The 144179-nt window shown below is 43.7% G+C and overlaps 1 protein-coding gene across 1 annotated transcript; it reads left to right on the top strand.

Moving 5' to 3' along the window:
• Positions 1 to 48866: 48866 nt before the first annotated feature.
• Positions 48867 to 108343, top strand: MARCO (macrophage receptor with collagenous structure). Its single transcript, XM_015109934.3, has 17 exons — positions 48867 to 49113; positions 81845 to 81946; positions 82795 to 83019; positions 84172 to 84207; positions 88249 to 88356; positions 88437 to 88481; positions 91340 to 91384; positions 91689 to 91796; positions 95291 to 95389; positions 95500 to 95535; positions 96029 to 96127; positions 96221 to 96283; positions 104260 to 104304; positions 105418 to 105516; positions 106068 to 106112; positions 106768 to 106944; positions 108067 to 108343. The coding sequence occupies exons 1-17, from the start codon at positions 49017 to 49019 to the stop codon at positions 108198 to 108200; spliced, it is 1563 nt and encodes a 520-aa protein (XP_014965420.3). The 5' UTR covers positions 48867 to 49016; the 3' UTR covers positions 108201 to 108343.
• Positions 108344 to 144179: the final 35836 nt, after the last annotated feature.

The following is a 144179-nucleotide window of genomic DNA, read 5'->3' as shown; positions in this document are numbered from 1 at the left end:
CCCAACTGCTGTTGGGAATTCTGAGATGACCTCTCTAACTACTTCCTGCTGGATAGGGGTGAAGAAGGGGCCCTGCAGTTGTAGTGTCCTCCAGAGGGGGACTCTTTAGGCCAGCAAAAGGGCCAGCAGGTCGGTCCAGAGGTCCTCGGTAGAAGTTGTTTGTTGAGCTCACTTGGAGCTCCATTTGTAAGATCATTTGTAGCCTGATGGCCTTGATCCTAGAGGAAACAAATTTGACAAGGAGGTTAAAAATACAGGGCCCAAAAGTGAGTAATAGTAAGATGGCTGTCACAGGACGTAAAAAGGGGAAAAGCCATATCACCCTACTCCATAAGAGTTTGAAAGACGTTGTCTGATTTCAGAAGCCTTTTCCTGTAAATGCCGGCTGGCATCTCTTACTATCCCTGACTGGTTAGGGTAAAAACAAGACTCTTCCCCTAAGAAGGTGCAGAGTCCTCCCTTCTCAGCAGTGAGGAGGTCTAGGCCTCGGCAGTTTTGGAGAGTCACTGCTGCCAAAGAGTCTGTTTGGGATTGTAGAGTAAGGATACATTTTGTTATTTATTGCAAACTATCTGAGAGGCAGATAGAGGTTGAAGTTCCACACCAGAAGAATATGCCTTGGCTGGGTAGACAGAAATTCACCCTGGCTTTTAAAGGAATAGGGTACACTTTTTTTTTTTTTTTTTTTTTTACTACTTCTATTTCTCTCTTTCTTTATCTTTGACTCCTTCTTTGTCTATCTCTCTTTTGTAAAATGAGAGGGTAGGACAAAGTCATCACTAACATACCGTCCAGCTGTAAGAGTCTGAAATTCTATATCTGGATGTATGTTCCAGAAACATCTGTACTTTCTAATTATCCACACATGTATAATCATCAGTCTGGCATTCAAGCTGAGTTGTTTCTTAGCCTAGTGAAAGTATCATTTACAATAAATATGCAACCACCTCTTGGAAGGCCAACACAGCTTACTGTGTTAGTCATTTACCCTTTAGTGAGAATGAGTGCAGAAAGATCATCTGATCCAATACCCCACCTTTGTAGGGGAGAAAATGGAGGCCCAGAATTATTAGCCGACTTGCCTAAGACTGCAAAGTTGATTATGACAAAAGCAGGACTAGAACCCAGGATGCTTGGGTCCCCGTTCAATTTCTCACACCATATTGCTTTTGCACCAGTGTTTAAGTTCTCTGTCAGCTCTTTTCTTGACATTATATTTGAATGGCAGTAGGAAGAGAAGCTACTGTACTCCTTGGATGGGGTGGGGGTATGTTCATTGTTCATATGGGAAAAATACAAGGAGATTTTGAAGGAAGGACTAGGGATTCTGAAGACAAGTTATTCTTCTGGCTGATGGTGAATGCAAATTAGCTCCATGCATTTCCTTAAACCAAAGCACTTTAAGGAGATTTCTGTTAAGGCCAAATCTCTCACACGTCTGGTAAAGTAAGCAAGCTCTTCACTTGTCTTTTGTTTGATCTAATCAAACAACGGCTCTCAACTGGGTCCAACTTGGTCCCTCAAAGGATATTTGACAATGTCTGAAGCATTTTTGATTGGGAGGGAACCTGTTGGCATTTAGTAAGTAGATGCCAAAGATGCTGCTAAACATCCTAAAATGCACAGGACATCCCCCTACCACAAAGAGTTATCTGATCCAAAATGTCCATAGTGCCAAAGTTGAGAAACCATGATTTTTCTGAAACCACAATCTGTTTTTTGTTTGACATTTTATCATAAGCATTTTTAAGGTTGTAACAATTGCTCATTATTGATGGCTATCAAAATGAGAAATGACCCTTGGTGTAATGATGCCTTCCCCAATTGTTTGACACTTAGGTTGTTGGTTTCTCTGTTGTCGTAGGGAATACCACTCCAACAATCATCATGCATCAGACTTGTCCCACGTTTCCAATGTTTTTTTTTTTTTTTTTCCCTCAGTATTAGCCTCCCAAGTAAGGTTATCAATTCAAAGGATAACTTTCCTCTCTTGTCAGAAGAGGCCATTGCCAAAACTTCTGTGGCTGAAGCAGGTAGACACCATTACACCACTGGAGTCAGTCCCTTAAGCATTCTAGGTACCACTAGGAAGTTGGCAGACGGTTTTCTGGTAAAATCTCTGAAGCATTTCTGGTGCCTTTACTTCTGAAACCAGCACCTTCACTAACATCCATAAAGTGTGTCTTTCATATTTATGACCAATTGAAGACAAGAATGTTATCATTTCATCAAAGGGCACTCTGGCCTTGCACCAGGCCCATGGGTGCACCTCACCTCTCAAGCAACAGTCTCAGCAGCCGACCCTGGAGATAGAAAGATGAAGTCTCCTTAATCAGTGATGCACAGAACTTCATGAACATCTGGCTCACCTGGGAGGCTTTTTAAAAACACGGTTGCCCAGGTCCAACCCAGACCTACTGAGTCAGCATCTCTAGGACTGGGACACAGGCACTAATATTTTTTTAGCAAGCTGATTTCAATCCATGGTCCTGAGACCCACCAAGTTTTGAGAACCACTGTTCTAAATAATCCCTGTTCAGTGAGGAATATCTGGAATACCCTCACTTAGAATTTCTGTTTCCTTTGGGGTTTCAGAAGCAAGTCCCTCAGTCTAGACATTTGAAGTAAGCAGCAGGGCACAGATTGGCTGCAGATTTAGATGCCACTCTCTGTCTTTACCATGAGGAGATCAAAGTATCTCCCCAAAAGAATAATAAGTTGACACCTAAGATGTCATGTCATACTGGGGATTCAAAGCAACAAAGCAAGCTGGGGACTTAGTGAAGTTGGGGGGTAGCCAGGGGCTTCTGAATGCTGGCAAGGCTCTGTCTCTTGACTTGGGTGTTGGTTAATGGGTGTGTATGCTATAGTAATTTCTTAAGCTGCAGATTTATATTTGATGCTTTTCTGCACATGTGTTATATTTCACAGTAAAAAAAAGTTTAAAAACTTTGACTTGCTATTTTCAAATCATGGATATAAAGATTGTCAATAGATCAGCAGCCTGAGTATAGTTAACCTTAATCGATCATACATCTCAAAAGAGCTAGAACTATTTGAATATTCTAGCATAATAATAAATATTTAAGGCGATAGATATCCCAGTTACCCTAATTTGAATATATGAATGTACCAAATTATCACATGTATCCCCAAAGTATGTACATCTAATAGGTATTAATAAAAATTTTTCCTTTATTAAAGAAGTTTGTAAAGAATCATAGCTACACATATATGTGCTAGAATTACAATTAATTACTAAGAAATGTCAGCCATACCAAAAAATATATATATTATATATACACATCTGTATATGTGTATATGCATGTGAGTGTAGAATGTGTGTATAGTTTGTTATCCATCACTGTACTTGCATCATTTGCAGACCCTACAAATCCTTAGGGATCCTTGTTCCCCACCATGTAGCACTGCCTCCTCTGAGTAATAACTGTTTAGAAACAGATGAGCCTCTGGATGCTATGATGAGATAAGGTGGGACAATCAGATGCCCTATCTGGGGAATCTGGACTAAGAAATGTCCAGAAAACAAGTCCATGACTAGTAGGAGCTAAGCCTGGAAGACTATGGTGTAGAGAGAGGCCAAGATGCACCACAGAATTATGAAATTATAATGGAATAGACATAAGAGAAATAGAGAAGCTAGAGAGAAGAGTACGTGACCCAGGAGAGAAACCGTGGGAATCTCTGGTCCCTAAAGCAGCCACTGTTGCTGGTAACATTCTGTTAAATTTCTTTACAATAATCTCCTTTTCCCCAGAGTAAACTGAGTGAGTCTCTGGTTGTTGCACTACGACCTCAATTAAATATATATATATGTATATATATACACACACACGTATATATGTGTATATATATGTATATGTATGTACACACACACATCTCTCTATATACACATGTATGCATATATATAAAAACATATATTTTTAAAATGTCTTTGGATAAAAGACTTGAAGGGAAAACACCAGACTGTTAGCAGGGGTTATCACTATTTCAGGTAGTAGTATACTCGGTGATGTTAATTTTCTTCCTATACACTATTCTGCATTTTCTAAATTAAGAGGAATAATAATGTATTACTTTTATGATCGGTTAACAAAATTTTAAACCTATCCTTATATAGTGCTCCTGGACACAGAAGATCAGTCTTCCTGTCTTCAAGGAGTTTAGAATTGGAACCAGCAGCCTAGCCATGTTCACAAGCCTTGAGAGGGATTCTGGGAAGACAGCTGTGGCAGTAGGGTTTGAAAACTTTTCTAAGCCTCCCATATGAAAGCACATATAACAATCAGGATAGCAAAATTAAAAACATATGGACTCTATCAACAACAAAACTGAGTGAAAAGATATGTTCACAAGTTCCAAAATATAAATAGGTAAGGACAAACCACTGTCAGCTACAAGCCCTTCTTGCTGTGAGCATTTGTGCAGAAAGAAGACAAGGGGCGCCTCTGATGGCCCTGGCAACAGGAGAACTCCAAAGTCCCCATAGGTACTCACTAAATGCACAGCTCGCCCATCTGACCACAGTGGTTGAAACTAGAAGTGGGGATCTGCAGAATCCAATTAATGGGTGAGCACCCAGAGCCCTCGGTAAGGTTTAAGAGCATTGGTATAGAGTGGGTCCTGGGAACTCATAAAAACCAAATGAAATATGCCCCGAGAAGAAGCTGCTGTGGGTAGAATTCAAATTAAGCAAGACAAGTACAACAGAGGCAAAGGAAGGAAAATATCCAAGGAAAATAATTAGAGGAGGCAGGTACTACAAAGTAGAAGACTATGTTTTTTATTTCTTCACAAAGACAATAGAACAAGGAGACCAGAGCTGTAAAAAGCTGGCCCATGCACCCTCCTAAAAAGTACAAGAAGAGGCATTTCCCTTAAAACTGAGCAACAGAAAAGGATTGCCAAAGAATACATACAAAGTCATTATAAGAAAACACACACCAGGAACAGAATCATGTCCCTACACAAATGATGAAGGCAGACTAAAAAGATAGGCCCACAAACCATGTGAGACGACACCCTAATATTCCAAATGTGCTAAAAATATTTTAAAGGATAGAGAAGACCATATTAAAATAAATTAGAAAGACTTGGAAATGAGGTCATTGGAGAAAAGGAAGATTTGAAAAGGGGGGGAGTTAGCATTCAGAAAATAATTAGAAGTAAAAGAAAAAAACAGGAAATAAAAACTAAACTAGAATGAACACAAGGCTGACAAATGACAGTGGATAATGCCTTAAGATAAACAGAAGGTGAAAAATAGAACATTTTAAATATCAAGAAGAAACAGAAAGAAGTTTTTAGAGTATTCAAGAAAATGTAACAGATATAGAAAATACGAAAATAATGATCCAACCTACATATAAGAGGAGTTCACAAAGAAGACAGCCAAAGCAATGGAACAGAGCTAATGCCAAAATCCATAAATAAATAAATAAATAATCATAAAATTAAAAAACAGAAGACTTAAAGCACATATTGAAAGAACATACCTAGAAAAATTGACCCAAAATGGCAGCACTGAGACAGGGTATGATAAAACTATTGAACTTTAAAAGAAAAATAAAATACATTCAGTGGGAATTCAGACAAAAAGATAATCTCATCTCTAAGAGAAGGAAAATCAGATTGTCTTCAGAGTTCAACAGTAACACTCTATGGACTTCCATATTCAGCAAACTAACTTTTAAGTATAAGAAATACCACAACAATTATTATTATGAAGGAAGAACAGAGGAAATTTTGTTCTTATGGTTCTTTTCTCAGGAATTTGTCATCAAACAATTTCAAACAACCAAAAGAGTTGGTTGACTAAAGAGTCATCAAAGTGAGGACTGGTAGTAAATATTAAATATATGTTTACTGTTGATCTAAAATAAAGGATGCTTTTAAGGGAGACAGTATTGTATGTAATGGCTATGTACCCTGCCAATGTAGATACAATACAATCATTAAAAGGGGGAAATAGGTGAAAAATAAAATAAATGTGCTAATTTTCTTAGAGTTATTAACTGAAAGGAGAAGGATATTACTTCAGATCAATGCTGAAGTATAGACAAAAAGAAGGGATAAAAAACGTAACTAGCTAGTTTCAATATTGTTTATAAGAGGGAACCAATAAATAAGAAGAGATCTCAAAGGGGGGCAGCTAATATAAAGTATGATATGAGGATGTTAGTCATAGTAACCTTTAGAACAAAAATGCAAACTTTCCTAAAAACAAAAAATATATATATTAACAAAAGAGAGCGAACAAAATAGACCACATAGTGAAAGACTCTTAAAACACACAAACATGCATGCAGTGGGACAGAGTTGACACATGGCTCATGAGATTTCAGACTGGCTAATAAAACAAAGCCCAATGCCGTGAAATCATAAGAGAGATTCACTTAAAACAAAGAGATTCAGAAAAGTTCAAGTGAAAGGTTAGACAAAGACATAACAGGCAACTACAAATAAAAAAATTAAGAATTGTACTTTTAATACCTAACAAAGTAGAATTCACATCAGAAAGCATTAAAAGAAACACAGATGAACACTTTATTGTGCTGAAGTCTACAATGCTAGTGAGGTTCTTAACATCCACACACCCAAATAGCAGGTTTTTTTGTTTGTTTGTTTTACAAAGAAGAAGCTATCAGAGATGAAAGAAGTAAACAAACACACCGTACTAGGAGGATTTTCATATAACACTCTCAGTATGAGAAAATCAAATGGTTTTTAAAAATTGGTGATAATATAGAAGACCTATACAGCAGAATCAATAAGATATATCTAAAGATCTGTATCAAATTCTGAATCTTGATAATAGGGAATGTACATGTAACTTTCACAGTAATTGACCATGTTTTAGGACTCAAAAAGAAACCTCAATTTATTCTAAGAAACTGAACTTATATAAAAACAACATTCTTTGGTCACAATGCAATGAAACTAGAAATATATAACAAAGCAAAGGCTCTTATACTCAGAAATTTAGAAAGAAAAAAATCTTACTGTTAAATAATTTTTGAATCAAAGGAGAAATATAAAGCAAAATTACAGAATTTCTTAAAAATAATAATGAAAATGTATTGGATGCTATGGAATCAGAAAGAAATTGACAGCATTACATGTCTCTATCAATGAAAATAAAAACACACAAATAAATGAATTAAAGACCAACTCAAAAAGCTAGAAAAAGGAAAAAAGCTAAACCAAAAAAAAAAAAAGGAGAAAAGATTCTTATATTTATCTTTTAAAAAGCAAATTAATATTAGAAAACAAGACAATACTAACAACAGTAGCTTTTTTTTTTTTTTTTCAGAGTCTCACTCTGTCACCCAGGCTGGAGTATAGTGGCATGATCTGGGCTCACTGCAAGCTCCACCTCCCAGGTTCAAGCGATTCTCATGTCCCAGTCTCCCAAGTAACTGGGATTTCAGGCATGCACCACCACACCTGCCTAATTTTTATATTTTTAGAAAAGACGGGGTTTTACCATGTTGGCCAGGCTGGTCTCAAACTCCTGACCTCAAAGGACCTCCTGTGTTGGCCTCCCAAAGTGCTGAGATTATAGGCATGAGCCACAATATCCAGCCAACAATAGCATTATTTATTTGTTTATTTATTTATTGAGACAGAGTTTTGCTCTGTCACTCAGGCTAGAGTACAGTGGCGCAATTTCAGCTCACTGCAAACTTCCACCTCCCAAGTTCAAGTGATTCTCGTGCCTCAGCCTCCCGAGTAGCTGAGACTACAGGTGTGCACCACCACACTCAGCTAATTTTTATATTTTTAGTAGAAACAGGGTTTCACCATGTTGGCCAGGCTGGTCTCGAACTCCTGACCCCAGGTGATCCACCTGCCTCGACCTCCCAAAGTGCTGGGATTACGAGCATGAGCCACCATGCCTGGCCAATGGTAGCATTTTAGAGATGCATACTGAAACATTTGAAACATTTTTAGATGAAGTGACACAATCTCTGGGCTGGGCTGGGAAGCAGGTGGGGAGACAAAAGAGAGGATTGGCTATGAGTGGGTGATTCCTGAACCTGGGCGAAGGCACGTGAAGGTTCATTACCCCATTCTTTCGTGTTTGCATATGCTTAAAAATATGTCTTTGAAAAGCTAAAAAAATTTAAAAATGAACTTGGATGAAAGGACTATGTGAATAATAAATAAGAGTGAGTGTGTGGAGGGGACCTGGGGATGAGGAAATGTATTTAGACAAGAGAACGAGGAAGAATGTCACTGTCTTCCAGTAAGAGTGATCATCTGGTTAAGGTCATACGGTCCTGTCTCTTGTCTCTTTCCCCAGGTGATGATCCACTTCCTTGTGGCTGCAGAGAACTGGATGGGTGTTGAGACTGTGCCTGGCGGAAGCTACCTGTGTGGTGAGCCACCTGCTCCAGATCAGGAAAAGCACAGGCTCTGGATCAGGGCTGGCTCCATGCCCACCTCTGCCACAACTCCATTGTGATCTTGACCAAACACCTCCTTGTCTTTCCGGTCTGTGAAATTATGGCACTGGACTTGGTGACTGTTGAGGTTCTCTCACATTCTACAGCAGGGTGAAGTGTGAATGCAGTGACCCACTCTCTTCCCACTCCTCCAGACTTTTCTGGAAGTCCAGTTTGAGGCATCTGAACTTTCCAGAGCAGGACTGTAACCCAGCAAATGATTGAGCAATCCCTCTACCAAACCTCAGCTGCTCATTCATCATGAGGCTGGGTCCAAAGCACCAAGAGAGCATTGACCTAGGCTTCAGACCCTCTGTTTAAGAAGAGAATGCATTTTAGGAAACTCATTTTGAACTGGTTCAAACAAAAGAAGTCTTATGTTGAGAAGGAGAGCTCTCAGTCATCTGAAAAGATCCCCAGTATGCCTCCCCACTCCCCAGGCCCCCATCTCTGATGGTGCTGGATAAATAGCTAATCCTTTCTCAGGATCAGGTAGGTTCCGCTCATGTACTTTTTGCTTGTTTCATTTTGATATCTTCAATGCCATTGCCCTTACACCTTTGCAAAATGTGAGAAAGGGGTAATTTCATATCTGAATATCAACTAACAGCAAAAAGGCTCAGAACAAGGGTGTCTGTATTCAAAAAATAATACTGTGCTAATGAACAACACCACAGAGAGTGCAGCAACTCTGATTTCTAATAGAATTTGGAAGAGGGCCTCATTAGAGATTCAAGGCTTGTGACTCAATTTAATTAAAATTTGAGCTGGTAGAGCTTGGAGGAACCAGCCCAACGAATGAGATTTAAAAGAGAGGGAGGGGAGAAAAAGGCAGGATATTGACACAAAGAAAGGAGACCTTAATTAAAGGATTAATGATGACAATAACAATAAAAATCATTTCATCCTCACTTTCTGTCTGCAGTTGGACAAAGTCCTTTGTGAGGCAGCATCAGGCTGAGGCTGGATTTTGTGACCGAAAGGCAGGGAAATACCGGGACTGTACAGGAATTACCTCTACATCCATCATCTAGATGTTCTACATATTCAATGTTTGGGGCCTCATTTAACAGAATCATCTCCTCCAAGTCTCTACTTCATGTGACAGGTACAGACTTACCTGCCTCATTTAAGAGCAGATTCTTCTAAAGTCCTGAATGATGATTTAGATGTCCCTGGCCCAACAGTAATTTGTGAAATAACAGCAAGAAGGTCCAATAAAATTCTCTTTTCTCCCTGCTGGTTACTTGAATGACATTTGGGGGAAAGATTAAAAAGTCAAGTATTTTTAAAATTGCTTTTTTCTTCTCTCTGTTTTTCCCCAAGCTCGTGCTGCTTCTGCACAGTGGGTCACCCAGCTCTGCATGGGGGGAGCTCAGATAATGGACACAACCACTGCATCATTCTGAATTTATTTCTTTGGCTGTGCACCATCCTCTCTTTTAGGTCTTGGAATCTCGGGGACTGTATTAGTCTGCTCTCATTGCCATAACAACCTACCATGGCCTGGGTCGCTTAACCAACAGAAATTTATGTTCTTACAGTTCTGGAGGCTAGAAGTCTGAGAACACATTGTCAACAGGATTGTTTCTCCTGATGCCTTTCTCCTTAGCTTGCAGCCAGCCCTCTTCGCCATGCGGTCGTCCGTCTGTGTTTGTCGGTGTCCTTATCTCTTCTTATGGGGACCCCAGTTATATTGAATTAGAGGGTACCCTAATCACCTTGTGTGAACTTAATTTCCTCTTTAAATATCTTATCTCCAAATACTGTCATGTTCTGAGGTAATGGGGGTTAGGATTTCAAAATATAAATTTTGAGAGGTCACCATTGAGCCCATAACAGGGTCTAAAAAGCCAATGTGCCAATGTTAGCACCACATTCACTCTTCACCTGGAACAAATCATCATCACAATGTTATATATATATATATATATATATTTGTTGTTGTTTTGTTGTTGTCGTTGTTGTTGTTGAGATGGAGTCTCACTCTGTCGCCAGGCTGGAGTGCAGTGGCGCGATCTCGGCTCACTGCAACCTCTGCCTCCCAGGTTCAAGGAATTCTCCTGTCTCAGCCTCCTGAGTAGCTGGGACTACAGGTGCCCACCACCACACCCAGCTAATTTTTGTATTTTTAGTAGAGACGGAGTTTCACTGTATTGCCCAGAATGGTCTTGATCTCTTGATCTTGTGATCTGCCCACCTCAGGTAGAGGCCATAAGAGCCCAGAGGAAAAGCAGAGCTCACCCAGACTGAAACAGACCAGCTGATGCATATCTTCCTGAGTTCCCAAATTAGGATTCTGTTTAAGATAAACTTAATGCAGGGACTACAGTTAAGATTATAAATAAACTTTCATAAGCACTTAAACCTACACAATTAATTATGAATATCTTCTACAACTATAGCTGTAAGTAAACTTCTCGGCACTAGCTTTCATTACCACCAATCCCTCTGCACACAGCAAGCTGGCACCATCCCCTGGCCTGAAGTGGCTTCAGTGAACTCTCTTTGCTTCTCTGTCTGTCGTTGTCTGCAGATTTGGCCCTGATGTCTGGGTGGGTGGGCCCTCAAAGTTGAGTGATGCCCACACCCACTGAAGCCCTCTGTGGACAGCTGTGTGCCTCATCCCTGCCCCTCCCAGGGCTCTTTCCTCTTTCCTTCTTCTCTTCCTTCCCTTCTCCCTGATCAGCTCCTTCTCTCTCACTTACAGTGGAAGTTAGCATGTGTTTTCCTGCGGACATCTCACCGAGAGGAAAAGAACGGCCTGTGTTACGGGATGAGTTGTGTCTCCCAACCCCAAATCTCAGATGTCAGAGTCCTAACCCCAGGACCTCAGAATGGAACTGTATTTGGAGAGAGGGTCGTTAAAGGGGTGATTAAGTTAAATGAGGCAGTTAAGGCTGCCCCAGTGCAGTCTAACTGGTGTCCTCATAAGAAAAGGAAATTGGGAGACAAAAAGAGACCCTACCATGTGAGTGCACAGAAGGCCGGCCCAGTGAGGGCAGTCAGAAGGCAGCCGCTTGCAAGCCAAGGAGAGAGGCCTCAGAAGAAAGCCACCTGCCAACACTTTCATTTTGGAACTTCCAGCCTCTAGAACTGAGAAGAAGGGAATTCTTGATGTCTCAGCCAGCTCGTCTGTGGTCTTTTGTTATGGCAGCCTGAGCTGACTGTTCCAGCCTCTCAGAAGTGCCATAGGGAAAATAATTCCTACCCCATTTCCTTTCTCCCACCATCTCTCACCTCTACCTCCACCTCCAGAATAAACATCTTTCTCTGTTTTATCCTGGAAATAGAACACATCCAGTGTCTCCAAAGTGGCCTGGCTGGACGTGCGGCAGAGACTGAGAAAGTGGCACATCTGATCGAAGCATTGATGGAGATATCCGGTGATCTGTGCTGAGATGGCACAAACACCCCCTCAGCCACCCGCTCCCATAGGCTTTATTCTGTTTTTAAAAACACCTTCATATGTATTACTTATTGTAACCTCACCACAGTGGAAAAACAGGAAGCATTCAAAGAAATTAAATTTTATAGATGAGGAAACCAAAGTTCCAGGAAGTTAAATTGTTGGTCTGGCACCATATGACTTGCTGTTATTACAGTTTATGTCAGTTACTGTGGTAGAATTAGTGTCTTCTCCCACATCATTCCAGCTTTCACTGTCTGGACAGATGGCACACTTCTGAAATACAGCAATCTGTTTGACTTGCTTTAACCAGTGAAATGTGGGGAGTGACACATGTCACTCAGGGAGAAAGCTTCTAGGGCCAGTGTGCCATTCCCAAGACTCTCTTCCCAGCCTCCCATAACCAGATCCCCAAGCAGCCGAGATGGGCAGAGCTCCCCTGCCAACCCCCAAGGGGCATGGCACCTGAGTGAGAAATTAACTTGTATAAAACTCCTAGGGTGCAAGCATGGTTGTTGTCATCATGCATAACCTAACTTAACCTGACTGATACAGTTGAGATGCTTTTGGCTGTGGGGAAAAGAAAATCCATCAGAAAGTGGCTCAACAGTAAGGACATGCATTATCTCCTGTAGAAAAAAGTCTGAAAACAGAGTAACTGCAAGTTTGGACAATTCTGAAGCTCAATGATGTCCTTGAGGACTCAGGTGTTTTTCCACCTACCATGGCTAGCACTACATTTCCTCCCCTCAGAGGGTCAAAATAGCGTCAGCAGCTCCAGCCATCATATCCTCACACAGAAATATCCAAGGGTCAGAGAGAGAGAGAGAGAGAGAGAGAGCTTCCCTTTCACATGTCCCGTGCTCATTCTTAGTCTCCTTCCCCCAGTGGAGTTTCCTTCAAGCCTTCTTGACCAGATCTGTGTCACGCGCCCACTCAAGTATCCAAGGGAACAAAATCAACATTGATTTGCAGGACGGATTGAGCTCCTTTCCCTGGGGCAGATGAGGGACCCATCCTCCCTGAAGCACAAGGTCACCTAATTCTGTTGTCAAGAAAGGGGAGGGGCACAGTTGTGAAGTCCCTAGTAGTGTTTGCTGTAAGTTTGACTCGAGAACCTGAGTCCCTTACACCAAAAACTCCCCTCAAGAGTTAGAAGAGGATGGTCCATGCTTACCCCTGACACTTTATGAATAAGCACAGAAAGATTCAGAGCTTCAAGGGGAGGAGCTGAGACTCACGAGTTCCTCAGCACTGAACACAGTGCTAGGTAGATGGTTCAGCCTCAGGGACAACCTCAAGGCCCATCTTCAGGCAGGGAGGTATTAATATTTTTCACATGTGCAGATGTGGACACCGAGACCTCCGGAAGTTGTGACTCCTGGGTTCTTAGCCAGTTAGTGGTGCAAGAGACCCGGGAACCAGGACTGCTGCTTCCCAGTACAATATCCATTCCTTACCCAGCTCCTGTTTGCACAACAGCACTTGCTGATTGATTCATTAAAGTCCTGTTTGCTACTCTCACTTTGGGAAATAAACTGACAGCTGAAATTATAACTAGATTTAAGACAAGGATGACAGACCCAGATTGGAACGTATTAAGGGAAACTTGATACATTCACATCGGGAACACTCAGAATTTGATATCAGGAAAAACATCCCCATCTTTCCACTAAACATTTCTCTGGGACCTCCAGCAGAGACAGAAATTTGGCCTGGGTAAAGTCAAGAAGCTGACCCAGTGTGGCAATTCTGGCCCCCTTAATGGTTGAGGATACAGGCCAGGGAATTTCTGATTTCAGAATAACTTTCCCCAAAACATTAAATTGTTTTGAAGGAAGGGAGATGTGCCTTTTTTGTGGGAGTAACTGTGTGATTCTATGTGTGTATATTGTGTATATGTGAGTTTATTTGCATGCATTTGGAGTACGTGCATGGTGTATATGCGTGCATGTGTATGTTTGTCTGTATATTTGTGTGTGTGTGTGCTTCCATTCTCTTGCTGAGGGTGGAGTGAGGAGGAATGGTACATGTGACCTTTCTGGTTATCTTTCTAATACTGCAAACTCCACCTTTATATAAGGTGAAGGTTTCCATTTCCCTTGTCATCAGAAATCCCCAAGCACACTTGATTTGTGGGACACTCTTCTGCCTAAGTTTCCATGAATCAGACCAGCGCAGGAAAGACCAAGGTGGCTCCCAGGAGGACAGCTGCTCAGCGCTGCCCAACATCCCATTGGCTCCCCCTCAGTTACCGCTCGACTGCCCAGTTGGCTGCAGGAGGTCAGGCATGACTTCCCCCAAATAGTGGTGAACAAACCTCGGGGGACAGAGCTCCTTTGTGGTCATAAGGTTCAGGATTGCCCAGGGCAAGACCTGGGGTTTTGGCTTGATGTGGCTCCATACCCTGGAGGGCAGACTGGTTTGTTGGGTTGGACCTGTTTTGGTCCAACTGAAACTTTCTGCTTTCTCCCTGGGTGACATGTGTTACTCACCCTACATTTCATTGGTTAAAGCAACATCCAAACTTTGTCTGTTGGACCCATTTTCTTCTGGGGTGAGCTGGAGCATCACTATATTGTGATGGCTGTGGCATATCTGGTTTGTCCAGGGACATCACAGGGTCTTTAGGCCAGTGTTGTGCTGGGGCCTGGCCACCTGGCACTGTGGCTGAGGTGAACACAAGCATCCATTCCTTCTTCCATTTATTCACCCCACACAATTAATGAGTACCTATCACCTGCTAGGTGTTGAGTGAGGCACTATAGATGTAGCTAGGAGCAGAGGACCGTCCCTGCTCTCCCGGACAGTCTAATTGGAGAGACAGTCAATAAATAAGTAAACAGGTAACTGAGATCATTACAGACCGTGATAAGTGCTGTGAGTAAAATAAACAGGGTGATGATATTGAGGAACTGGGACACTGCCACTTTGAGTAGGGAGATTGGAGACCATTTCTCCAAAGAGAAAGATACATGAGTGGAGACCTCAAGGCTGAGAATCAGTCAATCATGCAAAGGGCTGGGGAGAGCACCCCAGGAAGAGACAAAAATGGTTATAAAGCTTCAGGGAGGAGGTTTGTGCCTGGAATTGGTGAGATGAAGAAGGGGGGATGGTGTGAATCTGAGAGAAAGCAGGGCCAGACCAGTGAGGATTTGGAGGTCTTGTGAAGGAGTTTGGGTTTTATTTTTCGAGCAATTAAAATCAATGGAAGATTCTCAAGCCAGGGATCCATGGTTAGCTTGTAAAAGGACGCTCTGGTTACTGTGTGGCAACCAGATTGAGTCCCGTCTTCTCAGCCTTGTTTGTACTGGGCACAAGTCTCAGCCAGTGACTTGCTTTACTCGTCTAGGCAGATTGAGATGACCAGGTGATTGTCAACTCCTCACTTCCGCTGTGTGAGATGGGGGTACTCTGAGAATCCCCAGCCCTCCCAGGAATGACTGCAGCTTCAGGAGCTAGTGGGAGAAAGAAGACTAATGTAGAAGGCACGAGTCCTGGGCATGTGTCCCAGTCTTGATACCAGGCTGTGTAGCTAAAGGGGACTCACTGCAATGCCACTCAGCCTCTGCCACTTCCTTTACAAAATGGACATGCTGGCAGGCAGGTCACTCCTTGAGCACCAAGGCGATTTCTACTGAAAGTATTATAATGTCCATTGTATTGATGGAAGCACCGAGACCCTGAGTACACCAAGGAGCAGTTTGGGGCCAGACTGCCCACCTCCTCGGCTGATGACATTCCAGACATGCCAAACTCTGGGCTCCCTGTCTCTCTCTTGGAGCCCTCAGCCTAAGTCCTCCTAGGATAGAATAACAAAGGATCCTTTGGCCATTAACCCAACAACTTTGAAAGGTGTATCATTTATGATAATTTCAGCCAAAAGTAAAACATTCCCCAACTAACAGTGGCTTAAACTATTAGGACATTATTTCTTCAATAAGAATAACTCAGCAGACAGGGTTGTTAATACAGCAGCTCAGTGACAGCTGTGGGTCTGTTTCTCTGTGATTCTCTTCAATTCCTCCTCACGGTCACAAAATGGCTGCTGAAGCTCCAACCATAGCAAACTTTCATTAATTCATTCAACGAATATTTAATAAGTGCTACTGTGTGTCAAACACTTTTCTAGGTCCTGGGGACACATTTGTGAATAAAACTGACAAAAATCCCTGCCCTCAGGAGTTTCTATTCTGGAGATGGGGTGAGACAATGAACAAAATAAATATGAAAACTACATAGTATGTGATATAGTTTGAATATTTGTCTCCACCCAAATCTCATGTTGAATTGTAATTCCCAGTATGCGAGGTGGGGTTTGGTGGGAGGTGTTTGGATCGTGGAGGCAGATCCCTCATGAATGGCTTGGGCCACCCCCTTGGTGATGAATGAGCTCTCACTCTGAGTTTACACAAGATCTGGTTGTTGAAAAGTGTGTGGCACCTCCCTGCTCTCTGTCTTGCTCCCACTCCGGCCATGGGATGCGCCTGCTCCCCATTTGCCTTCCGCCATGATTGGAAGCTTTCTGAGGCCGCTATACTTCCTGTACAGCCTGCAGAACAATGAGCCAATTAAGCCTCTTCTCCTATGAACTACCCAGCCTCAGGTATTTCTTGATAGCAGTACCAGAAGGACCTAACACGGTATATTAGTGGTGTATGCTATGAAGAGTAATACAAAAGGGAAAAGGAGGAGAAGAAGGGTAAGGATTTGTTTTAATTTGGCAAGGAAAGGTCTCACTGCAAAGCTGATGTCTGGGCAAAGACCTGGAGTATGTGGAAGAGGAGCCAGTGAAAACCTGGAGGGAAAGCCTAGGAGACAGCAAGTGCAAAGGCCCTGAGGCAAGAGTGTTTGGCGTGTTCTAGAAAAGCAAAGGGGCCAGGGTGGCTGGGGGGTGTGATGGAGGAGGAATGTTGTAGAAAGTGGAACAAAGGGGGCCACAGGTCCTTGAAAGGAATGACAGCTTGCCAAAGCACCAGGGGAAGGAAGGCCTCCCCTAAAGCCACCCTTTTGTTTAACAGAGAGGATTTCCCAGCAGTCTCGCCCACCCCAAAACTTTTCCTTGCATTTCACTGGGTCACATGGCCACCCCTAACCATTCACTGACATGATGCATTTCCAGGGTCTGAGCGCACCTCTCCCAAGCACGTGCTCAACTCAGCGGTGCTCTGTCAGCAAGAACAAAGGTAGAGTGACTGCTGGATACATGCGCAAGAGTGTCAGCTGCTCAGAAAGTTCTCGTTCAAGCCGTTTACCCCTTGACATCAGTGGCAGAGCTTGGCTTCAGACCCCTGGCTCCTCTGACAGGTTATTAATTACAGTCAGGGCATGGGGAAGAAGTAGGGTCTGCCTGGGCCATGGGGGCTTCTCTGAAGCTGCTTCGATCTCAGGTCTCTGGTACATAAAAAGGTATTTCCGATTAGAGAAAGAAGGTTTCTCCAATCAAAAAAGAAAAAACTACACAAGTTTTGACAATGGAAATGTTCACTCATATTCAAAGTGGGGAGAATGGTGCAATAACCCTTATGTATCTGTCTCCCACAGTATCTTCAACCTTATCAATACATGGACCCAAACAGGCCAATCCTGTTTCATCTATACCACCGTCCACTCCCCCACCGAGGGTCCATTTTGTTGAAAAGTGCTAATAGAGACCCCAATTCCTTTTAAGGCCTCTGTGTTCTGAAGACCCAGGTGGGGAAAGGGGCATGGAGAGTTGCGAAAGTCACCCAGCCCTGCCCAAAGCCATTCTAAGCCCGGAGCAGCCGTGCTTCAGCGGTGTCACTTGCCCACAGCCGGCTGAAGGACACCAAAGCTTCTCCTGAATCATCCTTGCGTCAGCTCAGAAGCTACGGATGTTCACAAAATCATCTATAATTGGAGCACTTGGCCCATTAGGAATTTGGATGGACCAGAGCATAAGTCCTCAGCACTGCTCAGAAAAAGTAAACATGAGCAATGCGAGATTTGACTTCTGTGCAGTTAATTTAAACTCCACTCTGAATATAAATCAGCTACTTTAGTTCCAATCCACTCAGTCCCATCCCAAGCCCCGTGCTGAATGATAAACACTGGCTGCTGCTGGAAAGGGAGAAATCATGAAAGGCAGAATGAACTGTTTCCTTCAGCCCAAGTGAAGTTCCTGGACAAGCGAAGGACACCGCTCCTTTTGAAAAAAGCGTACTCAGTGACATTTGGAAGACCCTCCTCTGGGTGGAAGGGTCTGCTTATTGGAGATGGAAAGCTAGCTTGCCTTAAGGTTTTGAGGACCTGGTGGTGCCTCTAGGTGGAAGGAAAAACCAACCAAGGAGTCCCCATAAAAGTTTCTGGGGAATGACGCCATTATAAGCCTCGTCTTAAAGGACTGGGATCTTTGGGTTTAAAGGCTATAATTAGAACAAGTAAGAGGGTGCAGAGTAAGCTATTCTGGCTTCGGGCTCCCTGATAGGGCTCCCCTGAATATCAGAGGTGGTGGCTTAGCTGATGGAGCGCAGGGGAAAGGGAGGAGTGGATGGAATGCAGCTCCTCCTCCCTCGTAACTGCTAAAGGAATGTAGAGGTCGCAGTTGGGTCTGTCCAAGGGAGCCCTAGAGGAATACACCCATCCCAACTTCTCCCACTGAGCAAAAGCTGTCTCCAAGGCCATCAGGACAGAAGTGCCACGTTCCTGAGTGAAGATGGAGTTAACGCCTATGAGGAAGATCAGACATGGCTGGTGAGAGCCCAGACCTTTCCCCCAACAGACTCTCCTGGTCCCCAAGACTCCCACATCAGAGCTTCACTTCTGAGTCCAGACTTTAAAGATGCTGATATGCAGATCTATAACCTAGATGAATAGGCCCAGGTTCTGTTGTTCATTCAGTAAACATTATGACCTCCAGTTCTAGGTCACACACTATGCTAGGTGCTGGTGGTACAAAGCTGAAAAACTATGGACGCTTCTCTCAAGTGTCAACATATAATTTTCAAAAAGTTAGAAACGTCAATTTTCTTACCAATATAGGGTGAATGTGGGCCAAAGATTTTACTCAACTTATGAATTAAATAATGAGAGACCAGTAATATGGTAAAATTGGTTCCAAGAGCACTTGATGACTTAGAATGATATAGTCAGGAGAAAGTATGAAAGAGAGAGAGAGGAGGGAGGGAGGGAGAGAGGGAAGAAGGAAGGAAGGAAGGAAGGAAGGAAGGAAGGAAGGAAGGAAGGAAGGAACGAAGGAACGAAGGAAGATTGATTGTTTAGGCTAGATCAAAACTGGTTAATGTCCTACAGGGCAATAACAGCATGATATTTGAGGTTATCTTTTTTTTTTTTTTCTGCCAGACAGAAATCTGCAGCTAAACATGTCATTTCCCAGTGTCTAGGCTCTAATCAAATAGTATATAGCATAGTCAAGTACAAGTACATTCTCCCTGAGAATTAAAAATGGTTTGTTAAACAATGCCCTGGTAAAACATTGAAGGACATACCGTACTTGCTCTCTAGTTACAAGATTTCAATACTTTTTTCTTGACACAAGAAATGTAGAATAACATGACAATCAACCCTCCAGATGAGACTAGGATTCAGGTCAATGGATAGAGACAGAGGAGAAAGTTTGGGCCTCAGAGCCAGGAAACCTGGGTATGAGTCCTGTCGCCCAGGTGTTGTGTGGCTTTGGGCAACACAAATTACCTCCTAAGCCATAGATTCTTTCTCCACTCATTGAGAATGTTGAACTGGGTAGGCTCTGCACCTCTCCCACCTTTGGCCCTAATATTTTTCTGAATTACAGTGGATTATGAAGCAAGGCCATCAGGCAAGTCCTTCTGTCTGTAGTGGCAGAGCAGAGGAAAAGTGCCATGTTAGGTCTTTGGATAACTGAAGAAGAGAGGGAATGGGAGGAAGAGGGTGAACAAGAGCATCAAATGAAAAGACAGAGTATTAAAGACAGACAAAAGACTTCCATCCAAGCTCTCCCCTTCTCCCAGCCTCTTCTCCCAGTCAGTACTCTGGGATGTTGCAGAGTCAGGACAGGCTAGGTCATGCTGCAGTAACAAATTGATACTGAAATCTCAACTGCCTAACACAACCGAAGTTTATATCTTGCTTGTAGAATTCTAGTGGGCAGCTGTCCTACGTGATGACTAAGAAATTCGTACTTTTTCTATCCTATATTTCTACTATCTTTATGTGTGACTTCCTGAGTCACTGTAGCAGAGCAACAGAGAGAATGGAGCACCTGCACCTGCTTTTAACTACATGTAACTTGTACTCTTGGGGCATTGGCTAAAACTAGTCACATGGTTCCAACTAAATAAAAGTGACTGAGAAGTAAATCTTCCATGGATCTAGGAAGAAGAGAAGAACCAGATATTTGAGCGCTGGTCTGGAAAGGATCTAGCTCCTATAAAGGCTGAGGACCTTTTGAGAACTCCAAGACATCTTCATCCAGTCTCTGACTCTGGAACATCTGCTGGAATAAGGAAAAGTTCAGCCAGACACCTGGATACTCTGTGCAGCCAATCCTCAACCAGAGGCCTCCAAGTCTGGAGCCATGTCTACACAGTTCACAGGGAGGAGGCCTGGTTCATCTGAGTTATTACACCATGTGGACAGCCAATTTGAGTCCTCAGGAAGCCAAAGAAGGGCTCTTAATTTCCCAGTGATCTGTGGTTTCTGCATAGATCATTGCCAAAATCCACTTCCTTGTGTTATAGAAGAAAGAATGTTCTTCTCTCAAGGAAAATGGATTTTATTTGCTCCTGTGTATCATCCTCTGGTTGTTGCTTGTTTATAACCTTGATTGTTTCAGAATCTAGATTCTTGTCTCTCTAGCAAGATTACAAGTTCCTTGAGTAGGATCAATGTTGTTAGTCGTTCTGACAACAGCAAATGCTGAGGATGGTGCTGTTCATTGACTCATGCGTGTATGACCAGAGCACCACAGGGCTAATGTCTGGATATGGATTAGTGACCAGGATGATTATGTATCATGGGTGCTAGTCAAGGATGCTGGTCAGAGATGTAAAGAGGGGGCTTTTGTAAACAGGCTAGACCCATGAGAGTCTCTGACCCTTCCCTAACCACCAGCCTTCATCATTAACTATTTCTCTTTCTGTCTCTTTTTCTTTCAACTTGTTCCACATAATATTTGAGGTTTCGTAAGATACACAGAAAATTGAACATAAAAAATTGACAAGATGAGAATACTGAATTATTCTAAAAGGAACTCCTGGTCAGCATCACAAAACTTATTAACATTGCACTTGTGGCAGAGCATCTAGGACTGTCCCCAGTTCCTGGTGCCTCTGGTGGCCTAGCTTTGCTCAGGGCACCAAACAGAACATGTGGGAGGTGGAACCCAGAGGAAGTGGCACAGGATGCCCATGTGTACAGGGCACATGATGAAGGTGCCACCACAATGTTCCTGGGCATGGAAACCAAAGCCACTTTCAGGGAATAGAATAATATGTGCCCTTCTGAATGGAAGTAGATTTAAAAGCCGCCCTCCTTCTTCTAAACTCTGTTACCATATTCCGTGGTGCATCGCATCATAATAGGATTTGTAGCTTGAAGCCAGCGATGCCACCAAATTGCTGTATGACCTTAATAAGTTATATCAACTTGCTGAATCCCAGCTTTTTCATCCGCAAAATGGGCATGAGACCAGTTGTCCTGCAGGGTTTTGTAAAGAATTCCTGTCACTCTCTGAGTGACATGTCTGATTTTCCTCCTCAGTCTGGGAACTGCAAAGTGTTATTGAGCTGAACCTGGGTCTGCTCACCTAGCACAGCAAAGCCAAACACTGACACTGAGATTTTCAGGGAGAGAAAGAAAGCATTTATTGCAGGACATCAAGCAAGGGAAATCAGCAGCTAACGCTTAAGACCTGAGCTTCTCGATGGCTTACAAAAAAGGGCTTTCAAGGGCAGGGATACATTTCAGAAAGCAGAAGTTACAGGCAAAATCATAAATCAATACATGGAAGTTATTGATTTGGCCCAAAACGGTGGGATATCTTTCTTTCTTTCTTTTCTGAGACAGAGCCTCTCTCTGTCACCCAGGCTTGAGAGCAGTGGCGCGATCTTGGCTCACAACAACCTCTGCCTCCCAGGTTCCAGTGGTTCTCCCACTTCAGCCTCCTGAGTAGCTGGGACTACAGGCCCTCGCCACCATGCCTTTTGTATTTTTAATAGAGATGGGGTTTTACCCTATTGGCCAGGCCGGTCTCGAACTCCTGACCTCAGGTGGTCCGCCCACCTTGGCCTCCCAAAGTGCTGGGATTACAGGCATAAGCTAGCACACCTGGCCCGGAATATCTTCAAGCAGGGCTTACAGGTCACAAATAAATTCAGAGATTCATTGAACTGCAGTTGGTTAAGTAAGCAAGACTTTATCTAAAAGCTTGGGGTCAGTAGAAAGGAATGTTAAGGCTTGGCGTTAACATAGGTTACTTAGGAAAAAGAAACCCATAAACTATCATGTGCTATGCCAGAGTCAGGTCATGCAAGCAAGCTGCGATATACTGGGCCAGAGTGACCAGCTTAGCAAGATTGATGGCCTGTAGGCTTGACTCTCTCTGTGTCTCTCAGGAAGAAATTTAGAACAAAAAACAGTGGTCAGAGTTCAGTCCTCAGCTCCCGCTTATCTGATGTCTGCATGACAGCAGTTGGCAATTTTCATCTAGTGGGAGTCGTGTTTTCTGAAAGAAAACTCAAGAACATATGCTAAGGTGTTATCTTTTAGTTTCTATGGGGAAGCAAACATCTCATGACTCTGGCTTACTTGGGTGGCTGTCGTTTAAGCTATTTCTACTCTCTTCTTGCTTACCGGGCTGTTCATTTACTTCTCAAGGCTAGCTAGATGCCTGGAATTCCCTTGAAGGGACTCAAAATGTTTTCTTTATTTCCATGCATGAGGGGTGGGGTGGGGAACATGGCAGGCCTCTAAGAGGGGTCCCTGTTTCCTCTTAAAAGGATTGTAGCTATGCGTTGCCCACAGGACTGGGCTGTCCCATGAGCAGAGTCAAACTCATTTCCCCATACTGGTCAGGGAGCTTTCTAAAGGAAGCAATGACATTTTGAGAGTTCCAAACAATAAGTAGCTACTGTTATTTCTACCATTGTTGCAATCATCTTGTTTCCATCTGAGGGAAAAGCCAGGAGGAAGCTGAATAGGGGAAGTTCTGGGGCTCTTGGAACATTTGTTGTGCATGCAACAATTCCCAACTGGTGGTGTTTGTCCCTGCCTCCCTAAGTCCCAGGACATGTCTGATGCATTCCCATGAGTCTCACAGGAGATGATGAGTCCATGATTGCTGATGGAGAGCTGAGGAATTTGGGTCTTGACTCTCCCTTCTGGGAGCTGAGGGAAACACTGTTTTCAGAGATCTAGAAATAGTCACCACATGATTTATCATCAAAACAGGGTCACTCTTAAGAGTAAAAGAGGACACTACTAATAATCACACTGGAATAACAGGCACAATGACAGGCATAAACTGAGACTGTCCTTTCTACAAAGCATGTGAAGTCTACTTGGGGGCCACCTCTTCAGTCATCTGTCAGCTCCCATTCAGCTCATCTCCCGTTTTCTTCAACACAAGTTTGCTGAAGTCTGGGGAGGAGCAGAACAGTGGTCAGAGGGGCAGGACTCAATAAGGCCATTCCTAAGGCCCTTATGGGCGTAATCAGGAAGCCCTCAGATCCTGCACCTGCTGGGGAAAGCATATTCCCAGCCTTTGCAGAACCCCTAGTCTGATAGGGGAGTCACTGGCCTTAACCTTGGTGAGTGCCTAGTCTGATGGGGACAATGTGGACCCTTCTCTTGGGGAGCTCACATAGTACTCTGAGTGTGCCTGGACATTCTCACACCTTCTATTCCTTAAGCCGTTTCTCTGGGGAATAACCACTGCCATCAGTTTCTTGTGTCTCTTGTGTGAGCAGGTAATGCAAATTAGACACTATATATATATATATATATATTTTTTTTGTATCATCTGCTGCAGTGTGATAAGCTGCTGATCCCAAGCACCTGCACTGGTATCCACTGAGATGTGACTGGTCCCATAAAGTGCTGGCACCCTCTGTTGTTGACCTCAGAGATTGCAAAGGCTTTCAGCATCAAGATTTTGCCTTCAGTGGCCTTTTATTCTAAGTCCAAGCCTCTCCTAGTGCCTGGGTCTAGTCCCCTGGAGTATTTATAGCTCCTTGGTGCCCCAGAAGCCCAAGTGCCTTTACCACATCATGTCGAGATCTGCCCTCAGGTCTACCTGCCTCTCCCATGTGGTCCCCTTTCGCTGCTTAACCGGGTGAGCCATGACCTTAAGCTGAAGGCTCATCTCTCTCTAGGTGTTTCCTGGAAAAGTACCACAAGAGCCCCTGGCTGGTCCGATTTCCCACATTCCTGTCTTGGTGCACCGCAAGGGGAGTGTACCTCTAAACACTCACTCTGCTCAACCACTCCCTCCTTCCAGCACCTCCTGGCTGGCTGCTCCTTTAGCACTAGGAAGGGCCACCCCTTAGTTGATCACTTTAATCATTTTATTGTCAATAACTCTGAGGCCTGCCCTCCAAACTTTGGTTCTTGAAATATGAAAATCCAGCTTTGGGAGTTGTGAGACGCACCCCCTTTCTATTTCTGGAAGTGTTGAACTTTCAAGAGTTTGTGCTCATTCTGAACCTTATAAGGTCCAGAAATCAGAACTGAAAAAGACTTCTCTGTTCTAAGCTGATTCAACCGTCCCCCACCCTGACGGGACAGCAAGCACTCCGCACAAGCCCCGGGCTTCCGGACTAGACTTGATGGCCCAGGGTCAGGGAAAGAAAATGGAAAAAAAAAAAAAAAAAAAAGAGAGAGAGAATTAGAAAGATGGAAATTACATAGGGTGATACTTCAGAAACATTACTGGATTATAAAAAGGCTCCGTTGTATGAATGGATCATAATTTATTTAACTGGCTTCCTATTAAGAAACATTCAAGGTTTTTCCAGTCTTTTCCTTACAAACTCTGCCTCCATGAACATTCTTCACCACATATATAAGAATACCTGTAAAATAAATGTTTAGAAGAGGAATCACTGAACCAAAAGACAGCTATATTCACAGATATGGCCAAATTGTTCTTCAAAGGAGGAGGCGATTTACATTCCCATCAATTTTGCATGAGAATGCCTATTCTCCTGATACTTTTGCCAGTAATGTTTTGTCATGCTTTTAAAATTCTTTCCAATTTGACAGATTTAAAAAAATGAAACTCTAACTTGCATTATCATTTGTTTATAACCCACTTCCCATGCTTTAAACTCCCTGTTTATGTGCTTTGTCCACTCTCCTAGTAGTATTTTCATTTGTTTGTGAACTCTTAACATACTAAGAACATCAGCCCTTTGCGAAATGTGTTTTAACCATTTTTTTGTCTTACTCTCTTGTTTTTTTGAGACGGAGTCTTGCTCTGTCAGCCAGGCTGGAGTGCAGTGGTGTGATCTCGGCTCACTTCAACCTCCACCTCCCGGGCTCAAGCAATTCTCTGTCTCAGCCTCCCGAGTAGCTGGGATGACAGGCGCCTGCCACCACACCTGGCTAATCTTTGTATTTTTAGTAGAGACAGGATTTCACCATCTTGGCCAGGCTGGTCTTGAACTACTGACCTCATGATCCACCTGCCTCGGCCTCCCAAAGTGCTGAGATTACAGGTGTGAGCCACCGCACCTAGTGTCTTATCCTCTTAAAGTAAAACTTTGTTTACAGGATGTTCTTCCCATACAGCTATCTCTTATGTAGTCAAACTGATAGCTTCTATGTTTTGGTGTTGCTTGGAAAATTCTTCCCCACTCCAGAATGCAAAAAATAAACTAAAACAGACCACCTTTCCTTCCGGTATTTCCCACTTTTTATTTTAATGCTATATATCTGACTCACCAGCATTTAATTTTTGGTAAGGAGTTCCTAACCAGTTGTCCCAACATACTTTATTAAATAATCTATCTTTTCTGGTATAAAGCCTACTTTATTCCACACCTTGAATTTTAATGTTTATTTTCGTATTTGTGGACTCTTTCTTCTCTTCCATTGCTGTTACTTAGTCATAGGCAGATAAGAGAAAACTCAGTTGCAGTACCTTTATAGTACTTTATAATATCTAGTAAGATAGTTCCCCCTCCATAACTCTTCATTTTCATTTTTTTCATTCTTACCTTTTTTTTTTGCGCATAAGTTTTAGAAAAAAGTTGTATCTAATTTTCTTCTCTCAAAAAAATTCTGTTAGTGTTTTTATTGAGCTTGCATTCAATTTATAGATTCATTTAGGGACAATTGGTATTGTTATAACATTGAATATCATTATCGAAGACATTTATTCATGTCTCTTAAAAATATACTTCAGTAGAATTTACAAGTTGTTTTTTTCACATGGAGTCTTAAGATTTTGTTCGTTTGTTTTTAGAGACAGGGTCTCACTCTGTCACCTAGGCTGGAGGGCAGTGGTGCAATCACAGCTCACTGTAGACTCAAACTCCTGGACTCAAGCGATGCCCCCACCTCAGTCTCCAAAGTAGCTGGGATTACTGGGGCAAGCCATCATGCCCAGCTAATTTTAAAAAATTATTTGGTAGAAATAGGATCTCACTATGTTGCTCAAGCTGGCCTTAAACTACTGACCTCAAACGATCCTCCCACCTTGGCTACCCAAAGTGCTGAGATTACAGGCATGCACCACCATGCTGGGCTGAGTCTTAACTTTTTTTGGTTACATTTATTTCCAGGTATTTCATCTCTTTGCAGTCTTAATGAGGTATTTTCTTATGTTTATTATATATTCTAATTGATAGTTGTTTCTATAAAGAAAGCTACAGTTGCATATTAATTTTGCTACCAGCCACCTTACGGGATTTTCTTTATGTTTTTGTTATTACTTCAGTTGATTCTTTTGAGCTTTCCAGGTAAGTAATCACAAATCTGCAAATAATGGTAATTTCTATAAAATTGTTAATTATTTTACATATATCACTAAACTCATCCCCTTCTCTGCCCTTAAATCCACCTGTAATAGCCACCGAGATGGCTTCCTCCACATCCCTTCACTCTTCCCGCAATTGACCCTTCAGCGTACCCACCTTGCCCGCATTGTCCATGTGCTTTGGGAAAAGCTGCTTTCCCTTGCTTCTGGCAGTGAGGCATGTGGCTCACACCTACAGTAACCATGACAATCTCTCTACCACCCCTGGTCACAGATAAACACTCAGAGTGGGACACGTGGTCCAAGTTGGAGTATGATGGGGGCTTCTGGATATGAGTCCATCACTCTTTCTAGGCAATGAGGAGGCTTTAGCAACCTTCAACCCCCAAAAGAACCCAAATCAGGATACAGCTGGCAGCAGAAAGACTGCACATTGGTGGCATCATTGAGCTACTGAACTAAACCAACCCTACAGGCCACCCTCACTTTGAACTTGCAATTGATGCACCAATGGCTCCCCTATGGTGTAAGCCAATTTAAGATGGGTGTTCTGATACTTGCAACTGAACACACTGTGGTCTACACACCACTATCAAAAGTTAGTCAAGCTCAGTGGCCTTAAAGATTGCCTGGGTCTTAGGTCAGAATCCCTAGAAAGTGCCCCAGACTTCTCAATTTCTCCAAATGGATCATAGACCTTAATTGGAAATCTAAAGCTATAAAACTTCTAGAAGAAACCATAGGAGAAAATCTTTGTGACCTTGGGTTAGTCAAATAATTTAAAAATAGAACACCAAAAGCATGACACATCAAAGAAAAATAAATAAGTAAATTGAATTTCAAAATTAAGAACATGTGCTCATCAAAAGCCACTCTTAAGAGAGTGAAAATACACATCATAAACTGAAAGAAAATATTTGGATATCACATAGCTGATAAAGGACTTCTGTCTATGATATGTAAACAACTCTCAAAACTAAATAATAAAAAAGTAAAAACTCAAAGTAGAATGAGAAAAACGTGAACACTTTGCCAAATAGCAAATACTGCAATGTCTTGATTAGCTTGATTAGCTTTAAAATCAGTCTTAAAGTCAGTAAGTGTAAGTCCTCCAACTTGATTCTTCATTTCAAGTTTATTTTGGCTACTCTAGGCCCTTGACTTTTCCATATAAATTTAAGAATTTGCTTATCAATTTTGTTTGAGATTGCAATGAATCTACAAATCAGTTTGAGAAGAAATAACAATGACGTTGAGTTTTTGTGATCCTTGATGATGGTATACCTTTCTGCTTACTTAAGTCTTATTTTATTTCTTTCAAAAATATTTTATTGATTTTTGTCTATAGGCTTTATACATCTCTTCTCAGACTTATCCCTAAGTATTTCATACTTATGGTACTGCTGCGCATTGTATAATTTTAAACAATTTTAGTGATTGCTTATTACTAGCATATAGAAAATTGAATTTTCTGTATTCTTTTGTATTCTGCACCCTTACTAAACTTCTCTTTAGTCTTAGAAGCATTTGTGTAGATTCCACGGAACTTTCTATGTAGATGATTATGTTGCTTGTGAATAAAGACAGAATTAGTTTTTTCTTTCCAACTGAGATTATTTTGTTTATTTATTTATTTAGCCTTATAATAGGAGGAAATCTTTCAGTCTTTCATCATTAAATATCATATTTAATTTAAGTACTTTTATAATATCGTTTATCAGGTTAAAAAATTCCTTTCTGTTACAGGTTTGTTGAGAGCCTTTATCAGTAATTGATGTTGGATTATGTCGCGTGTTTTTTGTCACATCTGAGACAACCACATAGTTTTTCCTTTAAACTTTTTTCTCTTTTAACAATCTCAAGAGAATGAAAAAACAAATCAAGGGCCGGACATGGTGGTGCATGGCTGTAATACCAGCACTTTGGGATACTAAGGCTGATAGATTACTTGAGACCAAGAGTTCAAGACAAGCCTGGGCAACACGGCAAAACCCCGTCTCTACTAAAAATTAGCTGGATGTGGTGATGTGCCCCTGTAATGCCATCTACTCAGGAGGCTGAGGTGGGAGAATCACAAGACTCCATCTCACAAAAAACAAAGAAACAAACAAAAGCAAGTCAAGTCTGAGAGAAAAGTCTTTGCAAACTGTATACCTGATAAGGGACTTGTAGTAATAAAATATAAGTAACTATACATAAATAAATAAATATTATTAGTCATTAAGAAAATGCCAACTAAAGCTATAAAGAAATACCACTGTAGACCTAAAGAATGGCTCAGATTTTTAAAAGTCACCATAAGACATGTGTTGGCAAAAGTGTGTAGGAACTGGAACTTTCATACGCTGCCAATTGGAATGTAAAATGGTACAATTATTTGGAAAAACAGTTTGGCAATTTTTTGAAAAGTTGAGCATAAATCTACCATATGATACAGCCATTTCACTCCTAGGTATTTACCCAAGAGAAAAGCAAATAAATGTTCATACAAAGGCTTGTATATATGTTTTTTCAAAACAGCTTTATTTGTAATAGCCAAAAACTGAAAACAACACAAATTCCATTAACAGGTGAACAGATAAACAAATTGTGGTATATCCATTCAATGAAATACTCTAAGTAATAAAAATAATGGACTATTGATACAAGCAGCAAGATGGATATGTCTCAAAATAATTATGCTGAGTGAAAGAAGCCTGACAAACTGACTACATACGTATAATTACATTTATAGAAACCCTAGAAAATACAAACTAATCTGTAATAATAGAAAGCAGATGAGTGGTTACTTGGGGATGGGGTCAGGATGGAGACATTACAAAGGCGCCCAAGGAAACATTTTGGAGTAATGGGTATCTTGATTGTGGTGATTATATCACAGGTGTATATATATGTCAAAACATCTCAAATTGCACACTTTAAATATGTGCAGTCTATTGTATGTCAATCATATCTCAATGAAGTTGCTTTAAACCTTTATTTAGTATTTTTAAGGCAATATAAGCACATGATACAAAAATTCAAGCAGTATAGAAAATTATTTGATTGAAAATTTCAGGAGACAGTTCTCTAAGAAAAATGGAATTATGAGAGTACCGAGTATGTCTGATTATTTGAAAATGAATATCTGTTAATTAAACATTTTATGGGACATTTGGAAAAACTTAAGGATGAATTCATAGAAAATGAAAACAATGTGGAAAAAAAGCCAAGTATTAATTTAAAAAAAATCATACAGAAAGGAAAGACAATTACGGTAGATGACTGGGCTCAGCTGTGTATATATATATAGTCATGAAGATTTAAGCACTACCTATAAATTTACGAATCATTCACTAAGTGTTGGGAGAGCAGGAGTGGGAGAAATAAGAGGTGGCAGTAGAAGAGAGCTATGCCTCATCTTCCATAACAAGAAGTCATGCTTGTAATGGAAGATTCTGCTCTAAAATAGGTAAATCAAAAATAGCAGCATAAACCTACATAAGAGAAAGAGGTAATGAACCAAAAGAAACAGAAGAGTTTGGAAGTGATTGCCTCTGGGGAGGGAGAGTAAGGCAGCAGACTCCTCCTTTTTAGATATCAGTATCTTATCAATTTTTCTGTTGTAATCTACATGCATGTACTGGCTAAAAATCCCTAATCCCCAAACTCCAAATCCAAAATGCTCCAAAATCCAAAACTTTTGAGCACTGACATAACACAAGTGGAAAATTTCATACCTGACCTCCTGTGTCAGGTCACAGTGAAAATCCAGGCACACAACACACAGTTTAAGTGGCATTCCGAAGGGAAGAAAGAAAGACCTTTCAGCCCCCTTCTGCTGCCATGTATCTTTTCCATGCCTGCCTAAATTCCCTGACAGAAAGACATCCACAAAAGAAAATAAAATGGCACTGGAGGCTGGACACAGCAACAGCAGGTTCCCATAAATCCCCATGCGGGGTCAAGACCTATGTGCATTGCTCTGTTTTTTTCATTCATCTCTGCTCTGTGGTGTAAAGATAATTGCAGTATTGAAAACCACACAGATACCCATATGGGTAACCCAGTGATAAGAATAAGAGGAAGCATTTATATTTATCTATAACACAGAAAATCAAGCTGTTGGAGAACCTGGACAGCAGTGTAAGTGTGAAACGTCTTACAAAAGAGTATGGTGTTGGAATGACCACCATATATGACCCGAAGACACAGAAGGATAAACTGTTGAAGCTCTATAGTGATCAACAGAAGTTAATGAAACATTGAAAAACACGCATAAAGCTAAAAATGAAGATCTTGATCATGTATTGAAAGATTGGATTCATCAGCATCACAGTGAACACATGCCTCTAAAAGGTATGCTGATCATAAAACAGCAAAGATCTATCACAATGAACTGCAAATTGAAGGCAACTGTGAATATTCAACAAGCTGGTTTCAGAAATCTAAGAAAAGACATGGCATTAATTTTTAAAGTTTGTGGTGACAAAGTATCTGCTGATCACAAAGCAGGAGAGAAATTCATTGATGAGTTTGCCAAGGTCAAGGTCACGCCTGATGAAACTCTGATGTCAGAACAAATCTACTATATAATGCTGATAAAACATCAATGTGTTGGCATTACTGCCCCAGAAAGACTGACTACAGCTGATGAGACAATCCTTGTAGGAATTAAGGATGCCAAGGGCAGACCGTGCTGGAATGTGTAAATGCAGCAGGGTTGCATAAGTGTAAAGTTGCTGTGATAGAAAAATCTTGTGTACTCACTGTTTTCAAGGGGTGAATTTCTTACCACTTCATTACTATGTTAACAAAAAGCATGGATCACTAGGGACATCTTTTCCAATAGTTTTCACAACATTTTGTACCAGTGGCTTGTGCTCACGTGGCTTGTGCTCACCGCAGGAAAACTGGATTGGATGATGACTGCAAGATTTTGTTGTATCTTGACAACTGTTCTGCTTGTCCACTGGTTGAAATTCTCATCAAAAATAATATTCATGTAATATACTTTCCCCCAAATGTGACCTCATTAATTCAGCCATGTGACCAGGATATTCCTGGGAAAATAAAGAGTAAATATAAAAACACGTTCTTGAATAGCATCCTAGCAGCAGCCAACAGAAGTGTGGATGTGGATGGTTTTCAAAAGAAGTTTAGCATGAAAGACACCATGTATGCTGTTGCCAATGCTCGGAACACAGTGACCAAAAACACAGTTGTGCTGCCTGGCATAACCTCTGGCCTGTGACTGTGTTCAGGGATGACAATAAACAAGGCAATGACTTTGAAGGAGTCTGCAAGTCAAGTGAGAATAAAATAATGTTTGATCTCGTATATGCAGAGATATATACCTTTAGAGTCTGTCAGTAAGCTGGAAGAAGTGGATATCAAAGAAATGTTTGACATCAATGAGGAGACTCCAGTTGTTCATTCACTAACCAATGGTGAAGTAGCCAAAATGGTTCTGAAACAAGGGGATCGTGATAATATTGATGATGAAGATGATGTTAATACTGCAAAAAAAGTGCTTATAGGTGATGTGGTGAAAATATGTGATGGGCTTATCGAAAGACTAGAACAGTAAAACAGAACAAAAATCATGTCTGTGGCAGAGCAGGAGCATCACCATCTTGGATAAGCACTCCTATCTTAAAGTTCACTTTGATCAAAAACTGCCCAAATCCAAAGGGCATCAGCCTGATGGCTAAGGTCAGCATGACCATAAACCACAAACAACATCTCCAACCAGAAACATTCAAAAACCGTAAAGTAAACCCCTTCCCAACCAGAGACATGCCAGCCCCAAGATCACCTCACCTCTGGCCAGAGATATGTCAGCCCCAAGATAACCTGCCCTCTGACCAGAGACATTCCAACCCTGCCATAAACTTCTCCCCAACACAGAAACATTCCAAACCTGTAATAAACTCTCTCACCCTAAAACCAACAAATACTATTAGTCTGTAAGAGAGAGTACTCCTGACCAAAATCAGCCAGAAGCCCCTCACAGGTTTATTCTCCAAAATAAGCCTATCTTTGACTGTTGAGCCACTTTTCGTGTTTCTTTCCTCTTCAACTCGTACAGTCTGTTTATAAAATCAAAGACAGACTTCTAAGACAAAAACCATTGCTAATGAGGCAGATGACTCTGGAGGAAACATTTTAAAAAGCCATCTAGCAGAATGCCTCTTCATCCCTCAAGGACCCACTGCCTGGTGCCTCAACTGTTTCTGATGTTTCTGTCACCTAAAGAGTAAAATACACCATACAGTAATCCTTCAACTGAAGCACAGCATTGTAAATGGAGACTGAAAACCTGCCATTGTTTGTTGTGGCTGTTGTTTTGCAGCAGATCCAGGTATCTGATGATGCCATTGTGCTGCCTCATTACCATGAACACATTTTTTTCATTCTATTAATGATGTAATATTTTTTACTCTCAAGTACTTATGTGTGAGTAGTGTTGGAAAAGGACTGCTTATCCATAGCATATAAATTCAGTCAGGATGATGGTGATGCCAGACAACCACAGGTTGTCCACATGGGTGGCTGAGATAGTGGCAGCTGTGCTTTCTGATGTGCACAAACTTCGTTTCATGAACAAAATTATTAAAGCGATTGTGTACAATTATCTTAACGCTATGTGTATAAAGAGTATACAAAATATAAATGAATTTCGTGTTTAGACGTGGGTCCCCTCCCCATGATATCTTGTTATGTATATGCAAATATTCCAAAATCCAAAACTATCTGAAACTATCTGAAATCTGAGACACTTTTGGTCTCAACCATTTCAGGCACGGGATACCCAACTGTATTATGCTATTCTAGGAAGCAGTGTTGTGTAGTGGTTATGGGCCTGAATGCCTGAGTTCAAATACCTACCCTGTTCCTTAAAGCTGTAAGACCTTGGACAAGTTACTTAACTTCCCTGTACCCAGATTTCCTCATCTGCAAAATGGAGATAACAATGGTACCAATTTTGTAGTGTTGTCATGAGGATTAAATACATTTTTTAAAATTTATTTTTTTAGAGACAGGGTCTCACTCTGTTGCCTAGACTGGTGTGCAGTGACATGATAATAGCTCACTGTAGTCTCGAGACTCCTGGGCTTAAGAAATCCTCCTGCCTCAGCCTCCTGAGTAGCTGGGATTACAGATGGGCACTATTGCGCCCAGATAATTTTTTAAAAAGAGTTTTGTAGAGACAGCATCTCACTTTGTTGCCCAGGTTGGTCTCAAACTCCTGCCTTCAAGCGATCCTCCTGCTTTGACTTCCCAAAATGCTGGGATAACAGGCATGAGACACCATACCCAACCTAAATACATTAAAAATTCATAAAAAGCTCAGGACAGGGCAAGGGTGATGTAAATATGATACAAGAATTACAGCTCTTATAATAAAGTGATAACAAAATTATTTTTTAAAAGACATTCTTCCCACCTTAACTCAAAGGCAGCTACTGCTGAAATTCTGGTGTACTATTCTATTTTTTAAAAAATTATAAATAACCCATCATATAGGTGTACATACATATATACTTTTTAACTTGCATCACCAGAATCATATTATCCATTTGTTCCACTCCTCTGTTTTCTCCATAATAATAACTCTTGCAATTCTTTCCAAATTTACTTAATCAGATCTACCATATTCCTATTAATGTCTTCATAATATTCCAGAATGTACTGATTGTGTTCCCCACTGAAGATCATTTAAGTTAATTCCAGGTTTTTGCTATGGCAAATAATACGGCAATGTATTCGGATCACAGTGAATTCTGTGAGTATCTCTTTAGGGTGATTCAGGCTGGGGAAGTGCTGAGTGCACAGCTTCTTCCGGAGGAAGAACAGGGACCTCAAGCCAGGGAAACAACGTATAAATTTAAAAAAAGAACACGTCAAAGATATATGTTGCCTAATTCACAAGTTTCCTGTGGACCCACCAGCTCCTTAACACTCTGTGTTTGTTTTTAAAGTTTGGTTAAAGTTGTTAAACAGTTGGTGGCATCAGTTATATTGCTTCAGACAAAACTCCTCCCATAAACACACCACTTGAAAACGTTTGATGCCTCTTCAGTGCCCCAGTCACTCCAGCATTCAGTATGATGCAGTGAACACATTGGACTATGCAGCTAGTTGGGGCTGGTTGTGTGACGTTGGACAGGGGGCTTTTAATGGCTCCCGTGTCTCAGTTTCTGCATTCGTAGAAAGGAAAAAAATGGTATTTACATTAAAGAGGATTGTTGTAGAGAAAGAACCTGTTTAAAAGGCTAACTAAGCTTGGCCTGGAGTAGGCACTAAAATGTTAACTGTTCACCTCTCCTTCCTGGGGAACTGATTCTATCCTGTACGCCACTTTGAAAATGAGTCTACGGAAATGCAGTCACTTCAGCTCCCTCCACCCAGCTCTTAAAAACTGCATCGGAATTTTGCTTCTCTTCTTATTTGTAACCAGTTTGCACAATCACCATTAGTTAACTTCTTTCTGTGATCAGAAATGACACAGGAAGAGAGATAATAGTAGACTGGGAATTTTGCATCACTCCTTGCATTTATGTTTTAGATCATTTTACTCTAGTCAGCTCTTAGAATTGTGAGCCCCCAGATGTCAGCCTCATCTAGAAGAAAGGACAAAGAATCAGTCCAAAGGATGGAAAGAATCAAGCTGTGTTGCTTATTGCACATCTTTCAATCAAAAATGGTTAAAATGTGGAGAGAGGCAGAGTTTACCTTTGAATGGCTAGAAATGTCCTTAGGTGTACACAATTTCCCAGCAGGGGCAGGGAAGTGAGGAGGTACAGCCTCCACCAAAGCCCTTAGCCCTCAGCATCTCTTCTCTACAAAAATTTAACCAATTTATAGTTTAAGTTCCCTATTAAAATGTGTAGTTCTTGGGAAGATGAATACCCAGGGTCAGTAGCAGTTGTTGGCAATTAGGGGCTGAGGTTAAGAGCCTTGAAGAATGAATCTCGGGTGCACTCGGCCATAAACTTCCTTAGAGCATTCACAGCATAACTTTTTGTGCTGGACAAAAACAAATCACAGGTTCCACAGAGCCTTTCTGGATCGCTATTCTTTGAGATCTCATCTAACAGAGTCAACAAGAAAATAAAAGGGCCTTTGGCCTGTCCTTTCCTCCTCTTTCCTTCCACTTATTTCTAGGGGACATACACAAACCCTGGTGTAGCTGAATGCAGCATGGGAGCTGCTCCTTGGCACCTGGCTATTTCCCAGTAATGCCTTGACTTCAGTCTTGGTTGAAATGTAGTTGAGGAGACGGTAATGTGTAGTTCCTGCTCTTGGGGAGCTCACAGTTTAAGAAGGAGACTAATAAACACTAGCACTGCAGAGTTACTGTGCTATGGATGAACCTCCATGCAGAATATACCTGGAAAAGGCAGGTAGGGAGTGTGGGGGTCAGCTCCATTTGGCAGTAGGCTTTATGGAGAAGGATACCTTTAGACTGAGTGACAGGCATTCACCAGAAGAGATGCAGGAATGGGAAAGTGTCTTCAAGCTGAAAGAGCAGCCGTGGTAACCTGTAGTAATTTCAGGATGACAGGAGAAATATGGGTTGGGTGGAGGAGAGGTTGGTGTTGACAGGCACAAAGGCCCTTATTTGCCAAGCTAAGGAATTTGGACCTTTTTATTCTCCAAAACTCTAATCTCCTGGGCCTCCTGAGGGTCTGAATTGCTGATCACATCTCTTTGTTCTCTGTGTCAGTCTGCAGTGTGCTCTAAGCAACAGAAATGGATAACTGGCTGATTTAAGCTGAGAAGGAAATTCCTGGAAGACTGTTGGGATCTCACAGATTTACTGGTAAGACCATCAAACGAGGGTCTAGACAAGATCAGGGACGAGGATAACAGGTCACAGCCGAAATCATGCCACAGAACCCATCCAGTGAGGACCCATCTACTGCTGTGGCTGCCTCTGCTGCCTATGCAGGAGGAGTCGTAGGACCCAAGGCATTGTCTAGCTGCTGCCCCTTCCCTGGTGTGCAGCAATCCCTCTTCTTTAAAGGAATGTGGTGGCACGTCTGGTTGGCCACATGACCATGCCTGTCTGCAAGTGAGGTTGAGAACTCAAGCAATTCAACCCTTTGGCCTCTTTAGTAGAATAGGGTTTTGCCTCCCATTAACTCTCCAAAGGCAGGGAAGACCCAAAACATTGAAACGGTGCTCAAAAACAGGTTAGTCATAAAGAAACAAGCATAAAACTGCCTTATCCAGGGCCTTTGGCACATTCTTGACTTCACACCAAGTCATGAGCTGCCTCTGAGTCCTTTCTTAAGCGATCTTTGAGAGGGAGACCCTCTACTCATCACCATGAATGGCCCAACCCATTCATGAGGGATCTCCCCAAATGATGCAAATACCTCCCACCAGACCCCATCTCCAGCACTGGGGACTACAATTCAACATGAGATATCCAAACTGTGTCAGAGACAATGTGACACCAGAAATACATTTGGATCTGCACAGCCAGCTGTCCACCATGATGCAGCAATCATCAATCATCTAGCTACTCATCTGTCAGGTATACCAACCAGCTACTCACCACTCTCCTTCCTCTCAAAGCCCTCTAGGTGCTCTCTGGATCTCCACGAGATTGTAAATGGATCATTCTTCACCCTACATTTCCAATTTACATGACCATTTACCCCTCTCCATTCAGAGCCTCACTGCTAGCAGTGTTCAGAAATGAAAGTCAGAAAGAGAAGAGAAACCTAAGCAATTCTTTCTGACCCAGGTCCTCTTTCACATGCACTTTCTTCCATCTTTTAGGCTCAGATTACGCCATTCATCTTTGGGGTTCCCAAGGAGTCATACCACCCTGAATGGTTAGTGAATGAACACTGATTCTCTCCAAAGTCAGTGTCCATCTGAACCCAGACTTCTTGGAGATAATGGGCAGGAACAGGCTTGAGGATAGAGAAAAGGCAAAATACACACCCATCCTCCAGATTTCCTGGGCGTAAAGTTCTGTTTTTTAGCAAGGCATGGTACTAGGCCATTTTGGCCAATCTGACTTACATTTTGTTTGTGTGTGGTAAAATATACAAAACATAGTATTTATCATTTTAACCATTTATAAATGTACATATGTTTTGGCTCTCTCTTGCTCCTTCTCTGGCCTTGTGATGTGCCTCCTCCCCCTTTGCCTTCTACCATGAGTAAAATCTCCCCAAGGCCTCCCCAGAAACTGAACAGACACTGGCATCATGCTTGCACAGCCTGCTGAAACTGGAAGATATGAAATTAGCCGGGAATGACACATTTGATGGTTCCTGTGCAAAGAATAGGTTCTGGACCTGAAGAGAAATTAAATCTGCACCTGATTTAATAATAATTAGGTGGAGATACAAGACTAATGTTGAATATGATAGTGGACAGCAAAGAAAAAGTTTCAGTATGCAGGGATTTTATATTAAGAGGAGAAGAGATATATAAAGACATAGAGCAAATTCGGACACAGAGACAGACATGCATAGAGGGAAGAGAGTGTGAAGACATGCAGGGAGAAGGTGACCATGTGACTGGAATGTGCATCTACAAGCCAAGGACTGCCAGTCAATCACCAGAAGCTAGAAGAGTCAAGGAAAGATTCTCTTTTAGAGCCTTCAAAGAGAGCATGACCCTGCCAATGCCTTGATTTTTTATTTCTAGTCTCCAGAGCTGTGAAAGAATAAATTTGTGTTGTTTTATGCAAACAACAACAACAACAACAAAAAACAAGTGTAAGTTTTGATATGCTGTGTTTTCATTTTCATTCATCTTTAAATATTTTCTAATTTCCCTTGTGATGTTTTTCTTTGACCCACTGGTTGTTTAAGAGTGTGCTGTTTATTTTCACATGTTAGTGAATTTTCCAGTTTTTCTTCTGTTATTGATTTCTGACTTCATCTTGTTATGGTTGGAGAAGATACTTTGTATGACACCAATCTTTTAAAATCTGTTGAGACTTGTTTTGTGGCCTAACGGAGTGTATCCTGGAGAAGGTTACTTGTGCCCTTGAGAAGAATGTGCATTGTATTGTTGAATGGAGTTTCTGTACATGTCTGTTGGGTCTAGTTGGCTTATTGTGTCTTTCAAGTCCCCTATTTCCTTACTTATCTTCCGTCTGACTAATCTATCCTTTATTGAAAATGTGGTATCAAAGTATCCATTTCTCCCTTCAATTCCATGAGTTTTGGCTTCGTATATTTTGAGAGTCTTTTATTAGGTTGATTTGTGTTGCTATAACAAAATACCTGAGACTGGTGATTTATAAACAAGAGAAATTAATTTTTTCACAGTTCTGGAGCCTGAGAAGCACAAGATCAAGGTGCCAGCAAGTTTGGTTTTGTGGTGAGGGCTGCTCTCTGCTTCCAAGATGGCACCTTGTTGCTGTAACCTCCTGAGGGGAGAAATGCTGTGTTCTCACATGGCAGATAGTGGAAGGGCAAGCAAGTGGAACACTGCATGAAAATAACACTTTTTTATGTGGACTTTAATCACAATTGCCAAAGGAAGAGCCCCTATGACCTAATCACATTCACCATTAATTTCAACACCTGAATTTTGGAGGGGAGAGATTCAAACCATAGCAGTCTGTAAATCTTTATAATTGTCACATCTTCTTTCTTTATTGAGTCTTTTATTAAAATATAATGTTCTTTTCTGTCTCTTGTGACCTTTTAGGATTAAAGTCTATATTTTTCTAATATTAGTATGGCCACATCACTTCTCTTTTTGGTTACTATTTACATGGAATAATTTTTTCCATCCTTTCACTTTCAACCTACTTGTATCTGAATCTAAAGTGAGTCTCATAGTTGGATCATGTAGGTTTTTTTAAAATCCATTTTTCTTTCTTTTGATTGGAAGATTTAATTCATTTATATTTAAGGTAATTACTGATAAGAAGGGACTTACTTCTGCCATTTTGCTATTTGTTTTCCATATGCCCTGTAGTATTACTTTCCTCATTTCCTCCATTACCACCTTTGTGTTTAGTTGCTTTTTTTGTAGTGAAACTTTTTGATTCCTGTGATGATTAGTTTTGAATGTGGACTTGACTGAATTAAGGAATACCTAGAGAACTGATAAGGTATACTTTTTGATGTGTCTATAAAGCCATTTCCAGAGGATATTTGTGTGCAAGTTGGTGGAATGAGTGAAAAAGATCCTCCCCAATGTGGGCAGGCACCATTCAAATGGCTCGGGGCCCAGATGAAACAAAAAGGCAGAAGAAGGGAGCATTCTAGCTCTCTGTCTTCTGGCTATAATGCTCCTCTTTTCCTGCCTCTGGATATCAGAACTCCAGGCTTTCTTGCCTTAGGACCCCAGGACTTACACCAGCAGCCCTTTGAGTTCTCAGGGCTTTGCCCTAAGACCGAGAGTTATATCATCAGCTTTCCTGGTTCTGAAGCTTTCAGGCTTGGACTGGGCCACTCTCTGGAATATCAAGGGAGCGTATGGGACTTCCTCAGCCTCCATAATTGTATGAGCCAATTCCCCTAAAAATCTTCTCTCATCTATATCTCCTGTTGGTTATGCCTCTCTGGAGAACCCTAATGAATATGATTCCCTTGTCATTTTCTTTGGAAGGGACACATTCAAACCATAGCAGTCTGTAAATCTGTATAATTGTTATATCTTCTTGCTGTATTGAACCTCTTATTAATATACAATGCTGTCTGCCCCTTATAACCTTTTTGGGTTAAAAGTCTATTTTTACTTTAAAATACATTTTCTTTTTAATGAATTTAACTGATATTTTCTATTGTGTTAATTCAATAGATATTTTCTTTGTTCTCACTTCAGGGATTACATTGAATACACGAAAGCTGTAACAGTCTAATTTGAATTTTTACCAATTTAAGTTCAGTAACATAAAAACTTTGCTTTCATAGTGCCCAGTCTTCTCTTTCTGTTATTAGTGTCACAGATTAAGTCTTTACAAATTGTGTCCCCAATAATGTATATTAATAATTCATTTTTACACATTTGTCTTTGAATCACAGAGAAAATTAAAAATGTAGTTATGAACCAAAATTACAATAATACTAACTTTTATAATAGCCTCTGTATTTACCATTACTGGAGATCCTTATTTCTTCATGTGGCTTCCAGTTACTGTCTAATTTTCTTTCATTTCACCCTGAAGGGACTCCCTTAAGGATTTCTTGCAGGGAAGGTCTAGTGGTAATAAACTCAGCTTTTGTTTATCTGAGAATATTGTAATTTCACTCTTATTTTTAAGAATAGTTTTGCTGAATATTGAATTCTCAGTTGATAGGTTTTTTTTTTTTTTCTTTAAGCACTTTGAATATATCAAACCACTGACTTCTGGCCTTCTAGATTTCTGATGAGAAATCAGCTGAAATTTTTTTTTAGAGATGGGTTTTGTTATGTTGCCTAGGTTGTACTCGAACCCCCTGGGCTCAAGTCGTTTTTCTGCTTCAGCCTCCTGAATAGCTGGGACTATAGGTGCACACCACCGTGCCTGGCTTGCTGAAATCTCATTGAGAGCCCTTCTATGTAATTAGTCACTTCTCTCTTGCTGCTTTTAAGATTCTCTCTTTGTCTTCTGATTATAATGTGCATCACTGTGGGTCTCTTTGAGTCTACCCCACTTCTTTGTTTATCAAGCTTCTTGAATTTCTAAATTCATGTCTTTCATCACATTTGGAGACTTTGATGAAAGTCTCCATTAGGGCAGAAAAATTCCATTATTTCTGCCCTTTCCTCTCTTTTCTCCTTCTGAGATTACCAGAAGTAGAAATTTGAAAATCATGGAATTTAAAACCATGAGACTAGGTAACATCACCAAGAAAGTATGTAAGAATGGAAAAGATGACAAAGGCTAGAACCCTGGGGCACTGCAACATTAAGAGGTGAGGAAAAGAGAAGGGATGAGCAGAGTGAACTAAGAGTAACCAGTAAGATAGGAAGACTATCAAGAAACTGTTATGTCTTTTCTTTCTTTTTTTTTTGAGACGGAGTTTTGCTCTTGTCGCCCCGGCTGCAGTGCAATGGCGTGATCTTGGCTCACTGCAACCTCTGCCTCTGTGGGTCAAGTGAGTCTCCTGACTCAGCCTCCTGAGTAGCTGGGATTACAGGCATGCATCACCACGTCCGGCTAATTTTGTATTTTTAGTGAAGACAGGGTTTCTCCATGTTGGTCAGGCTGGTCTCGAACTCCCAACCTCAGGTGATCCGCCTGCCTTGGCCTCCCAAAGTGCTGGCATTACAGGCCTGAGACATGGCCAGCCAAGAAACTTTTATGTCTTAAAGGAAAATGTAGAGATTATTTCATGGAGGAGAGAGTGAGCAACCCTAAGAAATGCTTCTGACAAATAAAATGAAAACTTGAATTTGACCATAGGATGTCACCATGCAGAGTTCACTGGTGATATTAACATGAGTGGTTTGGTTGAGTGATGGAAATGAAAACTCCACTGGAGTTGCTCTAAAAGAGCATGGGAGGAGAGAAATTGAAGATAGTGGGTATAGACAATTCTTTTGAGAAAATTTACTTGAATAGAGAGCAAGAAATTAGGTAGTAAGTTGTAGGACAGCGTGTCAAGAGTAGGTGTTTTAGAATATGAGAAATGGTATGTGTGTTCAGCAGTTGGAAATAACTTCAGTAGAGACTGTAGAATCAATGTTGTAGAGGAGATTGAAGGAAGAATTGCTACTGAGAAAATGCCCATGAGTAGGTGAGAGGGGATGGAATTAATGCACAGGTTGAAGTACTGGCTCTTGATAGAAACTTAAAAAGTTCATCTGCATCAAAGAGAGGCAGGCAGAAGCCTTAGCATAGATACTGGTGATGGTGGAGGTGCAGAGAATGTTCTTTCTGGTTGTTTGGATTTCCTCAGTGAAAGTAAGGTAAGAGCGAAGACAAGATTAAAGAGAAGACAGGTATGAAAGATTTATTTGGGAGAGTGAGTTGAATAAAGACTATTATACTATTCCCAGATAGGATTAAGGTTTATTTGCAGTTCACGTCACAAAATTAAAGTAAGATCATCAACAGGGCCACATCGTTCTCTCCAGTTACATTCAGCTGCACTGAGAGTTGGATCTAACCAGGGTTGTGGGTTTAGTCAAGTGAGGACAATGAAGCAAAAAAGGGATAAAGGAGTTAAGGATGTGTGCCAGGGGGTGAGTAGCCATAAATTTAAGCTGATTACGTAGGGAAGAGAGGACATAAAGTAGATGATGGGCAGTGGCAGAGTAGCAGAATAATAGATAAGAGGTCCTAGAGTCAAAAGATTGTTGGAGTTAGTGCTAAGGAAATGAGCTGGAAAGATAGGAGGCATGGCCAGAAAGAGGAATAAATGAACAATTAGGAAGGAGTTACAGTTGCTAAAAATGACAAGATAGGGCACAACCCCACGAGTACATGACTAAGGGAGGGTGAATAGCAAGCTCATTGGAAAGGGTAAGGTTCTGTTTTCTTTTCCTACTAGCACAGAGCTTGGAACGTAGTAGGCACTCATTATAAATCTGTTGAATGAATGAATGAGTGAGGAATGACTACCACCTCCCCAGCAGCTCTAATTGAATTCCTGGCTTCTCTATTCCATCCATATGCTCTCAATCCAGGATTGGTCAGGCAAAATGGTTTCAGGTCAATGCAAATTAGCACAGGTGACCCTTGGTAGAACTGTGAAACCTGTAAAGTTTTTATTCGTGGCTCTTGCTTTTCTTTCCATGCATTTATAGCACTCTCTTGTGCAGAGCTTCTAGGGCCTGGGCGCTCCCACTCTCTCTTGTGCTCCCATCTCTTCAATCCTCCAAACCTGCTCTGAAAAAGAATAATATTGCTCATTTACACTTCGGTGTATGTCTCTGTTTCCTCTCCTAGAGGGGATGTATGTTTACATCTCATTTCTAATTGAGGGAATATAAGGTTTGGTCCCCTATGAAAACATTGCAGGTGTCAGGAAGGCAGGGCATGGTGCCTGGGGTCAGGAGAACTTGTGTTCCTGAAATCAGACCAGGAAGGCTGCAGATTTCCCAGCCTCTGCCCTTTATGGTCCCAGAATTGGGAGTGCTGAGTCAGTGGAAGAGTCTCATAAGAGACCAGTTTGCTTCTCTTTTCTTTCCTATGTTCTCACAGCGGAGTTTGCAGTCCGAATTCTGCAATCCCAGTGTTCCCGGAACCAAGCCGGGTCTGGCTGCATTTTCTCAAGGCCCAATAATGAGAAGCAAACAAACTAGGAAAGAAGGGAATTTATTGCTGTAGCTGGATACAGGGAGAAGGACAGAGATAATTCCATCGTACCAACCCAAAGTATTGCTATTTTCTTAGTGCTTATATAGGTTGGGGTTATGTACCTACATGCAGTATAGCGTTCACTTAAGTCTATTGGTAACTAATTTTGTTTCAGCTAGAAGGTCAGAGGCAAAAAATGCTTGCTAAGTCCAATGAAAAGGTCCCTATTGCTTTCAAGCCCTGTCTACTATGGTACCCAAGTGATTATTTCTATGTTATCTCCTTTACCGCTTGGTCCAGAGAGCTGCCTTAGGCTCTCCAATGACTCTATTCAAACAGCTGCCTCGGTTACCTTGAGTGGTCTCAAATTTCATCGACCCGAGACGGGTGCTGGCACTAGGAATGTAAGACTGTCTCTATTATTTTGGATTGCTTTAGGTTAGGAAGAAGCCCATGCAATGCTCCTACTGACCATGTTTCATTTTTAGCTTTGATGTCTGGGCACTGATTTCCCTAGGTTTAACTATTTGCTCAATGTTAAGGCAGCTCTGTGGAAATTTGTCTGTGTAACTCGGGTGCTACGCAGGCCTGTCTGTGTGACTGTCATGCCTGCCTGTCTGTGTGATTGTCAGGGAGAACTGACCTACCACACCAGCGAGTGTTAAGGATCCTCGTCAGGCAAGAGAGGGTGTGGGTGGCCAGTTCACACCTGTCACTGGGAGGCTGGCACTGTCACCCTCTCATTCCAATGACTCTCAAAAGACAAACCTCTGTGAGTTGGGCCAAGGTCCAACAACAATGATTCTTTTTTGTCCTTTAACTTCTGTTTTAATTAACTTTATTGAAGCATGATTTACATACCATAAAATGCACACACTTCAAGTGTAAAGTTTAGTGACTTTTGTAACTAACACCCCAAACAAGATACAGAACACTTTCCTCTCCCTAGAAGTTTCCTTTGTGCTCCACTGTGGTAGAGTCCCCCTTACTCCCACCCCAGGACCCAATGGTTCCGTTTGCTGACACTTTGAATGAGTTTTGCTTGTTCTAGAAGCCTGTATAAATGAGATCATACCGTATGTCCTGTTTGAAGTCTAACTTCTTTTGCTCAGCATAATGGGTTCTGAGACTCATTCACATGGCGTATTTCATTTTACTGCAGACTAGTATTCCATTGCATAGATAGGACACAATTCATTTGCCTGTTGATGGTCATTTGTGTTGTTGATTTTCTCTAATTTTTAAATGATTAACACTTCTTGAGCTTCATTAAGTACCAGGAGCTTAGGTAAGCCTGGGCACTCACAACCGGCAGGAAAAATGAAGTCAATAGATAAAACTTTTAAAAATGTTTCTCTCTTATACATTCCCTTCAGTCCAGGCTCTCCATCCCTTCTGCTGGTGGACATAGGCAGATGACTGAGCAGATGCGTGGAAGGGACTCCAGAGTGGTCCCCAAGGCTCGGTTCGCCTGTCTGCTGTGAATTGGTTGGTTCGTTTCGGATACATGGGTTTGCGCCGGTAATTTTTATATCATGCGTTAACTTGGTTGCCCCAGTTTTAAGCTGGAATTGGGTTGCTCAAGGATTCTCCTTGATGATCTGCCAGGCAGCTCACTGACTGAACTAATTTGGAACCCACTAGCTGATAGGAAATCAGGCTCCATGGAGACCATCAAGAGTGGCCACACTTGCCTGGGACTGCAGCCCCACCACTCCTGTGTGATTAAGCATTGGGAGCCACTTGACCATCACTTCAGAGAATATCAGAACTTGATGTAACTACACTGGGCATTGAGCCCTCTCCAAACGCTCATTTAAATACTCCAGTCCAATTATATGCATGCCGTTAGACAAATAAAACTAGACCCTGCATTTATTGGACAACTTGGTCTCCAAATGCCACTTCACCTGGGAAGAAACAGCTGGATCTGTGTTCCTGGAGATAAAAGTGTCTGAGTAAGACTTCAGAAGAGACTGTACCATATTTCTATTTATAGAAGATTTAAAGGATTTGTAAGGGATTCATTGACAATGCAGTTTTGTATGACATACTCTCTTGATATAAAATGCTATTCTATATATATAGCCCTTTTGTTTACATGTACTTGCTCATTTATTATTTTATTTGATCCACACATCCACTCCATGGGCAAACAGGGCAACTCTGGGTATCCCATTTTGTAATGGGGATGCTGAAACACAGAGCTAATGAGAGGGCCAGGACTACGGTAAGCAAATGAGGAGAGTCATTGTACGTGCAAAGTGGGATTCTGTCTTTCTTTAAGATGTTGATATTTTGTTCATCACAGAATTTTTGCATTAACTTTGATTTTTTAAATATATTGCACTAAAATATTATTTGTATTGATTATTGAATCTTTTGTACTCAAGGATAGTGAATTACTTGCTTCGTCCTAATCCCTGAGTCTCAGGCCCTGCAAGGTGAATGGATTAGCTTGAATCATATAACGTATCCATTTATTACATATGAAAAACGGATGATATCAGTCATTTCATATCATTCAACCTAATGGATCCTCCTAGGATGGAGTCAGGAGGCCACACTGCACATGAGTGCCTCAATTATACTGCTCGATAGTCCTAAGCCTGGTGCACATTAGAGCTCCTTCTGAAATTTTTATTAAAACCAGAGCCTCAGACTTGCGATGGGAAACTGGCATGTGTGTTATCAAAAAGTTCCTCTGCTGCAAACCTCTGGATTGGAGCCCCTGGATTAAACCAGAATTAAATCTGTCTATAGTCTGAGGCAGAGAGTCTGGATTCAAATTCTGGTGTAGCTCTTTATAACCATACAATTTGAGGCAAGTTGCAAGTTATGAGTGTTGAGCAATGTATGTAAATTTGTCTAGCACAGTGTCTGGCATAACAGTAAATCTCGGATAAGAATTAATGCTTGTACAAGCCATTACTCTGTGTGGAAGTTCAGAGAAGTAAGTCATTGAAGGTCACACAGCAAGTCAATGAAAGAGTTGAGTTTGGGACCCAAGTCTCTCTGGCCCCATAGCCAGAGGTGAAGTGACTACACTTGACATCCACTAAGTGCTTCCTCTAAGAACAGGGATCCTCAATAATTAGCCCATGACATTTTCTAATAAGTCCCCTCCCCACACTCACGAGAATCAAAGCTAAGCTGACTAGGCGGAGGCAGAGGCAGAGCAGGGAGCTCTGCCAGGCTAAGTGAGCAGGTTCCTTTGCCTGGGGGATTGCCCTCCAATGAGCAAATCCCCTGTTATCTGGTCCTATCTACCCCTCAGACTCTGGCTGGAGCCATCACTTCCTCATTTCCAATTCTCCTCTTTAAATTTTTCTGTCCTGGCTTCTGCTGCTTGTCCTCTGGCGGAACCAGTGACTTCCTGAATGTTGAAATTGTGGGCGCCACGGGGGACCTCTGCTTTTCAGGGCACTGCTAGGAACTCACTTTCCTGAGTTTCATCCCTTTTCACTTTCTGACATACCACAGGCCAAAGAAAGTGACTTAGCCTGGCTCAGCTTCACCTCCTGCCACCCGTCTTCCTCACCTCTTACATTTCAAATAGGCCAAAAGTCTGTGGCTCCCCTGTTCTGGGCCGTCCCACCTCTGAGAGGCTGTGCCTTCCCTCCTTCCTCCCTGGAGGGCCTTTTCCTCATCTTGATCTGGATCAATCCCCCATTATCCCTTTAAGCCCAGCTCTGGCATCCCTTGATTCAGATGATAAAGCTTTTTGTCATATTTCTGCCCTGTCTCCCCTGCCTCCAGGCACTTCTGTCTTCTCAGGGACATCAACCTTTGCCGCACTTCTCAGCAGCTTTGTGGAATCTGGTTGTAGCGGCATCCATCTTGCGTGCTAGACTGTGAATATCTTTAATGAAAAAAAAGGCCATTTCTTCATCTCCTTGGCACCCAGCAGGCTCACAATGTCTCCAGTGATAATAATAACAACATGACCGTAGTGTTTATTACCTAATACTTCCATCCTAGCCACCTGACATGATTTAATTCATTTAAGGCTCACAAAATTCATATCTTCCTTACTTTCACAAACAGAATGGTGAGATGCTCAAAGCTCAAGTGACTTGCTCACTGCCAGACAGCTCCTATGTGGAAGAGGTGGAATTTGAAGCCAGGCTTTCTAGCTCATAGTGTCTGTGTCTTAACCACCATGCTATACGGCATCCCTGGTAGAGATGCCTGCCAGGAGGGAGAGAGGGAAGAGGTTACTTTCCTTAAGGAGTCCAGATCTCACTGGGGCCTGGACAAGGACACCTGTAATACATGTACACATGTGCACACATGTGTACACACACACACAGAGAACATGGGAAAACTCCAAGAAGAAATACTAAGTGCTAAAATATGTGGTTCAGAGCAGTGCTTCTCAAACGGTAATGTGTATGTAAATCACCTGGGGATCTAGTTAAACTGTAGGTTTGGATTTGATCTGATGGGGTGGGACCAGAGACTCATTGTTAGAACAAGCGAACTTGCATTTCTAACAAGTTCTCAGGTGATCCTGATACTGCTGGTCCATGGACCACACTTTGAGCAGCAAGGATGAACTCTAAAGGTTGAGGCAGGTCAGAGAAGGGAGATTTCACTGTGGGCTGGAGAGGTCCTGGGACAGTGAGCTGAGTCTGGGCCCATGGCAGGGCTTGGTTGGCTCTCTCTGGGGGCATGCAGCTTTTGGGTCTCAGGGACCTGGGAGCGAGGGGGTGCTTTCAGAGGCCCGTAACTTGTGCCCCAAAGCCTCCTCCATCCCCCTTAACAAGCAGCAGCACTGTGTAGGAGATCCACATGTGAATACCCCGTGTTTGAGAAATGTCCAATCCTGATCATGTCAGGAAACATTCTGCAAATTCCGAAATCAGAGCCAAAGGGAAGTGCTGCGAGGTTTACAACCAGCTGTAGTGGTTCGATGGGAAGGATCTTTCTCCGAGTGGTTCCTCTTGAGGGGAGCATTTCTGCTGGTTCCAGGACTTTGGCCATCTATAAAGCTTGGCAATGAGAAATAAGAAAATTCTCAAGGAGGACGAGCTCTTGAGTGAGACCCAACAAGCAGTTTTTCATCAAATTGCAATGGAGCCTTTCGAAATCAGTGGTAAAGTACTATTCCTCAATAATGGAATTGATCAGAAATGTAGTCTTTCTGCTAGCGAGATACGAAAATAGACAAGTCAATAGAAAGTCTGGGTTTGGCCTATTGCTGCATTTTGCACGTAACCATCACTAATATGTGTCGGGAGTGCTTCAATTTGGAATTTCTGGAATGCTAATAATAGATGCTGTATCTTTAGCATATAGTCAGGTTTTTCTTAGCTTCACTATTGTTTTAATCATATTTAAATATTTTCCCTTGAAAAAAATGCCAATACTTATTAAATGTCCCCTTTTATTATGACTGTCTTATTCTGACACACAGGTTGGGTGATACAATGAAAACGCAAAACAGGGGCACTGAAAGGGGACCACAAAACTGAAGTCAAGCATGACAGTTTTCAAAACACAGCTTCTTTAAAATTGTTTAAGGGGATTTCTGTTATAACTGATATGCTGGTCAGGAAACATTCGGTATTTCATGTTGACTGAAATATGTTCATAGTTTCATAATTAGTTTGTCTTAGGTTAAACTCAGGTCTGTAATATTCAGTCAACTCTGTCGTGTTTATTTTCTCATTCAGTGTTCAACAGGTGATGCATTTTTAAAATCTTCCAGAATTTGTAGCATTTGAAGTCATGGGTGGGCTTGCATTCCACACATGATCTCTGATTTCCTAGTTCTAGAACATTCTCTTGGGATCATCTTCCAAGTTGATCAGTCATTTCCACTCCCAGGCTTTGCTGGAAGATGTCTATGCAGGAAAATTGGTGGCTCTGTCTGTCTCCTGGCCAAAGTATCCTTCTCATCCCACACCTGTCTGTCCAGGTTCCTGCCTGCAATTTTTATGGGTACAAAGATGAAGCGTCTGGGGCTATGCCTCTAGGAATTTACAGTGTAATAACAGAGAAAGGCATGAGTGCTAGTGACTATAATAATCATTGGCTATTTAGAACTTCTCAGAATGTAACATTCTGGATACTGACTGTTGAAGAGACTGAAGATGTTCAAGCATACTCAGCACCTATTTCCAGCAAGGCACTGTGCTCAGTGCCAAGGAAACAGGCTTGAATAAACATAGCCTCTGGCCTCTGGCTTCTGGCAGGAGGGGACAGGGGACAGGGTGAGCTGCCCCTGAACTGACAATTTCCATGTTGTGACTGAGACTTCCACAGGACATGATGGATGGATCTAACCGAGTGTAGGACCCTGGAGGGCAGAGCTGACACCTCTTCCAAAGTTTAAAGGATAAAGGGGGTCCGTTAGAGAAAGAAGTGAGTGCCTGGGGCAGGGGTGGGCGCCACATGTTTGTATTGTATTCACAAGAAATATTTGGAGAAATATAAATAAATCCATACTGTTTGGCCATAATTGGGAGGGAAAGACCAGTGGGGACTGAGGCGGGAACCAAAAACATTGACTTCATCTTGAAGTCAGTGGGGAAGCGGGAAGGGGGCGATGTGGGGCTGAAAGACACCAATGTGTATGTGAGGTTGCTCTTTGTCCTACATGGGAATGACTGGAGAGAAGCTGAGGACAGAGAGGAACTTGGCAGCAAGAGGTGATGAGGGGCAGTGGATGGAAGGCAGGAAAAGAGAGGAATGCTCTGGAGAAACCCTGGAAATCAGATCAATTGGACTACAACGGCAGGACAGGGCTGGGGAGGAAGACGCAAGAGTTAAGGGTGAACCCCAGATTTCTGACCTGGGTTGTGTGTGTCACCAACTAAAAATGTAACCAAACTAGTGCAGGAGGATTCCTTGAGCCCGGAAATTTCAGACCAGCCTGGGCAACATAGCAAGACCCTATCTCCACCAATAAATAAATAAAAAGTTTAAAAGTGTCTTACCAAAACACTAAAACTACTCCAATTTGGATGAAACATTTTCTTAAATGCATTCACAACATCCTGCCTTCTAATACAAAGACTGTGGAACATGTGAAACTTCCTAGAAGAGTGCCATTATGCAGGTAATCACTGTGAGGCTCTGTAACACAGTGACCCCTCAGGGCCGGCTCTATGCACCTTATTTATTTTTTGTTTGCTGAAGATTTATTTATTTAGGCCATATATAGTTTTATTTTCTTCTGAAAATACACTGTCTTAAACTTCCCTTGTATGGTTCATGAAAAACAGCACTGAAAAACATTTCTCAGGTCCTTTTCCCCATTTATTTTTCTCTATTGTTTGTATTGAAATACAAAATGCTGCTTTTCCCTGATGACAAAGTATTAAACTAGTTTATTATTATTATCCAAGGATACCGGACTAGGAAAGTTTTAACCACATGCTGAAGAAAATTTTAGAAGTGAGTTTGGGAAACTTTTGGAATATAACTTTCATTTTTTCTAAAATTAATCTAAAAAAATGATGACGAGTGTAAATTTCACAGTATACCCTCTAGAAGCACAGTGCACCTTGCCTCCCTCTTTCCTGACATCACCTCCAGCCTCCCTCATTAGAACAAGCCTCCTTCATTCCATTATCTGCACTAGAATTAAGGTACTCTTTCTTTTCTTTCTTTTTCATTCTAGCTTTTTAGAATTGTGATTAACAATACAAACTGTATATATTTATGATGTACACATGATGATTTGATATACGTATCCACTGACAAATGACCACCAGAAAGACTACTTTAGTTTCCTGAAGGGACTTGACATAGGGTGGGCTTCTGTGGCCCTCAGGGTCCCACACAATCCCAGGTCTTTCCTCAGAGCCATAGAAACTGCTCTTTAGCCCCATCATCCACCTCAACAATGGAACATTTGGGCTTGAAAGAGAGGATTTACCTATTGACAATATCTTTCTGAGATGTGTCTCTTTCTACCTTTTTGAAAATTAGCAACCTGTGTCTCGCTTTAGGCTTCCTGTCACACTTCTGGTACATCTGGTTTCTCAAGGAAGACTACTGTTACCACACCAACAAGCACTTGTTAGGCTGTGCAATGTGATCTGTCGAGACCTCTTTTTTTTTTTTTTTTTTTTTTCTTTTTTGAGATGGAGTCTCCTCTGTCACCCAGGCTGGAGTGCAGTGGAGCAATCTCGGCTCACTGCAACCTCCATCTCCGGGGTTCAAGTGATTCTCATGCCTCAGTCTCCCTAGCAGCTGGGATTACAGGTGCCCGCCACCATGCCCGGCTACCTTTTATATTTTTAGTAGAGATGGGGTTTCACCATGTTGGCCAAGCTGCTGTCCAACTCCTGACCTCAAGTGATCTGCCCCCCTCGGCCTCCCAAAGTGCTGGAATTACAGGCATGAGCCACACACCTGGCCCTGTTGGGACCTCTTACCCCAGCTTCTCAACTACTTCAGGCTTCCCACCAACTTCAGTCTGAAGAACATTCTTCCTGAGAGAGAAGATTGAAACAAAATACAAGAAGAAAAGTTAAGGTTTTTATTGTTGTTTTAATTAACACTAACCATTGTCTCTCAGTAGTGAGCCTAACCATCCTTTCTTCCCACCCTTAAGATACTCTAGAGCGACCTTTAACAAACCCAAACCCTCAAGTACATTCAGGCTCAGTCTTGCTGACACGACTGCTATTATTTCAGGTCGTAGTTCTGACTTTGCTCTTTATCATACCAATATTTCTCAACATCTTTTAAAATCTGGCTTTAATGTAGAGTTCTGTCTTTACTTTCTATTGTGAAATAGGTATAGATTCAGGGAAAGTTGCAAAAAAATGCACAAAGAAGCTTTTCTGACACTTGACTCATTCTGTCCCAGTGGTAACATCTTACATTGCATTAATACAAAATTACAACCCGGAAATTGATATTGGTGCAATCCATAGAGCTTATTCATTAATTTTACATGCACTCATCCGTGGGTATGTATATAGTTCTACCAATTCTATGCTAAATAACCCCACATACCCCTCACTCCCCCATCAGCAATCATCAACCCTTGGCAACCACTAATCAGCTTCCCATCTCTATAATTTTGCCATTTTGGGAATGTTACATAAAGAAGTTACACAGTATGTGACTTTCTTTAAGATTGATTTTTTTCATATAGTGAAACCCATCCAAGTTGTATCCATCCGTAGTTGGCTCTTCTTATTGAGTAGCATTCGTTGATATGAATGTATCAGAGACTGTTTAACATTCACCCACTGAAGGACATTTGGGTTGTTTTCGGTTTGGGGGCTATTACAAATAAAGTTGCCATGACCATTTCTGTAAATGCTTTTGTGTGACTTTAAGTTCTCATTTCTCCAACGTAAATGTTCAAAAGTGTAATTGCAGGATTCTAAGTGTATGTTCGGTTTTACAAGAAGCAGTCAATATATTTTCCAAAGCGACTATACCATTTTACATTCCAGCAGCAATGTACAACTGATCCTGTTTTCTGCAACCTTGCCAACCTTTGACATTATCACTATTTTTAAATGTAACCATTCTCATAGGTGTATAGTGATATTTCATTGTAGACTTAATTTACATTTTCCTAATGGCTAGTAATGTTGATTATCTTCTCATGTGCTTAATTTCCATGTGTATAACCTCTTCAGTGAAATGACTCTTTGTGTCTTTTGCCTATGTTTTAATTGGATCTTTTGTTTTTTACTGTTTGGTTTTAAGAATTCTTTATATATTCTATATAGAAGTCCTTCGCTAGATATGCAGTTTGCAAATATTTTCTCCCAGTCTGTAACTTGTATTGCTATGTTCATATCAGCATCTTTCACAGAGCAAAAGTTTTTAATTTTGATAAGGTCCAACCTAACAATTTTTCCATCTATGTGTTGTGCTTTCAGTGTCAAGTCTAAGAGCTCTTTAGCCCTTGTTGCTGAAGATTTTCTTCTCTATCTTATCGTAAAATTTTTTTAGTTTTATGTTTTACAGTTAAGTTCATGCTCTATTTTATTTTTATTTTTATATGTTAGAGACAGGCTCTCACTGTGTTGCCCAGGTTGGAGTGTGCAGTGGCTATTCACAGGTGTGGTCACAGTGCATTGCAGCCTCAAACTCATGAGCTCATGTGATCTTCCCACTTCAGCCTCCCAAGTAGCTGGGACTACAGGCTCATACTACCATGCCCAGATCATGCTTATGATCCATTTTGAATTGATTTTTGTATAACGTATAAGGTTTAGGCCAAGGTTTTCATTTGTTTCATTTTGTTGACCATGGATATATCATCATTCCGTGCACCATTTATTGAAAGGCTATCCTTTCCCTGTTGAATTGCTTTTACACCTTTGTCAAAAACAACTTGGGTAAATTTGTGTGCATCTCATTCTGCATTCTTTATTCTGTTCCAGTGGTCTATGTGACTGTCCCTCTGCCAATACCACAGTGCTTTGATTACTATAGTTATATTATAAGCCTTAATATCAGGCAGAGTTATTCCTCAAATTTTAGTCTTCTTTTCAAAACTGCTTTAGCTATTCTAGGGTTTTTGCCTTTCCATATAAATTTAAGTATCAGCTTGTCTATGGTTACAAAATGATCTTGCTGAAATTTTGATAGGCATTGTGTTACATCTATAGACAAATGTAGAGAGAACTGATATCTTTATTATATGCAGACTTCCAATTCATGTACGTCTCTCCATTTACTTAGGTCTTTGGTTCTTTTAATTAAATTTAAAAAAATTTTCAGCATACAGATCCTGTACATGTTTTGTTAGATTTATATCTAAATATTTCATTTCTTAGAAATACCAAAGTTGTTGGAAATAGATAATTGGTGCCACGAAGAAAAATCAGCACAGAGACAAAAGATCTCTCAGCAAGGCCATCTTTACTTTCTGCAGAAAGGGTGCACAATCACAGATGGAACAATGGCGGGAGCACACTTGAACAAAAGAAAAGCAGACATATTTATCCCTTAGGCATTTGGTACGTCCTTACTGTGTGTCCTGCATCCATTGGCTGGAGCAGGACCTCACAATCTTAAACTGATACCCGATTTGCTAATAGCCTAAAACTTTCCTAAATAGGTAAGTACAGGGAAGAACAAAGAAGTTAGTAACAAAAGGTTTAAGGAAGCAATAACATTTCCAAATAAGGAAGGGGCATAGGCTGTGAGCTGGAACATGCCTGTGAGCATGTTCAACAGTTACAAAGGATAGGGCTTCACAAAGAGTTATTAACACAAAGCAAGGAGGCTTGAAGAAAGTTAGTCCTCAAAAGAAACCATCATTTCCAACACTTACAATTTATTCTTCAACAAGAAGGAAAACTTTGAAGAGGAAATTTTTACTTTCTATAATCCCTCCTCTTTTACTTTTTACTTTTCCTCTTCAAACTTGCTTAACATGTCTTGGCTTAATTGTTTTGATTAACTCCTGGATATATGGTACAACATAATACCTAAGAAGAAAGAGTATACTTACTATAGTTGTTAAAGAGGTAAGAATTGAAGCTACTTTGTTGTTGTTGTTGTTTTCCTTTTCTGGTCAACAAAATACCAGAATAAAAGGGATAGGCAATTGAACTAGAGCATAAGTGTTGCTCCAATTATTTGGCAGAGTGTCCAGTAATGGTCCTCCACAATCCCACCATGCATCCACTCAGGGCAGATGTATGAATAAGGGCAGACTGATGGGGCAGCTCTTGGAAGTGCCTGACTTCATTGCACCCTGTTATGTCTCCAAGGAATGCCAGATTTTCCCCCTTGTCATTGGAGACATGAGGTAAAATTGGTTTTGGAAGTTGGAGGCTGGATGACCCTCAAGGGCTGACCCCCAGGGTGTTGAACTTCAGGAAATAGCAGAAAAAGAGCTTGGCACTATTCTTTATTCCAGGAGGTGGAATCTTGAAAAAGAGCTGCCATGTACTCCATGTCCGCTTGATTTGAGGACCATACTAGTGGAAAGGCAACAACATAGGCCTCTGGCCTACCATGCACACAAGCGTAACAGTCACTTTTATTTAAAGTGTGAACAGAATATTTAATCTATTTTAACCAGGCATTTACATCTTTATATCCTGTTTCAATGGCTATGGTTTGCCGTAGGTTTCTCATTTATACTACTGAGAAGTTGCTTTTGTCATTTGACATGAGGCGAGTCATAGTTTGATTTTGTAGGTTTGGAAAAGGGGCAGCTGTAGGAGGTGCCTATTGGATCCTTTCCAGTGACCTCTGTTCCTAAACCACAGAAGCGCCCTACAGTGGGGTTAGAGTTGCTGGTGGTAGGAATAGTAATGGATATAAGCACTGGGTAAGGAAACGAAAGGAAAAGATAGATAGACTAAGCTTTCCTTAGCTTTAACTTGGTAGGGTTTGATCCAGGAACAATGGCCTATGATTCTGAGGATAATGGTGCTCGCTTGACTCAGGTGTGATGTGTCCATCCCTTTCTGCTATATGAACAGCAGTCTCGGTGGTTAGTAGCACAAGGTACGGTCCTTCCCACACTGGCCTGAGTTTCCCTTCTTTCCACGCTTTGAGGAGAATGTGATCCCCAGGCTGGTGCTGGTGTACTGGAAACTCCAAGGGTGGCACCTGTGCTAAAAGACCTTTTGTTTTAAGGGAAGAGAAGGTGGAGGATAAACCAAGTATATAATTTCTAAGAAACTGATCTTTTGTTTAAAATGTGGGGACATCAACAGTGGACTTTATAGTCCTTGGTGCCTTCTTGCTGAGAAATTTTCTTTAGCACCTATTTTTATTAGTTTTTAGACCAAAGAAAGCCAAACATCATTTTATATTTGACAATGCTTCCTGTATGATTTTATACCACATAAGCTAAATTTTACCTTTATATTAGTGTTATTAATGTTAAACTTAATTTTAATAAAACTTTGTAGACATATTTATCTAATTTTAATGTCTGACCATAAGGTAAGATTTTTATAGACTGTTTTTAACCTTTTATAATTTTTTGTTAAAGAGCAGGTTAGTGCTTTAAGGAAAACCTGTTGTGCTTTTATTTTAATGTCCAGTTCACAGAAAAACTGGATGACACCCCTTTAACTTTAGCCAATATGTTTACACACAGAATTTCCTTTACAATTTAAGTTTCAAAACTTGCTTAAACCTTCAAAACAAAATTTTTTAAACCTTTTAATGTAGGTGAAAATCCACATTCTTATGCCTCTTTATAATCCTTTTACCAAAAGTATATTTTACTTTCCTTACACACCTTGCATATAAACTGTTTCTTCAATAGTTTTACATTCAGGAGGCCTAATCACTTTTAAATTATACAACATTTCTTGCATAAATTCCCTTTTACAACTTATTTTTTCGCGACTTTCACAGAAAATTCTTCGATATACTTTAACTTTCTGAATTGTTGCAAACATCCCTTTCTTTAAACAACCAGTTAATTTATTTTAGGACAAGAATTAACCATATAACATTCCTTTTTACATAAATTTTTCCCCCCTCCCTTTTTTTTTCCTCAAAGGTGATAACCATTCTTTTCCAAAGTGAAATTACTTCATGTCTGTGGACCAGACTGTTTAAGACCACAAGATTAGAAGTTAGGATAATACGCGTTACACTGTTAACATTTAGCAAACTTTACTTTGTTGAAAACCTTGTAGGTTTTGGGTTTCAATTATCCTTTGCTATTAATAAAACCTAATTTAGTCCAAATTTAACTGAGAATTGGTATAGATGACTCCTTCCTGAATCTGTAAGTATTTTAAGGCTTGGCTGAGTGCAAACAGCTCGCATTTTTGAGCAGACCAATTATTCGGCAATTTTCCTAACTCTGCTTCTACAAGAGTTTCCTTATCACTTACTGAATACCCATTGTGTCCTTTTCCCTCAGTCACCCAGGAGGAACCATCTATCTTCCTGTCACCCAGGAGGAACCATCAGTCATCCTGTCCTGAAGGGAGTTCCTCCTAGGTCTGGTGGCACCTTTGCTTGGTAATTAAGATTTAGATCCCTTGTTAGGAAACCTACTGGGTCAAGGGAATTTTCAGTGGCTAATGTCAAATCATTTTTTTCTAACAGAATAGCCTCATACCTTAAGGTTCTTGAGTCAGTGAGCTACCTTTTAGCTTTTGGGGTTTTTTGTTTTTTTGTTTGTTTGTTTTGACCTAGGATAGTTCTGACGTGATGACGTGTGCTCACAATGAAGTTTCCTCTGAAAGTTATTTTTCTACTTTGTTCCGGTAGCAAAGCAGTTGCTGCTACAGATTGAATGCATTTGGGCCATCTGTGGGTTACTGGGTTAAGGATTTTTTATTAGAAAAGCTACGGGTTGTCAGTGGCCTCAGTGCTTTCGGGCTACGCCCTTGTTCCCACTGACAACAAGGTGATATTGGAGTGTTATAGGGTCATGGAGAAGACCTTCAATTATCAATTATAGGTTTTAAATTTACCCTGGCTTTTAAATGAATAGGGTATACTGTTTTCTCTTTACTGCTTCTATCTCTCTTTCTCTCTCTCTCTTTGACTCTCTCTCTTCCTCTCTTTTACTCCCTCTTTATCTCTGTCTCTTTCTCTCTTTCTCGCTCTCTCTGATTCTCTCTCTCTTTCTCTCTCTCTCTTTGACTCCTTCTTTGTATCTCTATCTCTCTCTCTTTCTCTCCCTTACTTCCTCTCCCAATTTCTCTTTCCTCTCTGCTGGTCTTTCCCTGCCCCTGCCAGCCGCTTATGCTGCTGTTCTCCCTTCTCCTTCCCCTTCCCCTGGGAAGCAACCAGCAGGAGTGGAGCTTAGTCTCTTTCTTACCCCCGAGAAGAAGGGAAAGGGGAGTTCTGAATATTTTTCTTACTACCAGAAGTTTGTTTGAGGTTCAACCACCTGAAATTTGAGGAAGGTTCAACCCCTCAAACCAGGGATGTCTTGCCTTGCCTGTCCTGGAAGGCTCAACCCCTCAAACCAGGGGATGTCTTGCCTTGCCTGCCTTGGGAGGTTGACCTGGTTTCTCCCTTTCACCCCTCTGAAGGTCCCTTGCAGACTTCCCACTTGTGCTGTCCTCTCTGGCTGCTCCCCCAAGGGAGAATTAGGCGCCTCTTAGTGTTGGCATGCCAGTATAAATCCCATGGCAGGATCCGCCCTAAGCCATATGAGGTAGCTACGGAACCGCAGAGAGGACACACTCCCTCCATCCAGCAGTAGGACTTGTCACCATCCACACAAACAACACCGCAAGCAGGGTTGTCTGTGATCATTCACGCACATGCACATTTAGCCCTCCAGAATTTCATCACCAAGGAAGTACTCTACCAGCTCCTGTGGATTTCCTTCCTTTGTCTGTGCACAAAGTCGTCGCCACAGTATGTGAGGATCCTTTAAGCTAGGTTGCTGGCCAGTTTCTTTCTGCATTGCTGAGAGCTCAGGTTATTCCTCGCACCAGGTAGGTCTTGGTACCTTACGTCTGAGGCCACGGCAAGAGGTGGTGTGGTGCCTCCTCATGAAAGAGGACTAGAGACGCCCCTGAAGGAGAATGTATCCCCATACAATTGCCACAAAAATTGTTAGAAATACCAAATTGTTAGAAATAGATAATTGGTGCCACAAAGGAAAGTCAACACAGAGACAAAAGATCTCTCAGCAAGGCCATCTTTACTTTCTGCAGAAATGGTGCTTAATTGCAGATGGAACAATGGCAGGAGCACACTTGAACAAAGGAAAAGCAGACATATTTATCCTTTACGCATTTGGGTCGTCCTTACTGTGTGTCCTGCATCCATTGGCTGGAGCAGGACCTCACAATCTTAAACTGATACCCGATTTGCTAATAGCCTAAAACTTTCCTAAATAGGTAAGTACAGAGAAGAACAAAGAAGTTGGTAACAAAAGGTTTAAGGAAGCAGTAACATTCCCAAATAAGGAAGGGGCATAGGCTGTGAGCTGGAATGGGCCTGTGTAATCAGCAGTTACATAGGCTAGGGCTTAACAAAAAGTTATTAAACACAAAGCAAGGAGGCTTGAAGAAACTTAGTTCTCAAAAGAAACCATCATTTCCAACACTCACAATTTATTCTTCAACAAGAAGGAAAACTTTGAAGAGGAAACTTTTTACTTTCTCCATTTGGTGTGATTGTCAATTCTATTATGCTTTTAATTTGGTTTCCACTTATTGTTAGTATACAGAAATGTGGTTGATTTTTATGTGTTGATCTTGTATCTTCCAACTTTGTGAATTTATTTATTCATTCTAAAAGTTTTCTGGAGGTGGGGGGATCATGGTAGATGAGAGGTGGGACTAGATTTCTGCTCCAGACAGAGCAGCATGCAGAGGCTTGCTTTGTGAACTTTAGCTCCATATCAACTGCAAGAACAAACCAGCAATCCTGAGAGGACCCACAGACGCTCTGAAGGAAGTGGCCTGCTCCTGGAGGATCCAGTAGACACTCCAAATACTGTGAGTGCCCCAGCCATGTAAGTGGGAAAGGGAGACCCTCGTCTCCTGAACACACATCCCCACTGGAGAAGCTGAAGATCTGTTTGCAGGAGAACTTTCCAACTTTACCTGGAGCTGATCAAGTTAAAGAGCTGCGCCAAGTGAAATATAGGGGTGGGGGAAGCAGCAGAAAGGCCCTGGGAGCTTGCTGGGTCCCCAAGCAGCCCATTCCTGGCTGGCACCACAGGGATCCATCAGGAAGGTGGCCAGAGGAGCAGGGAATAAAACTCCACAGGGAGAAGGGATTCTCTAGCTGAACTTTGTAACAATTTGAACGGGGTGAGAAGCCTCCTGACCAGAACTCAGGGGAGGGCACAAATCCAGCTTGCAGACTTCACAGGCAGGGGAAGAATTAAAGTCCTTTTCTTTGGCAGCTGGGAGGCAGACAAAGCTTCGGGCAAGTTTTCAAGGCTGTCTCACCCTCCCCCTGGAAACACACTTGGGGTTGTTGCTGGGGGCACAGTGGGAGTGAGACTGGCCCTTTGATTTGTGTGGCAGCTGGGTGAGACCTGTAACTGCCAGCTTTCCCCCACTTCCCTGACAACCTGCATGACTCAGTAGAGGCAGCCATAATCCTTCTAGGACACAACTCCAGTGACCTGGGAATCTCACCCTTATACCCCACAGCAGCTGCAGCAAGACCTGCCGAAGGAGACTCTGAGATCATATACACCTAGCCCCACCCCTGGACCTGATGATCTTTCCCTACCTGCCCTGGAAGCAGAAGACAAAGGACATGTGATACTGGGAGCTCTAGGGCCGCACCCACCACCAGTCCCCTTCCACACTACTACAGCTGATGCTTTCTGGAAATTGCCACCTCCTGGCAGGAGGCCAACCAGCACAAAAATAGAGTATTAAACCACCAGAGCTAAGGACCTTCACAGAGTCCACTGCACCCTCTGCTGCCTCCACTGGAACAGGCGCTGGTATCCACAGCTAAGAGACCCTTGGGCAGTTCACATCAGAGGACTTTGTGAAGACAACCACCAGTACCAGTCTGGAGTTGAGTAGAGTCACTGGGTGGCTAAACCTAGAAGAGAGACAAAAATCACCGCAGTTTGACTCACAGGAAGCTACATCCACAGGAAAATGGGGAGAGTTCTACATCAAGGGAACACCCTGTGGAACAAAAAAATCTGAACAGCAATCTTCAGACCTAGGCTTCCCTCTGACAGAACCTACCCAAATGAAAAGGAACCAGAAAACCAACCCTGGTAATATGACAAAACAAGGCTCATCCAAACCCCCGAATCCACTGCCAGAAAAAAAAAATCACACTAGTTCACCAGCAATGGATCCAAGCCAAGAAGAAATCCCTGATTTACCTGAAAAAAAAAAAAATTCTGGAGGTTAGTTATTAAGCTAATCAGGGAGGGACCAGAGAAAGATGAAGCCCAATGCAAGGAAATCCAAAAAATTATATGAGAAGCAAAGGGAGAAATATTCAAGAAAATAGATAGCTTAAAGAAAAAAAACAGTTAAAAATTCAGGAAACTTTGGACACACTTTTAGAAATGTGAAATGCTCTGGAAAGTCTCAGCAATAGAATTGAACAAGTAGAAGAAAGAAATTCAGAGTTCAAAGACAAGGTCTTTGAATTAACCCAGTCCAACAAAGATAAAGAAAAAAGAATAAGAAAATATGAACAAAGCCTCCAAGAAGTCCGGGATTATGGTAGACAACCAAACCTAAGAATAATCGATGTTCCTGAGGAAAAAGACAATTCTAAAAGCTTGAAAACATACTTGGGGGAGTAATCAAGGAACACTTCCTGGCCTTGCTAGAGACTTAGACATGGAAATACAAGAAGCACAAAGAACACCTGGGAAATTCGTTGCAAAAAGATCTTCCTCTAGACACATTGTCATCAGGTTATCTAAAGTGAAGATGAAGGAAAGAGTCTTAAGAGTTGTGAGACAGAAGCACCAGTTAACCTATAAAGGAAAACCTATCAGATTAACAGCAGATTTCTCAGCAGAAACCCTACAAGCTAGAAAGGATTGGGGCCCTATCTTCTGCCTTCTCAAACAAAACAATTATCAGCCAAGAATTTTGTATCCAGCAAAACTAAGCATCCCTGTATGAAGGAAAGACACCATTGTTTTCCGGCAAGCAAACGCCAAGACAGTTCGCCATTGCCAAGCCACCACTACAAGAACTGCTAAAAGGAGCCCTAAATGAAACAAATCCCAGAAACACATCAAAACAGAACTTCTTTAAAGCATAAATCACACAGGACCTATAATACAAAAATATAAGTTAAAAAGCAAAAACAAAAAACAAAACAAAGTACAGGCAACAAAGAGCATGATGAATGCAAGGGTACCTCACATTTCAATACTAACATTAAATATAAATGGCCTAAGTGCTCTACTTAAAAGATACAGAACTGCAGAATGGATAGGAACTTACTAATCAACTATCTGCTGCCTTCAGGAGACTCACCTAACACATAAGGACTCACATAAACTTAAAATAGAGGGGTGTAAAAAGGCATTTCATGCAAATGGGCACCAAAAGTGAGCAAGGGGTAGTTATTCTTATATTAGACAAAATAATATTTAAAGCAATAGAGGTTAAAAGAGACAAAAAGGGACATACATAATGGTAAAAATCCTCGTCCAACAGGAAGATATCACAATCCCAAACATTTATGCACTTAATACTGGAGCTCCCAAATTTATAAAACAATTACTAATAGACCTAAGAAACGAGATAGACAGCAACACAATAATAGTTAGTGAGGTACTTCAATACTCTACTGACAGCACAAGAGAAGTCATCAAGACAGAAAGTCAACAAAGAAAAGATGGATTTGAACTATACCTTGGAACAAATGGACTTAGCAGATATATACAGAACAATTCATCCAACAACCAAAGAATACACATTCTATTCAACAGTGCATGGAAATTTCTCCAAGACAGATCATATGATAGGCTATAAAATGAGCCTCAATAAATTTAAGAAAATTGAAATTATATCAAGCATTCTCTCAGACTACAGTGTAATAAAACTGGAAATCAACTCGAAAAGGAACCCTCAAAACCATGCAAATACATGGGAATTAAATAACCTACTGCTGAATGAGGATTGGGTCAAAAACGAAATCAAGATGGAAATTAAAAAATTCTTTGAACTGAATGACAATAATGACACAACCTATCAAAACCTCTGGGATACAGCTAAGGTGTTGCTAAGAGGAAAGTTCATACTCCTAAACACCTACATCAAAAAGCCTAAAAGAGCACAGCCAATCTAAGGTCACACCTCAAGGAACTAGAGAAACAAGAACAAACCAAATGCAAACCCAGCAGAAGAAAGGAAACAACCAAGATCAGAGCAGAACTAAATAAAATTGAAACAAAAAATACAAAAGATAAATGAAAAAAAAAATCTTGTTCTTTAAAAAGATAAACAAAATTGATAGACCATTAACAAGATAAACCAAGAAAAGAAGAGAGAAAAACCAAATAACCTCACTAAGAAACAAAACAGGATGTATTACAACTAACACCACTGAAATACAAAAGATCATTCAAGGCTGCTATGAACACCTTTACTCACATAAACTAGAAAACCAAGAAGAGATGGATAAATTCCTGGAAAAATACAACCTTCCTAGCTTAAAATTACCCCACCTCCCCAAGAAAAACAACAACAACAACACAAAAAAAAAGTCCAGGACCAGACCGATTCACAGCAGAATTCTATCAGACATTAAGAGAAGAATTGGTACCAATCCCATTTGACACTATTCCACAAGATAGAGAAAGAAGGAACCCTCCCTAATTCATTCTATGAAGCCTTCATTACCCTAATACCAAAACCGGGAAAGGACACAACCAAAAAAGAAAACTACAGACCAATATCCTTGGTGAACATAGATGTTAAAATCCTTAACAAAATACTAGTTATGGTGGATACCAAAAAGATAATCCACCATGGATCAAGTGGGTTTCATACCAGGGATGCAGGGATGGTTTAACATTCCCGGGTTAATAAATGTGATACACTACATAAACAGAATTAAAAACAAAATCACATGATCATTTCAATAGATGCAGAAAAAGCATTCAACAAAATCCAGCATCCCTTTATAATTAAAACCCTCAGCAAAATCAGCATGCAAGGGACATACCTTAATGTAATAAAGGCCATCTATGACAAACACACAGACAACATAATACTGAATGGGGAAAAATTGAAAGCATTCCCTCTGAGAACAGGAACAAGACAAGGATGCTCACTCTCACCACTCCCCTTAAACATAGTACTGGAAGTCCTAGCCAGAGCAATCAGACAAGAGAAAAAAGATAAAGGGCATCCAAATCAGTTAAGAGGAAATCAAACTGTCCCTTTTTGCTGATGATATGACTGTTTACCTTGAAAACCCTAAGGGCTCCTCCAGAAAGCTCCTAGAACTGACAAAAGAATTCAGCAAAGTTTCTGGATACAAGATTGATGTACACAAATCAATAGCTCTTCCTTATACCAACAGTGACCAATCAGAGAATCAAATCAAGAACTTAATCACGTTTGCAATAGCCGCCCCAAAAAATAAATAAATAAATAAATGCAATACTTAGGAATGTACCTAACAAAGGAGTCAAAAGACCTCTTCAAGGAAAATTATAAAACACTGCTGAAAGAAATCATAAATGACTCAAACAAATGGAAACACATCCCATGCTCATGGATGGGTAGAAACAATATTGTGAAAATAACTATACTGCCAAAAGCAATTTACAAATTCAGTGCAATCCCCATCAAAATACCACCATCATTCTTCACAGAGTTAGAAAAAACAATTCTGAAATTCATATGGAACCAAAAAAGAGCATGCATAGCCAAAATAAGACTAAGCAAAAAGAACAAATCTGGAGGCATCACACTATCTAATTTCAAACTATACTATAAGGCCATAGTCACCAAAACAGCATGGTACTGGTATAAAAAATAGGCACATAGACCAATGGAACAGAACAGAGAACCTAGAAATAAGCCCAAATACTTAAAGCAAACAAAAATATAAAGTGGGGACAGGACACCTTTTTCAACAAATGGTGCTGGGATAATTGGCTAGCCACATGTAGGAGAATGAAACTTGATCCTCATCTCTCACCTTATGTAAAAATCAACTCAAGATGGATTAAGGACTTAAACCAAAGACCTGAAACTGTAAACATTATAGAAGATAACATTGGGAAAACCCTTCTAGACAGTGGCTTAAGCAAAGATTTCGTGACCAAGAACCCAAAAGTAAATGCAATAAAAACAAAGATAAATAGCTGGAACCTAATTAAACTAAAGAGCTTTTGCACCGCAAAAGGAACAGTCATCAGAGTAAACAGACAACCCACAGAGTGGGAGCAAATCTTCACAATCTATACATCTGACAAAGAACTAATGTCCAGACTCTACAGCAAACTCAAACAAATCAGTAAGAAAAAAAAAAATTCCATCAAAAAGTAGACTAAGGATGTGAAAAAACAATTCTCAAAAGAAGATGTAAAATGGCCAAGTAACATATGAAAAAAATGCTCAATATCACTAATGATTAGGGAAATGCAAACCAAAACCACAGTGTGATACTACCTTACTCCTGCAAGAATGGCCATAATCAACAAATCAAAAAACCGTAGATGTTGGCATGGATGTGGTGATCAGGGAACACTTCTACACTGCTAATAGGAATGTAAACTAGGACAGCTGCTATGGAAAACAGTGTGGAGATTCCTTAAAGAAGTAAAAGTAGAAGTACCATTTGATCCAGCAATCCTACTACTGGGTCTCTACCCAAAGGAAAAGAAGTCACTATTTGAAAAAGATACTTGCACTTGCATGTTTATAGCAGCACAATTCACAATTGCAAAATCGTGGAACCCCAATAAGTGGATAAAGAAACTGTGGTGTGTATATGATGGAATACTACTCAACCATAAAAAGGAATGAATTAGCAGCATTTTCAGTGACCTGGATGAGATTGGAGACTATTAATCTAAGTGAAGTAACTCAGGAATGGAAAACCAAACATCATATGTTATCACTGATATGAGGGAGCTAAGCCATGAAGGCATAATAATGATACAATGGACTTTAGGGACTTGGAGGGAAGAGTGGGAGGGGGTTGAAGGAAAAAAGACTACAAATATGGTGCAATGTATACTGCGGGGGTGATGGGTGCACCAAAATCTCACAAATCACCACCAAAGAACTTCCTCACGTAACCAAATACCACCTATACCCCAATAACTTATGGAAAAATAAAATAAAATAATAATAATAAATAAATAAAAATAAAAGTTTTTTGTAGATTTTGTGGAGTTTTCTATGTAGATAGTCATGTACTCTACAAATAAGAACATTTTAATTTCTTTCTTTACAATATGTAGGCCTTTAATTTCTTTTTCTTGCCTTATTTATTGCACTGGCTAGAACTTTCCAGTACTATGTTGAATAAGAAGGCAAGAACAGATATCCTTGCCTTGTTTCAAATCTTAAGGGAAAAGTGCCCTGTCATTCACCATTAAGTATGATATTAGCTTTAGATATTCTGTAGATGCAATTTTTTAAGTTGAGGAAGTTCTCCTCCATTTCTAGTTTGCTGAGAATTTTTATTGTGAGTTTATTATTTGTTATGAGTCATATTTATGAATTATAATGATGATAGTTTTACTATGAATTGGATTTTGGCAAGTGCTTTTTCTGCATCAATTTTATGATTTTTCTTCTTTAGCTTGCTGATTTGGTGGATTATATTGATTAATTTTAAATTATTGAACCATCCTTGCATATCTGGAATAAATCCCACTTTGTTGTGGCATATAATTTTTAAAATATATTGCTTGATATTATTTACTAATTTTTTAATGAAAATTTAAAAAAAAATTGTTTCTATTTTAGGTTCCAGGTTACATGTGCAGAATGTGCAGGTTTGTTACATAGGTAAACATATGCCATGGTGGTTTGCTGCACCCATCAACCCATCACCTAGGTATTAAGCTCAGAATGCATGAGCTATTATTCCTAATGCTCTCCCCATACCCCCACTCCCTGACTGGCGCCAGTGTGTGTTGTTCCCCTCCTTGTGTCCATGTGTTCTCATTGTTCAGCTCCTACTTATAAGTGAGAACATGCAGTGTTTGGTTTTCTGTTCCTGCATTAGTTTTCTGAGGATAATGGCTTCCAGCTCCATCCATGTCCCTGCAAAGGACATGATCTCATTCCTTTTTATGGCTGCATAGTATTCCATGGAGTATATGTACCACATTTTCTTTATCTATATGGATATCACTGATGGATATTTGGGTTGATTCTATGTCTTTGTCATTGTGAAGAGTGTTGCAATGAATATACATGTGCCATATATCTTTATAATAGAATGGTTTGTAATGGGATTGCTGGGTCAAATGGTATTTCTGGCTCTAGATCTTTGAGGAAGCACCACACTGTCTTCCACAATGGTTGAACTAATTTACATTCCCACCAACAGTGTAAAAGTGTTCCTATTTCTCTGGAACCTCACCAGCATCTGTCGTTTCTTGACTTTTTAATAATCCCCATTCTGACTGACATGAGATGGTATCTCATTGTGGTTTTGATTTTCATTTCTCTAATGATCAGTGATGTTGAGCTTTCTTTTCATATGTATGTTGGCTACATGAATGTCTTCTTTTGACAAGTGTCTGTTCATGTCCCTTATTCACTTTTTTAATGAGGTTGTTTGTTTTTTTTCTTGTAAATTTGTTCAAGCTCCTTGTAGATTCTGAATATTAGACCTTTGTCAGATGGATAGATTGCAAAAATTTTCTCCCACTTTGTAGATTGCCTGTTCACTCTGACGATAGTTTCTTTTGCTGTGCGGAAGCTCTTTAGTTTAATTAGATCCCATTTGTCAATTTTCGCTTTTGTTGCAGTTGCTTTTGGCAAGTTCATCATGAAATCTTTGCCCATGCCTATATCCTGAATGATATTGCCTAGGTTTTCTTCTAGGGTTTTTATAGTTTTGGGTTTTACAGTTAGGTCTTTAATCCATCTTGGGTTAATTTTTGTATAAGGTATAAGGAAGGGGTCCAGTTTCAGTTTTCTGCATATGGCCAGCCAGTTTTCCCAGCACCATTTATTGAATAGGAGATCCTTTCCCCATTGCTTGTTTTTGTCAGGTTTGTTGAAGATCAGATGGTTGTATATGTGCTGTCTTATTTCTGAGTTCTCTATTCTGTTCCATTAGTCTGTGTCTATTTTTGTAACAGTACTATGCTGCTTTGGTTACTATAGATTTGTAGAATAGTTTGAAGTATGATAGTGTGGTGCCTCCCAGCTCTGTTCTTTTTGCTTAGGATTTTCTTGGATATGCAAGCTCTTTTTTGTTTCCATATAATTTTAAATTTCTTCTAATTCTGTGAAGAATGTCAGTGGTAGTTTAATGGGAAATGCAATTGAATCTATAAATTACTTTGGGCAGTATTGTCATTTTCATGATACTGATTCTTCCTATCTATGAGGATGAAATGTTTTTCCATTTGTTCATGTCCTCTCTGATTTCCTTGAGCAGCAGTTTGTAGCTCTCCTTGAAGAGGTCCTTCACATCCTCTGTTGGCTGTATTCCTAGGTATTTTATTCTCTTTGTAGCAATTGTGAATGGAAGTTCATTCACGATTTTGTTCTCCGCTTGCCTTTTACTGAAGATTTTTGTGTCAAAGTTCATGAGAGAGTTTTGTTTGTTTCTTTCCTTCTTTTTTTTTTTGGACTGCCTTTGATTTTTGTGTTAGGATCATTCTGACCTCATAAAATGAGTTATAAAGTGTTTCTTCCTTTTCTATAAAAGGTTGTGTAAAATTGATGCTAATTCTTCTTTAAATGTTTATTAGGATATGCTAGTAAAACTATCTGGGCCTGAATATTTCTTTTCTGGGAGTTTTTAAATTAAAATTTAGATTTATTTAATGATTATAGATATTCAGATTATCTGTTTCACCTTGGCTGAGTTTTGATAGTTTGTGGCTTTTCAGGGACTGGCCCATTTCCTTTAAATTGTGAGCATGAAGTTAGTGATAGTATTTTCTTATTTTCTTTTTAATGGCTGCAGGATCTGTAGTAATAGCACCTGTTTCATTTCTGATATGGGCTCTCTGTGTCTTCTTTCATTTTAATTTTTGTCAGTCTTACTAGAGATTTGTCAATTTTATTGATTTTGTTCAAAGAGCTAGTTTTGTTTCATTGATTTTTCTCTATCTTCCTATTTTAAATTTTATTTATTTATATTCTTATCTTTATTATTTCCTTTTTCTGGTGATCAGGAATTATTTTGTTCTTTTGTAATTTCTTGAGGAAAAAACTTAGTGTGTTGATTGGAGGCCCTTTTTATTTTTAGTGTAAACAGTTTGTGGTATAAATTTTCTTTTTCAGAGCTGCTTTTGTTTTATCCCATAAATTTTAATATATTGTACTTTCATTTCCTTTCATTTCTAGTTTTTTAAAATTATTATACGTTAAGTTCTAGGGTACGTGTGCACAACATGCAGGTTTGTTACATATATATATACATGTGCCCTGTTGGTGTGCTGCCCCCATTAACTTGTCATTTACATTAGGTATATCTCCTAATGCTATCCCTTCCCCCCCCCCACCCCATGACAGACTCCAGTGTGTGATGTTCCCCACCCTGTATCCAAGTGTTCTCATTGTTCAATTCCCACCTATGAGTGAGAACATGTGGTGTTTGGTTTTCTGTCCTTGTGATAGTTTGCTCAGAATGATGGTTTCTAGCTTCATCCATGTCCCTACAAAGGACGTGAACTCATCCTTTTTTATGGCTGCATAGTATTCCATGGTGTGTATGTACCACATTTTCTTAATCCAGTGTATCATTGATGGACATCTGGATTGGTTCCAAGTCTTTGCTATTGTAAATAGTGCCACAATAAACATACATGCACATGTGTCTTTGTAGCAGCATGATTTATAATCCTTTGGGTATATGCCCAGTAATGGGATGGCTGGGTCAAATGGTATTTCTAGTTCTAGATCCTTGAGGAATAGCCACACTGTTTTCCACAATGGTTGAACTAGTTCAGTCCCACCAACAGTGTAAAAGTGTTCCTATTTCTCCACATCCTCTGCAGTACCTGTTGTTTCCTGACTTCTAACTGGTGTGAGACAGCATTTCATTGTGATTTTGATTAGCATTTCTCTGATGGCCAGTGATGATGAGCATTTTTTCATGTGTCTGCTGGCTGCATAAATGTCTTCTTTTGAGAAGTGTCTGTTCATATCCTTTGCACATTTTTTTGATGGGGTTGTTTGATTTTTTCTTGTAAATTTGTTTAAGTTCTTTGTAGAATCTGAACATTAGCCTTTTGTCAGATGGGTAGATTTTAAAAATTTTCTCCCATTCTGTAGGTTGCCTGTTCACTCTGATGGTAGTTTCTTTTGCTGTGCAGAAACTGTTTAGTTTAATTAGATCCCATTTGTCAATTTTGACTTTTGTTGCCATTGCTTTTGGTGTTTTAGTCAAGAAGTCCTTGCCTATGCCTATGGCCTGAATGGTATTGCCTAGGTTTTCTTCTAGGGTTTTTATGGTTTTAGGTGTAACATTTAAGTCTTCAGTCTATCTGGAATTAATTTTTGTATAAGGTGTAAGGAAGAGATCCAATTTCACCTTTCTATAAATGGCTAGCCAGTTTTCCCAGCACCATTGATTAAATAGGGAATCCTTTCCCCATTTCTTGTTTTGTCAGGTTTGTCAAAGATCAGATGGTTGTAGAGGTGTGGTATTATTTCTGAGGGCTCTATTCTGTTCCATTGGTCTATATCTCTGTTTTGGTACCAGTACCATGCTGTTTTGGTTACTGTAGCCTTGTAGTATAGTTTGAAGTCAAGTAGCATGATGCCTCCAGCTTTGTTCTTTTGGCTTAGGATTCTCTTAGCAATGCAGGCTCTTTTTTGGTTCCATATGAACTTTGGAGTCATTTTTTCCAGTTCTGTGAAGAAAGTCATTTGTAGCTTGATGGGGATAGCACTGAATTTATAAATTACCTTGGGCAGTATGACCATTTTCACAATATTGATTCTTCCTATCAATGAGCATGGAATGTTCTTCCATTTGTTTGTGTCCTCTTTTATTTCGTTGAGCAGTGGTTTGTAGTTCTCCTTGAAGAGGTCCTTCACATCTCTTGTAAGTTGGATTCCTAGGCATTTTATTCTGTTTGAGCAGTTGTGAAATGGGAGTTCACTCATGATTTGGCTCTCTGTTTGTCTATTTTTGGTGTATAGGAATGCTTGTGATTTTTGCATGTTGATTTTGTATCCTGAGACTTTGCTCAAGTTGCTTATCAGCTTCAGGAGATTTTGGGCTGAGATGATGGGGTTTTCTAAATATACAATCATGTCATCTGCAAACAGGGCAATCTGACTTCCTATTTTCCTAATTGAATACCCTTTATATCTTTCTCTTGCCTAATTTCCCTGGCCAGAACTTCCAACATTATGTTGAAGAGGAGTGGTGAGAGAGGGCATCCCTGTCTTGTGCCAGTTTTCAAAGGGAATTCTTCCAGGTTTTGCCCATTCAGTATGATATTGGCTGTGCATTTGTCATAAGTAGCTCTTATTATTTTGAGATACATTCCATCAATATTGAATTATTGAGAGTTTTTAGCATGAAGGACTGTTGAATTTTGTTGAAGGCCTTTTCTGCATCTATTGAGATAATCATGTGGTTTTTGTCTTTGGTTCTGTTTATATGATGGATTACATTTATTGATTTGCGTATGTTGAACCAGCCTTGCATCCCAGGGATTAAGTCAACTTGATCATGGTGGGTAAGCTTTTTGATGTGCTGCTGGATTCAGTTTGCCAATATTTTATTGAGGATTTTTGCATCGATGTTCATCAGGGATATTGGTCTAAAATTCTTTTTTTGTTGTATCTCTGTCAGGCTTTCGTATCAGGATGATGTTGGCCTCATATAATGATTAGGGAGGATTCCCTCTTTTTCTATTGATTGAAATAGTTTCAGAAGGAATGGTACCAGCTCCTCTTTGTACCTCTGGTAGAATTCACCTGTGAATCTGTCTCGTCCTGGACTTTTTTTGGTTGGTAGGCTATTAATTATTGCCTCAATTTCAGAACCTATTACTGGTCTATTCAGGGATTCAACTTCTTCCTGGTTTAGTTTTGGGAGGGAGTATACGTCCAGGAATTTATCCATTTCTTCTAGATATTCTAATTTATTTGCATAGAGGTGTTTATAGTATTCTTTGATGGTAGTTTGTACTTCTGTGGGATCCGTGGTGATATCCCCTTTATCATTTCTTATTGTATCTATTTGATTCTTCTCTCTTTTCTTTATTAGTCTTGCTAGTGGTTTATCAATTTTGTTGATCTTTTCAAAAAACCAGCCCTGGATTCACTGATTTTTTGAAGGGATTTTGTGTTTCTATCTCCTTCAGTTCTGCTCTGATCTTAGTTATTTCTTGCCTTCTGCTAGCTTTTGAATGTGTTTGCTCTTGCTTCTCTAGTTCTTTTAATTGTGGTGTTAGGATGTCAATTTTAGATCTTTCCTGCTTTCTCTTGTGGGCGTTTAGTGCTATAAATTTCCCTCTACATACTGCTTTAAATGTGCCCAAGAGATTCTGGTATGTTGTGTCTTTGTTCTCACTGGTTTCAAAGAACATCTTTATTTCTGCCTTCATTTAGTTATGTACCCAGTAGTCATTCAGGAGCAGGTTGTTCAGTTTCCATGTAGTTGAACTGTTTTGAGTGAGTTTCTTAATCCTGAGTTCTAGTTTGATTGCATTGTTGTCTGAGAGAGAGTTTGTTATAATTTCTGTTCTTTTACATTTGCTGAGTAGTGCTTTACTTCCAAGTATGTGCTCAATTTTGGAATAAGTGCAATGTGGTGTTGAGAAGAATGTATATTCTGTTGCTTTGGGGTGGAGAGTTCTATAGATGTCTATTAGGTCCATTTGGTGCAGAGCTGAGTTCAATTCCTGGATATCCTTGTTAACTTTCTGTCTCGTTGATCTGTCTAATGTTGACAGTGGGGTGTTAAAGTATCCCATTATTATTGTGTGGGACTCCAAGTCTCTTTGTAGGTCTCTAAGGACTTGCTTTATGAATGGGTGCTCCTGTATTGGGTGCATATATATCTAGGATAGTTACCTCTTCTTGTTGAATTGATCCCTTTACCATTATGCAATGGCCTTCTTTGTCTCTTTTGATCTTTGTTTGTTTAAAGTCTGTTTTATCAGAGACTAGGATTGCAACCCCTGCTTTTTTTCTGTTTTCCATTTGCTTGATAGATCTTCTTCCATCCCTTTATTTTGAGCTTATGTGTGTCTCTGCATGTGAGATGGGTCTCCTGAATATAGTACACTGATGGGTCTTGACTCTTTATCCAGTTTGCCAGTCTGTGTCTTTTAATTGCAGCATTCAGCCCATTTACATTTAAGGTTAATATTGTTATGTGTGAACTTGATCCTGTCACTATGATATAGCTGGTTATTTTGCTTCTTAGTTGATGCAGTTTCTTCTTAGCATCAATGGTCTTTACAATTTGGCATGTTTTTGCAGTGGCTGGTACTGGTTGTTCCTTTCCATGTTTAGTGCTTCTTTCAGGAGCTCTTGTAAGGCAGGCCTGGTGGTGACAAAATCTCTCAGCATTTGTTTGTCTGTAAAGGATTTCGTTTCTCCTTCACTTATGAAGCTTAGTTTGGCTAGATATGAAATTCTGGGTTGAAAATTTTTTTCTTTAAGAATGTTCAATATTGGCTCCCACTCTCTTCTGGCTTCTAGAGTTTCTGCTGAGAGATCCGCTGTTAGTCTGATGGGCTTCCCTTTGTGGGTAACCCGCCCTTTCTCTCTGACTGCCCTTAACATTTTTTTCTTCATTTCAACTTTGGTGAATCTGACAATTATGTGTCTTGGGTTGTTCTTCTTAAGGAGTATCTTTCTGGCATTCTTTGTATTTCCTGAATTTGAATATTGGCCTGCCTTGTTGGTTGGGGAAGTTCTCCAGGATAATATCCTGAAGAGTGTTTTCCAAGTTGGTTCCATTCTCCCCATCACTTTCAGGTACACCAATCAGATGTATATTTGGTCTTTTCACATAGTCCCATATTTCTTATTCATTTCTTTTTACTCTTTTTTCTCTAAACTTCTCTTCTCACTTCATTTCATTCATTTGATCTTCAATCACTGATACCCTTTCTGCCACTTGATCAGATCAGGTAGTGAAGCTTCTGCATGCGTCATGTAGCTCTCATGCTATGGTTTTCTGCTCCATCAGGTCATTTAAGGACTTCTCTACACGGTTTCTTCTAGTTAGCCATTTGTTCAATCTTTTTTCAAGGTTTTTAGCTTCTTTGCAATGGGTTTGAACATCCTCCTTTAGCTCAGAGAAATTTGTTATTACTGATTATCTGAAGCCTTCTCTCAACTCGTCAAAGTCATTCTCTGTCCAGCTTTGTTCCATTGCTGACGAGAAGCTGTGTTCCTTCGGAGGAGAAGAGGTGCTCTGATTCTTAGAATTTTCAGCTTTTCTCCTCTGGTTTCTCCCTATCTTTGTGGTTTTATCTACATCTAGTCTTTGATGATGGTGATGTACAGATGGGGTTTTGGTGTGAATGTCCTTTCTGTTTGTTAGTTTCCCTTCTAACAGTCAGGACCCTCAGCTGCAGGTCTGTTGGAGTTCGCTGGAGGTCCACTTCAGACCCTGTTTGCCTGGGTATCACCAGCGGAGGCTGCAGAACAGCAAATATTGCAGAACGGCATATGTTGTTGCCTGATCCTTCCTCTGGAAGCTTTGTTTCAGAGGGGCACCCAGCTGTATGAGGTGTCAGTCAGCCCCAACTGGGGGCTGTTTCCCAGTTAGGCTACTCGGGGGTCAGGGACCCACTTGAGGAAGCAGTATGCCCGTTCTCAGATCTCAAACTCAATGCTGGGAGAACCACTAGTCTCTTCAAAGCTGTCAGAATGAGATGTTTAAGTCTGCAGAAGTTTCTGCTGCCTTTTGTTCAGGTATGCCCTGCCCCCAGAGGTGGAGTCTACAGAGGCAGGCAGGCCTCCTTGAGCTGTGGTGGGCTCCACCCAGTTCGAGATTCCTGGCCACTTTGTTTCCCTACTCAAGCTTCAGCAATAGCGGACACCCCTCCCCCAGCCTCGCTGCCACCTTGCAGTTCGATCTCAGACTGCTGTGCTAGCCGTGAGTGAGGCTCCGTGGGCATGGGACCCTCCAAGCCAGACATGGGATATAATCTCCTGGTGTGCTGTTTGCTAAGGCCATTGGAAAAGCACAGTATTAGGGTGGGAGTGTCCCGATTTTCCAGGTACCATCTGTCACAGCTTTCCTTTACTAGGAAAGGGAATTCCCCGATCCCTTGCCCTTCCTGGGTGAGGCGATGCCCTGCCCTGCTCCGTGGGGGAGCTGCACCCACTGTCTGACAAGCCCCAGTGAGATGAACCCAGTACCTCAGTTGGAAATGCAGAAATCACCTGTTGTCTGCGTCGCTCATGCTGGGAGCTGCAGACTGGAGCTGTTCCTATTCAGCCATCTTGGAACCTCTCCAAAACTTCATTTCTAGTTTAAAATTTTTTTTTTGAGACTTTCTTAATGACCCATGCATTTTATAGAAGTCCTTTTTCAAATGTTCCCAATGTTTGGAGATTTTCCTGTTGCCTATCCATTGTTGATTTTTATTTTTATTGCATTATTGCCAAATAACATATTCTATATGATCTTTTTTTTTTTTCATTTTGTTGAAATTTGTTTTATGACCTAGGATATGGTCTATTTTGGTGAATGTTCCATGTGTCCTTGAAAAGGATGTACACTCTGCTGTTGCTACCTGGAGTATTCTGTGTATTCGTTAGATACTATCAGTCAGTCGTGGTAGTGTTTAGTTCTTCTGTAACTTTGTAGAGTTTCTATCAATTTCTGAAAGTGGGTGTTAAAGTCTCAATTATAATTGTGTATTTTCTATTTCTTTTTTCAGTTAAATCAGTTTTTGCTTCATGTATTTGGAAGTTCTATTGTTTGATTTCTTACTTATAGCACATAGTTGGATTATGTTTTTAAATATAGTTTGGCAATATCTGTCCTCTGATTTAGACCATTTATACCAAAAGTAATTATTGATATATCAGGGCTTAAATTGGCCATCTTATTGTGTGTTATTTTTTCTTTGTTTCCCATTCATATATTTCTCTTTTCTTGCCTTCCTGTGGATTATTTGAACAAGTTTTAGAATTCCATTTTGATTTATTTATAGTGTTTTTTATTGAATAGTTTTCTTAAGGGTTTCTCTACTTATTGAAATATATATATATATATGTATATATATATATGGAAGTTATCACAGCATGACTATTGCAATATATATACAGAACATAACAACATTTTACCATTTTGAGTCAAGTGTAGAAATATTACTTTCATTTACGTTCTTTAGCCTTCTCCACTTTTTAAATGTAATTGTCATATTCCCATTACATTCACTGAATACCACATCAGGTGGTAAAATTTTTGTGTTAAAAATCTAATGTGATTGTTAAAACTCATGAGGAGAAGGATGGTGTAGTATATATCCCTATTTTTACTCATTCTATTATTGTCTTTCTTTTTTGAAATTCTAGTCTACTACATCATTTCCTTTCTGTTAGGGGAACTTCCTCTAATCATTCTTTAAAGTTAGTTCTCCCACAAAAGATTCTCTTCATTTCTCTTCCTCTGAGAGTGTCTTTCTTTCTTGTCCATTCCTGAAGCGTATTTTTATTGGCAATAGAATTCCTGGTTGACAATTCTTTTTCTAAATAAACACAAAATAAGCTGCACCTCTTACATCTGGCCTCCATAGTTTCTGATGAGAAATTTTCTGTCATTCAAATTGGTATTCCTGGCCAGGCACCATGGCTCATGCCTGTAATCCCAGCGTTTTAGGAGGCTGAGGCAAGCAGATCTCGAGGTCAGGAATTTGAGACCAGCCTGGACATCATAGTGAAACCCCATCTCTACTAAAAATGTAAAAATGAGCCAGACATGGTGGTGTGCACCTGTAATCACAACCACTTGGGAGACTGAGGCACTAGAATCATTAGAACCCAGGAGATGGAAGTTGAAGTGAGCAGACTTCATGCCACTGTACTCCAGCCTGCGTGACAGAGTGTGACATCATCTTAAAAAAAAAGAAAAAAAGATATTCCTTTATAAGTAATGTACCATTTGTCTCTGGCTGCTTTCTAGATTTTTCTTTTTCTTTAGACGTTTAATTTTCTCTGCCTTTTTAGTTTTTCAATTTTTTAATTATGATGTGTTTTGATATGGATTTCTTTGAGTTTATCATGTTTGGGATTTTTTACAGTTTCTTTAATCTGTAGGTTTAGATCTTCCACAAAATTCGGGAAACTTTTAGCCATTATTTGCTTAAATATTTTTAAAGCCTCACACTTTTTCTAGGAATTAAATGATATGAATTGTAGGTGTTTTGTTACTGGCCCACAGGTCTCTGAAGCTCTGTTCACGTTTTTTGTTTGTTTGCTTTCCCAGCTGACTTTCTCTTTTTTTCAGATGTGTAATTTCTATTGTTCTATCATTGAGTTCACTGATTCTTTCCTCTGTTACATCTATTACACTATTCAGCCCATCTACTGAGTCTTTTTTCTTTAATTGGTATTTTTTAGTTCAATCGTTTCTATTCAGTTCTTTTTTTATTGTTATACTTTTTTGGTGAGCTTTAAAAAAATTTGTTTCAAGAATAATTTTAATTGCTCACTAAGCCATTTTGTTACAGCTGCTTTAAAATTCCTGTGGAATAGTTTTAACATGTGTCATCTCAATGCTGGTATCTCTTGATTGTCTCCTCTCATCTGAGTTGTGATTTCCTCTATTCTTGGTATGATGGGTGATTTTCCATTATATAATAGATGTTTTGTATAGTATGTTGGGAGATTCTGGGTCCTATTTAAAACTTCTATTTTAGTAGACAGTCACATAGTCATACAGTTTAGGTTTATTAGGTATGTTCTGGCTTACTTGTGTGGGCTACAGTACAATGACAATTTAGTTTTCAGAGCCCTGTCAGTGTTAGTCTGGTCCACTTTGTTTACCTGGTGCCATTAGTGTTCTTTCTGGTCCCCTGCTGATCTTTCCTGCAGGCCAGAAGGCACGTTCCAGTACTGCCTGGTGCTGTCGGGTAGGAAGTGAGATACATCAGGCCCAAAGGGAAGACATCACTTCTCTGGGTCTGCTCATCAGGCAGCCCAGTGCTAGGGTAGAGTGGGGACTCCTGCTCAATGTCCACTAGTGTTATAGTATGGGAGGAGGACACCCTACCAGCACTACCTGCTACCCCAGGAGGTGGCAGACCTGGAAAGACTGGAATTTGTGTGCAGCCTTTTTTTCCTCATTGGGATCTTTTGCAGACTTGAAACATTATTTTTATTTCCCTCTGAAGCCACATTTTCATTGTGGGTCAGACAACAGAGCTGTCAAATATCTGAAACCTGCTTGCCTAAAATCCTTTCCCATACTCACCAAGGTTTACTCCAGGGAAGGCCATTCTTATTTACTAGAGGCTGTTTTTATCCTCTCATGTCAAGCAGCTCTTCCTCTTTGGTCAAACCTGATCTAGAATAGATGTTTTCTTTATAGTTTCTTCTATCCTCTAAGAGATGAAATGAACAGCGTAGAGGCTAAAGACTTTATCAGACTCTCCATTTTGTACAGAGTGAGTTAGATAGGCCTACATGCTCAACGTTCCCAGTTTCTAAAATACTTTGCCTCTATGCCAGGTGGTAGCTCTGAATTTAAAAAGCATTCTGGGCCTGGATAGCTATCCATGAACTACTGTCACAGCATTACCATACCTCATTTTTTCTCATTGTGTCCTTACTCACATGCCTTCTACCATGCTCTGACCATATGGTTTTAAAATATCTGTGTTTTTCATGCTTGCTCCAACCTCTGACATCTCTATTACCTGTGTCTCTAAAGCACAGTTTACCTTTCCATTCCCATGATGTTATGTTTCATAAAATTTAGCGCTGTCCAAAAACAGTGCTGTCCATGACACTGTATTTGCCAATTTACCATCCACCACCTTGTGTTAAATGAGAGGCTCCCTTCGTGTGTTACTCATCTTCATCATGATGGTTGCATGAATACTCGAGGCCCTGAGTTGCATTCCTGATGCTCTTTCAACACTTCTAAACTCTGTACATGTTCAGCACCCAAACCTCTGCAGCCACTCATTCATTCATCTATTCAGTCATCGTCTTCCCAGCGTACTGTGTGCCAGGTACCATATTGGTGCTGGAATACAGCTCAAAGAGCTTCCAGGCCATTTGGAGAGACAGAGATATAAACATACACAATCCAGGGTGATCAGTGCTGTGGAAGAGAGAAACGGAGTGATGTGGGAGAGCCAAGAGGGGTTCCACCCAGCCCAGAGGAACCAGAGTAGGTGTCCTGAAACAGGAAGGGCTCTACTGAACTTCCAAAGGATGAGCAGAAATTAGTCTTGTGAAATGGAAGGAGGAGAGCCAGTATTCAGGGGACATACATTGCCCCAAGTCAGAAAAATGCCACCAATTGTCATCTGGCCTGGCCGTTAGTCAGGACCCATGTGGTGGTGTGACATGGAAGTGCAGCCACAGGAGAGCTGGCCAGAGGGGCTTCAGGTGCCAAGTCGGGAGCAGTGAGCCCCCACTGACGGGCTGACAGCAGAGAATGACTTGGCCAGGTTATGTGTTGTGGGGCTTACTCAGGCTGCTGTGTGAGCCTGGATTCTGGGGGGCGGGGTGCAGAGGAGACAGGGCACTCCATACTAAACTGAGTATAATCGAGTACCGCTAGCTAAAGAACCAACCCATCAACAAAACCACTCCTCTCTGTGCTGCCAGAGCTACCTCTAGACCATTGTTCATCTGGGCAATTCTCAAGCAGGGCTTCCTGCTGTTCAGGGGTTGGAAGGAATATCAGCAGGGTAAACACAGGAGCTGCAGGCGATAGGAGAAGATCTGGGGTTTAAGTGCATCTGTCAAAATAGTTAAAACCCACCTGCCCCTATCACAGAAGCAAACATGGTTGGGCACACATCCCCTTGGGCTGCTTAATTATAATCTCTTTCCCTTTCAGATGTGCCCTTGGGGCCCATTTCAACTGGATCTTTCCTAGGGGCAGTGGTCTGTGCAGGCTAGTGAGGCAAGCTCAGGCCTTGGAGTGAGACCAACCTGGGGTCACATGCCTGCTGTGTCATCTGCCGCCTTAATTTTTAACCCCAGCTCTCTCCTCTGTAAAGGAGCGTAACCATGCCTACCTTGCAGGGTTGCTGCAATGGTTAGAGATGATGTTGGTAAATGCCTGGTGTGGAATAGGTGCTCATTTAATGTGAGTGGTAGGAGCTGCAGGGCCTTCTGCATCTGGGACCCTCCCTTTAATACGCCTAAACAAGACAGAGTAACAGCTGACAAAAGGCTAGAGTCAGGACTTCCAGGCAAGAATTATTACAGCCTCTTTTGTAATGTCACAAACTGGAAACAGCTCATCAAAAGGGAAATATTAGCATGAACTGTGGCTTTTGTCTCTAAGGAATATTAGGCAGCTAATCTCTCTCTACAAAGAAAACTAGGAAAATGTCAATGAAAATCTTTCATTGTGAAAAGCAATGTGTGGTATTTTATGTTCTATGATAGCGTTTGTAAGATTAAAAGAAAAAAAGGCTGTCTCAGACTCTATGGGTTTGTAGGATTTCTGAGCAGGAGGGATGAGAGGAAGACCATACCCCAGAGTGCTAATAGAGCTTATCTCATTGGGTTAGGACCTTAGGGGGTTGAGGGATGATTATTAACCCTTGTCATGCCCTGTACATTATTTGATAAAATATATCAAGCATGTTTTGCTTTTATAATTTACAAATCTTAAGGAAAAAAAAAAGATCTAGACATGAATTCCAGATCTGCTTCTTATATCCTAATAAGTTATTTAATTTCTCCAAGCCTCACTACTTGTTTGCTAAGTGGGAACAACCTTCCTCCTCCCAGAGTTTTGAAATTTAAACACATTAATTCATAATTTATTCCACAAATATAGACTGAGAACCCAGCAGGGCCAGGCACCATGCTGGGGCTTCAGTGGTGAACAAGGTTGATATAACACCTTTTCCAGCAAATGATATATGGCACAGGTGTTTGCTTGCCCAGCCACACAGATGAGTGACCAACAGTGGCAATTTTTGCTTTGTGGCGAGAAGGAGGATCAGGGGATGATTTGGGGCTCATGAGCTTTTGGTGTCTTTCCTAGCTGACCTCACAGGGTGCCCCCTGCTCACATGGAGTAGGGCCTGAAGCAGGCGGGGACTCCCTGTGCTGTGCTCTCTGCAGCAGCCACCTTCTGCCTGGCTTGTGTTTCAGATCCAAAGCCCAAGAGGAGAAATGGGGTGAACTTCTCCCTGGCTGTGGTGGTCATCTACCTGATCCTGCTCACCGCTGGTGCTGGGCTGCTAGTGGTCCAAGGTAAAGCAGGCTTGGTCCTGTGTAGTCCCTCCTGGGGGAGAGAGGTGACCCAGCTGGGTCCCTCAGATGAAGGGCTCAGGTTGAGTGGAGAACCTTAAGCCACTCCTCCCATCCACTGGGAGAGAGTCTCAGCCCCTGGCAGCCACAGTGATGAGAGAAGCAAAGAAGATAGTGTATGTTGTGTGTATTTGTGCATAAGAGAGGGAGAGAGAGACATTGAGAATGCACTTGGGAGCCTATGTGTCTAAGCAGTGAAAGACACAATAATTTCATACAGGGTATGCCACACATGTCTGACATCTAAGACTCCCAGCCTCTGAGTGGGAAGGGCTTTGCTGATCCAAGTGTCCATTTGAACATGATTTTACTTTTGAAGTATTCCCAATCTAAAGGTTAGAATCATGAAGTAATTCCATGAGCAGACACTGAAGTCACTCAAGAAGGCTGAATGCAAAGTTGTCATAAACACATCATGTGTATATTAAGATCACACACAAATGCTGCTTGCACTATTTAGCTCAGACCAGCATGTTAGCTGTCATGCATCCACACCCAGAGCATGCAGGAAGGCCTTAACTGCCTGAAGGTTGGAGATTGATTATGGATGCAGTAGGCACAGCTTTAGGCCATGCAGAAATGTTTTGTGGTTGTGCAATATCATGCCTGAGTGTGGAGCGCACATGGTCAAGATGTAGAAAAGGCTCTGTGCTTACGCTGGGTCTGACAGCACATGGAATTTGTGTTTACAAATTCAGGGCCCGTAGAAGTTATGCACACATGACACAAGAATGTCAGGGATATGCTCAAATGCCTCAGTCCCTAAAAGAATGCTGTGGGGTGGGGCCCAGTTCTGAATCTGCAGGAGCGGCTCCGGGTCCTGGAGATGTATCTCCTCAATGACACTCTGTCAGCTGAGGACAGCCTGCCCTTCTCCTTGCTGCGGTCAACACACTCTGGAGAACGCCTGGCTCAGGCTGCATCGAGGCTGCAAGTCCTGCAGTCCCAACTCACCTGGGTCCGTGTCAGCCACGAGCACTTGCTGCAGCGGGTAGACAACTTCACTCAGAACCCAGGTTTGGCCTCCTCCCCTCTGGGTTGGGACTTCTCAACAGAGGTCTGGGAGATAGCCGGATCAGGAACCAGGAAATAAACGACCCTGTCCAAGCAAAGTGTGACCTCCAAGAGCCAGGGACTTACAGCAACAAATTCAATGCCAAGTCTGAACCCAGAGTCCCCAGATGGATCCAGAATGTCTAGGAGGGAGGGTAAAACAGAGAGCTTGGGGTGGTTCTCTGGACCACTCTTCCACAGCTGACTTACATTGACATGAGGTTGGGGAGAGAGCAACTCAAGCCACCAAACTAGTTCAGACAATATGGGGACTTTAGAGGGAGGAGGACAACCAGACCTGCTGGGGGAAACATGGTGACTTGGGTGGTAGGACTGCAGGCTGGGGAAAACTGAGCCAAGGGTGAAAACTCGGGGGGTGCCCCTTCCCTCGTAGCTTTCAGGGCCTTGCAGCTTCACCCTCTCCTCTCTCAGGCTGCCCCAAAATGGGAAGAGCCTCGCCCTCAGACAGTTTGGGCAAAACCAGCTGCTAGGTGTGGCCCAACTGTTGTAGGGTTTACCCTGTGACACAGAGCTCCGGCCCCAGCAGGGTTCCTTGTTCTGGGCCCCATGTGAGCTGAGGCTTAGGAGGGTGATCCCATGGCTGGGTCCTGTGACCAAGGGGCACGCCCAGCACAGACCCAGGAGGAAAATCCCTCCAGAGGAGCCTCCCTGGGAGCAAAGATGAAGGCTGAGTGGGGGTGTGAAGAGGAGTAATAGCTGTGGGCAGATGGATGGAGTCCAGGTTCAGACACTCAGACACCACGGGAGTGTCTCTTCCTTGAAATGTGAAGGAGCTCATTTTGACCAACACAAAGGGGTTCTACCTCCTCAGGCTGGTTTGAAGCCACCTCCTTTCCCCACCTCCAAGGCTCCCAGGGATCTACAGGTCTCAGGGTGCAGTCCGCTAGTTACAGCTAAGCATCTGGCTCTTTCCAAGGACTCTTTCCCAAAAAACAGCCAGGTGTTTGGCTCCTGTTGTCCAAACCCCCACAGTCTGATGGGAGTCTCACATGGGAGGGCTCACCCTCCCTCTGCAGAGCCTGGGCACTCTCAGTTGGGGCTAGGGCCAAGGGTGCGGCACAGCTCAGCCGTAGCTCACTCTCCTTCCCTTGCAGGGATGTTTGGAATCAAAGGTGAACAAGGCCCTCCAGGTAGGTTCATTTCCACTGACACCCACCCTGCTCTTTCCACAAAACCTCCCCAGAAGGTCCCCTTGGCCTCTGCCATTCTGGGTCGGGACATCTGACCCCAGCTTACCTTCCCCTGTCCCCACAGCCTCCTTTGTCTTCAGTTGAGTCTCCTCTCTGTTCCCGGACCTTAATTGGACTCCCAGCCCCTCCTTACTTAAAGTGGCTTCCTCTCTCCACCCCACCCTTCCAAATCTAGCTACCTTCCCAGGCCAGGCCAGGCAGCATTCCAGCTACCAAGGCAGCCTCTCTCCTGGTCTCCCATAAGCACTCCTTCCAGGTGACTCTTACCTACCACATACATAGCACTTCCCACCAGAGGTGCTGTGCTCATTTCCATGGTGTCTGACTCCTCTCTCCTGCAGGGCAGTAATGATGGGAGGCAGGTGTCATGGAGGCACAGGCTGTGCAGTTAGGCCGACTTGAGTTCTAATCCTGGGTCTGGGGCTTACTGGCTGTATGACACTGGGTCAGTTGCTTAAGTTTTCTGGAGCCTCAGCCACTCACCTGTGTAGGAAGCAGTGGAGGTAATCTGACTCGCCTCACGGAGTTGCTATAGGACTCAAGTGAGATGCTGTGCAAAAGCTGTCTGACAATGGCATGTGCTCTCTGAGGACAAGGCTATGGCTTGTTTGCCTTTTCTTCCCTCCTCAACCCACATGTGTTGTGTTGCACACACGCTTCACTCACAGCCCTGTTCCATTTCATCAGCTGAGTGGTTGAAATGCCCCCCTGTGGATAAATATACATGCCATTTTCGGAACAGAATCCTTTGGTCCCATAATATTTCAAGGACGGCCCAGATCACACTATTGACCGGGGAGGGTTTTGAGGCAGCCTTGCAAAATGATGGAAGCAGGGACTTGGGAGACTGGTGGACCTACAGAAAATCCTGGATCTGCCCCTGTAAACTGGGTGGCCTTGAGAAAATCACCTAATGTTTCTGAGCTCTTGTCCTCCCCAATAAGATGGAGATAATGGTAGGACCTCCTAGGATTAGTGTCAGGATAAAACAATAAATATAAACCTCTTAGTCGAGTGTCCAGCAGAGAGCAAATACTCAATGATGTTCTTGTCTTCGTCATTATTATGACTATTATTTGCTATTGTTATTATGGTTGTTATTCTGTTATTCTTGAGAAGACTAACTGTTAATACTAGGACAGCCTCCAGCCTGATGAATGCTGGCTCCTCTCCTTCAAGGAGGGGCAGTTTCAACAATTTCAACTGCTTTTGCTGACAGAATCAATGCTTAAACTTCTTCTCAACCCAATGGGTTCAGTACAACCTTCAAAATCTGCCTGTCACCCACCCTAGGCACAGTGCTGCCCACCTCATCCCAGAGCACAGAACATGGGCTCCCTGTGGCTCTCTCTTTCTCTGTATGAATATAGATGTGCGTACATAAAGAAAAACTCCAACTCTCTCTCTTCGTGTCTCCCTCTCTCTCTCTCTGAATATAGATATGTGTACACAGAGAAAATCTCCAACTCTGTCTCTCCATGTCTCTCTCTCTCTGTATGAATATAGATGTATGTACATAAAGAAAACCTCCAATTCTCTCCATGTCTCTCTCTCTCTCTCTTTCTGAATATAGATATATGTGTACATAGAGGAAAATCTCCAACTCTCTCTCTCCATGTCTCCCTCTCTCCCTCTCTCTCTGAATATAGATGTGTGTACATAGAGAAAATCTCTAACTCTCACTCTCCATGTGTTTCTCAGTCTCTCTCTGTCTCTGACTTCTGTCTGTCTCTCTCTTCCCACTCTTTCTTTTTGTGCCTAGAAACCAGAGACAGGAAATTTCTTCCAGCAGCTGGGGCTATAGAGTCCTCGGCTCCTCCTCAGGCACCACGTGCCTCTCCAGATTCCCCGCCCATCGCCCTTTCCCACCCAGGGAGGCTGTGTTCTCTCCCCTTCCCCATGGCTTGCCTTGCCTGGTCAGGGCTCCCAGGAGGTTCCTTGGCTGAAAAGGCCCCAGTGACAAATAGGTGGGCAGGGGAGGAGGGCTGGATGTGGAACCCAGAAGTCATGGTCTTGCTGGAGAGAGCCTGCCTGTGGAACTGCCTTCCCACGCAGGCTGCCTGGGACACAGTCAGGGGAACTGCTCCTCAGCCAAGCTTCAGGGAAGAGGATTGCAAAACCCACCTGTCTCTCTGTTTCTCTCCCCTATCAATCCTGGACTTCTTTCCTTCCTCCCAACAAATATCTATTGAAAGTTCCATGAGGATGAGAAGTTGCCATAGGCATTGGGGATCCAGACATGAAGAAGACAGACGAGGCTCTGCCCTCATGAGCCTTCCTGTTTAGGAGGCAATCAATTTGGAGCCTGATGCAGTCACAGCCCTGGCCACTGCTCTGAAAGGATGGGGCAGTTCCCTGGGTAAGAAGGCAGAGAGCTAGCCTGAGCTGCCTGCAGGCAAGGCAGAGAGAGCCATGTGTGCAAAGGCCCTTGGGTCAGGACAGAGCTTAGTGAGTCAAAGACCACAGAGAAAGAAGGTTCATGTGTCTGAAGCACAAGAGCAACAGGATGGTGTGGGGAGATGAGGCTATGGAGGGGCAAGGATGAGGCAGGCCCTGAGGGCATCCCTAGATAAGCACAAGCACTTTGCTTTAGGGTTTGTTGACTGCTCACACTAACCCCAAGCAACTGTTGGTGTTCAGAGGCACATCGACTCACTCAAGATGATGCAGGCAGGTTTGGAGAAGCTGAATTAGAGTCCTGAGCCTGAGCCCTATCCCTATCCCTGCCCCCAGGGGACCAGGCCACCACAGTGGAGCCGGAACAGCTTGCACTGCTCTTCCTGAGAAGGGATGGTAGAGATTCTGACACTAATGGGCACAGGATCCTAGGAGCTTACCCTGAAAATCGCCTTCTAGCCTGGGAGTAGTGGGGCACTTTCCCTCAGAAGTGCCAGAGGCAGAAACCTCTAGCTTTGATCACCCAGGAGGAGGGACAGCTCTGCAGGGGAGGGGTCTTATCTCTGGCATTGTGGGGTCTCTGAGGTTCTTGTCCCTTCCCTTTGGCCAACAGTAAGAGCCCCTTTCACTGGGTTTCTTCCATGCGTCATGGCCTCTGCTGTCCTCCCGAAGACCCTGTAGGGTGGATGTGCTATTCTCATGTACAGAGCAAGAAACCAGGGCTAGGCCAAGTGAAGACCCCTATCCAGGTCATGCCACTCATCAGTGGAAGCAGATGTCAAACCCTGAAATGATTCTCTCTCCAGAGACACATCCAAAAGGGATCCCTTGCTGAAGTGAGAGGTTCTAGTCACCAGTTGGAACTCCATCCTTCCAGCCTTGTATATATAAAATGATAGGACATATGGATCCCACACATTGGATGGGATTCTACTTTGAAATAGAAAGCACATCACATGCTTTACCGCCACAGTGTCTTGGCAATTGTGCAGGCTTTGCCCTGGGGAGACCTGGAATCTGTGGTCACACTCTAAAGGTGAGATCTCAGGCAAGACCTGGGCATCTCAGAACATCACTGCCCACCTTGGCGATGGGGACGAGGAGCCCTGTATGCCCCCTCTGGTTGTTGTGAGATTCCAGTGAAACTCCATCTGCAAAGTGGTCCTTGGAAATGGTAGAGAATCATGTGAGTTCTAGAAATTATAGGCTCCATTTATCCAGAGCTTGCCTTGTATGTTTTCCATGATTGTCCCCACATGGTAACCTCAGGACATCCATGTGTAACTAGTACACTAATTCCGTCTTACTGATGAGGGAGCTGAGGCTCAAAACGATAATGTAACTTGCAGAAGGTCACCCAGCTAAAGGGGCAGTGCTAATACCTGCCCCCAGGACTGTTTGACTCAGTGTCTCTCTTTTGCTTTCTAGGCCATGGGTTTCTTGCAGGAGAAACTCTGTCTTCTTTCCTTCTTTCCACACAGTTGGCTCATCTCCATGTTCAGTGAACGTTTGTTCAATGAATCACCATGTGAGTTGCCCCATCCTGTTGGCTGACTCATTAGTGTCTCTGCTCCTCTTCCTCAGGTCTTCAAGGTCATAAGGGGGCCATGGGCATGCCTGGTGCCCCTGGCCCACCGGGGCCACCTGCTGAGAAGGGAGCCAAGGGGGCTGCCGGACGAGATGGAGCAACAGGTACAGGTCTTTTTCTGTTGACCCTTAATCATTTTCCTCCTCCTTCTTTGGCTTCACTCTGAATTCCCTTTCCCTTCCAGGCCCACCAGGACCCCAAGGCCCACCGGGAGTCAAGGGAGAGGCAGGTGAGTAGGTGCCAGTTGTGTGCCCAGAAATACACAGCAAGCTTCTCAGAGTGACTGCCGCGGGTTGCAGACTCAGCCCCCTTCCAGAGTCTGGACCTCTGAGGGGTCTGTAGGTGAACGGAGGTCTGGTGGGAGACCCCAGAGGGGCTGAGAGGCTGGGAAGCACCCTTTCTGGTGGCCAGAGTAGGGCCCTCAGGGGCAGGTATGGCTAGATGGCCTTCATCCTGGGTGGGGCTGGTGGGTGTGACTCCTACCCGCTCCTCTGTGTGAGAATGTAAGTCTGCCAGTGCCATTTCGGAAAGTTGGCCTCCTTGGTCCAACAGGGACTCTGTTGTCAGGCACATGCACCTCCACCTTGGACTAGCTCTGTGCCCTTGGGAATGTTTCCTGATGTTTCCAAAGATACTGAGCCTCAGTTTCTTTTTCTGTGATTGGGGATGAGAGGGCTACACAGGGCTGCCAGGGGCGGGGGGGATTAGAGACAATGACCCAAAGCTCGTGATTGTTCCTGGGAAAGTATTAGTTTCCATTTTTTTAGACTGTTGCCTAATTCTGCCCAGCCATCTTATTAATATAAATGGGTTCACGGGGCCCAGTCAGAGAATGGGGGACCCAGAGCTGTCCCTCCCCAGGGACAAACCCAAACATTGGTTTTCCATTCCACTCTACTCCCATCCACCCTTCATTTAGAACCTCCATCTTGCAAATTCCCCAAGGGGTCGAGGCTGCTGGGATGTGAAGATGCAAAGACATTAAGACCTTTACTAGACAAAGGGCAGACGAGAGGATTTACAAGGGAGTTGGGAGTAAACAAACAGGGCTCTAAGCTGCCAGGCTGCTGAGGCAGAAAGAAAACACCACCAGTTACAAGAAAGGAAACTTTTTAGAAAGGAGAATCCTCCAGAAATTGATTTTGGGAAGGAATTTAATAGAAGGGACCACAAAGAGCCTATTGATCTGTGTCCAGCAGGGGGTTTTCTGAGGAGGATTTAAGGGGGGAGGATAGGCAGACCATAAGAAGGAAGGTTTATGGTGCAGTCAGAGGTGTGCACATACATTCACACCACACATACTCACACTCATGTCTGAGGGCACATCTGTGCACATACTCGCATTCTCACACTCACGCACAAACATAATCACACTCATGCACACACATGCACTCACATATACCCATATACTCATGCACACACATGCACTCATACACAAGCATATACTCATGCACACCCTGTCTGAGCACACATCTATGTGCATATTTGCATTCTCACACTTGCACAAGTACAATCACACTTGGGCACATATGCATATGCTCACACACATTCGCAGACATTCACACCCCCCATGCATACACACTCACACTCAGCCTGTGGGGGCTTAAGCAGAGCAAGCTCACTCAGAGGGGAGTGGGTCTCCCTCCATCCTCTTTCCTCTGAGAGAGAGGGACTCAGGCTAGGTGCCTGAAACTCACCAGAGTGGAACCACTGAGGCTGGCTTGAAGGAAAAGCCAGAAGCCTGAGGAGCTCAGTCATTTCCTTCAAGAAGGAATAGAGCTAGAGCCTCCCCTTCTCTTTAGGACTCTGACAAGCAGGCACATCACACAGCCCTGACACAGGGATCAGAGCAGGACTGTGCAATCACTAGCACTAAAACCAGGCAACCCCTTCTTCAGCCCAAATCCTCTGGAACCCACATACTGAAACAGATCCACAAAGCAGGCTGCTGTGCTTCCATAGAGAATGTGGAGTCCAGAGCCCATCTGCACCTTCTGCTTGGGCCCCACTGGTGTCCTCAGAAAAAGCTTTTGTAATTGAGCAACTCACTTAGAGCCTCTCTATATACACCCGCCTCCTCTCACTCCTCTCATTCCCATCCTTTTCCACTTTGCCTCCTGGATCCCTCAATTTCCCCTCATACTCTTACCGTTTCTCTCCCCAACAGATCCCTCCCTGCCCCTGCCCCTGCCCCAGCCCCAGGAACACCCAGCACCTCCAGTCTACTCCACATGCTAGCCTTGGATACCTGGGCCACATGGGTGGGAATCACCATTCTCAATTCCATTTTTGTCTTAGAGCACTAATTATGCATCAGCTGAGGACCAGGTAGTCATTACCAGCCCCATTTTACAGATGAGAAAATTGAGGTGCAGAATACTTAGGTGGCTTTTCCAGGGTCATCCAGTTTGGGGAGTGACAGAGCTACAATTCAAACACACTTGCCTGACTCTAAAGCCTTTCCTGCACTGCCATGCAGGACATATTCCTAGGTGCTGTTCTGGACCTTTGGGAAGAGAACTGTCTTAGCCTGTTTTGTGTCGCTATTACAGAATACCTGAGACTGGGTAATTCACACAGAATAGAAGCTCATGATTCTGCAGGCTGGGAAGTTCAAGATTGGGTAGCTCCCTCTGGCAGCTTCTGGTGGGGGCCTTGTGTTGAGTCAAAATGTGGTGGAGAAATGGAACTAGCTCTCTCGGTAACTAATCTAGTCCCATAAGAGCGAGAACTCACTCCATCTTGCCAGATGGGATTAATCTCTTCATAAGGGATCTGCCTCTATGACCCAAACACCTTCCCACTAGGACCTGTTGCATTGAGGACCAGGCTTCGAATACACGAACTTTTGAGGGATGCTTTCAAACCGTAGCAAGAGCAAACACTGCCTGGAACTGCCAGGGACTCTGCTGTTTGTGTTTGTGCAATCGTGTGTGTGTGTGTGAGAAAGAGAGAGAGCAAGAGAGAGAGAGAGAGATCTCCTTCTGGGCACCTTCCCAGCTAAGCGGATCTAGAATGTCAGCTGATTAAAGACATTTTAGACATTCTCAGACCACAGCAACTGAGCTCTTTTTCCCTTCCTCACAGGCCTCCAAGGACCCCAGGGTGCTCCAGGGAAGCAAGGAGCCACTGGTAACTTGTGCTTGCTCTGCTAGGGACAAATGATGCATTCCCTGAGGCACTGAGGCAGTTCCCCCCGACCTCTCTCCACAGCCCCACCCCAGCCCCAGAAGGTTACTGCCTGCCCTACAGTCCTCTTCTCTTGAGTCCTGCCACACCTCTTCAAGACCACCCAAGAAATGAGCTAGCACATCCCCCAGAAGAAATCTGGGGGTCCCATTCCCTTCTCTCCCAAACACTTCCTGCCCCTTTGCCTCTAGTAGCCTGTCCCCAAAAGGATAGTGGGAGCCCACCTCACCAGCCGTTCTCTTTGCAGGCACCCCAGGACCCCAAGGAGAGAAGGGCAGCAAAGGCGATGGGGGTCTCATTGGCCCAAAAGGGGAAACTGGAACTAAGGGAGATAAAGGAGACCTGGGCCTCCCAGGTGAGGGCCGTATTGGGGGTGTCGGTGCTTGCCAGGAGGCCTGAGGGAACTGGGGCCTGACTTCTGTCCCATTGGGTCTATTCAGTGCTGAGGGCAGGGCAGTGCTCTGTCTATGGAAACCTCTGGAGCACCACACGGGGTCTCTTCTTCCCGGGTGAGCAAAGAGATGCAACGTGAGAGGGAGAACAATGTCATTCCAGGCATGACTATGGCAAGTCGGGGCACAGGCAGTGCTACGAGCTCAGAGAGGAAGCCGAGGGGATGAGGACAGTGGGCCTGCACTGGGCCTTGGGAAGCAGGGCAGACTGACTGACGACAAGGGCAAGAGGGTTGATTTCAGGAGGGAGACCCCAGCCAGCCAGAATCCCCCATTGACTGAGGGTGCTATCTCTAGAACAGTGTTCCTCAAGCCACGGGCCAATACGATAAGAGCTGTTTGGGTGCTTGCTTAAAATGCAGGGAGGGCTCGAGGGTCTCTTTCAAATGCTCTGGACGGTTCTGACCTTGAAGGTCTGGGCACCAAACTCGGAGAAACACTGGCTTAGGGGCTCTGGACTTGACTGAGCATGCCACGCTCTCCACCTCTCAGCCTCCTGCAGCCATTGGGGAGGCTCTGCAGTGAATGGCAGAGAGTGACGATTGTGGGGCCAGGTGGGCTTTGTTCCCATCCCTCCTCCGCACCTGGTCACCTGTGTGACTAAGGCAATGCTTCACCCTTCTGAGCTTTAATGTTCTCATTTTAGAAAAGAATGGTAATTAAATTAAAATAGTAATTAAATTAGACATATTTTACAAGACAGTAATAAGGGTTAGAGACCATGCTTTCAAACTGTCTGCCACATGATAGGCATTAAATATGTGATAACTAGTAATAGGCATAAAATACATGACAGCTAGTAATAGTAATAGTAGTAGTAGTAGTAGTAGTAGTAGTAGTAGTAGCAGTAGTAGTAGTTATCCCGTAAGGTAGAAAGGGAAGGACTTCAGTTTCAAGATCAGACAGACCTGGGTTCTCCTATGGCTCACTAACTGTGTGACCTTGGGCAAATGACTTAACCTTTCTCAGCCTCAATTTACTCACCTAGAAAAGAGGACTAATAATAATACAAACCTTTAATGAGGATGAATTACTGCAGGAATATAAGACATATGAGATGTGTACCACTGTACCTGGCACATGGGAATTCCCTACAAAAAACTGGGAAGGCTTGCCCTCAAGATGACAGCCCTTAGCAGGGATGTGTCAGCCATCCTAAAATATTCAAAGGGCATTTGTGGGAAAGAAAATGGTCTTGCCCAAGGTGGTGCCCAGCAGAAGAATAAGGACCAAGGGACCAATGGACTAAGGCTTCAGGAGGACCAACTGTGCTAAGGCAAGGGAGGAAGAATGATTCAGAACCTGGGGTTGACCCCTGATGAACTGGGTGGGCACTGGTCTTAGCGGGAAGCTGACTGCTGGGACGGGAGGAGGGGCTGCAGAATTCTCCTAGGCTGGGCTGATGGCGGATACTGGCACAGGAAGATGGTTGGGCAGTTGACCTCTGAGGATCCTTCCAAAGCTGGAACAACATAGTTCTCTCTATAGATGGGAAAGGGAAACCCAGACTTTCTCAAAGTGGTCCCGCCAGCCCCAGAGAAGGGGCCACAGCTAGGTCTTTGCCCACTGAGTCTGAGTTATGCTGCTTCCCAACCACACTGTCACAAAGGCAAGCATAGAATCCACACCAAGACTCAGGCCTGGAAACGCTGTGGTCGGTGAAGAGAAAGGCAGCAGTTTGAGTTCTTCAAAAATCAGGACTCTGGCCCACTCCTCCTCTTGCCAAATTTCATTTCCCAAGATCATGAGATCTCTCTCACCCATGGCTTGCTCAATCCACTGCCAGTGGCTGGGCTGTGCAAACCAAGGGAGACCTGACCCCAATAGTGCTGAGATTTTACCTCTTCTCTTCCTGCTAGTAGACAGATAAGCCACCAACTTGAAGTCCCAGGGGACAAGCTTATTTTCCTCACCATACTACTTAGCTGCACTTGGAAAGTTCTGAAGTCAGAGGCAGCTGTGCTTCCTTGGCTAGAGCCAGTGTGGTCCTCTGATTGATGCGATACTGCCCTCTTCCCAAAGCCATCCCCTTTGCTGGGGAGTGGAAGTTGTAGCAATGCAGATGCAGGCCCAGACCATTCTGAAGAAACCTCATGTGGCCCAGCGATGCTGTAACTTGATGGTCCTGGCCCACAGCAAAAAAGGCACCAACAGATTCCTCCAGGGAAACAGTTCTCAGTGCTTTCTAACAGGTGCCGTTGGCCCCGTCTCCAGAGTGGACACTCTGAATGGCCAAGAACAGCCTTCTCTGCTTTTTGCCCCTCCAGCTGTTATAGGACGGCTCAGCCACAACCAAGTTCCTTAGGATTGCTTTGTCTTCCTCAAGGAGCAGCCACCCTTCAAGCATTCAGCCATCTCAAGGGGTCTGATTCATGAGCCTCACAACTCATGAATTCACAGCACTCAATGCCAAGACCCAGGGCTCTCCCTTCTTCCTCACCTCTTCAGAGCTCTCTGCCCCCTTTTCTAAGTCACTGGAGAGAAGGCTGGTGTCATGCCTGAGTCCTCCCCAGCTTCAGAATTATCAAAATCATAGAATGGAGCAATAAATGCCTTTTAACAAAATTGCCTCCCAATAAGCCTTTTTGAAAGCCTAAAAGGTTGTGTTGAAGTGAGATGTTCCTCTTTAGACCTTTGTCCCACTCTCCCCAACCCCAGGGGAGTGGAGTTGAGCACGGACACCCAGCTGATGGTGGGACTTTGGCAGCCTACCAGTAGTGTCCTGCATTGAGTGGCTGGCAAGGTCCAGGCAGTCCACCCCTAAACCAAAGAAGTCGCAGAGCCCTACCCCAGTGAGGAGCCTCTGTCAATTGATATGCACCAGGCACCAGCAAGAGAGGAGGGAGCGACAGAGGACTCAGAAGGGGACAGGCTAGGATGAGCTCTGAATTCTGATGATAAGTGGAAAATTTGAAATCTTGGGTACCAGGAAAGCCCATGTCTGAAGTGCTGGCAGGAATATGAGCTGTTGCAATGTTTTTCTGTCTGTTGACGCCTCAAAGTTGCTATTCTCAGCATTTGGGATCTGCTTTTTGGAATACTCAGGTTTCAATTTTTGAAGTGAAGTCAAATAATTGCCAAAATGCAGACACAAAAATGAGCCAGACAGTGCTGGTTGAGCCTGGGCTATTGTCCCTCCCAAGGGGACCAGGGTTTTCTGTTGACTGTCAGCCATACCAGGTCACCTCACCGAATTTTCATGAGTTTCTTTCTTGTCTCTGGGGCAGAGTGGTCCGCTCCTTGAGGGCAGCGGTCATATCTTCCACTCGTGGGCACCAAGTAGGAGCCCAAGGAGTTTAGGATTTGGGATTTCAGTGGAATGGGAAGTGTCAGAGGAGGACATGGTGGCCTGATTGGTGTTCCTCCCACACCTGACTGAGACTTTTTGGTTTTTCAGGAAGCAAAGGGGACAAGGGCATGAAAGGAGATGCAGGGGTCATGGGGCCTCCTGGAGCCCAGGGGAGTAAAGGTGACTCAGGGAGGCCAGGCTCACCAGGTAAGAGAGCGCGTGGTCACATCCATTGACCTCTAGGTATTTCTTTTTTCTTTTTCTGGCTGGTTGAGCCAAAGGGAAAAAAAATTCCTAAAAGTTCTTTTTCATCTTAGGTTTGGCTGGTTTTCCTGGAGCTAAAGGAGATCCAGGTAAGAACTACAGGAATCTTGGCGTCATCCCAGCTACCACTGTCCCTGGCAGAGTGAAGCTGGGGACCTGGCTCCACCATCTTTTGCTTCATTTTGGTGTTCACCCAGAGCACCTGGGGTTTCTTTAAAACCTGGCCCTGACTAACAGGAACAGAGCAGCCAGCGGGAGGCAGGCCTCACTGATGTTTCTTTCTAGACTTCACCCCACTTTGCCACCCATGGCATGAAGTTAGACAGTCACACCCAGAGCTCCTAGTAAGTCCGTAAGTCCCAAACCCTGCAGATGGAAAAGATTAGTAAGTTGCTGAGAATCATTTTCCTACTACTAAGAGGGCTAGCTCATGGCTTCTAAAGAGAGGTGTTGAATCTGCCAAGAGGACTTTAAGGTATTAAGAGGCACATGTCTCACTGCTGAGAATAGAAGCACCAGGGGTTGGGGTAGCCAGGCCCCCTGCCAACTACCACAGCCTGGCAGTCACTACTTTCCTTTCAGGACAACCTGGACTGCAGGGTGTTCCAGGCCCTCCTGGTGCAGTGGGACAGCCAGGTGCCAAGGGCGAGCCTGGCAGTGCTGGCTCCCGTGGGCTAACAGGTGAGATCCTGGGTCCCGTGGCGAGCACAGAGAGTGATGTGTGAAAACCTGCCTAGTCCAGCCCTTATGCCCTCTGTGGTGTCTGTTGTCTAGGACTTCCAGGGAGCCCCGGGAGTCCAGGAGCCGCAGGCCTGAAAGGAAGCAAAGGGGACACAGGTAACAGAGGGTGCAGTGGGTGAGTAGGTGGGCTTGCTGGGTGGCAGGATGGATAGGGAGAAAAACCGCCTCCTGTTAGGCCCACGGAGGAGGCAGAGGATCTTCTGCGCCTTGGCCTCTGAGGTTCCTGGTTATGGAGGGCAGTTGCCCCTGCCAGGACCACTGAAGCCCAACGGCCTAGGGCTGTTCTTTCTCTTCTCATGGCTCATGAAAGGCCTTGAATGCCATGACCAAACCTCCTGCATCAGGGAGGAGAGCAAAGCACCTTGCTCATACCATCTCCCTGGTCTGCCTCCCAGCTGTATGTTTCTGCTCTCTCCTGCTGACCCTTCATTGGGACCCCCAGGAGGAGGTCCAGGAGTCTGGATTCAGGCTGGAGGATCCAGAAAACTCTTCTTCCACATTTTCCTAAGGGAGCAGCCTGGGAGCACTGACCCACACTAGCCAAACTCACAAAGACGAGTTTATACCATAATGCCAACCCAATCTAGGTTATATACCATCATGTCCATTTAGTCTAGGTCATAAACCATTGTACCAATATAGTCTATTTTATAAGCCAGTTTGGTCCAGTCGCAGTGTGCTCACTTGGTCTAGAAAGTCCAGACTACTATCACAATGCATAAGACCAATTCCTGCCTTTCTGCCCTCAGACATGCAGGGTATTGCAGTGAACAGAGAGACTGTTGCCTGATGGTGTGGGCACTCTCTGATTGGGTATTTCTATGGAGAACTGTTGCATACATTGGAAAGCCAGGAGCAGGCAGGAGGGGCTATGGGGAAGGCAGGGTTATGATGTAAAGCTGCATGTCTGCCAAGGACATCTGTAGACAGTCTGCCTCCACCCCTGTCCTCTGCCCAAGAAGAAGGTCATGCTTGTGTCGGACAACCTGGATGCCCTCACCCCCCACGCTGTGCTAGAGACCCACACTGGGACCTGGTCCTCCACGGTTCTAATCGATTGATTGATTCATTCATCACCACCTCCCGGCAAACCTTGGACCCTGGGTCTGAACTTTTGGGTTTTTTTGAAAGCTGTTGGGAGCCATGGCAAGGGCAGCTTTTACACCCTCTCTGTCCTTGTAATCTGTCCAGCCCCACAGCAGTTGTGTTTTTTATGGATGATGTGTTGGTATGGGAGGATCCCTGCTACCTGATCCCATGTGGATGCCACCTGAAGGCCACCAGCAAGGTCTCACCATGGGATAGGCTCCATCTGGATATGGTCGTCAGACGTTCCTGGCTTGTTCACTGTCCATTCTGATCTTATAATTCCATCTTCACTGGTCCCCAGTCTCAGAATCCGTCTGACTATAGACCTGATGCTCTCTTGCCCCTGAACCTTCTGTGTGGTTTCATGGAGATGATTGCTTTAATCTCTCGGTTGTAAATGGTAGCCACCCTCTGTCCCCGGCCCGACTGCTAGACTAATGTTTCTTGACTAACCAAGAGTATTGGAGGTAAAACATGATTTTGCCCACAGGAGCACTGTGCTCACTCTCCGAGCCCCAAGCCTGGGTCTCCCACAGTCTGAGGGTAGGGAATCCTGCCCCGCCCTTTGCATCTTGGGAGGATTTGCAGAACAAAAGCAGTCCTGCTAATGAGCATCTTCTTGACACCAGTGGGACAAGCACTCTCCGTAGCGTGGGACAAGCACTCTCCGTAGCGCAACTTTACAGTCAAACAGCCATTAAGAGATACAGCCAGGTTCAAATCTAGGCCCATACAAGACAAACCTTGGGGTCTTATTAGTACAATCTATCATGAGGTCTTCCTACCCAGCCCCACCATCAGGGCGTGCTGATGAGTGACACCTCCTCCCTTCATCCCAGTTCAGAAAGGATCGGAGCAGAAGGTAGCAGCTTGTTCCATTCCTGGGAGGAAACATGAAGCTCTCAGGCCCTATCACAGTTCTTAGTTATGTACCCAGGACCCGACACCCATTTTAGCAAAAGACTTTTGGCCCATAGCTTGGGGATCGTTTTAATTTCATCATCATTGAGACCTTGTATATCTGTTGAGCACTCTTATGGCGTTCTCCAATAATTAGGCCTAGTAGTGAGTACCAGCCAGCAAATTCTAGGGGTTACCCCTGGCTGACCAAGTAAACATGAGGAATTGCATTTCAAGTTGGGGCTTGTGATAATTACCGTTTATCTAAAACTGTGCAGGTTGCCCACCCAAGTCCAAATGTTTGCCTTGATTAAGTAGCTGACAGTCCACATGCACATCTCAGAGGGGAATTCCAATAGGACCATAATCTGACTAATCTGGCTGGGTCTGTAGATCATCCTGGAGTCATAGGCTAATAAACTTTTGGAGAGATTACATCTGACAACTTCTGAAGTGGGAGAAGGAGGGGCAGGCGGAGAGTGGGAGCCCGATCTCCCCATCATGGAGGACAGTGTATACTTGTCAATGTCAGGATGTTGGTATTCCCCAAACTAAAGCCACTGCAGTGCTTGGCCAGTTTTGATATATCAAGCCAGGTTTCCAAACTGATGTATTTCCCATTTTGTAAATAAAATCATTAATCTCTCAAGAGAATATCTAGCCACTTTAAATGAAAACAGAAAAATTACTGTGTGTTGACTTGACCTAGGTGACAGCTAGGTTTCATTACTGCGCATTAACTATTTTTAAAAGATGAGTGGTCTGTTCATTGTTATCAGTGCCTCTGGGCCAGGTACTGTGCCTGGGTCTTGACCCCTATGATCGCACTGAACTTACCATTCTCCTTTACAACCGAGGAAGCAAAGGCTCAGAGAGAGTAAACCCTTTGCTCACAGTATCACAGGGAGCATGAACTGAATTCAGAAGTGAATCCCAAAGTCTGATTCCAGAGTTGTGCTTTTCCAGATTCGGTTTTATGGAAGAATGTAGAGTGTATGATTTGAGAGAAATCAGTTACCTTCACCCTATCCCCACCCCAGCCACACCTTCCACTCCTCCATAAATGGGTAAATCCTGGCTTGGTCACCAAGCCTTTCTACCTCCCCCACAGCCACTGACCACACTCTACCCTATTCAGGTGAAATGCTTCCTCTTGTTTGCACCTCTTGAGAGAGAGGAGCCAGCTCATATTAAATAAGACAAAGAGGAAATTCCTTCCATTCTGGGGGGAAGATAACCTCCACATTTTATCAAGCAAGGCATTCAGAACCTTCTCTCAGGGTCACTTTTTTTACCTGCTAGAAACAGACCCTGTCCAGTCTCCATCACTTAGTATTTCTAACATTTTCACTTTCAAAGATTGCAGAAGAATAATCCAATTTTAGCTCTACATGCCTTAGCTATTTTGATATAATATTTGTTTAGAAATAAGGAAGGACTCTATTTCAGCTTGTAATCATGACATTTCTCTTTTTACTGTTTCTACCTCATGAAATAACATTAGAAGCAGCCAAAACATTTAAACTCCAAAACATCAATCTGATTGGAAATTCTTTATCTCAATGGCCTTTATGTCTAAACTATAACAGTGTGAATTTTCCATGCCCTTTTATTTTCCTCTTCGGGCAAAACCGAAGTGCAAATAACACAAAATCCATTTTCTCATCTGTATTTGAAGATGTTTCTCATCTGCATTTGAAAGTATAATTTCTCAGTTAATTCCATTCCTCATATCTAAGTACTGAGATAGTCCAATAATTTATTAAATTCTACTAAGTCAAATCACTAAATTGTCATTTATAAAACTCTTCCTCATTTTTCTCTAAGTTTCTTAGAGAGCTCTGCAGAAGTCTACACATACCCCAATTTTGAGTCCCTTATCCTTCATGTCACTTCTTACCACAAGGCCAATTTGTCAGTTATTCACTCAATCCTCAATTTGCCAGGTAGCACCTAGCCTCCAAGTTGGCATGGTATTTAGGAAGGTTTCCCCAGCCTGGGCAAGACAGCAATGGCCCCCTCTCTACAAAATACAAAAAAGTTAGCTGGGCATGGTGGCATGTACCTGTAGTCTCAGTTACTCAGGAGGCTGAAGGAGGAGGAGGAGGATCACTTGAGCCAAAAAATTTGAGACTGCAACGAGCTATAATTGCACCACTGCACTCCAGCCTGAGCAACAGAGTGAGACCCTGTCAGAAAAAGAAAGGAGAGGAAAGAAAGAAGGAAAGAAAGAAAGAAAGAAAGAAAGAAAGAAAGAAAGAAAGAAAGAAAGAAAGAAAGAAAGAAAGAAAGAAAAGAAAAGAAAGGAGGGAGGGAGGGAGGGAAGAAGGAAGGAAGTTATTTTAATGTATTGGAAATTTCTCCATTTCACTCAGAATCAGGAGACCTGAGCCTCAACTTGAACTTACCCCTGACTGCTGGGTGACCACAGGCTCAGCTACTTGACTTTGCTGATCTTGTTTCCTTTTCTGTGGCGTGCAAGCAGTGTAGAAAAACACCAGGTTCCTGACAGTTTCACAGCATTCTAGGTTTGAAATAGGCAGCTTCCTTGGGAGCAGGAACAGTTGAAGACTTTAGTTAGAACACCAGCTCAACACTAAACAACTGGAAGGCATGTGTTTTCTAACGTAACACATGTTTCTTGGGGGAAAATTTTTTCTGTAAAAATACTTTGCAAGTAAATATTTGGAGCCCTCTCAGCTTGATAAGCTTGTGATACTCGGGGAAAGCCAGCTTACTTATGGTTAAGAAGAAAAATCCAGCATTTATTTGCTCTCCAGTGTAGTTTTACAACAAGCAGCTCTGGAACCTATTTTTTGGCCATTTCTCCCTCTACTCTGCAGGAGCTGATCCTATCAGGATGCTGCCTTGATTTATAGTGAAGTAATTACTAGTTCCTCCATCGATTAGTCCATGAACAACCATTCAGCCAGTGTTCTCTTAGAGTCCAGTGAGGCTTGGAGAGAAATCACACAAACCTCAATGCTAATTTCCAATACCCATTAAACACATATCAGAAGACATTTCATCAAGGTCCAACCTCTGCCATATGAACTGTGGGTCTGGGAGGGTTCAGATGCCAGAGGGGCTGTGAGTTCCTGTAGAGACAAGGAAAGTTGCTCGTAGGAGGTAGGCTGTGAGCTGGTCCCTCAAGAATGAGTGAGAGTCGTTTAGGGCAGTGCTACTCAAAATGTGGTCCTGAGACTTGCAGCATTAGCATCACCAGGGAACCTGTTAGTAATGTGGATTCTTGGATTCCCACTCCAGCCCCACTGAATCAGTGACTCTGGGTGGGCCCTAGCAAGTTGTTTACTAACAAGATGCACCCAGATGATTCTGATGTATACTCTAGTTTGACTACTCCTCTTTTAGGGGGAAAAATGGTTGCAGGAAGGCTGGAGGTGTCTTGGGAACCAAGTGCATAGACCAAGTGAAACTCCGGAGAGGAGTGAGCCTAGTACTAGTGGAACAAAGGTGCCTTCAGGGAACAGTGGGAGGCTGGGCCTGGGTGACAGCCCCGACTTCCCCAGTCACTCCTATGTGACCTTGGATAACTCACCTAGCATCCCTGAGGGTGTACTTTCTCCTCTGTAAAGGAGGGAAATCACACTGCTTTGGAGGGTGGCAGAAAGATCAAACAAGGCAAGGTATGTAAAGCCCCTGGCACAGTGCCTGGCACAATGCAAGCAGCAGAAAATGCTGAGTCCCCTGGAGGTGAGGAGCTAGGAAGGGAGAGTATGGGAAGCAAAGAGGGAGGGTCAGGCTTGGGGCCACGAACCTGGTGAACAGGGGCTTTCCTATGATTCCTGTCTTTAGAGGGCGTTTACTGTTCAGTGCTTTAGAGGACAGTTGGAGGGGTGCATCTCTTTGGGTGGTCACAGTAAAGGGAGGTCACAGTGTTTTGAGGCCACTTCTGCTTACCTGCATGTGAACAGCGTATTTCAAGACTGGTAGGGGGAAAAATCACATTCTATATGTCTATGATGGTGATGAAGTAGGAAACAGTCCACATCCAGACTCTCAGCCCCTTCTATCTGCATCCCAGAGGGTGCCATGTTGCAGAAATCTCTACCTTAAGAGCATGTCTCTAGAGACAGGGTTCAGGGACCCCAAGACACTGTGATGTAGACTGTTTCCTACTTCATCACCATCATAGACATATAGAATGTGATCTTTCTCCTAACCCATCTTGACATATGCTGTTCAGATGCAGGTAAGCAGAAGGGAAACATCTGTCGCTTCTCCTGGACAATCTCAGCTCAGCCCTTCAGGTCAATAGAAGACATTTGCTGGGTGCTAGCTGTGCAGCAATCCTTGTGCTCATGTGTGGACTCAACCTCAGTACCTGAGGTGCTCCCCCACCTGGAGGGGGCACAGGGTCCTGTGACATCATTTATTTAGCACTGGCCAGGCACCAGGCTCAGCACTTGACACACACAATTTCATTTCAGCCTCACAACTGCCTCAGGAGGCAACAAGGAGACTCAGAGAAGGAGACTGAGGCTCAGAGCAGGGACACCTGGTTCAAGGTCACAAAGTCAGTATAAGACAGAAGTGGACTCAAGCCCAGGCTGTCAGACTGTGGAACCACTTTGCTTTAATACCTTGGGAGAAAGGATATCATGTCTTGGGCGAGAGAGGGAAGGCTTCACAGGTGGTGACATCTGATATCATCTCTGCAGAGTTTACAAGCTAAATGTGAGTTCTCCAGGTGAACCAAAGGGGTGAGGCATCTATTCAGAGGGACAGGTGTGTACACAAATGGCCCGGTGTAAGCTAGGGCCTGTCTGCCAGGGGCTGACCTCTAAGCACCTCCAGCTCTTACAAAAACCTATCCCAGCCTCAGTTCTGTCCCTTTCCTTAACATGAGGAACAGAAGTACATGCCCTCTCAGAATCTTCTGGTGCTTCCTGCTTCTCTTGTTGCCTTGGCTCTCCCGCCCTCCTCCCCAGGCAGCGCCAAGCCTGGGGGTGGGATCTGAAATGCCCCTGGATTTCAGGGGCATTCACAACTGCTCTTGCTCATTATTCCAAGAAGGGGCCCTGAAGAGTCTTGCCAGCCCCTTGCCTCTCCCTCCACTAACCAGCACACTGCAGGTGCTTGGAAAATCCAGGGACTGAAGTGAGAGGTGGGGCAGGGCAGGCAGAAACTTCCCCAAGGCAACTGCAAGGAGGTTGACTGAGCTCCGTGCTTGGCCGGGGGCACAGATACTTATGACTCACTGTTGGTGTTCCCCTTGTTACCCTCTAGTAACTTTTATTGATAGTCAATAATGAGCTTGCATTTTCCCAAGTTTGTGTAACTGCTTTGAGGAGTCCTATTTCTCTGAAATAAAATAATATTGGCACTTAGAATCAAGAGGACATGATCTTGCTAAATGAACAAATTATTATCTCACAGTGACCCAGCAGGGCGCTGGGGACAGTGGGTCTTCCATGAAACTTTACTGAAAAAAAAGGATGAATGGACAGAAAGAAGGAAGAATGGGGCAACTTTAACATTAACTACAATAGGATAATCACCAATGATTGTGGTTATTATTTTTCCATTTTCTGGACATTAGACCCTTTAGCCACGTGAATCTTTAGCCACTGGGGGCCGCAATGAAATAAACCAACAAATACTTGTAGAGCATCTATTAGGGGTGAGGACCCCCAAAGCTCCTGGTGGCCACTGAGCCCCCTCCACAGTCTTTTGGCAATAACTTTATTTTGGCAATTACTTTATTTACCAGATATCTCCCAATTCTCTTCCAATATAAATGCAACAGCAGGGAATGGGATTGGATTTAGATGCCAGGTCAGGTTACTGGTGGGCAGGGAAGGCCAGCGGTGCATCTGAGGTCTGTCTAATCCAGGCTTTCATCCAGTACCTTGCTGTTTCACCCCCAATACACCTGTTCTCATTCATCTGCAGACTGTCTCTTTTTATGATCTGCTGAAGAGGCTTTAAACAATCGTGGAGAACCAATGTATCTTTCCATCTGCATTAATCAGACAAAAGGTAGAGGTTGTCTAAGATTAAAAATGTCTAATATCTAAGTTTTATTATCTCCTCCCCCCCTTTTTTTGTTTTGATCTTAGGACTTCAAGGACAGCAAGGAGTAAAAGGAGAACCAGGAGTTCCAGGTAAAGGGCTGACTGCATTTTCATCCCTCGGGGTGATGACGGGGAAGGCCTGCCCACTCAGAGGGCAGGTCTTGTTGACTTTGAACGCACAGCTGTGACCTTCTTCCAAAGTGGAGGTTAAGACTCCAGGCTCAGATTTCTCCACTGCAAAACCTGGGAATAACAGGAACTCAGCATCCTGAGGGGTGTAGCATGTGGTGCAGGGGCTGAGGATGGCAAAGGGGGAAAATGTCAGGAGAGCTAGGGGTGCAGGCGGAGGCTCCAGGCTGTACAGCCGCCATGGAGTTGTGCCCCTTCTGCTCCATCCACGGCTGCTGCTTCCCCGCCTCAGCTGTGGCCCACTTGCCTCTTCTTCTTGGCCCCCAAGCCTCTCCTGGCTGCCTCCCGCTGCCTGTCGCTGGGCTTTCTTATTCTTATCCTCACCTCCAGAGCCTGGGCTGCAGTTGGGTCCTGAGCCGGCACCAGCTGCGGGGTGTTTCTAGGCCTCTCGACAGCCCTGCCCCTGTGAGTGCAAAAGTAAAGTTTTTCAGACACATTTCTCGAGCAACTGTTCTTCCTCATAAGCTAGATATTCTATTACCATTTTGTGTTTTGTTTTGTTTTGTTTTTTCAGTTTTTTTAGAGACAAAGTCTCTGTATCACCCAGGCCCGAGTGCAGTGGTGCCAGGATAGCTCACTGCAGCCTTGGCCTCCCCACCTCAAGTCATCCTCCCACCTTGGCCTCCCAAAGCATGGGATTACAGGAGCAAGCCACTGTACCCGGCCTCTGTTACTATTTCAATTCACTAAAGGAGACATCGAGGCTTAGAAACATTCTAGCAAATTCTCCCAGCGTGGCTAGAACTTCCACATAACTATGTAATTCCGGAAGAACCAACAATCTGTGGAATACCACCAGCTATTTTAGACTGCCTGTTCTCGACAGCGTTTACCTAAGAGTTGAGAGACCAGTGCAGCCCCCATATGGACCAAAGACAGGCTGAACGTTCAGATAGCCCAGCCATGGGGGAGGTCTGGCAGTTAAGGATAACTTTTATTAAACAGCAAGGCCCTTGGGTCTCTCTTGGGAAGGCAAAGCAGGGTACCTGACCAGGGCACTGTCTCTCCTTCCAGGCCCTGCAGGTGTGAAGGGAGAACAGGGGAGCCCGGGGCTGGCAGGCTCCAAGGGAGCCCCTGGACGAGCTGGCCAGAAGGGAGACCAGGGAGTAAAAGGTAAGGCCTCTGCATCTGATTCCTTGGTTCTTAGGACTATGCTTTACAGCCAGTTCTGTACCTGAAAACAGGAAATGCCCTGTTTTAAGAGTTTTGGGGGTTTTCAGAACCCAGGAGGGTAGAGGTTTATTTCCTTAATTGGCAAGTCTTGCGCTGGGGGTTGTCCTAGGCGTGGAGCACACAGCAGTGGATTAGGCGCAGCTCTAGAATCTGAGACAGGGGTATGAATGTGCACTTGAGCCATGCCCCATGACCCAACACCCCTAGACGGTTTGCATGAAGGAGATGAGCCCATCCCACTCCATGTCCCTGACCAAGGGTCCCTCACCAATCTGACTTCAACCCCTCTTGCTATAGCTCAGGCCCGTTTCTTCCTGCTTAATCATTGGCACCCGCAGGACGTCCTGTACCCACAATACCAGGCCACAGGCGAGACCCAGGGAGAGTCTGACCACCCCCACCCCTCCACCCGCTCCCCACTCCTGCAAATGCAGGCAAAGGCATCCTGCCTGGATTTCTTTCAAACCGTGTGGGTTTTCTCCTCATGACAGGATCTTCTGGGGAGAGAGGAGTAAAGGGAGAAAAAGGTGAAACAGGTAATCACTATTTATATTCTCTTTAATGTGTGCTTTAAAGTCAATTCTGCACCTGAAAATTGTGTGTGTTGGGGGAAAAGATGGTTCTCAAATAAATTTCTCATTTTGGGGAAGAGTTGAGGGTCTAGTCCCGTGAATGAGCCTGCCCACGGCACACAGCAGCAGTTAGCAGTTTCCCTCCCCAGCCACTCTCTCACTTCCTTCCTTCTCTCCCTTCCTTCCCCCTTTCGCCTTCTTCCTTTCCTTTTCTCTCTCCCTCCCTTCCTCCCCTTTTCCTTCTTTCTTTCCTCTCCCTCCCTCCTTCCTTTCCCTCTCTCCCTCCTTCTCTCCCTCCATTCTTTCCTTCCTTCCTTCTCTTTTCTCAACTTTTCTTTTTTTTCTCTCCACAACACGTGACAAGACCTGGTGTGTGCAATTTGCAAACCAGCCACAGGGGCACCTGCCCCCCTGGCCTTGTGCCCGCAGGCCCCAGGTGCACGGAGGCTGCATGCCAGGTTGGGTGGGTGCTGTAAAGTGGGATCTTCCAGGCTCTGGTGACAGTCAAGCAGGGGCATTTCTTTTCCTTAACTGTAGAACTCCAAAATGAAAAGAAAGAGCCCACACTTACCCAAAGCCCCGCCTTCCTCGCCTCTCCCACGTGTGTTTCTTCACCCAGGTGAAAACGCAGTGTCCGTCAGGATTGTTGGCAGTAGTAACCGAGGCCGGGCTGAAGTTTACTACGGTGGTACCTGGGGGACCATTTGCGATGATGAATGGCATAATTCTGATGCCACCGTCTTCTGCCGCATGCTGGGTTACTCCAGAGGAAGGGCCCTGTACAAAGTGGGAGCTGGTAAGTGAGTTACCAGCCAAGGGCCTCTTCCCCAGAGGTGTGGATGTGGCTTTCTCTCGCTGGTGGGGTGTTGGCGAGTGACTCAGTGTGGTTTGCCTTAAAAGAAAAGAATTGGTCCAAGCAACCAGAAATCTCTGCAGCACAGGGCTCCAGGTATGCGTCCTTCCAGCTTGGCCACCCCAGCAGAAAGATGACCTGTCTCCTCCAGCGCTGACAGTGAAGGCTGGCCTTGCTTCAGTCAATGTCCATCCAGCCCTGGAGTCAGAATGCCACATGGCTGAGGGTGTTTGCCGGAGATGGCTCTCCAAAGGACAGATGAGTTGCAGGAACTAGAAGAACAGAGAGAAGATTCAGGGCAGGCAAACAGAGACGTTCACTCCAGCTATCTGCAAACTAGCATCCTGGATTGACCAGCAGTCTTGGCTGTGATCATGTTTAAAGAAAAGATGGGAAGGGAAGAGGAAACAAATCAGAGCAGGGGCTTACTAAAATTTGGGGAAAATGTCTTCAGACGCTGGAGACTCAGCCTATGTCTTTCAGCCAAAAGTTCAAACCTTGAGCAAAGGAGTCAAGTCCCCAGGCAGAGCCCTTTTCTCTGGCCATAGAAGCTGCCCCAGCAGGACATGAGGCCGGTTTCCCCGCTTGCTCCCAACCCCAAGTGCTCCCTGTCCTTACTCCAACCCAAAGCAAATGCTAGCTTTAGAGCAGGGCGATGGCATGATTACAGAGGCATGTGAGAAAGGTGGACACAGTAGGAGTGAATTAGCAGGGAGGAGACTAAACATTAGGATACCCCCAACCCCCCAGGAAGATATTTCAAATAGTGTGGGGTTTAAGTATTAAATATTTGCATGAGACTTTCGTCAAAGGGTAGAGAATAGAATGGAGGCAGAGTCATTGTTAAAAAAAAAAAAAAAAAAAAAAAAGTAGGCTAAGCCAGCCATCAGCACATTGGACCAGAATGGGCCAGAATGACTGTGAGAAAATTTGGCAGTCTATCCCGGATGGAATCTCCCAGGCACACACGTGGCTGCTTTGCTATGACTCTAATCCTACCCTTCTTGCTCTCTCTCTCTCTCTCTCTCTCTCTCTCTCTCTCTCTCTTGCTTTCTCTCTATCAAGGCACTGGGCAGATCTGGCTGGATAATGTTCAGTGTCGGGGCACGGAGAGTACCCTGTGGAGCTGCAGCAAGAATAGTTGGGGCTCTCACGACTGCAGCCACGAGGAGGACGCAGGCGTGGAGTGCAGCATCTGACCGGGAAACCCTTTCACTGCTCTGCTCCTGAGTGTCCTCGGGCTCACACATGGGAAGGCAGAAGATCTCTGAGGAGTTCCCTAGGGACAACTGAGCAGCCTCCGGAGAGGGGCCGTTAATAAAGTTCAACATCATTGACTGTGGCTGAGTGTCAGTGTGTTCATACCTCTCATCTCCATTGATGTGCCCACTCCATGCACCACAACATTTCATTGAATTCTCTCATGTCCATAGCCAGGGGAAGGAGAGGGTGGAAGTGGTGACACAGAAGGTGAAGGTCACTTATGGTCAACCTTACTCTTGACCATCTCTTCAGTCATTCAGACATAACATCTCTCATGGTGAGCTCTCTCTCCCCTTTTTTGTCCTCCCCTGACCTTGACCTGGTAACATTCCAGCACACACATGAACTCTCTTCATGCCCTGTGCTCTGTGCTCCACCCTGACTCCACCTGCCCCTGGGTCCTTGCTCTCTCTCAGCTCCCTGCCTGCTGGGCTAAGCCCACTCTCCATGTTGTAAACCACATAGTAAGCTTGAATCAGTCTTAGAGTCTCATTGATCTTTCCTTACATACATGGGTCGGATTTACAGAATGGAAATAGTTATCTGGAGTGAGAGTAATCAAAAAGGTTTTCTGAAAAAGCACAATTTGAACTGGACCTTAAAGGGTGGGGAGGATGTGACCCCTTCTTGCACTACAGTGACTCTGTCATTCTAGGACCTGTAGGTATAAAAGACTTTGTTTTCTTGAGCCTCTCCTGTGTCCCTTCTTGTGGCAACAACTGACTAACCATCTACTGAAAGAACACAGAACGCTAGGTGTCAGGTTTTGACTGAGGTCCGAGGGGAGTCAGTGGGCAAGTGGCAGGTAGCTGGAAGAACACTCGAGGAATCGTAAGGAGTTTTGATATGGTTTTATTCTCTCTCTCTGGACACAAGCCAGCTGTGGGCATGAGTGAGCCATGGGCACAAGAAAGCCATGAGTGCAAGCCATATGTACAGTGTCAGCAAGGTAGTTATACCTTTTACAGACAACAGTGGCTCTGAGCCTCACATGAGCATGTGTGAGTGGTTACATAATGTGCCTCACGTGGCATGGTTACATAATGTTTGGAGTTGTGCGCCTGCACTCCAAACCCACTGAGTCACGCTGCGCCGGCTGGCTGCCTCGGCCTATTCCTGACTAAAGTGCAGCCATTTCCCTTACACTAGGGTATCACATAATATAAATAATATTATTCTCATTTTATAAATGAGCAAACTCAACCTCAGAGTGGTGAAGCAATGTGGTATGCTGGCTGCGCTTTGCCCAGCTTATATTCATGGCACTAACAACGTGACTGCAGCTCCTTTCCCAAGAAGCAAGGTCTGCTTTCCACACCTTGACTCTGGGCTGGTCTCAAAGACTTGCTTTGGCTAACAGAAAGTGGCAAAAGTGCTGGGAAGCAGTTCCAAGCCTGGGCCTCAAGGGACCTTGCACTGGCTTGCCCTCTCTTGGAATCCAAGCTGTGTTATGAAAACAAGACTGGCTAGCCCATTAGTGGGGGAGTGAGCAGGTGGAGGGGGCCCAGTTGCCCCAGCTGAGACCATTGTTCATCAGCTGGCTCACAGCTAACCACGGCTGCATTAGTAAGCCCAGCTGAGTTGGTCAAGTTCAGTCCACAGCGGAAGAACTACCTGCCCAACCAACCCACAAACTCTTGAGAAATCACAAATGGCTGTGGCTTACCACCACTAGGGTTGGGGGTGGCTTGTTATGCAGCAACTGATAAAAATTAGTTTACAGAGGACACACAGCTAGGAAGGGCAAGGCTGGGATTCAAACTCAGGACGGTCTGACACCAATAAGATTGAGAGAAAGGAGGGTTGCTGCTGCTGGCATTTCTGCCAGGTGACTCCACCCATAAGCTCTCAGGCTGTGCTAAGCTGAAGAGATTTCTCTTTCAGATCCACAGGGGCTGCCGCATGCACATGACTGCCGTGTGTCAGGACACTGGTTTTGTAGTTGGTGAACAACTGGGTAAAATCAGCACTACGACGTCATCTGGGGCCGCTGAATGTGAAGCATGGTCTCCACATGACTCTGTGGCAGGAGACTTGGCTGCACTGTCCACTTGAAATGTGTCTTCCCTCCTATGCTCCTTTCCTGGCTGAGGCCTGCAGCTCTCGGCAGACTGGCTGGGCAGGACAGAGATGGTGGGCCTCTCAAAAAGAAACCCTGTGCACAAGCCCTCCTGCCACTCCCTCGCCTAGCAGGGCAACCCACAGGGCAGATCATAGTGGTGTGGCTGAGAACAAAAGTTCTGGACTCCGATGGCCCAGATTAGGGTCCTGGTGCTGCTGTACAACAGCTCTGTCATCTGCACAAGAAAGGCATCAAGCCTCTCCAGGCCCAGTTTCCTTCCCTGTAAAATAAATAGTGACAGTTTCTTCCTCATAGAGTTCTTGTGAGGATTCATTGAAATCACAAACAAAAAGACAGCACACAGTAGGCACTCAGCCTTTGTTGTAGTCATCCTTTAAGACCCTTCCCAGCTCACCCCTCCCCAACATTGGCCCCACTGAGCCCTCTGCACAAGGTGGATAGGTCTTCTCAGACCCTCCCATCAGAACCAGGCTTGGGAGGTCTAGGATGGTGAGTCTGTGGCTCCTCCAGAACCTGACAGAGATGGAGTGAGGAGTGCAAGAGACGTATTGGGGGTAGCGTCTGTGAAAGGGAAAAAGTGGAGGGAGTGGGATGAACAGGAGAGCCTCAGACTGTGATGCAGACATGCCCTGACTTGGCTACATTGACAAGGACATGCAGAGCAAAGATGGCCTCTCAGAGGGGTCCTGGGTGGGCAGGAGTAACAGACCCTAGTGCTCTGCCCTGCCCTGCTCGGTCCCTGGCCTGGGGCTGCCCCAAATGCACAGCCTTGCCTGGGGAGTGGAAGGGAGTCCTGAAGGTGCCACCACGGGGCTGGAGGCTCCCATGCTCTCTGTGGCCCGAAGGCACATTCTCTCCAGAGGCCAGAGATTCCAAAGCACTGGAGAGATTCAGAGAATCCCTGGCTGCTAGATGGTTTGCTGAAAAGAGAATAGGATTTGAGATCAGATTCAGATCCCAGCACTAGTGACCAGCTGTGTGGCTTTGGGGATGCCACAAAGCCTCTCTGAGTTTCTGTTTCTCATCTGTAAGGTGGGAATAATGATAATGAAAATACTGCCATCTGGAGTGACTGCTGTGCTCTTGGTACATACTGGGGACTGAATAACCATAGCTTGATTAGAATCGCTTCTGATACCAAGCCTCATTCTTACCATGTCTCCACCCAGCATACCTTACCTTCTTCCATCCATCACTCCAGAATTCTCCCCACCCTATAAGGCCCAGTTCAAATTGTGCCTCCTTTAGAAAACCTTTTTGATTGCTCTCACTTCAGATAAATATTTCCTTTCTCTTTATCCATATAGCCCACCCACGTAAAGAAGGAAAGTTCAGTAAGAATCTAAGACTTACTTACCATGTGGTTTGTAACATGCTAGATGCTAGATGCATTATATCTTTGCACTAAATACCCATGATTGTTTTTATTCCTCTCAGCAACATTGCGTGGAAAATTCCATTATTATCTCCATTTCAAAAATGTAAAAACTGAGGCTGAGAGAAATAAAATGATTTTCCTTTGGTCTTTAGTCTTTAAAACTCATCTTCTGGTCTTTCAGTTTTAAATACATTTTTGCTTGCACCATGCTAGATTCAAGAGGTATTCAGAAAACATGCATTGTTGCAAACTGAATCAGAGAGTATATAGGAATCTTTATTGTTAAAATTGTACACAAATAGCACTCACCTGATGGTGTTGTTCTAAGTCTGTGGGATTAGCCAGGTGATTAAGCCGACTTCAAGGAATTTGTTAAAACACTCTTCAGTTCCCCTTTGTGGCAGGGTAATCAGAAGTGAATAAGGCCAAGTCCTAGGAATATAAACCAAAAACTCACAAAAAGAGAGACGATAGGCTAGTAAACATATTTTTTAAAAGTTTATCTTCACTTATAATAAAACAAATGCAAAAAAGAGAGAACATTTATTTGCATGTTAAATTGGCAATTAAAAAAAAAAAATCCTTGATGTTGATGAGACAGGGAGAAAACAGGCCCCAGTACCCACTGTGAATAGAAATAGAGATGTATTTTCAGTGACAGAAAGGGGCAAAATGGCAAGATGTAACCCAAGCTTTTTTTTTTTTTTTTTAATTGTACTTTAAGTTCTAGGGCACATGGGCACAACGTGCAGGTTTTTTACATATGTATGCAACCATGTTGGTGTGCTGCACCCATTAACTCGACATTTACATTAGGTATATCTCCTAACGCTATTTCTCCCCACTCCCCTTACCCCACAACAGGCCCTGGTGTGTGATGTTCCCCTTCCTGTGTCCAAGTGTTCTCATTGTTCAATTCCCACCTATGAATGAGAACATGCAGTGTTTGGTTTTTTGTCCTTGCGATAGTTTGCTGAGAATGATGGTTTCCAGCTTCATCCATGTCCCTACAAAGGACATGAATCCATCCTTTCTTTTCTTTTTTTTTTTTTTTTTTTTTTTTTTGAGACAGAGTGCCGCTCAGTCGCCCAGGCTGGAGTGCAGTGGCTCGATCTCTGCTCACTGCAAGCTCCGCCTCCCGGGTTCATGCCATTCTCCTGCCTCAGCCTCCGGAGTAACTGGGACTACAGGCACCCGCCACCACGCCCGGTTAATTTTTTTGTATTTTTTTTAGTAGAGTCGGGGTTTCACCATGTTAGCCAGGATGGTCGTGATCTCCTGACCTCGTGATCTACCCGCCTCGGCCTCCCAAAGTGCTGGGATTACAGGCGTGAGCCACCGTGCCTGGCTGAACCCATCCTTTTTTTATGGCTGCATAGTATTCCATGGTGTATATGTGCACATTTTCTTAATCCAGTCTATCATTGATGGACATTTGCGTTGGTTCCAAGTCTTTGCTATTGTGAATAGTGCCGAAATAAACATACGTGTGCATGTGTCTTTATAGCAGCACGATTTGTAATCCTTTGGGTATATACCCAGTAATGGGATGGCCAGGTCAAATGGTATTTCTAGTTCTAGCTCCTTGAGGAATTGCCACACTGTTTTCCACAATGGTTCAACTAGTTTACAGTCCCACCAACAGTGTAAAAGTGTTCCTATTTCTCCACATCCTCTCCAGCACCTGTTTCCTGACTTTTTAATGATTGCCATTTTAACTGGTGTGAGATGGTATCTCATTGTGGTTTTGATTTGCATTTCTCTGATGGCCAGTGATGATGAGCATTTTTTCATGTGTCTGTTGGCTATATAAATGTCTTCTTTTGAGAAGTGTCTCTTCATATCCTTTGCCCACTTTTTGATGGGGTTGTTTGTTGTTTCCTTGTAAATTTGTTTGAGTTATTTGTAGAGTCTGGATATTAGCCCTTTGTCAGATGAGTAGATTGCAAAAATGTTCTCCCAGTCTGTAGGTTGCCTGTTCACTCTGATGGTAGTTTCTTTTGCTGTGCAGAAGCTCTTTAGTTTAATTAGATCCCATTTGTCAATTTTAGCTTTTGTTGTCATTGCTTTTGGTGTTTTAGACATGAAGTCCCTACCCATGCCTATGTCCTGAATGGTATTGCCTAGATTTTCTTCTAGGGTTTTCATGGTTTTAGGTCTAACATTTAAGTTTTTAATCCATCTCAAATGAATTTTTATATAAGGTGTAAGGAAGGGATCCAGTTTCAGCTTTCTACGTATGGCTAGCCAGTTTTCCCAGCACCATTTATTAAATAGGGAATCCTTTCCCCAACTCAAGATTTTTTGAAACAAACAAAAAAACTAATCAAAATGCCCACTGTATTGGTCAGCTATTGCTGTGTAACAAATCACACTTAGATGGTAGGTTACAACAATTATTTATGCTGACCCACACATCTTTGGGTCAGCTGGAGATTGGCTATCTAAGCTGGACTCGACTAAGCAGCTCTGCCTCAGGCCACAGGACCAGCTGGACTTGGCTCCTTGCTGTGGCTCAGGCTCAGGTCTGCTCCATCTGTCTTCTCTCTGGAGCTCTTCTGGTGAAAGTAGTGGATACAAAGGCAAGCAGGAAGACATTGATTTCTCCTAAGGCCTGGACTCAGAAGTGGCACATTTCACTGGTCAAAGCAAGTCACATAGTCAAGCCCAAAGTCAGAGCAAGGAAGTTCACTCTACCTAGAGTGAAAGGATGGTAAAGCCACATAGAAAAGGGCATGGACAGGAGGGGTGCAGAACCAGGCTAATGAGACAATCTGCCAACCCACAGAAGTACATGTGAGCTCTTTGGAGTATTGTGAAGAGCACTGTGGAGTCACACAAATGTGTCTTTAACTTATGTAAATTCTACCACCTGTGTTCAGAAACATGTAAAGAAAGAGGCCATTTAAACGGTAGTCTAAAGTGCTATTTCATATGTATCTTCTTTATTATAGGCTACACATTATATCTTTACACATATACATTAGTATATGTGGTGTGTATATGAAATAATGAATACTGTACTTAATGGATGACTTAAGGGGTTTTCCAAGGTATTTCACTTTACTTGACAATATGTATGAGCTAAGATTTGCTTCTATTCTAGAGAAGAATTAGAAATAGTCAATGACCAACAGTAGAGGTTTGGTTAACTAAATGATAGTACATTAAATGTAATTATAGACTCATAACTATTATAAACCATATTACAGAGGACGCTTAAGAATATGGGGAAGCACTCACGATATATTTAAGGAAAAAGTTGTAAAACAATATGTACAGAAGGACTACAGTGAAATAAGAACAGTTTCCTCCTTCTCCCTCACCATCTCCACTCCAGATTCAATCCAGCACCAAAGACCTGTGAGTCTCTCTCGATGCTTCTTGGGTCTGTCCTCTTATTCCCCAACCCCAGCCACTCCACCCTTACCCCTTCCATGCCCAAGCCACACCATTCGTGGCCTAGAAGACTGCAATAGCCTCTGAACTGGTCTCTCTCCCTTCAGTCATGCTCCCTTCTATCCATTAGACCAAAACAGCCAGAAAGACCTCAGATCTAGTCACTTCCCTTGTTTAAAACACTTCCAAGACCACCTGCTGCCATTACAAGGAAGTCCCCACTCCCAGCCACAGTGTAAGACGTCCTCAGTCATCTGGCCCTGATGACCTCTCAGCTTTCAGATCACCACTTTCCACCTATCCGGAATCTACTCTCCAGCCTGATGTCAGCTTTAGTCTAAGTACTCAGAGCACCTGTGGTCATTCATCTCTCCCTCCACCCTTTTTGTCCTGAGGCTCAGACACCTGGATTCTGCTAACATCATGGTACTCAGCGAGGTCTGGAACTGCTCACTGTCTCTCTCTGCTCTGAGGCAGGGGCCGTATCTACCTTGCTGCAACCCCATTGTTGAGCACAGTGCATGGCACACAGTGAATATATACATATTTAACAAATGAATTGTTTAAAAAATGTACACGCTGAGGGGAAAATTACAAAGAAATGGAAGAAAACACACCAAAATATTTCTCTTTGGTAAAAAGATTATGATTGATTTTAATTTTATTTTTTATACTTTTCCATGGCTTGGGGGTTGTCTACCATGAGTGTAAGCTTATAAACAGAAAAAAAATTGCCAGTTAAAGCAAACAATAAAAGTGCAATATGCATCATCAAAAAACCCAGAAACCTTCTCCTCCTCCTGAGCTCAGACTTTCAGTCTTGGTCACCATAGGTCTGCTGTGTGTCACTGGTGGGCGGGCCCACTCCAGAACAGAAGGTACAGTGTCCAGAGAACACGGATGCTGGGCGGGCTGAGAAGAGAAATGAGGCTGAAGATGGGGGAGAGAGAGATGGGGTGGAGGAGAGAACTTGATGTTTTAGAGCAAAATATAATACATCCTGTTTGTATGCCGATGGGAATGACCCAATAGAGAGGGAGAAATCAATAATTCAAGAGACAGGGCATAATTTCAGGAGCAGAGTCGTTATGAAGACGAGAGGGCAAAGGATCCTGAGCAATCGGTGGAAACAGGAATAGTTTTTCCAGTACAGCAGTAAGGAAGACAAAACTATGAATAAAGATGCAGTCACCGGTGGATCTGGTGGTGGGAAGATGAGGGATGAAGGAGTTCTCATCTGAAAATTGCTTCTATTTTCTTAGAGGGCATGAGCCAAAGTCAGCAGCTGAGCGGATGGGGAGGAACAGGGGCTGGCGGGTTGTCAAGGGAGAAGGATCCAACTCTAGACTGGGGAGGGTGTGCTGCTGCCTTTCCTGGAAGTGTCGGGGATCGTCAGGCAGCCATCGTTTGAGGGCTCACCCTGTGCCAGGCACACGCTCTCTCATGTAATCTGTAGAGCAACCTGCAAGGTAGATACTGCAAGGACCATTTACAGATGAGGAGCTGTGTGTTCACAGTTATACAGCTGGTAGGAGGCCAAGGCAGGATTTGAACCCAGGTGTGTGTAGAGATGAGTGGTCCTCCACTCATCCTGCAGAAGACACCTGTGCAGCACCTTCATCTGCTCCCTCTTCTTCCTACCCAGCTAGGCACCAAGTCTTGCCATGGCTAGCCTTCTGGTTAAGTCCCATTTCCCAAGAAGGGCAAATTTGGGAGCTCTGTATTAGAGCCATCAATGTATTATTGATGGCTGCTGATAGTTTAATGTCCTAACCCAAGGGTTCTTCACTGCTTCATCCTGTGCCGCCCCTCTGTTTTCCTTTGTACCTGTCACAACCGTGTCCCCAACCTCACCATCTCACGCTTGAATCTTCCCCACCACAACTTAGCAGATATTGACACATGCCTGCTATCCATGAGGCACTGTGCTGAACACCGCTGATAGGAAGATCAGAACCCCAGTTCCTGCGCCAAGGCCAGGGTCCACAGAAAACCACTAGGAAGTGTGATTTCAGCACAGTGATGAGCTAGAGTGGCCCAGGAAGGTGAGGGCCAGCAGGGCCTCTGATGTGAACTTCTACCAGGCCCAGGGCCAGATTGGGATTCCTTCCTGCACCCCGCTCCCTAACTCCATATAGTACAACCTTAATGAACACGGACAAAATTGCTCTATTTTGTCTCCTCAAAATAACATTAAAGATAAAACGCGAAATTTGCAGATTTGTTCAAATGCATGTTAAAACAGTATTTTCCTGGATTTTCTGATTGCAGTGCTTGGATCAGCTGATGAGAGCTTTTCTCTACATCTCCACACCTTGGCGGGGCTTGGGAAGAATGTAGCAGGTGTTCCATGGCACACAGAAGCTGCTTGGTACACACGGGTGCTTGGCCCCCGAGGAACTTGGCAAACCCTGGGTTTGGATGACTGGCTGTTGCAGGTAGTGGCAGGGCTGGAGACTGGGGAACAGCCTGGGGAAGGGTGAGTTTCAGGTCGCTGGGCTCCACAAACGTGACCTGGGCTGCCCCGCCCCTGTCCCTGGAGAGTAGAAGAGGGGGCTTCGTCCAGTGGCTGCCGGCCGCGCTGTAGAAGGTTGCTTTCTCTCTCCCGGCACGCGGGGGCGCTGCAGGCCGTGCTGAACCCTCCAGGAGCCGGCCCGTCTCTGCGCTGGCGGGCGGCGCTGGGACAGGGAGAGGCTGCGGCTCCCCGCTAAGGCTCCTGCGGCCGGCCGGCGCCTCCTGGACCCAGCCCTCCCACCTCGGAAGAAATACTCCCCTCTTCAGCTGTACCGGCCCCAGGCTCCGCCAAACTCCCTCCTCGCTCTCTCCTTCCGACCCCCCCGTGATAACAAATCCACTGCTGACCCTGGTCAGATGGCATTCAAAAAGCTATGTGAAGGGGGCCAGCACCCTTAGGAGGCTGGGAAACTCCCCCGACTGTGACCTGGTACTCTGTGGGGTTCTTTTTTTTTTTTTTTTGAGACGGAGTCTCGCTCTGTCGCCCAGGCTGGAGTGCAGTGGCGCGATCTCGGCTCACTGCAAGCTCCGCCTCCCGGGTTCACGCCATTCTCCTGCCTCAGCCTCCCGAGTAGCTGGGACTACAGGCGCCCACAACCGCGCCCGGCTAATTTTTTGTAATTTTTAGTAGAGACGGGGTTTCACCGTGGTCTCGATCTCCTGACCTTGTGATCCGCCCGCCTCGGCCTCCCAAAGTGCTGGGATTACAGGCGTGAGCCACCGCGCCCGGCCGGGGTTCTTTATAGACATTAATTCCTCAGAACAATCCCATGACACGCCATAGTACCCGTTTTACTAAGAAGAAAACAAGCTCAGAGAGGTTAGGTTATTTGCCCAGGGCCACACAGCAAGCCGGTAAGCAATAGAATTGGTGGTCGAAACCTAAGGTTAACCCAGAAGGCCATGTCTTCCCCTATACCTGTCGCCCTCTTCCCATGCCAACCCCCACGGGGTAAAGAATTTGGGCAGGAGGTGGTGGCTACTCCAGCAGGTTTGCTGGAGGGACTTCTGAAGAGCTTGGGGAGACTAGGAGTTCTGTAGTGGGAAAGCATCAGAGTAGTCAAGGAGACTGAGTTCTAGTCCCTTGTCTGCCAAATAGTGGGTTATGGCGTCAAGCCAAGTCTTTCTCCTCCAGGTCCCCTTTCCTCCTTTGGACTAGGAAGAGTGGGACTGGGTCATTTAAACACCACCACCATCTCCTACAGTTTGTGCATGGAAGACTCCTGGATCAGGGCTGGTTAGTGAGAAGAGAAGGGAGCCAAGAGGAGGCCGTCACACAACCCATCTTTGGGCTGCACCATCTGTGAAGTAAGGTTGCTGGATACCAGAGGCCCAGAGACCCTGAAGAGTGGCCCCGGCCACAGGCCTGCCTGGGTGGCAGGGCAGCACAGGCCCACTCCAGCGGACACTCACCCATGGTCTTGGTGACCACCTGCTTCTCATGCCCTCTGGCATTTGATAGCCCCCTTCCCCCTGCTAGAAGCTGCCTCTCTCCTCCAGCTCTTTTCCTGAGGAGTGTTTCTGGTTTAATTATGTTTCAACAAACTTACCTGGGCTCATTCTAAGTGCCAGGCCTGCAGCAGGTGCTGGGCATGTGGCCTGGGCCAGCCGGACCCTCAAGGTGCTCAGCCCACTGCGGGGACAGAACCATCAACAGACAACTAGATGATCTAGTATGAGGTGCAGGGACACAGAGGAGGATGAGAACCCACCTGGGTTGGTGAAGGGCAGAGAGCCTTCCCCTGGGAGCCCCACCTGAGTTGGAAAATGAGTACAAGGCAACAAGGAGAAAAGCAGACACTGCGGGAGGAGGGAGCTGCATAAGCCAGTATGGGGCTGGCCATTCGGGGGACACGACCAGGGAGGAGGCCAGCCCAGCAGCCCAGCCACGACAGCATGGGGCAGGGACAGGCCAAGGGGCATGGGATGGGAGGGCCGCAATGCACAGAACAGCGGGCACGGTCCTGGCTGATTCCAGGTTCCCAGCTGCGGTGCCCAGGAATGTCACCAAATCAGAGAATGCGGGAGACAGGCAAGTCAGGGAGGGATAGGCTTGGGTTTCCCTGCGGGGCCTGAGAAGAGCCGTCCAATTGGCGTGGGCAGCAGGGACCCTTTGGGGCTACCTGGGCCTGTTGAGGCCCTCCCATGGCACCCCAAGTGTGGAAAGTTCTCAGAGACAATAAAGGCGACTCTGTGATGCTGATTGTGGCCCCTGCTGCCATTGATAAAAGAGGCTGCAATTAAAAATCAGCCTCCTCCCCAGGTGGGCTGCGTTTACAGATGCTCCCAGCTCTGCACCCGATGGCACTCTATCTCCTGGATGAATGGACTTGACTCTTGCAGAAGCTGACAGCCTAAGGCCAAATCCCCATGGGGCAAGGAGACCAAGGTGTCACTGCTTACATCAGTGTGCCCAGAGAGCCTTCTTCACTCGCATCCATAGAGGGTTAACTTACAGAGCGGGGGCATAGGCAGACCAGAGGGAAAATTACCCTGTAAAGCCTGCAGGCTTCTCAGGCCTACGTGTGGCAAGAAACCACAGGGATGCACTTACTTAAGAAAAGTGTATTGAGCAGCTTCTTTGGGCCAGGTACTGGGGATCCAGGGATGAAAGTCCAGATCCAGGCCCCTCAGGACTTCACAGTCTAGTGGACATCAGGCAATTCCAGCAGGGCATGACACACACATCACACACACAGTTACAGGATGGTGACATAAATGCCTAGAGGAAGGGCATTTGAGAAGACTTGAAGAAGGGGAGGAAGCAGGGCACACTGTGCTCTCCTATCATACTTTCTGGTGCAAACATATGAATTTTTTAATTGAGCATCTACTATCTACCAGGTCCCTGAAATGAAGCATCTCTAATCTGTGCCACCACTCAGAAGGCAATTTATAGTGGGAGAAACCACCCTCAGAAAGGATAACTGGCTTGTTCTACCCCACATTGTTGGTGAGGAGAGGAAAAGAGGTTCAAATCCAGGGGTATCTGACTCCAAGGCCCAAACTCTCCATCCTACAGTGCCGTGTGCCCCAGCCCTATGTAGGCTCCACTCTATGGGAGCCGCTATAGTAAAGTAGAGAAATGGAAGAATACATAACCAAGGCTTGAGCCAAGGCCTAGGACAAAATGTAGAAAAATCAGAATGCTAGTGTGGGAGGATTATTAAATGGCATGACTACCAGGCATGGTGGCTCACGCCTGTAATCCCAGCACTTTGGGAGGCCGAGGTGGGTGGATCACCTGAGGTCAGGAGTTCGAGGCCAGCCTGGCCAGCATGGTGAAACCCCGTCTCTACTAAAAATACAAAAATTAGCCGGACATGATGGCACACACCTGTAGTCTCAGCTACTTGGGAGGCTGAGGCAGGATAATCTCTTGAACTCAGGAGGAGGAGGTTGCAGTGAGCTGAGATCACACCACTGCACTCCAGCCTGGGCAACAGAGTGAGACTCAGTCTCAAAATAAATAAATAAATAGATAAATAAATAAATAACATAATGACTTTAGTTGAAGTCCTTCATTTAGAGACAATGGAGGCCTACGGTGGCAACAAGATTGGCCCCAGGACACAGCTGGTTGACTACTGCTCTGGATTAGAATTTGGATCTCCTGGCTCTCAATTCAGGGCTTCATTCACTCAAGAAGCTGTGCCACTCTTCTTGGAACACACACACACACACACACACACACACAGAGAGAGAGAGAGAGAGAGAGAGTTGCTCAAATCAGCGAATGATTCTATCTTTGGGCAGCACAATTCTTTGATGTTTTGAGATCACAGTGAAATGGAAATTACTCAGAACAAACTTCTGCTATGGGAGTGTCTTGGGCCAGATGAAGGGGGCCGGTGGTAGGGAACATCTCAGACACTTTGCAGGAGATCTTCCTAAGGACCTCAGTGAACAAGATGCAGTGACAAAAGGACTTCACAAAATAGAGAAACGATGTGGTCAGAGGGGTTGTCAGAGAGACTCCCCGTCCTGGCCCCTGTTGGCTGAGCAATTCAATGACGTTTCTCCTGTGCGGGCCAGCTACTCAGTTGTCGTCTTAGTACGTAATTTTATTTAAAATGCTCGATAAAATAGCAACATATTTAGCTGATTTAAAAGTTCAAACAGTTTAAAATTTTTTGGTTTTATTTTTTTTAATTAATTTTTACTTTTATTTTAAGTTCCAGGGTACATGTGCGGGATGTACAGGTCTGTTACACAGGTAAACGTGTGCCGTGGTGGTTTGCCGCACCTATCAGCCCTTCACCTAGGTATTCAGCTCAGCAGGCATTAGCTATTTCTCCCAGTGCTCTCCCTCCCCACACCGCACCTCCCACCATTCCCGTGTGTGTGTTGTTCCCCTCCCAAAACAGTTCTTGAAAACATAAAATACACAATACCAGCCTTAGCCTTCTTTTCTACACCCATCCCCACTCAGTTCTCCTCCCAGACGTACTTTAAACGCCACAGTCAAAAGTTAGACTCATGGTTTACACCAAAGGGGCAAGTCTGTTTTTTGTTTTTTTTTTTAAACACATCTTTTCTTAGGAATCTGCTCCTACATTTCTTATCTCACTTGATAGAACAACTATTCACACAGCACACAGCGTGTCAAACCAGAAATGGTTATTAGTTTCACATGTATCCGCCCCCAAAATAATTTACTATAATCTGTATACAGTATATAGAGTTTTTATTAACACAAATGGCATGACGCTGAACATACTGTTCTCTGCCAAGCCAATTTTTAGCCTTCCTTATGGCTACAGCATATTCCACAGTAGAGACACTGCATAACTCACTCGCCTGGTCCTCAGTGGGTGTTGGTAGGTTGTTTGCAGTCAGGGCTATTGCAAACAGTGCTGCCAGGAGCCCCTGCCCAGGGCCCCTTGGTGAATCTGCAGAGGCAGCTGTAGCGGAATTGCTGGATTAAATAGTATATGCAGTTGAAATGCTGACATATTCCTAAATTGTCTTCCAAAAATGTTGTGCCCATTGACTCCCACCAGCAATAAGAGGGTGCCGATTTCCCCACACCTTTGACAGTGCCGGGTAATAATTTGCATTTTAATATTTGCCAATCTGAGATGTGACTAACGAAGGTTCATTGTTGTTTTGAATTACATTTCTTTAATTATGAGTTGGGATGAGAATATTTCCCTCCCAGCTTTCATGTTTAAGAACTTCCTGTTCACATCTGCTCATCTAGGGTCTTTTTTTCAATGATTCTCTCAACGTAAATTAAGGAAATTAGTCTTTTGTCTGTCATATGCATTTCAAATACCTTTACAGTTTATCCTGAAGCTTTTCCCCCATCTCTGTACTAAAGCTTTTAAATTTTTGTGTAGTCAAATTTATCAGTCTTTTCCTTTGTGGCTTCGGGGCTAAGCTGTTATTTAAATATATTAGAGGTCGTTTCATTTTTCACCCAAATAAAGTGTAAGCTGCTTATAACATTGCCTGCAGATTCTAACACAATGCCTTGTGTTTGGCAGGTATGCCTTAAGGTATTTATTGATAAGATAGATGATAGATTTACAGATTAGATAGGTAGATAGACAGATAGATAGATAGATAGATAGATAGATAGATAGATAGATAGATAGATAGATAGATAGATAGATAGACGGACAGACGGACAGACAGAGACAGACAGACAGACAGACAGATAGATAGATGATAGATAGATAGATAGATAGATAGATAGATAGATAGATAGATAGATAGATAGATATAGATAGATAGATGGATACAGGAAATATTTGACAGTGTTCACCCTTGCTTTGCCCCATTTAAAAAACTGATTTTAAAATACCAAATGCATTGTATATTTTTGAAACATTTTCTGCTCATGATTTTCTCAACCTCTCTTAGAGTCTCAAGCCACTTGTCTCCCAGCCTCTCCCTGAGCCTTCTTCCCTGGCTTCTTTCTCCCAGCTTGCCCCTTAAAAGTTGACACCACCCTCGTCTTTCTTCTCTGTCCACATGTTCCCTAGCAGGGATGACACCAAGGGGTGGTTGGGGGTGGTTACCACCCAACTTCATCTGCTTCCTCCCAAAGAGCCCCGCAAAGCAGACAAGGAAGAAAGAGTGGGGAGAAGAGGAGAAAAAAAAAGAAGCAAAGTGTGTGTTTTCTCATTCTTAAGTAAAGCTTGAATGAACACATGTTTCAAAGACTTTGTTATTTCTATTGGGGTCATCTGAGCAAGAGCAGGGTGCTATATGTGTGCATGCAACCTTGAGCCAAGTGCCCCTCCAGGATTACTGCTGCTGCTCTGTCCCTCCTGGGTGTCACCTTGCTGCCTGGGCCACTTTGCCCACTGCCACAACACTGCCACAGCTCTGCCACCCTCCAGATGCCCTATAAATGCCTTCAAACCCACATAACGGATTATATCGTGAAAAGTAAGTCTCACCCTGACTGAACCCCCTCGTTCTCATTCCTGGTCTCTGTTAACAGTTTATTGTGTATCATTCCAAATATATTCTATACATATAAAAGCATGTGTGCTTATCTTTCCACAAGTGTCAGCTTAGTACTCATCTTGTTCTGCATGGCACTTTTCACTTAGCAAAGTATCTGGGAGATGGATCCCTATGACCACAACCTCGATACCACGTTCAGATCCTCGGCAGCCTGATATTCCACCGAATGGCTGTATTGGAACCAGTTTAACTAGCTGGCTATTAAAGAACAGTTAGGCTTCTCAAGTTCTTTGAGGTTACAAATATTGCTGCCATGAATATCTTTGTGTATCACTATCCCTAGAATATTGACTCTATGAGGCAGTGTGGCAGGCAGAATAATGGATCCCCAAAGATGCCCATATCCTAGGCCCCTGACCAGTGAACAGGTTACCTTATGTGGCAAAGGGGAGTTTGGAAATGTGATTCAATTAAAGATTTTAAGGAGGGAAGATGATCCTGTGTTATCTGGGTGTGTCCAATAGCAAATCCCAGGGTCCGAGGAAGAGGAATGCAGGAGGGTCAAAGTCAGAGCAAGAGTGAGGGGGCCACGAAACCAGGAGTGCTGGCAGCCTCTAAAGCTGGAAACAGAAGGAAACATTCTTCCCAATAGCCTCCAGAGGGAAGGCAGCACTACTGACACCTTCACAGTAGACCGCCGACCTCTAGAACTGTAAATAATACATCTGTGTTAAGTCACTCTGTTTATAGCAGTTTGTTACCACTGCAACAAGGAACTAATACAAAGGTGGTTTTGGTGCCTGCACGTTGCATTCCCAATGTCACCACCAGTGCCACATAGTAGGAGCTTACTACAGATTTGTTGAGTGACTAGCAGTGCATGTGTATTACAATTGTAAAATAGTTCCTGCCAGTGGCACTGCCCTCTGAAAGGGAGACACATTTAAATATTGGCAAATATTTCAAAATTATTGGTAAATATTGCCAGATTCTCATCCAAAGAGGCTACACTGATTTACATTCCCATTAGCAGTATACGACTGCGCCTTCCTCCCCATGCCCTGGCCCGCACTGTATATCATCATCATTGTTTTGCCAATATATTTGTGAAAAATGGCATCTCATTGCGTTGATGTGCGTTTTTTAATGACGAGTGAGTCTGAGCTTCTTTTCACGTGCTTAGTGATCATTTGTACTTCCCCATTTGTAAACTGCCTAAATGCGTTCATTCCCTCTTTTTAAAAAGTTGAGTTATTGCTCTTTTTCACTAATTTGTAAGTGCCCTTCATGTTGCATGGATATGAATATGTAAATATATTCCCTTGGTTTGTCCCTTTGCTTCGTTCATGGTATTTTTTCACCATGGAGAAAATTTTAATTTGACAAAGGCGTGAATGAGGTGCTCATCCTAGTTTGGCAGAAAGGAGAGGGGCGATCATTCAGTCGCACCTGACAGGAGCAAAGGCTCTGAGATAAGAAAGAACAAGGAAGATTAATATGACTGGAGCAGTTAGGGGAGAGAAGGATTGATGAGGTGTGTGTTGTCAGGCCGGGGGAGCCGGAGAGTGACAGTGGAGACAGCTAAAAGCTGGATGGGGGATTTGGATCCTCTACTCCGTACAGGCAAGTGAACAGTCTTTACTTTTACACATTGTAAAAAATCCTTATAAAGTGCAGGCACTGTGTTAAAATTTAAAGTATTTTAAATACAAGGCACGGTGGCTCACGCCTGTAATCCCAGCACTTCGGGAGGCCAAAGCGGGTAGATGACTTGAGGTCAGGAGTTTGAGACCAGCCTGGCCAACATGGTGAAACCCCATCTCTACTAAAAATACAAAAATTAGCTGGGTGTGGTATCATGCTCCTGTAAACCCAGTCACTTGGGAGGCTGAGGCAGGAGAATTGCTTGAACCCAGGGAGGCAGAGGTTGCAGTGAGCCAACATCGTGCCACAACACTGTAGCCAGGATGACAGAGCAAGACTCCATCTCAAAAATAAATAAATAAATAAATAAATAAAATAAAATAAAACACTTTATCCTATTCTGTCTTCACAGTCCAGGGAGGTAGTACTATTATACTCATTTAAAAACTGAAGAGATGAAGGTTCAGAGAGGTTAGGTACCTTGCCTAGTAAAAAACAGAAGCATCCAGTAAAAAACAGAAGCATCTCTGCTTGACCTACAAGTCAAGCTTTCATCACTGTACTCATGACAGTCCTATGAGGCATAAGCATGCCATTCACAGAGGAGGAAACTGGGTCTCAGAGCAGTTAGTTAACTTGTTCAAGGTCACACAGCTTATAAGGGAAAGAATTAGATTTGGAGTGAGACCTGCTGACCCCAAAGACCTTGCTGTTCTCATTCCCTCTCTTTATCCATTCTCTGAGCACAGAAGTCACCAAAGAGCCTGATTAAACTGATCTGGTGTGACTTTGGGAACATCCCCCAAAAATACCAATGTCCCACCAGGTTGGGAACCCCTGCCCTGGCTCAGGAAGGCAAGGCCCAGGGAGAAATGCCAGCCTTTGAGTTATTCTGTGCAAGTAATGACCTCCCTGGGAGAGCTGGGCCACCACCGCCCAAGCTGAGCCCATTTGCCCAGCTTCAGCCCAGCAGGCCCACAGCAATGAGGCTGAATGCTGGACAGGGCCGAGAAATTCCTAAGCAATTCAGTTTTTCATTAACCTTAGATTAAAAATCTTATTCAGCACTTTCTTTGGAAGTATTCCCTAAGGCCCAGGCATGGAGGTCCTGCGCTGGCCCTGTGCCTCAGGTGTCCCCACTTTGGAGTACTTTCCTTGAAATTTTCTGAGTTCCCCTTGGGTACCTGGGCCAAGCGAGGGCTAAGAGTTCTGTTCAGGCAGGCCATCTCAGGCCCGGGCCAGGTCCTGTGTACATCTGAGATTCTAGAAGCACCCCCACCGACATTTCCCTAAGGTCCCTCTAGTACCTGAAAATCTCCAGGGCTGGCAGAGCCATCTATGCTGGACATCTCCAGCCACCCAGACCTGAACCAGAAAGGCCTCTGTCCATATTTCTCCCCTTCCAGGTGCTCGGACGCCCTCTTACCTGCACATAAAATCTATAAGACAAATGAAGGAGCTCCAGCACTCATGCCTGGAGGGTTGTCCCAAGATAGCCCATGTTTCCAGAAGGCTGGTCTGCTGAGTGGATTGTGACTACTGACCAAGATAGTATTTCTTTCACTGGATGGCAAGAACATGGGCCTCCAGAATGGTGCTGACTTGCTGACTGGGGATAAGTCTCACTCAAGATGGACAAAGGAGGAATTTAGGGCTCTGAGCTACCCACTATCTCCTTCGGACCCTTGGGTGCAAACCACCTTTGTGTGCCCATGTACTGGTCTCACTGTGCATGTTTCCACCACAATGCTCTCTCAAGTCTATGGCATCTAAGAGTGGTGAGGATGGTGACAGGCATCCTTTACTCCATGCACTTTTCGTCACTGGCCCCAGGACAGTGCACCCATCTGCTCCACAGATTCCAAGTCTGGCAGCCTCCAGGGGTGGCCATGCCCATCTCTGAGGGCTTTGGAGAGAACGCCAATGGACCTGTCCAATGGATGCATGCTCTTGCAGTGATGGGTGTGGTGACATCATGCTCCCTCAGATCATCTTAAGACACACCAATGTGGGAATGAACCAGTCTTCTTGCTCCCCTCATCTCCTTGCCTATCCTTTGCCCTTGTGATGGTGTGTGGAAGGCAGGGATGTGGGCCACGATGACAGCGGCCACATTCTAGCGATGCAGTGATCACAGCCTAACAAGTTCAAGAGAAGATGTGGGTGAAGGATGTGCGGTTTTATGTTTATGCTACAAAATTCCAAATGGTAAATTTAACATGACTGGAAGACAAATTACTGTTTGTCTTGCATTATTAGGGCAAGGCTTGCACATGTGGTCATCAGCAACACAATAACAACTCAGAGTCACTGAAGTCAGCACTCACGGGCAGCAAGTGGGTGAGCAAGGATGTAACCAGCATTAAGTAAACAGCATGAAGGAACCGCAGAGGTAAAAAGACTAATATGGTTTCAATCCATACAGGTTACAAAAAGCTGTGGCATTGTGAGCTACAATGGTGCTGCCACCTCTTTCTCACAGTAGGAAATATGAAACAAGCCAGGTATGTGATTTGACAGGGAGACAGCTCCTGGACCTGACCAGGAAGACACAGTGCCTATTCAAATTATCTTCACCGGCACTGACTGGACAATCAGCACACACTTAAGCTCCTTTTCTCTGCTCATTATTCTAAACCTTCATCAGTAAATCATTATACTCCATGTGGATTTCATAACACAGTTTTAATCAGATGTTTTCCTGGGGCTCCATGCACCCTAAGGATCATTCTGTTCTTCGGGCTTGTTGAAGCTGCAAAAATGCACATATTTACTAATGTGTATAATTCATTCAATGCTTCTTACATTCCGTGAACCATGTTAAGCATGGTGTTAGCATTGTTTCATCTTCACATCACCCTCTGTGAGGCCTGTTCCAGCACCATCTTCATTTTCTACCTGGGGGATCTGAGGCTCAGAGAGCTAAACCAGCTTGCCTGAAGTCACACAGCAGAATAGGTGACCAAAGCAGGATCTGACCCAGTGCCTGTGTGGTTGCTGTCACATTCCCCTTCCCTTGGTCTCTGTTACATTTCAACAGGGCTAGGGTGTCTGCAGCTGGGCAGACCCACTTCCTCCAGCCACAGCAAACACACCCTTAGAGCAGCAGCAGATGAGGTACTTGATGAGCTTCTATTTTCCTCTTTGAGGGCCCATCTCCCTGGGCCCTCCATTCCCACCACTGCACTCCCCAGGCTTCCCACTGCCATGGTTGTTTTCTCCCACCTTAACCATACAAGCTAAAGGATGCTGTGGGGAAGCTTTGCCCATCTGGGGAAGCCTCACTAGGCCCTGAAAGGCTCACCTCGGCCAAAGAGAGGTGTTAGGGGTGGAGAATGACATTGAAGGATGGGAAGACAGGCTGGGAGGGGATGGGTGGAGGCAGAGAAAGGTGTTAAGCATTGGAGAGAGAAATGGATGTTTATTGGGGATCTTCAAGGTGTCAGGCACTGGGCCATGTAAGCGTCACAACTGTGTGAAGATCTTATGATGATCAACTGATTCAGAGGAACTTGAGGCCCCAGGAGTCAAAGCAAGTGGCTCCAAGCATGACGGTGTAAGTGGCAGGGCCAGGCCTGACTCCGAAGCTCAGAGTGTCTCATTCCTCCTACACCTCCCAGCAGTCAGGGTCTAAGGAGAGCTGGGAGGAGGAGTGGAGACGTAGGGCCACCAGGAGAGATGACCAGATCAACACCATACATAGTGAGCGTCCTCACAGCAGAGATGCCATTGGGCTGGGTTTGGCTAGCAGCTCAGTTTGACACAAGTGGCATTTGTTGAGCATCTACTGTATGCCAGGGCTCATGGTGGGATGGGGTCAGAAATGAGTAAGGTAAGACACAGTTTTGCCCAGGTGTGGTGGCTTGCGCCTGCAACCTCAGTGCTTTGGGAGGCCAAGGCAGGAGGATTGCTTGAGGCCAGGAGTTCAAGATCTGCCTATGCGACATAGCAAGACCCTGACTCTCCAAAAGGAAAATAGATAAAAGTTTTTTAATCAGCTGAGCAAAGTGGCATGTACTTGTAGTCCCAGCTGCTCAGGAGGCTGGGGAGGGAGGATCAGTTAAGCCCAGGGGTTTATGGTTCCAGTGAGCTATGATCCCAACAATGCATTCCAGCCTGGATGACAGAGCAAGACCCTGTCTCTCTCTCTAAAAAACAATCAAACAAAGAGGCAGCCAGTCCCAGGGAGGGTATAGTGGGGAAGAGCAAGCCATGAAAGTCAGGCAGCAGGTTGTGGGGGCATGAGGAGCAGGAGTGGGACAGGAAGGGGTGATTCACTCTCCTGGGCTGTGGGCTTTGGGCTTTGGAGAGAAGAGGCTGCTCACAGGGTTTTGCAGAAATCACAGGAGGGGACAGAGATTTGGACAGGGATAAACCAGCATGCAAAGGCTTGGGGATGGGAGCCAGCTCTTGCAGTACCAGATGAGTACAAGAAGCCTGAGTGTAAAATGTAGTGGTGGGTGGGACACGTCACAAGGCCTGCCTGAGCCTGCAAATGCACTTCCTCACTTCACCCATTCCTCCAAGTTCCAGCCACACCCCAGCTGCCTATGGATTTGTTCCTTCCCTTCCATTAGCCCCATCCTCCCCTTGAAGCCCTCATTGCCCAGGATCTCCTGCCACCTGCAGTCCCAGCTGACCATGAAGCTCTCCCATGGCTTTAGTTGTTCCCAGACATTGTCTCTTGAAAGGGACTCCAAGCTCCTAGAGGGAGATTCTCTGTCTTCTCATTCTCTGGAAACTCTGCAGCCACATCTGGCAACTGGCAGATGTGCAGCCTGCTCACCAGGCCACAGACAGAAGACTCTGCATGCGGGTGCAGCTGGTCAGCCTCTTCCAGACTGGCTGGGGGTGGAGGGGTGCGTCTGTATGTGGGAGGGAACTGGCCAGAGTGGGACACCAGCTAGTGGATGTTTAATGAGAACCAGCTCCTCTGAGGAGGACTTAAAGGCTGGGATGCAAAGACAAAGGCCCCATGGCAGGCAGGAAACCAGGGTGCTCAAGAGGACCCACCCCGGAGAGCCCACAGCTGTGGGTTCTTTAACCTTCATACCCAGGACTTGGCAGACTCTTGCAACTCAGGGAGGACTGGGAGACAGGCAGACAGATGGGAGGGTGGGTACAGTGCTGGGCAGGCCAGAGAACCCACGGTGAGGGTGCCTGTTTCCAGGCTGGGTGGCCTGGACGGCCAGAGAGGCTGGCTGCCCCATCAGGGGTCAGCGATCAAGACTGCCAGCGGCATCTTTCAGCCAGCATTTTTGTGTCTGCTACAGGGCAGGGACGGTGTGCAGAGCTAAACATGAAGACACTATGGGCCACCTCAAGAGGGCTCACACTCTGCTTTCGTGGAAGCACAATGGCCCTGCTGCTCCCTGGCTGGCTGGTTCCTGGCTTCTCCTGGACAAGAGGGTAATGACATGTGAAATGGAAAGCCCTGTCTTCTACCTCAAAATTAGCTGTAGGCTGCAAGTGAACAAGCAGGGAGGGGGAGAAATGTCATGCTTAACAGGCAATTAGGCACCTAATAGATGGGTTTTGTTGATGACATAGACCAAGACCCAAGGTAAGACCTGTGATGGGTATGTCCTCAGGCACTTTACAGATCCCACGTCTGGCCAGCCCTTGTCCAGCAAGTTGGCTGGCATCTGATGAGCCCTAAATGCTCACACAATCAAGATAAATAATCGTCTCAACCCATGATAAGCCACCCTATACATATTTCTATAGTGTGCCGGTCTTCTCCCTAATTTTCTAGTTTTTAAAAATTCTTTATCATATGCTTGTATTTTACAGGCAGTAAATGAAAGCTTAGCGGTCCTACAAACTCCACTCGTTCATTCACTCTCAATTACAGAGAGTTTGCTTGGTGAATCAATGTGCCTAGCCTCTTTGGGAAGATTTAAAAGTCAGTTCATGTAATTCCTGCCCTCTGTAGACTCCTTGAAGTTGGGAGCTGTCATGTCTCACTGATCTCATGGCACTGAGCCCAGTGCCTGGTGTATAGTAGATGGTCAGTAGGTGTGGAAGGAATGCATGAATGAATGGATAGATGGATGGAGGAACAGATGTTCTTAAAGGCCTATGGTATCCTCGAGACATCCTGGTTTGAAAGCTACAGAGCTCTGCTCCATATAACAGTGACAAGAAAGACGTGGATAAAATGTGTCTCAGCCACTTTGTGCCCTAACTGTTGAGGTCCTCCTCTGCTCCCTCTGAGACTTGTTAAACACGCAGATTACTGGGGCTCACCCTACAGAGCCTGACTCACTAGGTCTGACATTGGGCCTGTGAATCTGCATTTTAGCAAGCAACCCCAGCAGATTCCAATATTAATGAACATTGGAACACACGTTAAAAAACACCACAATTAACTGAACCCAAATCTCAGTTGTCCAGTGGATATCTTTGCTAATTTTTCACTATATGAGCAGGCAAGTTTTCCCTGTAGACTGCTGTGTGTTCAAACCTGATCACTACTGCTTCAGAGTCGGGTATCTTTGAACAAAACCGGTGACAATGGTGGTTTCTGTCAGCCTAACTCTCCTTTCCTCTCCTGCAACAATACCCCTCCTACTCATTATCCACACCCCCACCCCCACACACTGCCTTGAAAAACTGCTCTTCAGATTCCAGCTGCACCACTGGCTTGCCAGCCATGGTGCCACTATGAGGGGTCCAGAGGGTGGGCACGTAATCCTACCTGGATAAATCGAAGAACGTCAGAGCTGCCAGGCGGAGGGTGCGAGTGTGCAGGGAGTGAGACAGCCAGGAGAGGTGGGGAGAGAGCAAGGTGGGGACAAAGGCTCTGGGGTCCACAGCCCCAGGATTCACACAACACCTTTCTGTGAACCTGAAGATGCGCAGGCGCTTCTGGGTAGGCGATGAGCCGCACTGTGAGAAGCATGCTTTCCGGCGCTGCTCTGCACCTGCCACCCTCAGCTCTCGGACCTGAGCCCGCCATGCCCTCAGCCTGCCGTGCTGCTGGGCCAGGGTCCTGCCCATAAAAGTTAGTATGGTAGGGGCAATAGTGGGTGGTGGCTCTTAACGTGAGCTAAGTTTGGGGACCTGAGGCCCCTTTGTCCTCGCTGGGTGGGTCAAGGTCTGGGACCTGTCTTGGGCTGCGGGGGCCTCACCCTCACCTTGCCAGGCCTCTCCCCTGCAGGATGAGCACTGTGTCAGTCTGAGGTGGCCACTGCCTTTGATCAATCTTTGTGTGCCAGGGTCTAAGCAGGGTGGGACACATAGGTGTCCAGAAGGAGAGGGGTGGGCCAGAGGCTAATGGTATCACTGTGTAAAGTTTTTGACATATGAGCTCTGTAAATGTATGAATATGGACCAAAAAAAAAAAAAAAAGCTCCCCCAGAACCCTTTCCCTAAACCTCCTTTCTTGCTCAAGCTACATTGAATTGGGCTTCTGTCACTTGAATCTGGAAGAATTCTCACCTCACCAATGCTCAGTAGCTCCGTTGGTAAAATGGGGATAATATCTTTGAGGCTCTCTTTTGTGAAAATTCCTATTTGAAAGCTCCTTATGCATGAGAGATGCTCAACAGCTATGAATTTCTTCTGTTTCATTTTAATATCACCTACTTCTTCCCTGAGATCCAGCTGGACCTCTGGGACTTGGTGAGCTCTCTGTATTGAGCTGGCAATTCAGATGGGTATGTGAACTTTGTCTCACACTCGGCAGAAGCTCAGCAAGTGAATGGACTGGGTGCACGCGGCCACATAGAGTGTGTCCTCTGGAAGCTTGTGTGGAGCGGTGATTTTTTTTTAAAACTGCAGTCTCAATCTGTCTGCCTATAGAATAAGATTTGCATAGTGGTGTGGGGGAGAACTCAGCAGCTTGTGATTTACAGATGTAAATTGCTTTTTAATTTGGAAGAAAAAACTGCTTGGTCATGAGCAGGGCTTCTCTTTAGACACACAGTCCTGGCTTGTGAATTATTCTTCCAGCTACAGGGCATTGGTTAAAGACTCTGGTGCTCCCTATACCTCTGGGAGCGCTATAATTGCTGCACTAACTCCTAAATTTCCTGCTGGCCAGAGACCCTCAATCCAGTCTCGTTTAGCAAATCTGCTCAAGATTTATTATTTTCTTTTAGGCTTACTTCAACCTTAAATTTTCCCCTTTCATGAAGTTCCTGATGTTCTCATACATTTGTGCCCTGGGAACCACCCCAGCCCTGTCCTTCACAGACACAAACTCCTGCCTCTGCTTCCTAGAGGAAGAGGTGATAGTGCCCTCAGATAAACAACCACCACCCAACAATCACTGGTTCAATACCCACAACACTCCACGCCTGTGCTAAGCATTATGTAAGTAGAGAGATATATACACATGCACACACATATGTGTATATATAATATACTACATAGTATATTGTCCACACATGTGTAATAAACACATTTATATATACATATAAATGCATATATAAAATATGCTATACATGTATATGTAAAATATGCCATGCATGTATATATAATATATGCCATACATATATATGGCGTATATTATATATATGTATGCATACAAACACATTCATGTTCGCACACATATATGTATGTGCGTATGTGTATAATTTATGTGTGTATGTATAAATTTTGTAAGTGGAAGTGGATATTATCTCCCATTTTGCAGATGGGGAAACTAAGGCTCAGAAACATTAAGTTTATTTGATCATACACCTGCTAAGTGATTGAGCTAAGATTTAAGTATAGAAAGTTCATCCAAGTTCAAAAACTGTGCTTCTAACCACTGGGCTGGCCTGTCTTCCTGTTGAGTAAAGCAGAGTCTTCCGGAACCCAGCCTTGTGACAACCCACTAGAGACCCTTCAGGCTGACTCAGGTCTCCTCATGAACACGCTTCTGGGCCGCCTCGTCAAATCCAACCCGAGTCCTCCCACTGCAGCCGTGTAGCCCACATGCTTCTCTCTCATGAACCGGACAATACTGAGACACTGTGAAGAGCTTTGCAGATGGGCAGACACCTTCATCAACCAGGTCCATGCGGCACGGCTCTTCTTCAGGAGCCCTCACTGGCCAGCTGCTTCCCTCCTCACACAGGCACAACTGGACCATTTAACAATTGCGTTTGGAGTTTTTTTCCCAGGAATTAATGCCAAGGTCAATGGCCTTTAGTTTTTGATTTGGAAATTGAGTTTATTTTGTGTTTTTGGATTTTGAACATCCAGACAGCATTTGTTGGTTGCGAGTCTTCTCCTCCCTCTTGTCCTTTCTGAGTCTTCAGAGATTCCACACAGCGGATTCCTTGGGCTCATGTCAGGGAGTTCTTTCTGGATTTGAAGTACAATTTGGGGCAGCCCAGGACTTGAATGAAGTCAATGCTGATGATGCTGCTAGCATGAATGGCCGGCAGGGAGCTTCCTTCCTCTCCCTAATCTACCCACCTCACAGCTGGGTTCATTCTCTCGCTGTCTTGAAAACCCCTCGGGAGGAAAACGATGGGAGAGGAGTGGGTGGCTGGGCGGGTGTGCTTTCCCTCTGTGCCCTGTTACACACCTGTCTGCCCTGTGGGCTTGGGGAGCACCTGGTCACCGAAGGCAGAGAACCCCAGTGGCCCCAAATTGTGGCCACATTTGTATTTTCCTGGCTCCAAACAAAATGAGAGAAAAAAAAAAAAGAATTGATTTTCTCTTGTCCTTGGCTTTTTTCTTCCAAATCTTAGCTCATTCCAAACGGTAGCTTTTCCTGATGCTGTTCTTACGGCCCCAGAGCACGCTTCAGTGTTTGTCCTTGGCTGTGTGTCTGCCTTTTGTGTGTCTCCTTCTGACATCCCACTCAGACTCAGCTCCCTGTGCACCCGTGGCCCTGCCTTCCCCACTGCTTCCCTTGGGCTCAGGTGGGATGTGCAGTCAGGACAGCTGGTGGCATTTAACTTTTGCCCCATTGTGAGTAATGGAGCAGCCCTTCCGGGAGTCATCAGCTCTTCCTTGCTCCTCCACATAGGGTACTTCAATTGACACGTCTATTCCCAAGCTTGCATACAGTGTTGCGAGTTATTTTTTTAGACAGCCTCTTTGTTTTAATAAAGAGCCTCTGTGTTTCAGCCTCATGAATATGTTTAAATTTCAAAGGACCTGGATCACAGAGATCTGCATCAGAGCCTCAGGCTGAGTAAACATTTTCCCTGCACACACTCATATATAAGACATAAGGCTTTACTTAAATACATAAACGTTGATGAGGAAGTGCAGGGACAGTGGCAGGAGCTTGCTCATTGTTCCTCCCTCGGTTCCCCATGGGTCATAGCCCAGGGCTGAGAACTCTCCATTGAGGAACCTGTGTGGTGACTGATTAAACTTTTTCCTTGCCTCAAGTGGAGTGTGTTTGTCTGTTTTCTGCCCACAGCCGAGTTCTTACTGGCTGCACTGGCTGCTGAGTTAGCATGCTGATTTCAGCTACTCAACTAAAACATACTTTACTTGAGTCTCATGGACACGGTGAGAAAGGAGAAAGGTAGGAGGAAGGGATTCTCAGGAGAACGCCACTTGCCTACGGCTACCTTCCTCTCCATTAACAGATCTCATTAATTTGATTCTCCCAAGTCAACCAGTTTCTGGGGCCAGTGTGTGGCCTGTATGAGGCCATGGGTATAAGGTGAGTCGTGGCCAAGGAAACCAACGTAGAACTTTCTCCTACAGGCCCTGTGGCAAAGATGATAAGGCAGCAGGTCCTCTTGTAGGGAGGTGCTACCCTCCTTTCCCCCTGCTCTCATATGCCTGGCCAAGAGAGAGTTGAATGAGTAGACTGAGTCCTCCCTGCTCCAGCAGCTGAGAGAATAGGAGGGGCCAGGAAAATGTCCTCCAGATGCCATACATGGTCACCCTTACTGCCGCTGCAGTGAGAGGACTGCTCCACCACTCACCACCAGTTCTGAAACTGCTGCCTCTTGTGAGATGCAGTAACAGACCAAAAACTCAGGGGAGAACAAAGAAAAATACCAGCCCATCTGTAGTGGATGCTGTATTGTGTCACCCTACAGGAATGAAGGGCTCCTCCCTATCCTCAGCTTCTGAGAGGCTCTTGGCAACGGCACTCAATTGTCAGGTCTCTTTGGGAGTTGCCTTGGCATATCCAAGGCAGGCAATGTCAAATGCCTCATTGATACAGGGATATAAAATCCCAGCCCTCTCAACTCAGTTCAGGACAACTCTGAAGAGTCCTAAAAGCCTAGTGGCTCTTCTTAGAGTGTGGCTTTGTGGAGGCAACCACCACACTCCATTATCTCCCTCTTCTCAACCCTGCTTTCTTCCCTTTTCCTCCAGGGATGGTCCCAAGAGAACTCCCTGATACACTTGTGCAGGACACTCTCCAGCTTACTCTCCTTCCTGGGGATCCCACCTGCAACAATGCTCAAGGTGTCCAGAGTGAGGATGACCTATCAGACAAAGTGCACGCCTAGCCACAGAAGGCTGCTCTCTTAATCCTTCAATGTCTGATACAATTCAGCTGTGATATCATTGGGCCCTGGTCGTTGATTAAAAGGTAGTTTACTTCTCTCTCTTCTGTCATAATAGGTCTTTTGAAGTGTTCCACTTCTTCTGAAGTCAATTGCAGAAACTTTTGTTTGCTAGAAAATCATCCATTTCTTCTAGATTTTAAAATTATTGCCAAAGTTACATATACTCTTCTCTTGTAAGTATTTTAATTTATCTTGTATCTACGGCTGTGTCTGCTTTCAAATCCTTATCTCTGAGACTGAACAGAAAAACAGAGCACTTATTGGTAATCAAGGGCAGGACACGCCCAAAAAGACTTTCAAAAGCTAAAGTGTGGATTTCCCAACTACAAAACATAACAAGTGAAGGAAAGAAAAATGTGGCTACTGTTGAGACCTGAATTAGAGTCAAGTGGAAGTAATATATGCCAACACCCAGAGCAAAACTATAAGATGATGAAAATGATGAAAAACAAGTTGGGGAATGGATGCATGAACCTAACATTCAAGTATTGAGGCTCCAGAAGGAAAAAAAGGGGGGCTATATAGCAAAAAGATAATAATTCAGTAACAGGAGAAAAATCTGAATGGAGAAGAATGGATTCTCTGGGAATGTGAAATATTAATCTTAAATAATCTGGAAATTGAAGGGCGATATTTCAAGGGAAATTATTACAATAGCCAAAAACTAATAGCACGAAACCATTTCAGCAACACAATTTCAGCAGGGGCAGTGGGAGGGGGAGGAGGTTGGAGACATTCCAAATGTCCGTCTCAGGACTGAGAGAAGGAAGGATGAAGGGAAGGATAAGAGAGGAAGGTGTTCTAGTGGTCTTATCTTATGTGGGGAGGAAGGGGAGAAAGCTGTGGAAATGTCTCACCCCGTGAAATAGTTGGTATCTTGTTTCAAAGAACAATAGAGAAATACGTGTTCCATTGTGAGTACAAGGAAATAGAAACTATTAATAAAATGTAACAGTTTTGTTAGACCCTACACATTAAAAGATGAGTAACAATTTGACCAAACCAATGAAAATAAGGGGGAAAAAGCAATTTAAAATAAAGTACAAATATAAAACAATAGGAAACAGAAAAGACAAGCATGCACATTATTAAACATTTAATTATTAAATATGTGAACAAAGTGAATCGTCTCGTCAAAAGATACAGCTTGTCAGAGAGGGTTAAAAACCAAAAGCAGGCTGGGCATAGTGGCTCACACTTAAATCAGCACTTTGGGAGGCTGAGGTGGGAGCATTCCCTAAAGTCAGAAGTTCAAAACCATCCTGGGTAACACAGTGAGACCCCATCTCTACAAAAATAAAATAATTAGCTGGGTGCAGTGGCACATGCCTGTAGTCCCAGCTACTCAGGATGCTGAGGCAGGAAGATCACTTGAGCCCAGGAGTTTGAGGCTGCAGTGAGCTACGATGCAGTTTCATTGCACTCCAACTTGGGCAAGAAAGTGAGACCCTGTTTCAAAAAGAGAAAAGAAAACCTACAACATTTATACCCTTAGAATAAATACACTTAAAATAAATTGGTAACAAGGGATTCAAATTATAGGGATAAAAGGAGGGATACCAGGCAAATTGCAAACAAATATAAAACAAGATTGGCAATATTTAATATTAAATAAGATAGAATTCAAGATTATATACTAAACAGGATAAAAAAGTGACATTGAATAACAACACATTGTACAATTTATGAAAATATTTCAAAAACTGTATGTGCAAAACAACACATAAGCTAAACATATAAAGCTAAAGCTTTTAGAAATATAAGAATAAGCCAGGCATGGTGGCTCATGCCTGTAATCCCAGCATTTTGGAAGGCCTAGGTGGGTGGATCGCCTGAGGTCAGGAATTCGAGACCAGCCTGACCAACATAGTGAAACCCTGTCTCTACTAAAAATGCAAAAAATTGGCTGGGTGTGCTGTTGGGCACCTATAATCCCAGCTACTGTGGAGGCTGAGACAGGAGAATCACTTGAACTCGGGAGGTGGAGGTTGCAGTAAGCCAAGATTGCACCACTGCACTCCAGCCTGGTGGCAAGAGTGATACTCCATCTCAAAATAAGAAAAGGAAAGAAATACAAGAATAGCTTGATTTATAAAATTATACAGAAAAATTTTCAGAAAATGTATTCAAAATATTATATCTAATAAATTAAATTAAATATGGACACATACGAATTTTAAAAAGTCAATCTTGACTTCATATATATGATCTATAATTGCTTTGACTTTGTTACATAATAAAATATAAATACAGCATAAACAAATCATATAAAATATTGACACTATTTCCCCAAAAGAAACGTTTTGAATATTCTATAATCTAGAGATTCATATAAAATAGAAAATTTTTTTATTATATTCTTTTTTTTTTTTTTTTGAGACAGAGTCTTGTTCTCGTCGCCCAGGTGGGAGTGCAGTGGCGCGATATCAGCTTACTGTAACCTCTGCCTCCTCAGTTCAAGCAATTGTCCTGCTCAGCCTCCCGAGTAGCTGGGAGTATAAGCCCACACCACCATGCCCAGCTAATTTTTGTATTTTTAGTAGAGATGGAGTTTTGCCATATTGACCAGGCTGGTCTTGAACTCCTGACCTCAGGTGATCCACCCACCTTGGTCTCCCAAAGTGCTGTGACTACAGGCATGAGCCACTGTGCCCAGCCTTTTTTTATTATATCCCAATAAAATTAGAAATAACAAAAAGACAGTTAAAAATATTAACCACTTACATAAACTAACACATAAAATCCTAGAAAATCCTTGGATAGAAAAAGAAATAAAAAAGGAAATTACAAATTCTATGGAAGTCAGTAAAAAGAACATTTCCATGGGTCACAAAAAAACCATACCAGCAAAAATTAATAGCCTTAAATACCTTTACTACCTAAAACTAAAATTAAGGCAATTTAGAATTTAAGAAATTAAATTAAGAAAAGCAAAAGAAACCAAAAATCTAGGAATACACAACTCATTAATATAAATTTTGAAATTAAAGAACAAAAAAATTCAAAAAGCAAAAGAAAAAACAAATCTAAAATCAGGTACTTTGAAAATATTGATAACATAAATAAATCCTCACAAGCTGAATTAAGGAAAAGTGAAAGAGATTAGTAATGTGAAAGTAAATATAAACACACATACAAAATAAATTAAAATACTTTCAAGAAATTAATATATACAACCTAGGGGCAATAATGTAAAAATCTAGAAGAAATGGATGGATTTCTAACAAACACAAGTACCAAAATTGACCTCAGAAGGAGTGGAACATTTATATAGCAATTATCACAGAAGAGTTAGGAAAGTAGAAATTTCTGGTTCCAAAATGGCAGCATAGAGCAAGGTGGTTTAACTCTCCTCCCAGAAAAACTAAAACAAATACACAGCACCAAGATTATCACCAGCAATATCCCAAATCTCAAATATAAGAAGGAGACAGTTTCTGAGGCCACAAAGAAGTAAAATAAATAAATAAATAAAAATAAGCAGATAGGAAAAGAACCAGACTTTCATGTCTTTAAAACCCTTCTCCCCAGTCTGCCCAACTCACAGTTTCTACCCTGGAAAAAGTTAGATTGAGGCAGAAACCAAGCTTCCCCATCATCTTGAGTTCCCTAGCAAGAGACATGTCTCAATCTCAACCCACAGACAGCATCAGAAATGCCTGAAGGGAGAAATATCCCTGAGGACAGTCACAGACAAAGGAGGGAGGCAGGACTACCTTCTCCAGCCCTGAAAACTCTGTTCTATAACTCAGCCAAAGGAGACATCAAATTAGAGTGGCTGTTCAACAGTGCCACACTACAGGAAGTTTCTTCCACAGGTCCCTTGGGCATGAATCCTTAGCCAGCCTTCCCACACTACTGGGATATCCCCTTTGGAACCTCCCTTATCTGGGATGGATAGCACTCTGATTGTTTACTAGAACCAAGCAAACCAGGGCTTAAAGTGCTATTTAGTGCCAAAATGGCATCAGAAACCTAGTGGGGAAAAAGGAAGGAAGGAAGGAGAAAAAAAGAAAGAGAGAAAGAAAGAAAGAAGAAAGGAAAAGAAAGGAAAAGAAACAGAAAGAGAAAGAGAAAGAGAAAAGAAAAGAAGAGAAAGAAAATCAGGGGGCTTTCCAAGATGGCCAAACAGGAACAGCTCTGGTCGGCAGCTCCCAGTGTGATTGATGCAAAAGATGGGTGATTTCTGCATTTCCAACTAAGGTACCTGGTTCATCTCACTGGGAATCTTTGGACAGTGGATGTAGCCCTCAGAGGGCGAGCTGAAGCAGTGCAGGGAAGTGCAAGGGGTTGGGGTATTTCCCTTTCCTAGCCAAGGAAAGCCATGACAGACTACCTGGAAAAAGGGGACACTCCTGCCCAAATGCTGTGCTTTTCCCAAAGTCTTAGCAACCGGAAAACAAGGTGATTCTCTGCTGTGGCTGGCTTGGTGGCTCTCACACCCATGGAGCCTTGCTCACTGCTAGCACAGCTGTCTGAGGTTGATCTGCAAGATGGCAGCCTGGCTGGGGGAAGGGCGTCTGCAATCACTGAGGCTTGAGTAGGTAAACAAAGTGGCTGGGAAGCTCGAACTGGGTAGAGCCCACTGCAACTCAACAAGGCCTACTGCCTCTAGACTCCATCTCTGTGGGCAGGACATAGCTGAACAAAAGGCAGCAGACAACTTCTGCAGACTCAAATGTCCCTGACAGCTCTGAAAAGAGCAGTGGTTCTCCCAGCACAGTGTTTGAGCTCTGAGAATGGACAGACTGCCTCCTCAAGTGGGTCCCTGACCCCCATGTAGCCTAACTAGAAGGCATCTCCAACTAGGGACTGACAGATACCTCATATAGGCAGCTGCCTTCTGGGACGAAGCTTCCACAGGAAGGATCAGGCAACAATATTTGTTGTTCTGCAATACTTGCTACACTGCAGCCTCCGCTGGTGATACCCAGGCAAACAGGGTCTGGAGTGGAACTCCAGCAAATTCCAACAGACCTGCAGCTGAGGGTCCTGACTGTTAGAAGGAAAACTAACAAACAGAAAGGAATAACATCAACATCAACAAAAAGTTCATCTATACCAAAACCCCATCTGTAGGTCACCAACATCAAAGACCAAAGGTAGATAAAACCACAAAGATAGGGAGAAACCAGAGCAGAAAAACTGAAAATTCTAAAAATCAGAGCACCTCTTCTCCTCCAAAGGATCACAGCTCCTTGACAGCAACAGAACAAAGCTGGACAGAGAATGACTTTGATGAGTTGACAGAAGTAAGCTCCAGAAGGTTGGTAATAACAAATTTCTCCAAGCTAAAGGAGGAAGTTTGAACCCATCACAAGGAAGCTGAAAACCTTGAAAAAAGATTAAATGAATGGTTAACTAGAATAAACAGTGTGGAGAAGACCTTAAATGACCTGATGGAGCTGAAAACCATGGCACGAGAACTATGTGATGCATGCACAAGCTTGAGTAGCTGATTTGATCAAGTGGAAGAAAGGATATCGGTGATTGAAGATCAAATTAATGAAATAAAGTGAGAATTCAAAGTTAGAGAAAAAAGAGTAAAAAGAAATGAACAAAGCAAGAAATATGGGACTATTTGAAAAGACCAAATCTACGTTTGACTGGTATACCTGAAAGTGAAGGGGAGAATGGAAGCAAGTTGCAAAACACTCTTCAGGATATTATCCAGGAGAACTTCCCCAACCTAGCAAGGCAGGCCAACATTCAAATTCAGGAAATACAGAGAACACCAAAAAGATACCTCTTGAGAAGAGCAACCCCAAGACACACAATTGTCAGATTCACCAAGGTTGAAATGAAGGAAAAAGTGTTAAGGGCAGTCAGAGAAAAAGGTCGGGTTACCCACAAAGGGAAGCCCATCAGACTAATAGCAGCTCTCTCAGCAGAAACCCTACAAGCCAAAAGAGAGTGGGGAGCCAATATTCAACATGCTTAAAGAAAAGAATTTTCAACCCAGAATTTCATATCCAGCCAAACTAAGCTTCTTAAGAGAGGGAGAAATAAAATCCTTTAAAGACAAGCAATTGCTGAGAGATTTTGTCACCACCGGGCCTGCCTTACAAGAGCTCCTGAAGGAAGCACTAAACATGGAAAGAAACAACCAGTACCAGCCACTGCAAAAACAGGTAGAATTGTAAAGACCAGAGATGCTATGAAGAAACTGCATCATTTAATGGCAAAATAACCAGTGAACACCATAATGATAGGATCAAATTTACACATAACAATATTAACCTTAAATGTAAACAGGCTAAATGCCCCAATTAAAAGACACTGACAGGCAAATTGGATAAAGTCAAGACCCATCAGTGTGCTGTATCCAAGAGACCCATCTCACGTACAGAGATACACATAGGCTCAAAATAAAGGGATGAAGAAAATCTACCAAGTAAAACAGAAAAACAAAAAAAGCAGGGGTTGCAATCTTAGTCTCTCATGAAACAAAATTTAAAGCAGCAAAGATCAAAAGAGACAAAGAAGGCCATTACATAATGGTAAAGGAATCAATTCAACAAAAAGAGGTAACTATCCTAAATATATATACACCCAATACAGGAGCACCCAGATTCATAAAGTAAGTCCTTAGAGACCTACAAAGAGACTTAGACTCCCACATAATAATAATGGGAGACTTTAACACCCCACTGTCAATATTAGACAGATCAATGAGATAGAAGGTTAACAAGGATATCCAGGACCTGAACTCAGCTCTGCGACAAGCAGACCTAGTAGATATCTACAGAACTCTCCACTCCAAATCAACAGAATATACATTCTTCTCAGCACCACATCACACTTATTCTAAAATGGACCACATAATTGGAAGTAAAGCACTCATCAGCAAATGTAAAAGAAGAGAAATCGCAACAAACTGTCTCTCAGACCACAGTGCAATCAAATTAGAACTCAGGATTAAGAAACTCACTTAAAACCGCACAACTACATGGAAACTAAACATCTTGCTCTGGAATGACTACTAGGTAAA

This window comes from Macaca mulatta, chromosome 12, assembly GCF_049350105.2.
Source record: "Macaca mulatta isolate MMU2019108-1 chromosome 12, T2T-MMU8v2.0, whole genome shotgun sequence".
Lineage (NCBI taxonomy): Eukaryota > Metazoa > Chordata > Mammalia > Primates > Cercopithecidae > Macaca > Macaca mulatta.
This window is presented reverse-complemented; position numbering and strand designations above follow the sequence as displayed.

Excerpts from the sequence above, each read along its gene's own strand:
- MARCO (XM_015109934.3), top strand. The coding sequence starts at position 49,017 with ATGAGAAATAAGAAAATTCTCAAGGAGGACGAGCTCTTGAGTGAGACC. Across the intron at positions 96,284-104,259 it reads AGGAAGCAAAGGGGACACAG|GACTTCAAGGACAGCAAGGA; the intron begins GTAACAGAGGGT and ends TTTTGATCTTAG. Across the intron at positions 104,305-105,417 it reads AGGAGAACCAGGAGTTCCAG|GCCCTGCAGGTGTGAAGGGA; the intron begins GTAAAGGGCTGA and ends CTCTCCTTCCAG.